Source organism: Scleropages formosus, chromosome 3 (genome assembly GCF_900964775.1).
Source record: "Scleropages formosus chromosome 3, fSclFor1.1, whole genome shotgun sequence".
NCBI lineage: Eukaryota > Metazoa > Chordata > Actinopteri > Osteoglossiformes > Osteoglossidae > Scleropages > Scleropages formosus.
The window spans coordinates 22,447,933-22,561,318 of NC_041808.1; the positions used below are offsets into that span (position 1 = coordinate 22,447,933).

At 47.3% G+C, this 113,386-nt stretch overlaps 6 protein-coding genes across 9 annotated transcripts; 1 reads left to right on the top strand and 5 right to left on the bottom strand.

Annotated features, from left to right (window-relative positions):
- The first annotated feature begins 20,204 nt into the window (after nucleotides 1-20,204).
- On the top strand, nucleotides 20,205-28,996 carry map6d1 (MAP6 domain containing 1). Of its 2 annotated transcripts, XM_029250047.1 has the most exons (3): nucleotides 20,208-20,772; nucleotides 23,009-23,234; nucleotides 28,182-28,996. In XM_029250047.1, the coding sequence occupies exons 1-3, from the start codon at nucleotides 20,351-20,353 to the stop codon at nucleotides 28,257-28,259; spliced, it is 726 nt and encodes a 241-aa protein (XP_029105880.1). In that variant the 5' UTR covers nucleotides 20,208-20,350; the 3' UTR covers nucleotides 28,260-28,996. The 2 variants fall into 2 exon arrangements, with proteins under 2 accessions (XP_029105881.1, XP_029105880.1); XM_029250048.1 differs by lacking the exon at nucleotides 28,182-28,996 and having other exon boundaries at nucleotides 20,205-20,953; nucleotides 23,009-23,177.
- A 1,000-nt stretch (nucleotides 28,997-29,996) lies between these two features.
- Nucleotides 29,997-55,192, bottom strand: yeats2 (YEATS domain containing 2). Of its 2 annotated transcripts, none has more exons than XM_018753741.2 (30): nucleotides 54,869-55,192; nucleotides 53,967-54,088; nucleotides 53,734-53,831; nucleotides 53,523-53,615; nucleotides 53,176-53,385; nucleotides 52,889-53,007; nucleotides 50,445-50,606; nucleotides 49,796-49,907; nucleotides 49,623-49,667; nucleotides 49,069-49,252; nucleotides 46,163-46,399; nucleotides 45,677-45,838; nucleotides 43,074-43,177; nucleotides 42,287-42,472; nucleotides 41,880-42,135; nucleotides 40,162-40,323; nucleotides 39,911-40,062; nucleotides 39,479-39,625; nucleotides 38,662-38,850; nucleotides 37,472-37,790; nucleotides 37,213-37,347; nucleotides 36,064-36,192; nucleotides 35,149-35,326; nucleotides 34,936-35,012; nucleotides 34,680-34,759; nucleotides 33,929-34,130; nucleotides 32,813-33,045; nucleotides 32,566-32,640; nucleotides 32,369-32,442; nucleotides 29,997-32,026 (listed from the first exon to the last, which is right to left on the bottom strand). In XM_018753741.2, the coding sequence occupies exons 2-30, from the start codon at nucleotides 54,064-54,066 to the stop codon at nucleotides 31,906-31,908; spliced, it is 4,341 nt and encodes a 1,446-aa protein (XP_018609257.2). In that variant the 5' UTR covers nucleotides 54,067-54,088; nucleotides 54,869-55,192; the 3' UTR covers nucleotides 29,997-31,905. The 2 variants fall into 2 exon arrangements, with proteins under 2 accessions (XP_018609257.2, XP_018609258.2); XM_018753742.2 differs by lacking the exon at nucleotides 54,869-55,192 and adding an exon at nucleotides 54,246-54,507.
- A 2,478-nt stretch (nucleotides 55,193-57,670) lies between these two features.
- On the bottom strand, nucleotides 57,671-71,677 carry klhl24a (kelch-like family member 24a). Its single transcript, XM_018753698.2, has 7 exons — nucleotides 71,430-71,677; nucleotides 66,810-67,786; nucleotides 65,645-65,829; nucleotides 64,052-64,170; nucleotides 61,014-61,202; nucleotides 59,705-59,893; nucleotides 57,671-59,223 (listed from the first exon to the last, which is right to left on the bottom strand). Exons 2-7 carry the CDS (start codon nucleotides 67,727-67,729, stop codon nucleotides 59,023-59,025), a joined length of 1,803 nt encoding a protein of 600 aa, XP_018609214.1. The 5' UTR covers nucleotides 67,730-67,786; nucleotides 71,430-71,677; the 3' UTR covers nucleotides 57,671-59,022.
- Nucleotides 71,678-75,139: 3,462 nt separating this feature from the next.
- Nucleotides 75,140-76,622, bottom strand: LOC108935102 (probable G-protein coupled receptor 148). Its single transcript, XM_018753393.2, has one exon. It carries the CDS (start codon nucleotides 76,513-76,515, stop codon nucleotides 75,442-75,444), a length of 1,074 nt encoding a protein of 357 aa, XP_018608909.1. The 5' UTR covers nucleotides 76,516-76,622; the 3' UTR covers nucleotides 75,140-75,441.
- Nucleotides 76,623-79,118: 2,496 nt separating this feature from the next.
- On the bottom strand, nucleotides 79,119-82,071 carry mterf4 (mitochondrial transcription termination factor 4). Its single transcript, XM_018753325.2, has 4 exons — nucleotides 81,994-82,071; nucleotides 81,201-81,627; nucleotides 80,824-81,008; nucleotides 79,119-80,512 (listed from the first exon to the last, which is right to left on the bottom strand). Exons 1-4 carry the CDS (start codon nucleotides 82,021-82,023, stop codon nucleotides 80,177-80,179), a joined length of 978 nt encoding a protein of 325 aa, XP_018608841.2. The 5' UTR covers nucleotides 82,024-82,071; the 3' UTR covers nucleotides 79,119-80,176.
- Nucleotides 82,072-83,532: 1,461 nt separating this feature from the next.
- Nucleotides 83,533-95,932, bottom strand: pask (PAS domain containing serine/threonine kinase). Of its 2 annotated transcripts, none has more exons than XM_018753364.1 (19): nucleotides 95,879-95,932; nucleotides 94,519-94,711; nucleotides 92,271-92,479; nucleotides 91,898-92,068; nucleotides 91,539-91,676; nucleotides 91,104-91,238; nucleotides 90,654-90,798; nucleotides 88,438-88,619; nucleotides 88,204-88,354; nucleotides 87,656-87,827; nucleotides 86,778-87,538; nucleotides 86,075-86,250; nucleotides 85,762-85,929; nucleotides 85,346-85,471; nucleotides 85,098-85,232; nucleotides 84,793-84,992; nucleotides 84,415-84,548; nucleotides 84,114-84,257; nucleotides 83,533-84,029 (listed from the first exon to the last, which is right to left on the bottom strand). In XM_018753364.1, the coding sequence occupies exons 2-19, from the start codon at nucleotides 94,682-94,684 to the stop codon at nucleotides 83,911-83,913; spliced, it is 3,432 nt and encodes a 1,143-aa protein (XP_018608880.1). In that variant the 5' UTR covers nucleotides 94,685-94,711; nucleotides 95,879-95,932; the 3' UTR covers nucleotides 83,533-83,910. The 2 variants fall into 2 exon arrangements, with proteins under 2 accessions (XP_018608880.1, XP_018608881.1); XM_018753365.1 differs by having other exon boundaries at nucleotides 95,726-95,881.
- Between the last annotated feature and the right edge of the window lie 17,454 nt (nucleotides 95,933-113,386).

The window sequence follows — 113,386 nt, forward strand, 5'->3', positions numbered from 1 at the left end:
GAAATGGGACACATAGTCATTATTTCAGGTCAAATACTTTTTTTTTTTTTTTTACACATTCTCCTAATGCTTTCCTCTATTACAGTCCTAGGGCACCTCATGCGAAGGATACTGCACTGCCTTGTATATATAAAGCAGAAGACAACACACAGTCTGAAACTGCTTGTCCCAAGCAGAGCCACGGCAAACCGGAGCCTAGCCCGGCGACACAGGGCGCAAGGCTGGAGGGGGAGGGGACGCACCCAGGACAGGACACTAGTCCGTCACAAGGCACCCCAAGCGGGACTCGAACCCCAGACCCGCCGGAGAGCAGGACCCAGTCAAACCCACTGCGCCACTGCACCCCCCAGCACTGCATACAGTAAGAAGTTGTTGAAAAGATCTATTTATTATTTTCTGTCATTTGAAAGTACACTTTAACCTTGCTTCAATTTCACAAAAACAAAAAAAAAAAAAAAAAAGGTCCTGCGACAGACTGGCATTCTGCCCACAACATTCCCTGCATCATACCCTTAGTGTTCCTCTATCCTGGAAACTAAAGACCCTGCAGTGTATGAGCTGTTAATGAAAGTAAGTAAGTATGAATTATATCATTATAGCTTTATCTGATGTTTTTTTTTTTTTTTTTTTTTTACAGAACTTGACCTGTGAACGAAGAGTTACAGCATGTACGTTAAGATTTTACCGATTGTAACGCAATGGCTGGACATTGAGTGACGCCTGGAGTTCTGATCCCATTTTGACTTCCCCAACAAGTATTTTGTGGGGATGTGGCAAGGAATTCCAGGCCCCCTGAAAGAATGTTGCTCTTATCCCCCTCGAAGGATATTACCGCTATATAATTTAATAACTTGCCGAATTAAGTTCTCGAGCCTAGCAATGGCCTTTTTGCCTATCGCGTCTTCCACTCCGAGAAGAAACGTGACAATGTCAGGACTGTTACAGCGCACGAATGCCTTTGAGAGTGCAGAGCAGCTGTTTGATCTTGGTTACTGACACCGGTCTTAATCCTGACACACGTGAGAATTTTAACTTAAAGGCCTCCTGTGCTCAGCACTTCGCTTATCTGTCACAATGGCTACTGCTGCCATTTTTTCCAGCACTTTCCCTCTTATCAGCAACTTTCCCGTGGCATGCACAACGTACATTGCGCTGTCCTGAATGACATTGAGCCAACTGAACGCAGTGTGTTGATGTGAACGAACTAAACCCTAACTCGGTTAAAGTCATAAACACGCATACCAGTGTCTGTATAACGCGAAGGCGACTAATCCAACAGAAACAAAACATGGGCCTGGCCATCCTTGGGTCCTCAGCCTCTGCATCAGCCTGCTAATCCTCTTGTGTAACAAACTGAAAACAAGTCTCCCGCTCGCACAGCAGTTTCCACCGCGACCGTACCGCACATGGACCGACAGGGTAATCTGCAGTGGAAAAAGTTTCCTCCACCCTCATCGCCCCTACATGGTCAAGGCTGACTGGACACTTTGGACCTGTCAATGGGAGCACTGGAACTATTCAGATCTGTGTTCTGCGGGAATCAAGTGGAGCACAACTGTCAGTCATGCTGAGTGATGAGCGTGTCAGGTTACTTAACATGAAGTGAATCTGCAGAAAAGGTTATATGGGGTCAAAGCTTTTTATTGGAGCCACGGTTTTGGTTTTGTTTATAGCATTGGCCACTTGCTGTCACCAACTGTTTCTAGCAACACTTTAGCCACTAAAAACACAAGCCAAAACGGCAACATGAACACAGTTTCATGGTAGGAGCTCAACCCTGGTCAGTTTCGAAGCTCCTCATCTGCAGGCCGTGCAAGATACAATACAACGATGCTGCGAGTTATTGGTCCTTCGTACAACTGCAGCCAAGACGTAACCCAAATCTCATCAGGAGTACATGCAGCTGCAAAAATAAGTGAAATGTTCACCTGGAAGATTCTGAAGGTATCTATGAAGCAATGAACATAAAGCAGCGCTCTGCCTGGGTTTCAGTTAACTGAGTGTTTGCTAATGTTACACCAGATCTCTGTCCCAGGCAACAGAGAGATGCCAAGAATGAAAAAACATGTAGGTTTGAACAGGGTGGGTTCTTCACAATGGTTTCCATGGAGACAAGCTCTCGGTAATCTTTCAGCAGCAATGAGGAAAACTACGAGGGCGTTCTTCCACCCGGGCCGGACCCCACCTAACAAATGTATAGAGACGCATGTAACAGCACAGCACAGCTGTGTGTATGTAACCCCAAACATGTTGGAGATCCAGAGACGGAAACAATAAGAAATGTACGAAGACGAATCAAAGGGAGTGTCGATGGAGTGTGGGGTCCACAGAGAAATGTTGTTTAACGCACGCACGCACGCACACAACCACCCTCTGAGGGGGCTCAAAACAGTGTTGATGGCAGACCCAGAACGAGAGCTTGTTCATGCTGAGGAGACCCTACTCATACACAAAAAAAAAGAAATCACCTTTTACAAACAAAAGAGACACTAACAGAGACCTCTTTTAAAGTACATATATATATACACATATATCTTACAAAAATGATGAAAAACTTTAATATCAAGGTATGTTTGTTATTTACATTTCCATTTATTCATTTAGCAGACACATTTCTCCAAAGTGACGTACATCTCACAGAAATATAATGTGTGCATTAAATCAACAGAAAGATACTTAGATGCAGATGTTTAATTCTAAAGCACAGTTAGTTTGTTACTTTCCACCGTATTAACCAATGTACATCACACGAGTAGCTGCATAAACGTTTTCTTTTCTTAAACATTTACATTGTACAAGTAGTTGCGTGAAAGCTTACGCATTATCCAACAGTTATGATCTCAAAGTTATAGAGCATAAACATTTAGACATTACATGTACCTAGATCATGGGAGAAGTGAGAGTCTGGAAGAGGTGAATTTCAAGACCCTTCTTAAATGCAGGCAGAGATTCAGCAGTTCCGAGTGAGAGGGGGCGGTTGTCCCGCCACATCGGAGCCAGAACCGAAAACCTTTGTGCTTTGGACCTATTTGTGTTGAAAACCAAGTCGACGAAAAATGACTGATTCTTTGTATGGAAGTATTAAATTACTTTTAAAAATAATTAAGCTATTTTGCTTTCTCAGTGGGAGGGAGATTTAAAGGGATTCAGTTTGACAAAAAAATAGTATATTGCTTCATTTCAACAAAAGCATGTGGCTATGGAATGTGACACTGACTATTCCTGTCATTATTAAAGAGGTACAGCACTATGACAACTTTTAAAAAACAACTTGGCACCAATTAAAAAAAAAAAAAAGCCTGTCTGATTTAGAGCCAGTTATCAGTGTTAGTTCTGACAGAAGCCGGTCGTATCAGAGGACAGTGGACGGACACAATACTTGACTGGACAGCGTGACAGTCAATGAAGTTTCCTGTAACACTGGTCAACATAAAAGTCAACAACATGCTTCATGCCCTTAGCTCCAGCTTTGGGAATTCTCCTTCTCCGCCTTTCACTTTGCTACACGGTGCAGAGCTGGAACAAGCGCTCTTCTTTCCACTGACACAGCTCAAAAAATTTGACCTCCTGCCAGCATGTGTGTGTGTGTGTTTATGTGCCTGACTTTCCCAAGGATCACTATGCAACAGGGCAATCCCCCCTATAAATGTATGCTTGGCAGGCAGCAGAACAGGACGACGGGAACTGGAACCAGCAGTAGCTGAGCACCTGATGGACAGCGTGCCATGGTCAGTGCCAGTCCCAAAGACCCTCAGCAATTTAAGATCAAACACTTGCAAGTCCATAGAGGACAAGTGCTACACCCTTGACAATTTAGTTTTGTCTTAACTTTTGCTACTTAAACTGAAAAATCTTTAAGCTATTTAAGTTGCATTTGCAGAGGAAAGTATGCAGTAGACAGATGTCTTGAGCAACCCTGACTGTGACCTAAAGAGAACATTATTGCCTGCCAGTGTCATGTCACTCCTTGCCCTTCATGTTCAAGTCAAGGCCATTATCCTCATCCTCAGCAGTACCCACTGCTGCAGTATGCTTGTCAAATCAGCGGGTGCATACATACAGTGACACACACTCCCTCAGCCATTTACCTAGTTGTTACATTCTGCGGCGACTCTGGAAGGTGAGCACTAGCACTTAACTCCGTGGGTGTGAGCGTTGTGAGTACAGTGGGCCAGTGGGGCACAGCACTGACCGACATATTCCACCGGCAGTCCTCAATGCACCGTGCTCAATCCACGTGTAGACATGAGCCCCAAGAGGGACAGAACCCAAACCTGCTCCACCCTCACCACCCACCCTTCACCCAGCATGGCTTAGTCTGTGCTCCATGGGCCTTGTCCACGTGGACAGCTCATGTGGTGTTCTCAGCATAAGGCGCATGGCGATTTATCGACAGTCCAAAGCGGAGCCGTGCTGTCATCTATTCCACTTTTAAATCAGTGCCGTTCTCTCAGCAGAGACCATATCAAAGTCATGTTCTTGTTTTTCCTCCCTTCAACCATCCATCCTCTCAGTGCTTTTTTTAAAATCACATTATGGTTTATCCTTCAGAAACAGTAATCTCTCTTCTGTCGAGTAGGCGCACGCTGAGAAAGGAGGTCACGATTCTGAATCCCAGTAAACACGGAGCATATTGAATACTTCATTTCGAAGGCCATCTCAGACCACAGCATTTGAATTTAAAATGATTCATCTTATTGAATGTGTGCAGTCAAGAGTTCATGTGCCCTTGAACCTGAAGTCACCCATTAAAAACCAAGACAATCGACATGGTGGCAAACCCAGGTACCATTTTCTTTCCGTTTGCTTAGCTCTTCGAAGGAAGCAAAGGACTTCTTAGGTCCTGGATAAGATGACACGCGTTTTTAGCTTCAGAGAAACACAGCAGCACATTAATATTAAAATTAGGATGACAACAACCGTGGTCATGTCCCTGTGGTAAACGCAGGCTCAGTGTATTAACTCCTCCTCTGACACTCCAGTAGTGTCACATGGCAGGAGGCTGCAAAAACATGTTGTTTTTACCACGTTCTTCTTTAACACTCTAATCTTACGTGGTTATGCGGCTGTGCACGAGTTACGCTGACAAAAACCAACTTTGTGACAGACTTGTTAAACTCCCAGTAGAAGACACAGAAGAAATTACACACACGCATTGTCCGAAGCGCTCGCCCCACACGGGGTCGCGGGGAGCCGGAGCCTAACCCGGCAACACAGGGTGTAGGGTTGGAGGGGGAGGGGACACATCCAGGATGGGACACCAGTCCATCGCAAGGCACCCCAAGCAGGACTCGAACCCCAGACCCACCAGAGAGCAGGAGCCGGTCCAACCCACTGCACCACCGTGACCCCCAGAAGAAATTAATAGAAGAAAATCTACAAACTTACTTTAAAATGTTGAAATGTCTTTCTGTGCCAGGAAGGCCGTTAAAGGCCTTAAAGGTGTAATCCTCCTAGCCTAGCACCCAATGATGCTGGGTTAGGCTCTGGTCTGCGATGAACCCGACAGTGTGTGGTGACTCTAAACTGGTTACTGGCCCTGTGACCTGGACTAGACCCAGAAAGAAGGGGATGCCAGGTTGCTTCATGCTTTTATGGTTGACTTTCCTGCGATGACCTGACTGACAAAGCAGTGATTCCTGCTTCACAGCAAAAAACACAGTAAGGCTGCCCAAGCTGAAGCGCTCTGTCGCTTGTGGTGTTCTTATTTTGTTTATTCTCAGAAAAAAGCAAACAAGGAAATAACAGATTGAGAAGTGGGTTTAGTTAAATAAGTGTTCCATTATCTTCTCAAGGACAACTTGAACATTTAAGGGCAAGAAACACTTGCACGCAACCCTAAATGATCACTACAGACTCATCAAGGGTTGTGTGCTAAAACCGGGAGTCACAAACAGTGCACGTTGCTAGGAAAATGACCAGATCAAGGTTGGTCTGAACCGTTCATGTCACCTAGTCGGTCGCTTCAACTGCACGGCAGCTGGACAAACCCAGTTAAAATACTTCCATGCATCCATGCAGCTTTTTCATCCAGCCTTTACTGAACATAGAAACCCTTCCCAGAGCTCGACTGCAGCAACTCACAGAGTGACTGCTGCTCCAGCGCTTATAAATGTATCAGGGACAGGATTAAGGCCTTCGGCATGAAGAGCAAAAATTCTGAGAAACGCAGCAGATGCACGACGCAGTTCGCGGTGAGACACGGGCACAACTGTAATCGGAAGCCAGCGGGTTACATCAGAGGACGAAGATCGACTCTAATCGCAGGAGAGATGGAAGAGAAGGGCTGTCCGCCTCACCCGTCTCCCAGCTGTCATGTCCTGAAAAACAAGATAAGATGAACTCCCACCATCCCACAGCCACACAAGCAGCACAAACACGGCAGCCTGAATTTTCTGGATGTTACAACGGACCTCAGGGAGTGCAAGACATCATCCTGACCTAAACACCATCTGCGTGAGTGAGAACAGCTTTATGGGTACAGGCTGCCTACCGCAAGCCCAACTTAGTATAGGTGGCATGCGAGCTCGAACCCCAGTCAGCCCTCTCTGTTAGGAAGGAAGCCAAGAATATTCTAAATTCTTTATTATAAGCCATATTTATTTGGTCTAAGACGCCAGATTGTAAAGCGCACCATAGAAATAGAGATGCAGCTATGACAAAAAAAAAGCCAACACCACATAATAGGTGCGAAACAAATCATGAAATTAGAAATTAATAATTCCTTACTCATGATTTATGATGTGAAGTACAGAAATGAACAGCGGAGAAAGACTAAACAAAAATTCAGAATCGCCGTTAGAGTCCAAACTGCTGACGTCAGTGTTTCCCCGCAAAATATCACCCTCTGTGCCAAATTTAGATTAAATACAACTCATGTGGTACTAGCAATGGACACAACTCAACTGAACAAATAAAGAGTGCGATACAGGTACGAACATGTCAGACAACATCGACTATGAGGTGCTAAAATTTGAAAAATTGAGATTTAAGAGTCAAAGAAATATGGCTGTTAGTATAATAATAATAATTTTTACAGTAAGTTACTTACAATAAGGGGGGGCGGGGTGGTGCAATGGGTTTGGCCGGGGCCTGCTCTCTGGCGGGTCTGGGGTTCGAGTCCCGCTTGGGGTGCCTTGTGACGGACTGGCATCCCGTCCTGGGTGTGTCCCCTCTAGCCTTATGCCCTGTGTTGCCAGGTTAGGCCCCGGCTCGCTGCAGCACCACTCGGGACAAGCGACTTCAGGCAGAGTGTGTGTGTGTGTGTGTGCGCGCAAACAATTATCACTTACACAACAGAGTATTCTTGCTGTATCAGTTCAGGGTTAAGTACTTTGATCAACAGTATTACAGCAGGAGTGGGATTCAACCCAGGAACCTCTGGCTGTTGTCCCTGTATTTGTGCCGGTCTGAAGCCTCATCTCTCTAAGCCTCAGGGGTTAGCTGAAGTGCAGCTCCACCAAAGCAGACCACAAGAGTGGCAGGTACAGAGCCCATGCAGGTGACGTTACACAGCAGAGCATGGCACGGACCGGCCTCTTACACCCCACCTCAGACAGCCCCATTGTTACTTATGATTTTCTCCAATGAATCTTGGAAGAACTTCATATGGACCCAAATGTGGGATTATTACTGCGTGTGTGTAGCTCAGATGGCCCTGGGAAAGGCTTTTCTACACAGGGGAACACAAATGCTGGCTAGCTCTCAGGAAGTTACACTTTATTTCACTGTTCCTGCCTCCCACGACGGCCAATACCTGCTCTTTGTGAGCCCTGTGCCCATGGGGTTCTGTTTTCCACATGTAATTGTATGTTGCGCCAGTGGAACCAAGCCTAGACACACACTGAAAGCGCTTGTCCCAAGCGGAGTCGCGGCAAGCTGAAGCCTAACCCGACAACACAGGGCACAGAGCTGGAGGTGGAGGGGACACACCCAGGACGGGACGCCAGTCCATCGTAAGGCACCCCGAGCAGGACTCGAACCCCAGACCCGTTGGAGAGCGGGACCCGGCCAAATCCGCTACGCCACCGCGCCCCCTGGAACCAGATCTAGTCTTCCAATATCTACACTGATCCATGCGATTTCTTTAGCCAGAAGACTGGTTCTATAAAAGACCACTGCAGTGGTACTCAAAGCCTTGGGTTCTAGATAACATCCTCCCTTTGCCCTGACTATCGTGTCAGCTGCAGTTGCTGTAGGGCATCAAGTAAGGGTGGGGCGGATAACAGTCCAGCAATAGTCTCCTGACAAAATGTACGTGTGCTTCAGGAACTGCAGAAATGACAGATTTCCATCTCTGTTTACTAGGGCGATGCAACACAACTGAGGAAAAAGCTGTAGCCCTCAAAAAAAACCACTCGCTCATCTGAGGGCAGCGCACACCGCATTGCTGCACTGCAAGCTACGGAATGAAAAAACTAGGAGTTAATGAATCGAGTCATAAATCACATGAAACGAGAGAAGGGGACATAACTGCACAGCAAATTGAAGGAACCACTTAATGTCAAGGCAAAGGCAATTTTTGCAATGTTTTTGCAGAAGAAAAAAAATACTGTGTATTTTACAAGTAAATGCCTCTGATAAAATGGGTGTAACCCAGGCAGCAGTTTCACCAGAGACCCATCGGGATTATTTTGTGTGGTTTTTTTTTTTTTTTTTTAATAGTTACTGCGAAAGATAGAGGGGGTGTGGTGACGCAGTGGGTTAGACCGGGTCCTGCTCTCCGGTGGGTCTGGGGTTCGAGGCCCGCTTGGGGTGCCTTGCGACGGACTGGCGTCACGTCCTGGGCGCGTCCCCTTCCCCTCCAGCCGGCTCCACACGACCCCGCCCGGGACAAGCGGTTTCAGATGGCGTGTGCGCGCGCTACAGGTAGAGGCAGTACAGTGGCACAGCAGCTAGCACTGGTGCCTCAACTGCTGGCCTCCTCCCACAGTGACAAAACATGCATTAATTGCTGTCAGTGTGTCTATGTGGGAGTAAAAGTAAACGCAGTCCCCAGTGTAACAAACGTCACACCCTGTGTTTCCAAGACAGGCCCTTACTGACTCCCAGTGACTGCTCATGGATGGATGGATGGATGGATGATGGATGCTAGTGGTATAGCTTCACCTCTTTTCTGACGCACATTCCGTTTTCCTCACGCAGTCCCTCTGTTAGCGAAACTCTCGGACCGCGTGAGGGAAAGTGACTTGTACTTACACCGAGCCCTGCAACGTGGTTTGATGAGCACGCCGTTGCCATGAGCAAACCGTAGCGGCTTCCCAGCGCCACCCCCTCGCCTTCCTCCTCGGCAGTTCAGCCCACTATGCGAACCCTGGGGGCCATGCGCGATCGGACCCCGCAAAACAGCCTCCGCCGCTTCGGCAAGCTGACTTTTAAGCCGAGTCAGACGACGGGGCGAGTGCGAAGAGGGGTCTGGGGCTCGGCGGCGCTGTAGCGTACACTGCAGCAAGTCAGCAAGTCCACCCTGGAAAAGCCTTTGTAGCGTGCTATTCAAGGTCACCAATAAAAATTTTTAAGAATAAAAACACTTGGCGAGAGGACATCCAAATCACTTCTTCCACTAAAGCTGCTTCTTAAACTGCCGCAGATAAAACAGCAAACGTTTTTTAAATACCTTAAAACGAGCTACATGAACCTGGTATTTTTGATCACTGGATGGTTCAGCTTTAATCCTAACGGTTCACAGAAAAGCTGAGTTTCCAGTCCCTGCTGGCTTAGCAACGTGCTCTCCAGTGTGCTGGTGTTGCCACCACGACCCATGTATGGGCAGAGCAACATCCGCATCGGAGGCGGCCCTTGAACGACCTTTTAGACCTGCAGGGTGACTGGTGATGGGGCACTTGGGAAGTGGATGACAACCAACTAATCTGTCTCAGAACTGGCTTTCGTCAGACCTCGTACCCAGTGAGCAACAAATTGCCTCCTCACGCTACGATCGCTTACACCTACCTGATGCTGTTCCCCAAGGAGAGTTGCAGTGTTAAACTTCTTACATTGATTTACCTGCAGCTGGAGACAGAATTCTAAGCTCGGCTGTTTGAGCGCACAGGGATCAGCCCTAACCACTATGCTTCCTGCTGCCCTGGACTACAACTTTCTGAAGACACAAACATTTTCTACTTTACTTATGTTTCGCTGTATTCCCCTGGAGGGGGCACAATGGTGCAGCGGGTTTGGCTGGGTCCTGGTCTCTGGCGGGTCTGGGGTTCTAGTCCCGCTTGGGGTGCCTTGCAGCAGACTGGCGTCCCGTCCAGGGTGTGTCCCCTCCCCCTCCAGCCTTGCGCCCTGTGCTGCCGGGTTAGGCTCTGGTTCACCACGACCCTGCTTGTGACAAGCGGTTTCGGACGGTGTGTGTGTGTGTGTGTGTGTGTGTGTGTGTGTGTGTGTGTTCCACTCGCCTCCTCTTTTCTAAAATGTCTATCTTTTGCGAAACAAAGGCGACCTGTGTTTCCGAGTCCAGCCATTAGTTGGCAGCAAAGTGACCTCAGAACAATAATAAGTGCTGCGCATTGGCTCACACGGGAACAGCAGCACTGGCTCATGGGCACTTTTCACACCGGTTCCTACCAGAAAGAGCCGCTGCAACACAAAAGCACATCCCCCAACATGGATACCGATGTAAGACTGTTATACGTACGTACGCACACACGCATGCACAGGCGCACAAGCACTATCACCCATACAGACTCATATCTGGGACTGCCCACACAAACATAAAGTGCGATGATGATTGCGAAGCCAGTTTGGAACCATCAGGCCGTAAATATTTTCACCAGCATGGATCACAGTGTGGGATCATTCACACAAACATAGCAACTGTCACCAAAACGGACACCTGTCGGTTTGATTTAACGCGAGGGAGCCCACACGGCAGCCAAGTCCTGTCTAACGGGGGTCGCCGAGGATGACATCATCCCTCAGCAAGGACTGCGCGGCGCCGGAGCTCAACGATGCCGTAGGGAGTACGGCTCAGCGGTGCCTGCGGAGATGCAGTCCGCATGTCAACGGCGTCCTCCGCAAAACTCTGCTTCTCCCACTTTTGATGAGTGAGAACGAACCCCACAGCGCCCCCCCCCCCTTAGTAGCTACCCCAACGTGCATCGAAATGCAACTTTTAAAGGGCAGGAGTCTCGGCTAAGAGGCAACATGCAGGGGAATAATCTGAGCTATGGCCTTATTCCCTATTTCGAGGGCCAAGCATCGGGGCTCCGCCTCGGTGCATCACCATGACGACAAGCATGGCCCTACTTGTTTGGTAGTCTACTCCACGCTCCAGGCATTTCCCCTCTCTCTCTCTCTCTCTCTCTCTCTCTCTCTCTCTCTCTCTCTCTCTCTCTCTCTCTCTCTCATTCATTTTCCCATTCACCGGAACCCCCACCCCCCTGTATCCGCACTAACCCCCCCCTCCACTGCAGCACATTTGCAGCAGTGTTGTGTGTTCTGTGTTTAAATTGTCCTCCTGACCTCTCCTGCGGGACACCGGCAACACTTGGGTTGACTCTGCAGTGCCTCCAGCCATTCCGCAACATGCCGGAGGAAAACCGGTCCCGTTCATCTCGGCCGCCATCTGTCCAACGCAGAAACGTGCATGTGTAGGAGCAGGTGGATGCCATTAAGATCTAGAACAATCCACACAACTGATACCATTCACGGCAGCAACCTGCTTGTGCATCATTTCCGTTCAAGTTGGTCCCAGCAGGAATATGGGACAGGTCCACCAGGGGGGTTTAAATCCTAAAGAGATGATATTGCTGTTGTCACTTTCGGTTTGCGTGTAAGAATAAAGAAATATATAAAACGGTCGGGATTCAAAGCGGCTCGAGACACACCAAGTTCTTAATCTCGTGTCCATAGTAATGAAAATGAAAAGCAGAAAATCCATGTCTCCAGTACATCTGGAAACCTGTGGGAATTATAGCACACAATTTCTTCTGTAAAACACACACACACACACACACACACACACACACACACACGGCTCATGTAAGTTTCATCACATATCCCCTGCTCTGCTCGGTGTTTATCAGAGCCGAGTCTATCCATCAGCCCAGTCCCGTTTCCTGGGAAACACAGTGAGAATTCTGAGTTCCGAGCCCCGTTGCCTGGGAAACACAGTTAGTATTCTGCGCACGGTGCCCCTGCTCCTCACCCGCTAAGTGAAGTTTCCATTGGCTGGCCAAGCTGGCACTGACCCGAATGTGCAGAAGTTCAGGAGGGGCGGGGGACTGCGGATCGAGCTAAAACACCCACCACACACACACACACACACACACACACACACACACACACAGTCCACATTCTGTTTTCATTGAGCATTCCCTCGACAGCTCAGACGCTCATTCATAAGGCTGAACCCCACTAACAAGGACAAGGGGGAGAAGAGTAGGAGGGAGGGAGGGAGGGGAACCCAACAGGTTGCTGCAGAGCCAACATCTCCGACTCCTGGCAGCCAATGAGGCGAGACACTGCAGCAAGAGTAAGGGCGAGAGACTTGGAGGAAGACAGCCCTTCCCCCACTGCAGAGGTCTTCCCTCATAGTCCTCCCATCTTTCTTTCATTCATTTATCCATTCATTCATTCCATTCCTTCATTCATACCTTCTACTCATTCATGCCTTCCCTCCACAGCACGATGATGCAGGAGTCGACATCTCCACGTCTCACGATAAAGCCGCAGGTATGGGGTGGGCGTGTGGTCGCGCCACAACGGAACACGGTGCTTGTGATTCATTAGCGCGGCCGGCGGCCGACAGAAGTTTGCCGCCTCTCCGTCCCTCTTTCTCCCGAACATACAAAAATCCTTTGTTTCACCATGAAAAACAGCCTAAGAATATTTCATCTGTTTATCTGTCATTTCAATTTTTTTCCACAAATAGACATATTGCAAAAAAAAAACAAAAAAATACACCTCTTTGTGCTTCTGTCTTTCTTTTCTCTCACTCTATTGTTTGGCAAGCAGCACAGCATTAACTGCCAGCCAGCCAGAATGGTGGTTACAAAAAAAAAAAAAAAAATTCACACATTCTAGAACATTCCAGCAGTGCACCACAGTGCTCCCGTGATTGTTTGGAATAAAGACACATGGTATTCTACTGCCGTGCACAAAGTGCCATTTCATGGCAGACGTACAATAGGCTGAATGGACAGTGAGCACAGCGGTCGTGTTTGTTTTCCTCGAGGAGCAGCTCATCACCAGTGTCCTTCGTCTTTGCGGCTGGAGACAGAGACCATTATGACAGTACGAAAGGAGTGTGAAAATGTTGTCATTTCTGTAGGTATCTCTTTGCAAGGACCTGCAAAGCAACTTGGAGCTCAGCCTATACACACATACACTACAGAGCTTCATGACCCTGCAGTGGACAAGTGGTAATTGGTAATGAATTAATTAAGGAAAAAAATAACACTACAAGGCAAGCTAGATATAATCTGTTACAAATATAAAACACGGGTGACATGGAAATTGCCTGTATTACGTGTGTGTGGCTACACTGTGATGAAGTGGCATCCTGTCCGGGGTGTAACCCCCCCCAGCCTTACTCCCAGCGATGCAGGAAAGGCTACAAACCTGTGCGACGCTGACCAGAACAAGCAGTTTGAAAATGAATGAAATGATTATTATAAAATATGTTTCTATTACCACTGTCATGCATTAAAATATTTACTAAGGTATTTTCACTCTCTCTCACACACACACACACACACACACACACACACACACACACACTGTCTGAAGCCACCCGCCCATACGGGGTCGCGGGGCGCCGGAGCCTAACCCGGCAACACGGGGCGCGAGGCTGGAGGGGGGGGGACAACACACCCAGGACGGGACACCAGTCCATCACAAGGCACCCCAAGCAGGATTCGAAACCCAGACCCACCAGAGAGCAGGCAAAGGCCAAGCCTGCTGCGCCACCCCCGCCCCGAGATATTTTCATTAAATATTTAATTTAGGTGAAATATTTTACACTGAAAACTCATGTTTTACCACAAGAAACAAGGATAATTCGACCCCCTTGCTACAAGAATCTGCCGAACTGTGTGATTTCAGGGAACAAATTAACCCCACTATGCGAGAAGTGGGAGTGTTGTCATGATTTCTAAAACAGATACAGACACTGGAAAGAAGAAGAGCAGAGGGTCCATGAAGGGCTACAGGTGGTCTGACTGCTAGCAAGTTGAGGGTCATACTGGTATAAATACTCCCCCCCCCATGCCAACATCAAACAGTACTTTCTCACTTTCTTTCCGTCAGGTCAGCAATCGTCAGTTAATCCAGGTTGATGGCAGAAAAATTGATGTGAACAGTCCTGCACCCCTTTGTATCTTAAGACAGCAAGATACAAAGAAAGGAGATTACAACACAACAAATGGGTACTTCATACCACAATAATACAACACAACAAAGGAAATACTGTTTACACAGCCCTTGCCCAAACAAAAGCCCACCCACGCCACGCCACGCCACACCGCACCGCACCACACCACCTGCGCTACCTTCTCCTGAGGCCACGATGCCAAGATCACAGATGATCTCTCTGCCTGAGGCCGCCTCCACCTCCCTCACCAGCACTGACAGACGCATCCGTGAGCGGGACTCCAGTCTGACACGAGATGTATCGAAATGAACCTTTCGATTTGAAACTTTAACGGAAACCATACACCGTGTTTTACACGGTATGCTGGTCCCCATGAAGTATACTGATTGCGCGGGCAAAGCACACTGCGAGACTGCTGCGGGACCACCTTGGTCATTCTAGGAGAAGCGCACCTTGGCCGGGGCATGCCTCCAGAGGTCTTTGCCTCCATTGTCAGCAGGCACTAGGCAGGGATCCAGTTACACGAGGGCTTTTCGTGAGGAGGAGCTATCGGGCCACCATAGAGGGATTTTATATCCTCCACAAAGCCCTCCATCACCGCTCGGCGTTGAGACCGAAGGCTCTGCTCCCAACTGTACTGCATCCGTATTAAGAAATGTCCACGTTTATATGCAGGAGAGAAGGAAACGTGAGGTGGTCCTCTTTAGAAGTGTACAAATGTGCGGGATGCGAATCCTGCACGGGCGTCAACTCTTACACGTGCACGCATGGACGTGTATCCTGCGTGCGTGCTATTCGTTACATGCGCACGGCCGCACATGGAGTCTCTGGATCCGAAAAGAGGAAGGGGCTTCATTTTCAGCCCGGCTGCTTCACGTGGGTACATTTGAGGAAGGGGGAAATACAAGAACAAAGGTTTGCAAGAAATGTTGTGCAGGTTCATTAAGTCCAGGAGAACGACAGTGCTGCCCCCAGAAGAATGCAGAAATCCCCTGACACAAATTCTGAACTCCCAAAAGAAGCGTCCTGCATGTAAAAAAAAAAAACATTCCCTCATATTACACTCTAACGGCTACGGAACAACAGTGCCCTCATGGAGAGAAATATGGATCTGCAGCTACTGTACGAGGAATATGCGCATAAGTGCAAAGGCCGGAGAGGCTCGTGCGATCCGAGACCTTCAAACCTGCAAGTTAAACCATTTCGAAGGATGATGCGTCAGTCCGCAGAATGCAACGACCATTTTGATATTCTGCGAAAACGATAAGCTGTAACGATCTCACTGACATAAAGGTTAACGTATTTAGAAGGGAGAAAATTTAAATGAAAGCCTCCTTGTTCCTGTAGAAAAGAAGAAATTCTGTCTCTTGTACACGTGGCAACATGAGGGAATTAGAGAATCATAGGTGTTAGAAGCCGCACATAAATGCAGCCACAAAGATCATTATGCAGCGGGCCTCAGCGACCCATGACAGCACATCGGTGATGTATTCAGAAAGCAACACAGCTACTCAGTACATGCAGATGTTTAGTATTCAACAAAAACACCCCCACCCTCAACAAGAACTGTTGCGAAACAAGGCAGGACTTCCTAAGCAAACTGGTTACATACATGTACTTTTTTTTTTTTATTAACCACTGCTTTGATCACTCATTTCTTCAAGGCAACATCCAATGGTAGATAAGAAAACTTCACAGTGATTTACCATTTGCAAAGCATGGTACTGTAATAGAGACACTTAAACCAAATTCCTTGACCCAGGGTTCTACAGCACAGGGATCTGAACCAGGCACTGACAGCCCTCTCCACTGCCAATGGATCAACAAGCAGCACAGATTTTCAGTACACATCCATACATTTCCTCTAAATGTAGCTGGATGAGTACCAGTCCCAGTGTGACAGATGATGCATATTGTCCTCCGTATACGTGCTTAGGAAGTGAACGTAAAACCAAAGCACAAACAAAAGAGAGAGAGAGAGAGAGAGAGAGAGAGAGAGAGAGAGAGAGAGAGAGAGAGAGAGAGAGAGAGTAGTATAGAAATCAAAGGCAGGCCACAAGCGGATCTAAATTCTATGGCTACAGTGACCTCTTGTGGCCACTGCTGATATCGCCCTGTAATAAATTTAATGGTCCGCTGCAGCTCTTCAGTCTCCTGTCTTTCAAAACAACAACTTGTAAAGAACACAGCAATTCATTGCCTGCTGCGTGAGCCAATTGTCGGTGTCTTTACATGATAAGTAAGACGTTAGAGAATTGGGAGTTCGTGGGAGTGGAATAAAAGCTGCACGTACCGAGGATTAGAATGGAGTCTTCTTTCTGGATGTGCTGTTCCAGCAAATGTTGGAATTTTGAAAGGTCCCCAAACCACTCGAACGACTCTTCTTTCTCGTATCTTTCATTCCAGTACTCAACATCCTTGTACCGCGAGTTGCACTCAGGCACGTGTTCCATCGCGAGCTGTAATTTCTACAGTAACGTTTTGTTTTAGAAAAGTTTTTCCGTGCCGTCGCTCAATTGGTGTTCCTCACTTTCACCAGTGGCACCACCAAACCGGTGTTTTTCAGTTTAGCAGCAAAAATAAAGACAGACATCACCACACTATTCAACAGTTTGAGTTCTCGATCATGTGCTACAACTCATTCCGCCCCGTGTTCATCAAACTATGGGCGAGGAAGTGTATTATTCCTCACTTTTCATTTCTAAAACTACTATTGAAAATGAATTGCCCAATGCCAACGGATTAATTTAAACAGCCGCTTCTACCAGCAGTTAGCGAAACGTGGACACGCGCGCGCTTATTTGAATGCCGCCAGTTTCGGTGTTTTACGGTATGTGCACTCAAATTTTCTTCCCCTGGGAAACAAGTTTAAAAGCCAAGCAGTGAGCCTAACGGTGTGATTAAAGGTGCAAAGCGACGCTCGTGAATTCCCCGGAAATATCAGTTTTAAGAGAATTTTATTGGAATTATATTTTCATTTATTTATAATTGAATTTCAGTTTTTTATTTTAATTTATTTCATGCGATTATGATAATCGCAGGTCCGAGGGGAATGCAATAAACGTTAGACTTGTTTCTACACTGTTTACAGTTCCTCCTCCTCCTGTCTGTATTTCCTCAACAGCTGTAACATGTCTGTGGGATGAAGCCACCAATAACTGAAAATGAGTTTAGTTACTTGTTTTTATTTTCATTCCTTTAAAATTACCTCTAATTCTGTTATGGTTTGAACTTAAAAAAAAACAGTTTCGTGAAAGGTAATCAAATGTCCTACATACAGTTAATGATGAAAATATTAAAATAAAAGTCTCAAATGTTCTTTATTATATCTGAGACATTTTTTACAGAACCTAACTGGTAAATAAATCAAGGAATATTTTTAACATTAAAGATTTAATTTGGTCTTAGTACTTAGTCAAAAGAGTGTGCATTCCATCACTCCTATGTAAAAGAGTTAAATATTCTTGTGATGAGTGTGATCACCTAGTCTTTGGGCCTAAGAGTGCTATGGCGCTGTCCAAGGTATGGCAATGGACCTTTTTGCTTCAGTACAGGACTCTGAGAAGAAAGAAGAACAAGGTTCAAACAGAATACATTACCAGAAATGCAAGGCCCGTCATCTGTGGCCAACCAAAAGCAAACGAGTAAGAGCCAGGAGGGATGGAGACACCACACGTAAAGCAGTGATGTGTCTAAACACCGACCCCTTTTCAGTTTAATTTGTCTAATCCTATTAGATTAAACAAAACCCCATTTTAAGATCCTACTTATAATTGCATCTATTCTTCATGTTACCGATACTTTTTTGTGAACAGTAAGGCATTCTGGCAGCAGAGCTGCAGAACAAGCAATGATCACTACCCTATCAGCAATATTTTTAGGTGGATATTATTATAGTTGTTGTTAGATCTTTAAATGTATTTAAATTAGTTCACAATGAAGAAACGGTCACCAGAGAATAATGAGGCACTGAAAGGCTGCTCAAAGACCAATGACCGGGAAGTGCTCTGTGAACCCCATGGGAGGACATAGATGGACTGCGTGAGAGCGTTATAAGCTGCATCATTTTCTGTGTGAAAACCATCATAACAACCACAGCTGTAGCTGCTTCCCCTGTAACCAACCCTGGGTCGCAAGTGACTTGAAGCCTCTTCCTAACCTGAAGAAGACAGTCTCCTGGGCAGGTAACAAGGAGGAAGTGAGGTGCTTGCAGAGAGAGCTGAGGCTGAGGATCAGGGATGAGCGACGTGAAGGAGGTGTGGAAGGCTTTGAAGAACATCTGAGGCCATAAATAGTACAGTGACCGTTCAGTATAGGGTAACCATGACAAGACCAATGAGGTAAAGCTGTTTCTTCACTAGTGTGAAGAAGGGATTTCTGTTCGTCACCTGTATGCCCACCACCTGACACCTCTGAACAATCCAGGCTACCTCAGTTGCCCCAACTACTGCATATCAACCCCTTTAGCTGCAGTCACCACCCCCAACCCCAACCTCTGAATCACACCATTGCCCACCCACCACATCCAGCAACCTTCAGCTACTTTCAACTGTCATTCACAGCTGACCAGGTGAGGAAAACCTAAGGTGACCAGCAGGGAAAGGTTACAGGGCCTGATGGTCAACTGGTGCTGACGGTATACAGTAGTGCAGTTCATGGAGCAGTGATGTGGACTACTTGAGCACATAAACAGTCTGAGCAAGAGCCTGAGGCTGGAAAGGGGCCCAGTGTGTGGAAAATATCCTGCTTAGCTCCATTTCTCAAGTCAGGGTGGCAGTCAGATAAATAAATAATTATAAAGAAAACAATTACTGACCGGTTGCTCTGACTTCACATGTTCTGAGAGCCCTGAAAAGGCTGGTGCCTTTCTAGTTAGACTCTGTAAAAATCTTGAATATAAGCACTCAGTTTCTTAACCACTTCTCCTTAACAGGGTCGTGGCAGTCCAGAGCCTATCCTGGAATCACTGGTACGGTATGCTAGTCTATTGCAGGGTAGCCCCCCCCCCCCCCCTCACTCACACACACACACACACACACTCACACTCTCTCTCTCTACGGGCAGTTAAGTGTCATTTCATATGAAAGGCATGACTTTGAACTATAGAATGGGGCCCACTTCTGACACGGAGAGACCATGAAAACTCCACACAGTGCAAGTGGGATTCAGAGAACAGCCCAGGCCCTGTAAGACACCAACTGTACCCGCTGTGCCACCATGCCTCCACATTGGTTATAACTACGGTAAGAAACATTGCATTCATTTGTATTTGTTTATACAGTATGGAGTGGAGTGGTGCAGTGGAGAGTGCTGGTGCTGTCTGGGCTCTGATCGGTGGGTGGACAGAAAATCAAAATATTCTCTGAAACTGCTTGCACCAAGTGGGGTCGCAGTGAGCCAGAGCTTACCCCAGGGGACACACCAAGGAGAGGACACCAGGCCATCGCAAGGCACCCCAAGCAGGACTCGAACCCCAGACCCACCCGAGCGTAGGACCCGGCCAAACCCGCTGCACCACCGCACCCCCCGAGCTCAAACCATTGCTCAGAATGTCATTGTAGATCAAGTTCAAGGCACCTGCCACTATTGTTTTTCTTACTGTTATTGATCAGCAGTCACTGCTATTGGACACCCGACTCGAGCTACAAACACTGCGATGGAGAGTTGAATCAAGGCGGTCCTGAGCGCTTTTCGCGGACATTTGGGACACCGATCACGGGGAGAACGAGCACATGTTCAGAAAAACACCTGAAGCCCGCGTACTTGGACTATTTCCCTGTTAGTGTCTTTGTGTCCGACGCTGCACGAACGGTGACGCGTCTCTCCGCAGCGAGGGAGCCCTGCTGCGCACCACGTGGGAAGAGCGCGAGCGCTGCCATCACGACGCGCGAGCGCGGAGACACATCCGATCGGCGGTGCGCGGTGCCGCTCGTGGGCTCGCGTTGCTCTTTCTGCGCGTGACGCCTGGGAGGCTCTTCCGCTGCCCGCGCGCCTTCCCCTCCTGTCCTGATCGTCCGGCAGTGCTGCGCGACCATGGCGTGGCCGTGCATCAGCAGGGTGTGCTGCCTGGCGCGCTTCTGGAGCCAGTTGGACAGGTCCGACCTCTCGGTGCCGCTCAGCACCCAGAGCTACTCGGCCATCAGCGAGCCGGAGCCGGAGCCGGAGCACAGAGCCCCGAGGAGCGGGCGCGCTCCCGCTGCCGACCAGAGGACGTCGCGGGCCGGGAGAGACGCCGTGTTCGAAGCCCGCGACGAGTGCCGCCCCCCCGGGGGCCCTTTCCACTGCGTGACCCGCTACAAAGAGGACTTTCAGCCCTGGCCTGTTCCCAGGAAGGAGACCTTCCCCTGGATCGGCGAGGGCAGGAGGCACGAGCGTCTGCCGGAGGGTCCGCAGTATCCAGGGGACTCGGCCCAGGAGCCGGGAGGCACGGGAGCGCGCAGCACAAACGCCTACGGGTACGAGGGAGAGGGGAGGCAGGGAGGGAGGAGCTGCGATGGGCACAACTCAACTGGACACCTACTCACCTCGAGGTCCACACACCTGAACACCTACACACTTGGACATCAACACACCTGGATGACGTCTACACACTTGGACACCCACGCACCCGCACGGCACATGTCATTATCTAGACAGGTAATACGGTGGCGCAAGTGTGTGAACTGTGTGCTGCGTCAGTTAAAACTTAAGTTCCAGATTATATTATAAAGCATCTGCTTTGGGAATTTGTGTGTGGGCTGTCACATTCTTTTCGTGGGGAAATGAGGAAGAGCACAGGCAGTCAAAAACTACAGTCTCTCGAACCACGTTATTAAATCAGGTTAAACCCTATTAAACCCTGTCATTAAATCAGATGTGTGTGAGACTCTAAGGAGTTCATTGAGTCCACTGATGACATGTGATTTCTCCTGCAGAAGTGGGGAAAAATGAAGCCGTTCCCCAGGGGTACCTCAGTCCCCAGCACTTGCCTGGCCCTCTCCATGCTGAATTCCAGTGACATTTCCCCACAGGCGTCTCGCCCGGGTGGACGTCATCGCACCCCTAGTTTCGTGCCAAATCATTGCTCACCATCCTTTCAATAATGGGCCTGTCTGCCCAAACAAATTCCTGTGCCTCCATCCCCCAGCTCAGAGATGCTGTAAGGGGCTGTAAAAATGCCATTTTGTTTAAGAAATATTTCTCAGACAAATAACTGTGGAAACTTTTCACTCCGTGACAAATGTTACATTATTTTTGTTCATTTAGTTGATGTTTTTCTCTAAAGTGAATTACAATGTTAAGCTTCATAGAATGATTTAGCTGGGTAATTTTTTTTACTGGAGCAATTCTAGGGTAAGTACCTTGATCAAGCGTATTACAGCACCCTCCAAGTTCAGAGGCAGTGGCTTTAACCACTACACCACCATGCATCCAAAGAGCAAGCGCTACTGTGCCATGGTGCCAGGACTGGACTCATCTCGCTGATAACGGCTATGGCACAATATAGACGTGGAAAGAGTTTCCTTATTTGACTTCAAAACATATCGTAACACTTTTGACCATGCTGAGATTTTTCCTTCTTGATTTGACAAACATGTGTCTTACAGTTCCTGAGTGATGGGTTAGAATATCCTGTCTGTCTGTATGGCTTTTCTCCTCATCCAAAGGCACATTGCAGGGGAACCTCTAATTGTATAGTTGCCTTTACTGTGTGTATGTGAGTGATTGTGTGCATTTGTAGCCCAGCTGGTGCCCTGAGCTTCCTGCAACTGGCTCAAGACCACTTGCGCTCTGATTTGGACAAGTTTTTTTCAGAAAACAGTTGAATGGACGGACATTTTCTGACCAAATTAACAGAGCCTGGCACATGCCAACTTTCCAGGTTTAACTCATAGGGGATCTAAATCTGCTGTTTTACCTGTGAGAGAATGTACTAAATCTGAATTGCCTCAATAAAATAGCTTTTTAAATGGGGAACATTTAAATTTGTGACTTTTAGGTTTTAAAAATATCTTCTAAACAGTATCAGTAAAAACAATACCTTTGAAACCATAAAATACAATAATTCACCTTCTAGTGAAGGTAATACATTACTGAAAGCCACTTTGTAAGGTTAATTCTTGTAACTCAAAGATGTAAATACCATTATTTTCAATAGTAAACATGCTGGTGTTCTTGAGCCCCAAGACTGACACCAATATGTGCTAAAATATCATGAAATGCCATTAAAATGGACACATTTACTTAGAGTTAATGATACTTGTCACAACATATAAAACGCACTTCCCTTTTATTAATTACTACAGCGCTGCCTGAAAGTATGTGAACCCTATAGGGATGCTCATTATTGCTGTATAAAACATTACAATAAAGTTATAAAATCTTAAAATAAACTGATAAAATGAATAAATGATTACGATTTACACACCTGACTACTTACCTACTTGGTTTAACTTTCACTTTTTTTGCATCTGCACTTTTACCATTTTTCTGCTACACATGATTTCCTCTAAAGCAACATATTGAATTTGTCATTAGACACCTATTATGTCTGATGACAAAGACTAGTTCTCTTTAAATAACCATTTTGTGGTAAAACTAAGAGACACAAGTACTTCACATACTTTCAAGCAGTGTTGTACATGATATTGTGTGTACATGTGCCACGCTTTTCCTTATTTTCATTTATTTTCACTCCACTCTGGCTCACAGGCAAGAGCATCGGCCCTGGATGGGAGCGAGACCCCCAAAGCTGGCTCAGAAAGAACCCGTAAACATGAGCTCCACCATGACTGAGTTCCGACCTGAGACCAGTTACCAGGCTGCCTTCAGCGGAGACACCTTCAAACAGATGGAGATACTGCAGGTAGACCCAACTGGAGGCCAGCGACACCGCCTACCTGAGAGGCCACAGCTCAGACATGGGGCCAGAGGAGAGGTGAGCACTATACTGGATTCTCCCCATAAAGGTCTTTCACAACACTAAGAATCTCCATTTACCTGATTCTTGGGGCCACATGTTATTCTGTCAGTGCTGTTCTTTGATTCTTAATGTCAAATTTATTGATACCTGGTTCCTTCTAGATGCTGAAGAACAAACATCTGTCAGAAGTATTTCAAGAGCAGATGTGTTGGCTGCAGTATTGTTGCACAGTGAGGTGATTTGAGTAAGAGCAGAGAAGCTAGACAGAGGTCACCTTGGGAACTTGCGCGTTGAGAACCATGCAAGTCTCTCTCCGTAGGCGTAGATTATAGAATAAAAATCAGTGTTGTACATTACAGCATCACTCAGTATCCAAGTCATACAAGGTATAGTGCGTCTGCTGCGCTTGACTTCAACAAATGCCATACAGAGAATCATAATTCCAAGCAGCTGCAGGAAAGTGGGCATGGTGCTGCAAACAGTGGCAGAAGGTTCGAAGCTTAGAAAGGGGCTGAACGTCTCTTTGCTTTTTTTAAACTTACAAAAGGCATTTGTGCAAGGTATTCTAGATTAGAGGATGCATTAGGGCCAAATTTCATTCAAAACTGCATCCTGATCACAGTCATAACTCAATATGGACAAGGTTGTGTAAAGTATAGTATCAGTCTCCATTTTGCTTATAATTTAAAGACGATGAGCTAGAATGTCAGGAGGTACTGGTGCATCCTGTTCCCGTGTGCTGCTGCTTTGCCTCGGGCCTTAAGAGTAGCACATATATAGGCAGTGGTAGCCCACAAGGCCCGTATTAGTAAGGACAGAAGCATGAACAGCTGTGTTGTCAGATGTAGACAGTGTTATTTTACATGTCTTTATCTTGTGACCTTTTCTGGATCGGGGCTTTGTCGTGGTGGAAGGGCTTGCGTGATCTAGTGATTTCCAGAGCTGTATCGTCGGGAGCAGTATGGTCCTGATAGGGTCTCCCAAGGCGAACAGGTCTGGAGTGAAGATCCAGATTAACACGATCCAAAAATCCCCATGAAAGAGATTAAAAGTGCAACGCGTACCCTGCCTGGAATAGGGTCACTGGGACCTGCCCCTGGAGCCAAGCCTGGGGGTAGTGTTCCTGGGCAAGTGCCTGGTGGCCGGGCAGCCCACGTAACCTGGACAAGCTCAGCCCAAAAATGCAACGTGGGGGGGCCATGTGGGCCCACCACCCGCAACGTCCAATATAGGGTTTGAGTGCAATGCCTGTCAGGCAGCAGGAGGGGGCAGGGTGGCGCATGGCGTTGCAGACCCTCACAGCAGAAACTGGCTCTTGGCACGCGGAATGTCACCTCACTTTGGGGAAAGGAGCCGGAACTAGTGCAGGAAGTTGAGAGATACCAGCTAGATATAGCTGGGTTCACCTCCACTCACAGTGTTGGCTCTGGAACCAAACTTCTCGGTAGGGGGTGGTCTCTCTTCTACTCAGGAGTTGCACAGGGTGAGAGGCGCCGGGCAGGTGTGGAGATACTCACAAGCCCCCGGCTGGCTGCCATGCAGTTGGAGTTTATTCCAGTGGACGAGAGGGTCGCCTCAATGCGACTTAAGGTTGCAGAGAGGAAAACTTTGACTGTTGTGTGTGCTTATGCACCAAACAGCAGTTCAGAGTGTCCAACTTTCTTGGAGAGAGTGGGTGGGGTTCTGGACAGGGCCCCACCTACAGACCCCGTAGTCCTGCTGGGGGACTTCAACGCTCACGTTGGCAATGACTGGTAAATCTGGTGGGGGGTGATTGGGAAGAACGGCTTGCCCGACCTAAACCCAAATGATGAAATGTTATTGGACTTCTGTGCTAGTCATGGTTTGTCCATAACAAACACCATGTTCGAACACAAGGATGCTTATAAGTGTACTTGGTACCAGAGCTCCTTGGGCCAAAGGTTAATGATTGACTTGGTAGTCGTTTCACCTGACTCGAGGCCACATGTCCTGGATACTCGGATGAAGAGAGGCGTTGAGCTGTCAACCGATCCCCATCTGATGGTGAGCTGGATCAGGTGGCAAGGAGAACTGATGGATGGACTTAGTAGACCCAAGCGTATAGTGAGGGTGTGCTGGGAACGACTGTCAGAGGACCCTGTCCGGAATGATTTTAACTCCTACCTCCGTGAGAACTTCTCTCAGGTCCCGGAGGAGGTAAGGGACATTACATTACATTTACATTTTATTTACACACATGGAGTCTGAATGGACCCTGTTCAAAACCTCCGTTGTGGAAGCAGCCAGGCGCAACTGTGGCCAAAAGCTTGTGGGTGCTAGTCACGGCGGCAACCCAAGAACCCGCTGGTGGACACCGGTAATGAGGGAAGCCATCAAGCTGAAGAAGGAGGCCTTTAGGGCCTGGTTGGCTCTGAGGACTCCTGACTCAGCAGATAGGTACCAGCAGGCAAAAAAGGTGGCAGCCGCTGTGGTTGCAGAAGCAAAATCTGGAGCATGGGAGGAATTTGGAGAGACTATGGAAAATGACTTTCTGGAGAACCATCCAGCAGCTCAAGAGGGGTTGGAGGAGGAGCTTCATTCAAGCTGTGCTCAGCAAAGGTGGAGAAACTCTGACCTCAGATGAGGACATTGTTGGGAGGTGGAAGGAGAACTTTGAGGAACTCCTAAACCCTAGAGATATGGGGGTCAGGGCCAGGGGCTTCCAGGGTATCAGAGTCCATTTCCCTGGTTGAAGTCACTGAGGTAGTTGGAAAGCTTCACAGCGGCAAAGCACCGGGGGTGGATGAGATTCGCCTGGAACTGCTTAAGGCCCTGGATGTTGTGGGGCTGTCATGGCTGATACGCCTCTGCAATATTGCATGGACCTTGCAGACAGTGCCTTTGGATTGGCAAACTGGGGTGGTGGTCCCTACCTTTAAGAAAGGGGACTGGAGAGTGTGTGCCAACTATCGGGGTATCACACCTCTCAGCCTTCCTGGGAAAGTCTATACCAGGGTACTGGAAAGGAGGCTCCAGCTGATAGTTTAACCTCAGATTGAAGAGGAACAGTGCGGATTCTGTCCTGGCCATGGGACAGTGGACTAGCTTTTCACCATTTCACAGATAATTGAGGGGGCATGCGAGTTTGCAATCCAGTGTATATGTTTTGTGGACCTGGAGAAGGCTTACGACCGTGTTCCCAGGGAAATTCTGTGGGAGGTGCTTAGGGAGTATGGGGTGCCAGGGCCACTACTGCGGGTCATTCGGACTCTGTACACACGGAGCGAGAGTTGTGTCCGCATACTCGGCATTAAGTCAAGCCCGTTCAATGTGGGTGTTGGACTCCACCAAGGTTGTGCTTTGTCTCCACTCCTGTTTGTGGTTTTCATGGACAGGATATCAAGGTGCAGCCAAGGTCAGGAGGACATTCTATGTGGGGGCCGGAAGGTGATGTATCTGCTTTTTGCAGATGATGTTGTCCTTTTGGCACCATCACATGCATGCCTCCAGCACGCACTGGAACGGTTTGCAGCCGAGTGTGAATGTTGGTATGAGGATCAGCACCTCTAAGTCTGAGTCCGTGGTTCTCTCACAGAAAAGGATGGCATGCCCCCTTCAGCTAAGGGGAGAGAATTTGCCCCTAGGTGGAGGAGTTTAAGTATCTTGGGGTCTTGTTCACGAGTGAGGGGAGAAGGGAGCGTGGGATCAGCTGCAGGCTGGGAGCAGTGGCAGCAGTAATGCGATCGCTGTACCAGACTGTAGTTGTGAAGAGGGAGCTGAGCCATAAGGCAAAGCTCTCGATTCATCGGTCAATCTATGTCTCTATCCTCACCTATGATCATGAACTCTGGGTAACGACCGAAAGAATAGGATCGCGGATACAAGCAGCTGAAATGAGTTTTCTCCGCAGGGTGGTGGGACTCACTCTCTGTGATAGGGTGAGGAATTCGGACATCTAGGAGCTCAGAGTAGAGCCGCTACTCTTCCGCATTGAGAGGAGCCAGTTGAGGTGGTTCGGGCATCTGGTAAGGGTGCCCCCTGGGTGCCTCCCTTTGGAGGTATACCAGGCACAGCCAACTGGAATGAGGCCCCGAAGTTGGCCCGGGACCCGCTGGAGAGACTATATCTCCCAGTTGGCCTGGGAGCGGCTGGGGACCCAGGGCTGAGCTGGAGGAAATTGCGTGGGACAAGATGTCTGGGCTACCCCCTTCTCCCTATTGCCACTGTAACCCTAGCTGGACAAGCAGTCAAGAAAATGGAATGGAATAGAATTTATCTTGTGAAGTAAGTGAAATTCCAATCCAATTCTTGGATGCAGCTAAGTGAAGCCAGAATTTAAGCAGTATCATTGCATAGCACACTTTCTGAAAATCAGCCCTTTGAGCAAGTCAAAAGAACAGATTTAAAGTGAGTGCGCTGTCCCTGCAGTGCAGGTGCTGAAATTTGGCCAGACCAGCAGTTTTACAGTTATACTAATTTACAGTCTGATTTATTCATTCATACACACTGGGCTTGGGAGCAGGAAACAACATTGTTCTAGTGCTACATTTTTGCATTTTTTCTCCTGAAACAACTATTTTGAAAACAATATATGGGGATTAGAAGTCATAGTGGTTCAGGACACAAACTTAGTGCCCAAACTAAGTTTATAGAATCCACTAATGTAACTCTGTGTCCTGCTCCCAGAGTTCTCATGTTCATGTCACAGAGACCCTTTCTCTTTTGCTACAGTGCTCCTTACTCCCACCAGCCAGTAAGTCTCATCGCATGGAGGAGTGCTTTTGTATCTCTATGTGATTTTGAGGGAAGCATGCTTGGCCACCCACGCAAACTACTACTCGCGATTTCATGATGAAAGAGCTGAATAAAGAAAAAAAAATTCCATAAAGACTAAATTTCACCCCTATACTTCACACCAGCTATTATTTAACACACAGGAAAATTGCAAAAGATGTGGTGGAAGAGTTGGTTAAAATAATGCCTTTCTCTCATTTTTTTTAGGAACAGGTAGTTAAAACCAAGCTGTCACCTAATTCCTCTGCCATCTTTCAAAGTGGTTCCAGAATCTTCAACATATGATTGAGTCCTCGTGGCAAAAACAAGGAAACTATGTTTTTATTTTCAGTCCCTTCAAGACAACTATGCAAAGGAAAACGTTTCAAATGATTCCATTACAGCTGAAACAGCAGTGTCGTACACTAAAAAGTTGTGCGAATAGCTGGGGAAAAGGGTTTTCCATTTAAAATGGAGGGAACAAATGTGCATGTTTTAAATTAATTTAAAGCCAGATTATTTTTCCAGTTTCTAATATATTAACATAGTGGCTGCCCTGTAAGTTTTCTGTGTGTATTTGTGAAAAAATGCACAAAATATTACTTGGAATAAGACATGTTTGGTACAGTCCATCCCATTTCAATAACAGCTTGTCCTAAGCAGGGTCTCAGTGAACCAGAGCCTATCCCATATGCTTTGAATGCAAGACTGACTGGATGGGATGCCAGTCAAATCACAGCATTGCCACACTCGCTCACCCATCAAGGGCAATTTAGCATATGTCTTTGGACTATGGAAGGAAACTGGAAACCCACACAGATGTGGGAAGAACATGCTCTCCAATGAACAACTCCACACAGACTGAGCAGGGGAATCAAACACACGTTTGTTTGGTGCTGTGAGACAGCAACACTACTGACTGCACCCCAGTACCACCGTTATATAGTTTTTAAAGTAAGTCGAGTTACTAAGCGTATGCACAAATCAGTTTTAACACTGACAGCAAGTTAGCCCTTCTGTCTACTAGTTTTTTATTTCAGGACAGAACAAACTGGACCTACCTACCTTTAATAAACGAAAATAAAACTGAAAATGTAAATATTGTATAGTTTTCTGTTTGAGGTATGTTTCTAAATCCATAATTTAAAATAAAAAGTCTCAAAGTCTTAGTGTCTGCCTTCTTTACACACATTTGTACTGCTATACACTATTGAGCAACAAAGTAGAATATCCAGATTATTCTTTCCTCATCTAATACTTACATAAAAAAAAAGTTTCAAAAATGCTGGTGTACATGTGCTGTCCTACTGGAGGAACATCCTGCCCTCTGACTTCAGTATTCTGAAAAGCTGCTTTATTAATGGGTCAGCCACTAATCTCCATAAATCCGGCTGGAAAAGGGGGACTTTTTAATTTAAAGTGAAAGCAGCACGCAAGGCACGATTATCCTGATAACCTCATCTACGCTTGTAAACAGAGTGAGGTTTGGTAGGCTATCATACTTGACTGCGGATCAGGAATGGTCAGTACTGAAAAGCTGCTCCCCTCATCCTCAATACACCTCCAGCTGAAACACTGGGAAACTACCTGTGCACATCTGTCATCACCACATGCCGCAGAGTTATTCAAAAGTGGTGAACACATTCCATGACTTTTGTGTAAAAAAGACAAGGCTGCAATCCTTGATAAAAGCAAGGTTTGATATAGAAATACTTCAACAGTGATAACCTGACTGTCTCACATTGTGCCAAACTTAGTGGCAGTTCAATAATTTCCCAATGATTTACACACTGACACATTCATAAAATGGCCAGATAGGATACAAATATACTGAGGCTAGGAGGGAGTTTTCCAATTAAGGACAAGTTTCAGAAATTCACTCATTTTGGAGAGAAGCATTTTTAAGAAACATGAACAGTTAACCCTTTAAACAATGAGGGTTTAATACATGAAAACTGGATTTAGGAGATCAAAGTTTTATTAATGTTACATTCTGAGTTTAATACTAAGATTATGTACAACAGCTCTAAAATGAACCATAATTCACCCCTTGTCAACCAACAGTATTCAAAAACCAACTGTTTAACAGAACTGTATAAATTCAATTTTGATCTTCACTGTAAAAACAGAGTATCATCATGTGACCTCGGTCATAAATGACCACACTGATCTGTTGTAGTTTGGTGCATACTGACTGAAGTACCATGTGGAAGGTTTGGGGTTCAGTCTGAGGATCTACACACCCATGGGCTTCTGTACCTTCCACTATTTCACAATTGTACAACTTGCAGGTGCTGTGGTAGCCAGCCCCCGCCCCCCACCCTTAATGACGTTTCTGATAGGACATGAAATTCAACAGATTAAAATAAAAGACGTACTGGTCACTTCTTCTGTGGCACACAAAACGCAAGCCTCTAAGATCTGTGTGTAATACGTGCAGTGTGTGAAATAAGACTCTGGAAAGGTTCGTTACTGATTCTAGGGTTAGTAGTGATTCTACGGGTTAACTAGCAACCCTTAATTAGTTATACTGTAGTACGTTCTGTTCTTTGGGGGAAAAAAAAGATTAACAGCATGTCTTTCTAACGAGAACATTTTAAGAGTGAAGCATGTCCATGTGCAAAGCTACAACTTTGCAACATTTTTTTTTTCTACAGGACAGTAATACATTTTGGACCCATCGAACACAGTATTCTGAACACAATGTAAAAATGTCACATCATATATTGACATTACAGGCAACACACTGAAAACTGTGGGGGGAGAACCGTCATGATCTCCATGTAGAAATTAACACTGTACCTGAATATGTATCAAGTCTTTCCCAACATGTGACAATGTCACGGTCATAAAACTGATAAAATGCTTTGTGGAACACTGACCAAATCATTCAGAACAAACAGCTAAGTAATGTCTTTGTTTAGCTGAATTAATAGGGGGAAAAAAAAAAAAAAAAAAGAATGAGTGTTAGACATAGAAGGTTTTAGGAGCATCTACACAGTTCTTACTTGAAAGACATAGCCCTGCCATAGCAGCACTAAGGACCTGGTCATCTGTGTTACATGTCACAACCCAGCAGTTAGACTAATCCCAAACCTGCCAGAAGTTCACTTATGACAAAACATATCCCACCGCTATAACTGGAAAAGGTAATTATGAACTTCAAGATCTCCAGTCTAACTTCACTCTGCTAATCGTGATAGTGATTTTTACCACAGTAGGGTTGCCTGCCTAGTCTGCTTTAAAAGAAAAACGTTTGTAAAAGACACAAATAACCATAGTAAATTAGAACAAGCTTGGGTAGTGTGGTCTCAGTGTGGAACTGCCCTGTTATGATTAGACTCCATCTTGAGGACTGATGAGGACAGTCCCAAGTCAAACCCAGAAGCGTGCCTGTGCTGTCAGGTGCTTGAGAGCTGTGTGAAGACACACAGCAATACAATCTTGTGTACAGAAAGAGCAACTCATCCCTGGTCCGGAACGACCAGTGCGTGCACGTTCTTTAAAAAACATATGCTTGTACCTACTGAATTTAAGTCAACTTCTGGACTGAGGTCAAAGACACTTCACAGTCTGGAACATTAGAGAGAAAGAAGCAGCAGCTCACAAAACTAACGGCTGGGCACTGCACCAAACCGAAGCCTCCTCCTCACGCTGCAGTAAGAAACAAGGCAACCTGTGAGGCAGCTCTCAGCTCAAGGCATTCGGAGCCAGTGGGAGCCTTTATTTCCAAAGAAGATTTTTATTGTGCATGGGCACACTGGTGTATTGTGCAGGGATCTGCAACGGCTCCTATACGAAAATGGTTTTAATGACGCGAGGGCAGGAGTCCTGAGCTCAGGATAATTCAGTTTCATATGGCTGCCTAAGGGCTCCAACAGAACACGTTCATCCCGTTGGTCGTGTCGTGGATATCTGCAGCATGTGAGCTCCTCCTGCTGCTTGAACATGCCTAGTCTGTGCGGGTCCTGTCCTTCACCAGAAAGCCCATGAACCTGTTGGTGAGGAAATCGCATGCGGGGATGCCAGCTACAGCCTGATGGATGTCCATAGCCGTAATCTCCTTGGGAGCCCTTCAGGGAGAGAGAAAGAGACAAATTCAGGTTTCCTCTTCCTCCTAATCCCATTACACAGCACTTTATGGTTCAACACTGTGGGACCGAGTAAAGTCATGCTTCAATATCGATAGCCTTTTTTAAAATGAAATGTAAAATGCAGTAATGTTGTCAGGTGAGACTGTGGCATTTTTATGCACCTCTTAATATAGATGATATAAATTAATCACTCACAAAACAACTCCAATAAAACAAACTGAGTCCAACTCCCATCTCCATATAACCAGGTTTTATTCTGTAATCATGCCTGTCAGAGTGAGTCAAAGTAAGGCTGACATGAGGACAGAGGGGCGGGCTGACCTGTTCTGAGATGACTTCAGATATGCCCTGGCAAGTGCCTCCCTCAGGATGTCACTGGCAAACTGCTCCATGGCCTGATCCACAGCAGGAAGACAAAGAAACTGTCACTGTGCCATAAACCCCAGAACATCACCAGGAGCCTCAAATGACCTTTGTGGTCCATAACAGAATCAAGCAAACTGCAAACACACACGCACCTTTAGGATCATCTCCTCCACTACTGGGCTGTAGACATTCTTCTCTAGCTCCACATGCTGCAAGGACACACCAATCTGAAACACAAACATTTTTTTTTTTTTTTTTTTTTAAAGCAGAGGAAAGCTAGTGAATGTTAGACTGAATGGCAGACAGACCCCGGAAGATCCAGAGAGTGAGATAAGGAAAAACAGAATGACTACTCCAGAGAACAAGTAGCATTCCCACAGTGCCCTGCCAACCCCTCACCTGCTGGGCAGTGTCCCTGACAAACTGAGCAGCAGGTGAGGGGCCCAGGAAAAAATGCAACTCCTCATTGGGCTTCTGGTCCTCCCGCTTTATGGTTGCCCTAGAAGGTGTTTCCTGAACACCCACAACATCCAGCAGCTCATCCTCTGCCTCTGGCTCAGTCTTGAGCAGAGCCTGCAGTTCCTCCAGCCTCTGGCACAGCTCCTCCGCATCCTGAAGGGTTGATGGGTATTCTGGGACAGGAAAGGACAAAGAGTAGAGAGTCCATCACTGTGTGACCAGTTCTTTAATATGCAGTGGGTGAACAAGAGCAGTTTCAGCTTACAGGTGGGGACATCATTCTCTAGGTGGATAACAATAGTCTGCAGTGATTGTAATAATTTATTACAGCAGGAGACAAACTATTATGGGGGGAGGAATTGTTCTTCCCCTGCTGATTGGGAATTTTGACTCTTCTTATACTGAACAAAGTACTATCACTTATGTCAGTTTTTGCCCCTTAAAAACTAAATCATAAAATTTCTTTTACTGTTCAACAGAAAATATAAGCAATGTTTCTGCCTAGGTGAATTACACATCAAAAACAAAAAATACAATTTTTAAATCAGGAACTGGAGAAAGAAACCGCAATTTATAACTATACAACGGACTCCATAAAACTGACCGATCTCCATCTGCTGGTTCATACAGACAGCACAGCTGCTTTTGATACTCAGAGCAAGCAAATATAACTGTCCACACTGGCACGCGCACCACACGCTGCTCATTCACACAGCGGCAACACGGCATGACAGTTACTGGAAACAAAGCCCCCTCATTACAGAGCGACGTTATGTAATGCTGAGAACAAAACAGGGCATCATGCCAAAGGGGAACGGGCAGCATGTGCCAAGGACAGACATGGTACACAAGGCCAGACAAAAATCCCAACAAACACCACCAACAGCAAGGACACTGTCCATCCGACAGCCCTCCTTACAGCTCTTCTCCGGGCAGGGCATTTTTCTCAGCATGCACAGTGTTATTCAGCTCCTTGGGACACTTGACAGAGAGGTTCTTCATGAAGTTAAGACAACTTCGGACTTTTGTACTGTGAACAGAATCAAACGCACTCACCTGGTTCATTGTCAATCTGGGTGAGGATATCTTCGATAGAGTTTTCCTCGTTGCCCTGGGGCTCCGGGTCAGGGGGGGTGTACCCACGATGCCTACACCATTGCACCACTTCTCTGGTCTTGGGGGACATCAAAGTCTGCAGGCTGGGGACTGTATCCAGCACATACTGGACCAACCTCTTCACTGCCTGTGCTCGCTGGAGCTGCAGTGGGAACCCAGAACTTACTAACATTGTGCGCAGTCCATACACACGCTTAAGGCAATTCAGTCTTATTGATTTCAGAAAAATGTACAGGACAGGATAGAATTTACATTTATTCACTTAGCAGATGCTTTTCTCCAAAGCGATTTACAATGGATACTATGTAGTGTTATCAGCCCACACACCTTATTCACCAAGGTAACTTACACTGCTAGATACACTACTTACAGTGAGACACTCATCCGTGCATCAGTGGAACACACTCACACACTATGGGGGAACCTGAACAGCATGTCTTTGGACTGTGGGAGGAAACCGGAGCACCCGGAGGAAACCCACGCGAACACAGGGAGAACATGCAAACTCCACACAGACTGAGCAGGAATCGAACCCATGTTCTCTTGCACCACCCAGGCGCTGTGAGACAGTAGCGCTGCTCGCTGTGCCACTGTGCCGCCCACATACTGGTCTAACCAGGGAACGAATGTACCCTCAGACACACAAGAGAAACAATCCCACAGATATACGAACACAACTGCAGACACGTACCTCTGCAGCACGGCGTTTCCCGATGTTCCAGGAGTAGTACTGCTCCAATGAGGATGCACAAAATGGGTGCGAGTCTTCAGCTATGGGAAGAAGAAGGGCAGCGTGTCAGCACTGCTTTGCTGTGGTTTTTTGGCATCATCTTTGATAAACCAGCAAAAGGATTAGCAGTGCATTTGGGTGCTGCAGATATGGCAGACCTGCAGCTATCACCAGTGTCACCAAAGCATAGCTGGAAACAGGAGGCAGGGGGACTTACTTTTCTCAGGGAAGATGAGGGGAAACTTTTTCACAGCAGCAGTGAGCAATTGCTGCAGGTTTTCAATATGCTCTGTACTGAAGACAGAAAGAAACAAACCTCATGCATATACAGAAAAACCAAGCTGAGGTGGAGTACATATTTGTGCACATGCCAGGGCCAGTCTGCCATCACATGTAAACAACAGTGCACTTTCTGAGGGGGGCTCAGTACTCAATGAGGTTGTGGCGCATGTCCACTTCCTGCTCCACTTTCACGGATGCTGCTGGGGCTACTGGGGAGGGCACAGGTGCAGAAGTGGGGCTGAGGGCAGGGGCAGCTCCTGTTGTCTCAGGATGCATAGTGCCGCTATTGCTGCTGAGCTGTCCCACCGAGCTGGGCTCAGTCTTCACTGAGGAAAGAACATAAGCCAAAAGGGTTCTTCTGTGAACGGACACTTCCATCAGATTAAGACACAAAAGAGGGACCCTTGCAGTGTGGGATCACAGTGTCAACAGTCAGCCCTTTCGTCTGCAACAATAACATTAAATATAAAGTTACAATATAAATTAGTACCATTATAAAATTAAGATTATTATCAACACTACCTAACAAGGCAGTTCTTGTAATTATCATAACCCCTCTCTAATGAGCTAATCATGGAGTATAATTTACAATGAAGAATAAAATTAATAAGAAACTTACTAGTAATGATACTGCCTTTTAAGAGAACTCTATGTGTTTTATCACTTCGAGATGTAAACTGATATACAGGGCTTTCCTTTGCCTTTTGAACCTCTTTTAGCACTATAAAACGTTTATAAGGCCCATTATTATGAGAAATGATGGTTTTATATGGTGATAAAAACCCCAAGATTTGTTACAGATGCTTACATATGGCTACAAGACAACTGAGATCTGCAGGAAAAGCCACATTGTGTGTGGGGGGAGAATAGCCAAATGTGGCAGTCATGCACATTTCAAAATATAAACTGCATTTGAGTAGTTCGAGTTTTTGTAATATGAGCACTCACTGTGCGAAGGAAGACATGACGTGTGTACATCAGCTTGAAATGGAGCAACTTCCGTACTGCTTTTATTGTCAGAAATTTCAAAAGGGATGGTGAGGAAAAGTGGCAAGTCTCTCACCTTGAGGTGTGGAAGGTACTGAGGCTGCAACCTGTGTGGGAATGCTGGAGACAAGTGGACTGGTGATGACGGAGCTGGATCCGGGTGGAATGTTTGCTTGAGCTTTCACTGCTGAACTGGACTGCACAACTAGAGGGCCGCAGATAGGATGCTTTATTCAGCTAAACAGAAACCGATGCAGCACGGTTCACAAGTTTGCTACGTGGGTGCTTTTATCAACGGCAACCAAATGTGAACTATTCCTGAGTGTGAACAAGAGACAACATAAAGTGCATTAGGAAAACACATTAGTCGGTTTCCACTGTGGATATGCCGTATTCTTACGTTTGTGGTCGCAGTTTGCCTCCTTCTTGCAATATACAAGATTTTAATAATAATTTAATAATCCTTTGACGAAATTCACTCATGCGGCCATTGTAACTGACCAAAAGTATGTCTTTGGACTATGAGAGGAATCCGGAATGCCCAGAAAAATCCCACACAAACATGGGGAGAACATGCAAACTGCACACAGACTGAGAGGGAACTGAACCCATGTCCAACCATACAGCCCAAGTGCTATGAGACAATGTCAACTTGTTCTATAAGGTTGAATTTACTTGCATTGTTTTCAGACACTTCTTTTGTCTTTACTGCTTCGTTTTGTTTTTTGCATGAAACACTGAACATCATCAGTTTCTATGTTTTCTTTATGAGCGTTACAGTGTACCGTGTGTAATAAATAAGAAGCTGAACAAATGCAGGTAGACAGCCACAGAGTATTATAGAGCAATTAACAAAGGGCGAACTGCCTTGTGATGTTGTGATATGACCACGAATGTTAAATACTGAAGTAACTGTGTGCATTTTAAGGGGATCTGGTGATATTTCGGCATAAATGGGTGTCAATTTTAGGTTTCAGGAAAGCATAAAAACTTTCACCATTAAAACTAATGGTAATTATGTCTTCGACTTATAAAAGTTTGTGTTATGAAGGGTTTTCGAGGGATGCATTATCTTTGTAAAGCAAGAGAAGACCATATATAGATTACTAAATCTTGGTTTAGCCAACAGCCCAAGCTCTAAGTAGGTCATACTCAGAGCTACAGAGCTCATACCAACAGAAAACAAGAACCTTACATGTCCTGCCCTTACTCAAGGATTTCTCACCTTTGCTCACAGGCATCAGTATAGTCTGGAGCCCCCCAGTGTTGCTGCTGACCCCCAGTTGCTTGAGCTGGTTGGCTGGAATGGTGAGCACAGTCTGCTGGGCAGTGGTGTTGCCAGAGTGGATCTTTAGCATGCCTGGAAAATTTGGTCACCAAGGTGGGGTGGTCTAAGTTCCATTTATGGTACCAATACAAGCAACGATGCAGACTACAACCACACATTGCAATATGTATTCCACACCTCAGATGATGCTCCCTACCTGAGAGGGTAGTGGCCGTTTTCCCACTCACAGCACTGCTGCCGGTAGCAACAAGGGAGGCCGCAGCCATGAGGGACGGACTTGCGCTTTTGGTTCCTCCCACCAATGTGGATCCTGCTCCCTTTGCCAAGCTGATGACTGGCACGTTCACACTTTTGGCAACGGTCACCACAGCAGTAAGGCCAGTGCCCTTCGGCACAGAGATGGTGGCCTTGGTTCCGCTGGCAATTGCTGCCTGGCTGGCTGCAACTAGGACTGGGTGTGAAATCATAGGTTTGACTGCGGTTTGCGGAGAACTGAGGCCAACTCCTTCAGTATGCTAGGGAAGGAAACATATGGAAAACAGAGGATATAATACAATGAAAGGATAGTAATACTCAATGAGGACACTTTAAGACACCTGAATGAATAGAGATAACGAGTACCATGGTTCACAGTCAACAACCACAATCATCCATGTTATAGACCTACTGCTTATTACTATGACTTAAGTGTCACTGTGCTTTGTGGTTTAAGTACATATCAGAAGTCTACACAGTATCAGGAGACATCAGAATCACTTCAGCTGATGTCAGGTGAAGGCAAATTTCCTTTATACATATATGGGATAGAAAATTTTGGCAAATGTGAGTGACCCCTTGTTCCCATTTTAAGCTGCAATTCCTGTGCTGGTAATCCACCATGGATGACCACTATTACACCAGGACTTTCTGATGGTGGAGTCAAGAAAATTGATTGATTGAAGCTGTTCAATAGCTTTTTGTGATTTCCTAGACCGCTGTACACTTTGCTCTTGGAGAAGTTTTGGCAGGATAATTAGTCCTCGGAGGAGTCACTACTATTCAGTGCTTTTTCAATTTGGACAATATGACTGGCATGCCAACTGTAATGTATCTTTGGATTCTATATGTTTTTATTTACGAAAGTATAAACATGGTCCATAAATCAGAAAACGGGTCTAAATGGCAAGCTTGCACACATAATTAAAAATGCAGTTTGGAACTTTACAAAGCTTTGGTTATAAGTGCAGGACACACTAAAAGCAGGGTATAATAAAGTTCTGCTCTGGTATTGATCCACTGGGAGATTATCATCTCAAACTATTCTTTTCACCAGGAATTTACTACCTGAACCCAATCATTTCCCACCTAGGTAGAAGAACTCAGGTCTGAGACTAGTGGGACACTAACCTGCTGGGAGGAGGTGACTATGGCATCACTTGGCAATGAGGTAGTTGAACTGGTCGCTGTGATCATGCCACCAGTCATCCTCACTGTAGTAGTGCCAGGTTTGGACAGTTGGGCTGCTGCTGCTGCCGTCACAGTCTTTACCATGCTATCTGTCAGCTTTACTTGGGATGCCTGGGACCCTCCCACCACCTGTAATTCACATATCACACAGCCAGTGTCATGGTCATTCATTTTCTCAGTTCATGGTTTCTTCCACAGTGACTTACATATCCTATAGTTCAGCGCTTTCACATATTTACGAATTATTGAAAATATATAAGCATCCTGGCCTTCAGCACCTCTAGTTTTCCCTACACTGAGGTTAAAGCAGCAAAATAATACAAAATACATCCATTCTTCATATATCGGTATTAATTTGTTGCATAAAATAACCCCATGGAGGGAATTCTCATTGTGAGGGAGTTAAATTACCATTATTTCTTGTGTGTATATGGGGGAGGGGGGTTATTGGTTCTCAGATGGAAAATGTTGCCTCAAAGTAATTAAAAGGTGTGTGTGACTGATACTGATAAGGCAAATTCTTATTTATTTACAGTATGTACGAATATTATAGAAAACAAAAATTATTTCTAACTTCTTTTATGTGATATTTTCATATGCTTATTAGCAATAACTGCCTGTCCAATGCAGGGTTACAGTGGTCTTGAGTCTACAATGCAACTACAGGGTGTCAAACAGGGTATACCCCAGATGGAAATATTTTTGATAATTTGGCTCATAGATGTTTAAGAGAAGATGGTTATGATCCAGGCAGTACCTGAGCAAGGATGGCAGCCTTCTGGCTGGCTGTGACCCGAATAGCCTGCTGGGACCCAGTGGTTGTGGAGGACACAGTGCTACCCAACGAGCTCGTTCCAGGTTTCCCAGACCCTGGCGGCACAGGCTGGCCCACTAGAAAGGTGCCCTGGAAAGACCAATACACATCCAGTCAACAGGAGATGTAAAAGCAGAAAACTGTCAGTGGCTGAGAGGGTTGGGTGGGTACAGTTCGTAGAGGAGAACTTGACTGGCCAAGTGCTGAGTCAGTTTGCTGAGAACCTATCACAGTGTTACAGAAATTAACAAGCATCTTTATATTTTGGTGTGAAAACAAAATAAACTAAAAGTAGAAACAATGTTGTGTAATGGAGAGATAGCTGGAGCAGGTTGAGCAGCATAGAGAAGATGCATTCTGTTAGAGCAGACATACTTGTGGGGTCTGTTTGAGGATGTACGAGGTATAGGACAGGCTTGACGGTAGGCTGGTGGTGCTGCTGCTGCTGGTACTGCTGTTATTGTTTGTGGTGGGCTGGATCTGGGAGGTCGCCACCCCTGCAGGCGATGTGGCCTGACCCTGCTGACCTGGAAGAGAAGACATGACTACGGCCATATTCACTGTCTCCAGGACATCAAGGAAAACCATCTCAGGCATCAGCTGGTTCCAATCACACTTGCACCAACCTGAGGGATTGGAGGCACGCAGAATGGCTCCCTGGGGGATGAGCAGCAGTTTTCCCTTGCCTGAAGGGTTCTTGCTGTTGGTGGTCAGGTACAGTTTCGTGCCTGGAGGCAGGTTGGCTAAACTTGCCAGGTTGTTGGCTGGCAGCTGCAGTGTGGCCATTACTGTGAAAATGTTTGAAAAAACAGTGATCATTCACTTAAAATACTGGAGGCGGTGGGATTTCTATTCCTACAGTTTTCTGAATGTCAACCACTTAATTGTACATCTGGATGTTTAAATTTTGTAATATTTGCCTTACAGGACAAGGATCTTTTTTACCACTGGCTGTTATGAACCTGACAGCATCAGAGAACTTCTGTTCAGGTCAAACAGAAAATGTAGGGAAGCTGGAGAGCTGACATCTCACTCTTGCACCCCAACCACTTAGGGTATGGAAGAAAACACCAGACAAAACTAACTGGATTGTTTAATTACTCCCAGCTCCCCATGTGACAATGTGGCTTTCAAGACATTCTGAAACTTCACTTATTCTGGTTATTTGATCAATGGCCTCAGTCAGCGAGAGAAACATGAAAACATATAAACAGCCGAGCTTCTGTGCACACACACTTCATCATCCAGACTCCTCTCCCCTTTCATTAGTGCATGATGAGGGTGAAAGCAATGGGCTCAAAGACTCCCAAAAAAAAAAAAAAAAAAAAAATCATACAAAGACATTTATCAAGAAAATCAAGTTTTAGTTACATGCTGAGTTGTGCATATGTAGAAAAAAAATGGTGTCCTAGCAGGACATGTAATGGAGACTTAAAATAATAAAAGTCATGCACTTTTGTAAGCTTGAAAGAAAAAGCAAAAAGTATAGACTATATTATGAATATTATTATAGAATTGGGCTGTCAGGTTGTAAGGGGTGACATGGTAAACAGGATTTCACTGCATCACTGTAGAAGCACTAAAAGTGATTAAAATTGTTTTCACTGAAAATCGTATTCCCTTTCATGTCCATTACATCCAAATAGAGGGACACTGGAGTACATCCTCAGCAGCACTAGAAAAATGCAAAATGAGGGCCTCAATTTTTGGGACCACGACCAGGTGCTGAAGGCAGTGGCACACTGTGTCAGAATCGAGACAACACACAGTAGGACCTGCCAGCATTTCTCAAGAAAGGTGGAAGAGCAGTGTTAGCACCCAGTGCCAGTTCAAGGATCCTGGTGATGGCACAAAACTTGCCAAGTTAAGGTAAGAGGGCAACTTAGATTTTCAGCCACCATCACAGAGACATTTATGAGGGCAGACATTGTCCTGCTGTGTGAAAGCTGTAAGCAAGTCATCTTGCTGGAACTCAAAAGTTCCTTGAGAAGAATGGATGTAGAGAAGTGACACAGATGGAGAGGTATGAGGAACTAGACCCAGTATAAAGACTAGGTGTGACAGACAAGGTGTGAGCCAGTCAAAGCTGGCTGTAGAGGATTTGTGGGAAAGCTGCTGCAAGGCCCCTATAGCATGCTGGATTTCACACGCATTTGATCCACTCTGCTATTACAATCATCCTAGATACGGATGATTATGACCCATTATAATCAGTAAAGTGTCCCAGTGGAGAGGCAAAGCAGGACAAAGAAATTCAGGAAATTCAGAGCATCCCTGCCACTCATCCACAATTTCACCTATGGGAGAAGAAGACAAAAGAGAACTAGTCACTGGGGAAAATTACCTGACCCCTGACCTCCGACTTTGGCACCTCCAGAAGAGCTTGCAGCCTTCGTGGTAGTCTGCACCTGCTGGCCTACTATGGTCCCGCCAGCCCCGCTCACAATAGCCTTCGCCACACCCTGTGCGATCACCTGCTTCTGTCCCATCATCATCTTGGAGACGGCTGGGGCTGACTTGGCCACGAGGATCTGCCCGCTGCTAATGGCTACCTGCTTCACGGCAGACTGCAGAGCAGACCCTACTGGGATGCCCACGACCTGGAGGAGAAAAGTGGTGCTGTGATTTTAAGCAAAAGGTGCCAGCAGGTTAAGGGCATGACTGTAATGAAAAGCATTATCCTGGTTTATCCAGACGATAAAATGAGAATGTAACCAAAGACACCCGTATGTGACCACACCCACACTGCACCTTGCTCTGTGTTGCCCCCGCAACAGGGGTACTTGTGCTCTGCTTCTGAGGTGATATAGCAATCATGTGACCCCCCTTCACTGAAACAAACTGCTGAGGAGCCGACTGCTGTGAGGCCGCTGTGGAAACCAGTATCTGCTGCGGCTGACTTGTAGAAACTTCTCCCGGCTCCTGTTTTATGATGACCTGCAAAACAAAGCAAAACTTCAGTGGCAAGTATGTGACACTCAATCCTGTACATGCTTTCCATTTCTGAAGATTTCATTCTCAATACCAAAATTAATATTTTTTTTTAATGATTAAAAACAGAAAAGGGTCATGACAACCCAAACACAGAAAAAAAGACACCAAAAAATTGCAACACATATAGATACACTGTGACACGTGAGTGGGGAACACCAAAACCTGTACCTTATCACCATGCGTCCCGAACACATAAAAATTAAATAAATAAATAAAAATATAGTTGCCATGGCTCCCAACTTTCCTAATGAAGCCCCCGTGTCACACTAAGAAGTTGCTTGACAGAGGTGGAAACCAGTTATGAAGTTGAGTCTCAACCTGACATTTTGCCCTTTATTTTGCCTTTTCAAAGTGTTATCCTGGGAAAAGAATTGGGAACTGTTACTTACATACATACCATTAGAGCAAAAGGTAACAATATTTAGCATAGGTGGTCATATAATGCACTGTACGCAGCTCCAAAAGGGTGACTGAATCATGCAGAATTCATTCAAATTATCATGAAGCTCAAATTTTAACTTGCATCGTGGAAGACTGGGCTTACCTTTACCCCGGAGGAGAGAAAACCGCTGGCATGCACCGAGGGGGCTGGGGAGCGAGGGCTTTGGGGCACCTGGGCAGGGGGCATCTGCTTGCCTGTTGGACTCCCTGGAAAAACATTCCAGCAACCATCATTAGGATCCGTTTCTTTTTCATCTGTCACTGTTGCCTGGCTACAACGCAGCAGCTCAGCTGGCACAGAAAGGTCTTTCAAAATGTTGTCTCACGAAACATCCTGACTAATGCACAAAATAATTGAAAACGCATCTGCAGCAGGATGGTGACGTGACCTGTCAACAGCGATGGCCACCTGGGCCGTCTGCTCTTCAACCTGATTTATTATAGCCCATTTACCATCAACCATCATATCTTTGCTTTTTAATTATAATATGTTAGTTCAATGGGGAGGGGGGCGCGGTGGCACAGTGAGTTGGACCGGGTCCTGCTCTCCGGTGGGTCTAGGATTCGAGTCCCACTTGGGGTGCCTTGCGATGGACTGACATCATGTCCTGGGTGTGTCCCCTCCCCCTCCAGCCTTGCGCCTTGTATTGCTGGGTTAGGCTCTAGCTCACCGTGACCCCTGTATGGGACAAGCGGTTCAGACAGTGTCTGTGTGTGTAGTTCAACGGAAGGATGGCTAAACATGAACTTTCAAGGTCCTTGACTCAAAAAAAGTTCAAAGTCTTGCTGACATTCCTGAATGCAAACTGTGTGCCACCACTTCTGACAAGTTAAAACCACTTAATGACGTTTCATTAATACTGAGGGAAAAACTTCAGCTGATAATGGACAGAATCAGGAATTTAGAGAAAAGGCTCCTATATACCAACTGAAACTTTCACAATATGCAAACTGCAATGAAGACAACTCTTAGACACATGAAAGAAAATTCAAGGGGGAAAAGCTAAGGGAGAAACTAACCGAAGCAGGATATGAACATCCTCAGCTGAATTAGTGTCTTGACCTTAAAGGAGGAGCAGAACGTGAGGACCAAGAGGGCTTCATTCAGTCCCACCTTTCCAAACAGATACCTGGTATTGGAGGTGGACAGAGCACCCTGACTCTAGTGATAACAGCTTCTACTCTTGACTTAAGCTCATCATCATCATCATCATGGCTAGAGCTCTTACTCTGGGCACATCTAAGAACAACAAGCTCCACTTTTTATTCCCTGACTACAGCAATGAAGAGAAAGGTGATGGCACAAGCCAGGAAGAAGCTAATGCAACAGGGGATTACATCTCTCTCCATCTTTCCTGCCTTGGTCAAGGTTTCCCACAGCAAAAAGTCTGTGATTCTACGACATCGGGGGGAAGTTGAGGAATATGTATTATGTGAGCCAGAGGGGACACCACTGATTGCGGAGACTGTGGAGCAGCCTTAGAATTCGGATTTTACAGTTTGTGTTTAAAGGACTGCACTGAAAACGATTATAGGTTCTGATCCCTCAATAGAGGTGGTTTTCCATAGGACCAGTCATGCTTCTAAATCGTTCTGGAGGTAGGCAGCAGGGACTCATTCGTGTCTCTGCTCGCTGTCTGGTTATGTTCTAAAGATGCTAATGCCCACGAATGCACTGACCTTTTAGGTTGCATTTCTTTCAATTCAATATTACATCTGAGTCTATTTATTGCATTTTACAAATGTGGGGTTATGTTCCTGTTATACTTTTATTCCACACACACACACACACACACACACACACACACACACACACACACACACACACACACACACAGTCTGAACCGCTTGTCCCATTCGGGGTCACGGGGAGCCGGAGCCTAACCTGGCAACACAGGGCATAAATGGCGGGAGGGGGCACACCGAGGACGGGACGCCAGTCCGTCGCAAGGCACCCTAAGCGGGACTCGAACCCCAGACCCGCCGGAGAGCAGGACCCGGTCCAACCCACTGCGCCACCGCGCCCCCCTTACTTTTATTCTACTGTAGAAAAAAATTTCTGTAGTGCTGGATAGATACTTTCACTAACCACTTCAGTCTGGCTATCTAACTTCAGGAAAGATGTTCTGAAATGTTTAACAGCAAAAGCCATTACAGCCAAAACAAGAAAAATTTTACTGTGGTAACTCCAATACCTTATTCCAGTCACACAAATGTTGACTATTTCAGGTCTCAGCAACTAAACCATTTGTTATTCTTGAGTACTGTAAAGTCTCTTGTTGTTAACAAAATCCTTATTTTATTCATATATGAGAAGGTATTCACACCACAGGGTTTTCATGGTAGTTCTAGGTATAGTTCTTGGCTCTGGTTTGGTTTTTTTAAATAAAACATTTACAACAGAGGTAAAAAGGGAAATGCTCTAAAAGCACAGCTGGTGGGTGATGTTTGTGCTTGCTGTCTTAGCCATGGGTCACCAATTGTACTTGGATGCAAAAAGACAGGACAAGGCAGTGAGAATAAATGTCTTATAGATGTCAAACCAAACATCTGCACATTTCATTGAAGTTATTTTCATTCTAAGTGGTTACATAACTGAAAAACTTCTGTGCCTTCCTGACTACTCAGCAACCAGCTGAAGAGTCCTGTAGGGTGGGAGTAGGGCAGGACTAGTTTGCGCACACCCAGGAATGGACAGTAGCATACCTGCGGAGGACAGTGCAGGAGAGGGCATGCCAATGACTTGACCGGGCTTGTCCACAATGATGTAAGGGTTGCTAATGACAGATGAACCCTGCTTCATGTGTACAGGCGTAGAAGTTGGAGTGCGTGGAAGGGGAGAATGGCTGGGTGTGGAGATGGGTGAACCTGGAAGAAAAAAAAAAAAATATATATATATATATACTTGTAGTTCAATAAGGTTAAAGAATCACCTGTTCTGGTCTAGCCAAAATGCTCATGTTACTGACTCCAAAACAGTCCCAATGACTTAAAACTAATATTTTTACTTCCCCCCACCCCATCAACTCAGTTGGGTGTCTCAGAAAAAAACACTTTAATCTTGAATCAAACAACTATAAATAATAGATCTTGAAGAGCATGCATTTCTATGTATTGCCAGCACTTCTCTAATTTCTGTTTCGAAACTATGCACGTGATTCTTCCCAGTTCTTAAATAAATAAATAAAATACCTGACACTATCTTGCAGCTCATGGTGATCGGTTGAAAGGACTTCCCAGGAGACTCTGCAGGATTAGGCACCTGCCCCTGAGGTATAATCTTGCAGCTGGCTGTGATTGGCTGAAAAGCAGAGTTGCCATGGGAACCAAGAGTGATCTTCTCCACAAGTTTTGGTCGGGTTGGTGTTCGCTCAGACGGGTGGACATTGTAGGCGGTCAAACGGCCAGCCTCGCCCCTGACAGGTAAACCTAGAGAAATTAACAATGGGACACAAAGAATGTCAGGCACTGCCTCCCTGTTCTGTCTCCCATCAGCCTCCTTTATAGCAGTCACAACACAGAGCAGTGCAATCTCAGGAACAATTCATACTCAGCCATCATTGCACATGACAAAGGTTTCCAAACTTTTTTTGTCTGCTGAATGTACCCATCTAATATGTACAACGTAGACTGTACGTACAAGTGTACAAAGTAGGACTGCGGTGGTCCGGAGTCTACCCTACAAGCATAGGGCGTGAGGCAGACAGGATGCCAGTTCAACACAGGGCAGTCACACTCACAAAACACACAGGTAAATGCACACTATAGGCAATCTGAAGTTACCAATTCACCTGAAAAACATATCTTTGAACTGTGGGAGGAAACCAGAGCACTTGGACAAAAGCCACAAAAACATAATGAGTGGATCTTGTGGGCTGTGTGCTTATTTGGGCTCTGGAATACCTCCTTATTCACCACTTTCCACCGTATTCTGTCTACTGCATAGTCTTTCTCATTACTCAGTAGAAAGGAAATTAGACCAAATAGAGCACATTTTGAAGGAATAAAGACATATCCAGACAGGGATCTCCAACACGAGCACCTACTTCCATCTTCTCTTTTCTCTTGTCATCCTTTCACTTCTGCTCATGTGCACTCAGTGTTGTGCTGCTCTGCCCCTCCCAGCATTACGAAGGGGAGAATATGCAAACCTATAGACTGAGTTGGGTTCAAACCCACAGCCAAGCATTTTCTGCTATGCCACCACACCACCCTGTGCTGCTCCCCATAAACCTAATTCATTTGCTTCATGAAACTCTTTGACATTTTAAATAACGTTTCACATGCACGGTCGAGTCACATTATTATGACCACCAGCTAATATCCAGAGTAACCGCCGTGTGCAGCACGGACAGCAGCTAGACAGGGTGGGAGTGACTCAGTAAGGTGCTGGTAGGTTGTCACAGGTATCTGAAGCCATGATGACTGCAGTGTATCCACAGCTGCTGGAGGGTGCGTGGCAGAGGATCCATAGAGCGAACACGACGATCGAGGTGGTCCCACAAATGCTCAATTGGGTTCAAGTCCGGGGAATTAGGGGGCCAGGGAAGTACTTGGAAGTCTTGGTCGTGCTCTTCCAACCACTGTCGGACATTTCAGAAATACTGCCACCCTTGGCCCGAAAGCCGATAATCATCCCTTTTTGCAACTCTGATAAATCGCCCCTTTTACCCATGACAGAAACGAGTGATATGTGGGCAGACGGCCTATCGCACACTTTATACCCACCAAGCCAGCTCACGATACGTGACCCACTTCATGGGCTACGCGCTGCCGACATCAAATGCAGGAGGTGGTCATAATAATGTGACTCGACCGTGTATATGTCAACAAATCCCACCAGCAGCATTCTTAGTGCACTTCTGTTGAGTTTATATTTTCTTGTATTTAGTCCTTTCTTTGTACGGAATTGTTGCCCCACTCTAAGCTAAATTTAAAAACCAATAGCGCACAGCTGCCTTCCTGGTGGTCCAGTGAGACTTGCTGAAGTCTTCAATCGTGAGAGGCATCTTTGAAACACACACTTCTATATCATCCACTAGATCACACACATACTCTGCTTTTACTGATCCAAAGGCAAGAATGTTGTCCCAAATTTTTCAAAGCTTTCTGTGTGAGCTCAGCCATGCACCGCAGGCATTTGATGTCTTTCTCAGTTAAGAAGTTAATGTCCATTTCATCTCCCTATTGACTAAAAGGATTAATAAGCATGCTCAAGTGGGCACAAATTTTGTGAGAAATATCAATTTTGCAGATGTCTCATTAATGAAGTCTGTTAAGCATCAGAACATTGCAGTTACTCCAGCACGGTCACACAAGTCAAGAATCCTTGTCTGTAGACCTGACATATTAATACTAATCTCATTAAATTTACATTTATTAATTTAGCTTATACTTTTCTCCAAAGTAACATACAATGTTAAGCTACTTACAATTACTTACTCGTTTATACATCTGGGAAATTTTCGCTGGAGTAATTTAGGGTAAGTACCTTGCTCAAGGGTACTACAGCCAGAGGTGAGATTCAAACCTGTGACCTTTGGGTCCAAAGGCAGCAGCTCTGACCACTACAATACGAGCCATTCCCTTACAGGTTTGTGTATGTGAGGTTTGATTAATTCGGACATTGTCCTCAGAACATCTACCACTGAAAATGAGTTCCCAATGCTTCTTGAGTTAGAAATATCTAAAAACGAGTGAACTGCTATGAGATGGTATCACGAACGCTCATGTGACAGCTTTTTATAATACATAATTATAACAATAATAAAACCGAGTCTATTGCCATGTTCTTTTATATTTAGCGTGTGGCCTGAGTACGGCTGGCTTGCTGAGAACACTTCCACCATGAGTTCTCAAATTCCACAGCTGCACTCTTGCAGAATGTTAAAGTGAAGGGCATGCTGTTCTATAGCAAGATGCAGCAATGATGAATGATAAATGGAAAGTAAGAACCACAGCAGGAAAAAACATCCACTCAGTCACTACTGGTAACTTCCACCTTAAAAAGCAGCTTTATCTGAGGTTCGGCAGAATAAGTGCCAACAAAGACAACCGACAGCAAAAGCACAATGGAACACCAACACACAGCAGCTAACCTTTCTCCATGGCAGTGAGCGAGTCCTGAGCAAGCGGCATGGGGGATGGGGGGCAACCCACTGTGGCTGAGGCACCAGGAGGGTGGGCAGGGGTCGTCTGCTGTATGGGAGATGAGCAGGAAGAAGACGACAAGAAGACATGGTCCTCCCCCAAGGAGCTTCTGTGGAGCTCCACATCCACCACCTGGTAGACAGAGACACGCAGATGTCAGGCCACAGAGAGAGGGAGATGGTAAAAACTGGTGAAATTGATGAGTTTGATCCTCAGCTGCTCTTAAAAATACCTAAATAAAACCATGATGTGCTGATGGGGAAAAAGTGGCTGCCGTGAAGGCATCTGACCCTGGGATTTCCCAGTCTTAATCAAACAAGAAGTAACAATGACCAATATTATGAAAATAATGTCATATAGAGTGATGCTTGTTGGGCAAGTCTCTCTCTCAGTGATGGTACCATGAGGCATCGACTATCCCCCCAACCTTATAGTTCCAGAGAGAGATGACCTAACGACAACAGATGCAGAAGTTAAGGATGTAGTTAGAGATCAACTTTACCGTCTCTGCTCCCAACGTCTGCAGACCAGTGTATGTCCTGTCAAGCTGCAGGGTGACACAGAGATAGATGCTTATGAAACATGTGCCCAGAGGAAGGTGAAACACTGGTCAGCCAGGTGAGATGCTGACAAAGGCATTTTGCTGAGCTGTGTGATATGTCAGGAGAAGCTCACTTTGAGATGGTGGATAATGTCGATGCGTTTGTTTCGAGGGTCTTTGAAGTGGATCTGCACCCGGACAGGAAACTCCCCCCAACCCCGGCGGGTGAGATGGAAAGGAGGCTCACTGGAAAAGACACACACAGATAGACCGCAAACGAAAATATCCATTAAACAAAATTTCACTGCAACTGGATAAATGCTGTTCTCTTTAAAACCGGTCTAATCAAATTTTAAACTACAGTGGTAGGCAAAACAAATAACAGTACATCTGTGAACTACTCAAGAAGAAATTCTGTGTACAGAACAGGTGGAAGGGCTTGTCAAGGCCTAAGTTATGGAATGAAGCAATCAACGTGGTAACAAATCCTGGGTGAGCTATAAACTATACGACAGCTGTTCAGTGTTGTAAAAAGACCTGCTAAGTGTTGTAAGCAAGGCCAATTGTTTTTAGACAATCTTGCAGTTGTAAAGAATTAAAACATAGGTCATTGCCCTTCCTACAAGTATTCCAGCAGCAGGTTTATAACATATGAAGTGTAAACACAACACATTAACATCACCACAACAGCACAGCTCTGGACACGTCTTTTACTGCCTAGTGCTGTAGTACTCTTCCTGATCAGAACTTTTGTTTACAGTGAGTGGGCCCCTGTACACACACCTGACTTCCACAAGGTCGTTGGGCTTGTAGCTGGGGTGCAAGAAGAACCAGACCTTCTTGACAAAGTGGTCAATGCTGGGCTCTTTCCTGGACCCCCTGACGTACACCATCCACTTATGTGTCGACTGGTCATTTTCCTCCCTCTTGTCTGGAGGGATGTACCTGAGGGAAAAGTGAAGAGTTAATGACAAACAATTCATGGCCAACGGACGTGATTGTTTTCATTCTGAGATTAATGAAGGCGACTGGTTATCAATGAAGAAGAAGCAAGGCCGTGGGGTTGTCAACACCCCACGTGGGGTGGCTTTTATTTTTTTTCTTAGATCTTGAATGACCTTTTACTCGATTGATCGAGGAAGGAAGACAAGGCAGGAGGAAGGGATGCAGAAAAAAGAGGAAACGCAGATGACATCACTGAAAATATGGCCTTGTTACATCTCCAGCTCTCTTTGTTCATTTAGACTGTGTGTAGCAGTAAGGTACTACTTATTCTTCTTTAGCGCTTGAGGGCAGACTCAGAATGCTTTCACAGATAAAACAACAAGATGAAAACAAATGACAACTGACTGACAAACATGATTTTAAAAGAAGAGCTGCATCAATAAATATATCAAATGGTGAGCACAGATGTTCTTTAAGGCGACAGAGTGACGATTAAGAGTTGACAAAGTGGGCAGCTGGCAACAGAGGAGAGGAAAACAAAAAGCTGAGACTGACATCAAACTGCAGAAAATAACTTGTGAGGGGACCAAAGTCAACTGCAACGTAAACCGGGCACTGACCACCCACCCCCTCTCTGGGCAAAGAAGCACCTGATCAAGATGGGGCAGGTTTCAGTGGGCAGAGACAGATAAACAGAGCTCACCTGGGGACAAGTGCTTCTCTTCAACACTAGACTCATGTCTGTTCACAGATCACTGAGCGAACTTTTCAGTGACTCTCACCATAATGCAAAATATCTGAGCACCCCAACGAAACCCAAAAATAGCAATGTCTGTAACAAATCATTTGAACCCTTTTCTTCATTTCTCACACACACACAAATACACATCACTACGCTACCAAAGTTCAAAGACTATGGCAATGCCTGCTGGATCGCTGCTCCCCACATAAATCACACTGAAAAGTAACTTATAAACAAGCATTCACTTTGCAAAGTGCCACTTCAGGTACACACACAGGAAAGCAGCTGCAGACACCTGTGGTCTGATCTAATGCAAGGGGTAATACTCAGTAATACTCACACAACGACTTACAGAGAGGGACACTACAGCAGGAAGCAGACTGAAGATGGCGAACAAATCCCAGCCCAGACAGAACTTCTTAACTTCATACTCCAAAGCCCCTAGTCTGTCTTTCAATGCCCACCCAAGCTCTTCCTGGATTTGTCTTTCTGAAGATGAAAGAGCCCCACATCTGCATTTAAGCAGTATTCTTGGTCATGTGTAACTTGCTTTATTTTCCTCTCATATGTTCATTGGTGAACATAAAATCGGTCTGACCATTCCGGCTCCTCACTTTACAAACGTTCCAGTTACAAATTTTCAAATGCAGAAATATATTCCGGCTCATTTTTAGTTGCATTTTCTTAACGGTTTCCTGAACTTCCTGTAGCAGAGGCAACAAGACCTGTTTTCACACACCCAGCCAAAAGCAGGGGTGAGTCAACAAACAGTACTCAAGTACTGTTCTTGTAAAAACAACTAAAGAAAAGGAATCATCCAGAAAGTGAAAAAAGTAGGCCAAAATACTAATCACATCAAGTCACCTTGATTTAAATTAAGCTTTGGGATGCTCCAAACCACTAGCAATGTTAGCAGCTTCAACTAATGGACAAAAATACTGTGTATTGTACGGTACACCAGCATTTTTACCGCCACTTACGAACAGAACTGGGACCGGCAGTCTGTTCATAACTCAAGCTGTTTATAACTTCAACCACAACACACACACACACACACACACACACACACACATCGCCTGAACCGCTTGTCCCATACAGGGTCGCGAGGAGCTGGAGCCTAACCCGGCAACACAGAGCGTAAGGCTGGAGGGGGAGGGGACACACTCGGGACGGGACACCAGTCCGTCGCAAGGCACCCCAAGCTGGACTCGAACCCCAGACCCACTGGAGAGCAGGACCCGGTCCAACCTACTGCGCCACCAGGTTCCCCCTAAATACAACAGTACAATCAAAAAAATTAACAAGACAGCTTAATCCATCAAATTAATTACAGGCAAAAAAGTGTTTCCCTATTGAGCCCTACACTGAATTCCCACAGCAATGCACGCAAACTAATCCCTGACCACTGCCCTTGTTTCCTACACTCCTTTGTAACAATGGACAATGGTCATGACTGTGTTTCTGGGCCAGTCAAGCAGAAGCACGCACAGGGAGCCACGCCGATCTTTCAAGAGCGTTCATTCACCACAGCAAAACATACTTAGAGACATTCCCAACTACGATGGTCTTCTTCACATATAAGCGGTATGAGTCTTCTCCAGAAGCGTGGTAGACGAACCGCTGCTCTCCATCGGCAGGGACCCGCCCCCCGAAAGTGTCCTTCATATGAAAGAACAAAAAAAAGAAAAAAAAAAAAGAAGCACCAATATAAGCACACTGTAACTGCTGTGATTCTAAATAAAATACAGAACCCATCCAAGGGACACATCTCAGTTGAGGCCTGGGAGGTGAGAGGGTACCCAGAGTAGCAGCTACTAGAGGACTCACCTTGCCCACAGTGCGGCTGACCACGCGATCCAGTTTTGGTGCCTCCTCTCGCTCTGGGCCCTCCGTCAACTGGGACAATGACTCAGTCTCAGATGGGACCAGGGAAGGAACATCGGAGCCCTGGTTGAATGGTGAGGAAGAGCGTGAGGGTGACTCCAGGAACCGCCTTATTGCGGGGTGGTTCAGCACAGAGGTGTCGCTTCTGGAAGCCTATATGCGGGGGAGGGGAACATCAGACACGAAAGAAACTTTAGTCTCTTCTACGAACCTGTGGTTTCAATAGCACCAAAAGAAAGACGGTCATCATCTATGATTGCCAAAGCTCCTTCAAACACATGAGCCCTTACTTCCAGGACCTTTGGCTGCCCTGCACTGGCATAGTAATTGGCCACGATGCAGGCTCTCAGCTTGTCCATCATTCGCCGTGCTTCATTGAGGCGCTGGAAGAGCACAAAACCATACAGCTTGTTTCGCTGACAGCTGACTACTGGAAAGTAAGAACAGACTTAATGCAGCTGAAAACCCCACTGTGGACATGTTTCTGGTCCTCTGGGTTACCTGTCCAATCACTTCAATCTCATGCTCTTTGTTTTTCATTTCCAAGGAGAACTGGTCTTTAATGATGGCTTCGATCTTCTGCACAGTTGCCTCTCGTGCTAAATGAAATAGAACACCAAAAAAAAAAAACTCAAATACACAAACGCCTCCATCACCACATGCATTACATAATAAATAAGGCAAAAGGTGATGATGTGTAGGCAAGCTATAATTTTTAAAGTGGCATAAGTTACCATTCTGTTCCACTACTTTGAGCCGTTTGTTGTCACGTACGACTGAAATGTCTTCGTAGTCAGGGTCCTTGTCTTCGATCTGCCGTTTGATGCCTGACATGATTGTAGTTCAGACCAGGACACTGCGATGGAGGCGGGAGGACACTTCACAACACAGTAACGTCCCATTAAAGACAGACCCCAGTGCTCCCCCAGAGAAGCAGGTCTTGCCATCAGCTGGAGACAGGAGTGAGTCCTGACCTCCAACTCACACACTGTAAAACACAGTACAGGACTTACATCTAGACCCATGTCAGGGAAAGTGGTGGGTTATTTTGTCATTATGTGATTTTTCAACAAACTCTGTAATGGCGTATCAATATGCCTTAGCCAGATGAAGAGGATCATAATAATATTATTATTATTATTATAGCAAGTAAACTTGTTTCTGTAAATACAACTAATAAACAGTTACAATATATGCAAAGGCATAACTGCTGTCTCAACGACGGACAGCTTTATTACAAGCTTACACACTTTTAGTTAGTTAGCCGAGTGGCGAGGCACGTGTGACGCGCAGCGCGCCGCCGAACGCCACGGATCAATGAGCCCGACGGGTCCGAACCGAGTCGTCCACGTGAAGCCACTCGGTAGGTCGCAAGCACGCCGGTTGCGGGGGGAGGGAGCGCGGGACGCAGTGAAGGTGGCCGCTGCAGGAGCGCTCCTGGTCGGTGCATCTCCCAACTCGAGCCCGGTGCCTCGGGCCTAGAGGCAGCGCTCCGCTACGGGCAGCCGCTGAACGGAAACCCAAAGCCGCGACAGGACGAAAAACTCGTCCGCAGAAAAAAGCTTCGCGTGTCGGTCCCGCAGAATCACGCAGCCAAACCGGACCCACTCTCAGCTACTCGACCTTAGCTACGCACCTGATAGACAAGCCGTAGGCCAGCAGTCCGAAGGAAAGGGGCACAGTGAGCCTTTATGGCTCCCTAGAAGCAGGGGCGGCGATGCCGATTGCGAACGCGGCGGCGGAGAGCTGTGTGCGGAGCAGCGCGCTGGGAATCCCGGCGGGCCTGGAGGGGACCTTCCGCATAAACAGGGCTGTGGTGGTGCGGGGAGTTTCGAGGAGCCGCTAGGCCTCACATTTCCCGCGAATGGCCGCTGGGGGTCGCTTCACTACATGGAGAACACAGTACAGCACTGGGTCCCAACAAGTAGAATAGTTCCATAAGAGCGTATCGCTAACATTGTGGTAACGGGCAGCTTCACTCGACCACCTTTGGATCCGTGGGTTGCGGGTTGCGGGTTGGAATCCCACCTCCAGTTGTAGTACCGTTTCGCAAAGGTGCTTACCCTAAATTGTTCTGATAAAGAAAAAAAAAAAAGAGATCCAGCTGTATAAATGGGTAAATATTTGTAAGTACCGTACAATTTGAGTTGCTCTGGAGGAAAGTATCAGCTGAATGAATAAACAAGTCAAGTGTGGGTCTAATCTATATCACAGTCCATAACATTTCAATAATACAGCTAATCCCTTCATTCACAGGTTTGGTTCATAAAAACAGCAGATAAAACACACACACACACATTATCTGAACCACTTGTTCCATACGGGGTCACGGGGAGCCGGAGCCTACCCGGCAACACAGGGCGTAAGGCCGGAGGGGGAGGGGACACACCCAGGACGGGATGCCAGTCCATCGCAAGGCACCCCAAGCAGGACTCAAACCCCAGACCCACTGGAGAGCAGGACTGTGGTCCAACCTACTGCGCCACCGATAAAACAATAATGAATAAAAAAATTCACAGTGTAACATATTTGTTTAGTTTACACAACATTTATTGCAAAGTCTGTGTTCCTCTCTTCTGGAAACAGAGAGCATGAGGTCATCTTGGGTCTATCACAGGACTTATACTTATTTTTTTATGAACTTGAGAAAACATTTAAATTAGGCCTAATTTAAAATGACTGAGAATTAAAAAAATTCTGTCACTTCCACAGCCTCCTATTCAGTGCATTCTACTTAATATCTGTAAGTGCTGTAATCCTCCTATGCATCAGGTGGCACAGGAGTATAATGCACGGTCTCATCCGGAGAACAGTTTTTAACATACTAGAAATTGTTTGATTGACTGCACATCCTATTTGAAAGATATATACAAATATATTTTGTGTGTGTGTGTGTGTGTGTGTGTGTGTATATATATATATATATATATATATATATATATATGTATATGCATGCATGCACATGCTTGTATTATTTAAATAATATTCAATATTTATATGCTTCTAGTTTAATTCTAAAAGTTAAGAGCCAGAAGGTGACATAGTGGTTTGAGCCTTGCATTAGAATAATTTTGACTCTTGCTCCCAACTTAGTACCCTTGAGCAAGGTATGTACGTTAAATAATTGTGACTTATATTTCAGTTAATCAAGGGTTTTGACTTAATTCAATTACACACATTGTCTGAAGCCACTTGTCCCAAGTGAGGTCGCGGCAAACCGGGGCCTAACCCGGCAACACAGGGCGTAAGGCTGGAGGGGGAGAGGACACACCCAGGACGGGATGCCAGTCTGTCACAAGGCACCCCAAGCGGGACTCGAACCCCTGACCCACCGGAGAGCAGGTTTTAGTTGAGATTGTCAGTGTGATAAGAAGTATAAATTATACACAGTAGTTGTTTTTGTTACAGAAAAGTGTGATGGTGTTAATAAACTGCTTGAAGGAATATCTGTCTCCATCTGGCACATATATTAAAAGGGAAGAGTCCAATCACCATTATTCAAAGTCTAGTTGTATGCTAGTGGTCACTGTTTCCAGGGTCACTTAGAGATTAACAGTAAAAGTAGTAGTAAAGAAGTAAAATCACTGTAAATGACAAAAATGCTTTTGTACTGAAAGGAGACCTTCATATGAAAAAGGGTACACACTTTAATAAATTAATGTAGTGGTTTCTCATTGTACAAAACCCAGTTATACAAGGAGTTATATAGGAAAAAACTTTATTAAGGCAATATTGATAGAAACTGCATTATGTTCATACAAAGATATTCAAAAAAGCAACCACTCAGCAAAGATTAAGAGAAATTTATCAGATCATACATACGGTAATACAGGAACTATACATACTCTGCACTGACATTTTTTCTGTAAGTTGAACATGGTATCCATATTAAAGGTCTAGTACTGGTGAAGGTCTACATTTCAGTGACGAAAATAAGTCATACAAGTCATACACTTGCTGAAATACAAAGTTACAGAAGCACTGATTTCTATAAATACCAAAGGGTACATTTCTCCTTTAAACAGGACACAGGACTTTGGAAAAATATTAGCTCTCTAGAATCCAAGCAGAGGCTTTCTGTTGTATACCCACAATACCTAGCATGCAACACCCTCTTTGTCTCCATCAGGCCAACAAAGTTAAGAAAGTTTGGTCTTCAGACAAAGGAGCACATCATAAAAGAGGAATGAGGAAAAAAAGTCACTACATCATTCTCCACAGTGACAAAAGCAACAAGTCATCCAACAACAAAACCACAATACTGAAAATAATAGTAATAATTAGCCCAAAGGCAGCATTAATGGAAACCACTGGGTTGCATTAAAGACATGGCTTATTACAATAAAGGAAATAAAACACTGATATAATAGTAATAAAAATGAAATTAAATAGATACATTGTGATTAGATAAAATACAGAGAAAAACAAAAGTGCATGATCGGGGCTCTTTGTCTTCAGTAATTAAAAAAGAAAACAAAAAGATGTACACACTAAGTTTTCCACAAAACCCAATATAGCAGAAAAAACAAACCCCCAGGCTAATTCACAGCATCAAAACTGCCAGACAAGCACCCCAAGAAGATTACTGACCAGTACTGTTGTGTTTCATACCCACAGATCTTGCTCCATGTAAACATTCAAGCAGAGGTCCTGGACTGAAGGGCGCACTTTGGTCAGCAGGGAGCAGTCATTCATTTCAGACATTTAGTCACTCATATCCGGAGGTTTCCCTGGTTACCCAAAACTCTGCCACCTGAATGAACAGATGGCACGACACTGAGGTCTGAAGCTAATGACCAGTAATGGTAATTGCTAAAGCAATCCAAAAAGGTCAAGGTATTGCAAGGAACGCATTTCTAATTTATACTCATATCACTGCATCTTCAGTACCTCATCAATGCCTTGCACAGCATGGGGGTCCAAGATTCCATGTGCTGGTTTCCTTGCAAAAACAGCTCCACTTCCTTGTGTTTTGAAACACGCAATAGTCATATTGCTACCCTGAACAGCTACATACAACCCAAAAACACTACCCAATCACACCATCAAGTCAATGCAGATGGTGAATGCTAAAATAAACCCAGAAATAAAAAGAAAAAATTAAAACAAGCAAATAATATTTCACTTAATCAGAATAGTAGTGTAAATACATCAATGAATAAATAGCACAAAAACCTGCCGACCACTAAAAGGAAAAGAACACACGTACGGAATATGTAAGTGTCCAGGAATGAAGGAAGTGTCTCAGAGCGAATTCATTGTAGCATAAACATGGAGAACTTATGCAGTTTGATTGTTTTTATGGGTGCATGTGGAGGGGCATGCTTCCTTAGAACCTTAAAGTCGTGGTCCTGCCAAGAATGTTGTGGTTTCTTCTGTGCTCTAACATGACACATGTACGAAGCTTGTGGAGTCAAAACCTTTCAGGAATGGCATTGTTTTCATAATGGGACATGACTGGCTTGTACAGTTCCACTGAACATGTTGATTGACCGATACACATTCTGCCTGACTTTATGTATTGTTACATGTACTGTTACATTTCATTGAGTGTTCAAGTCGTAACCTGTTCTGTAAACTGGGCCCTTTTGTAACGGAGATGATTTAGCAAGGTCGCTGACACACAAGTGGTCTTTGGAAATACTTGCACATATTTAAAACTGGTAAAAAACACCTTATGCCATGTACAATGACACCAAGCAACTACACAATGCTACAACAGAAGTGGCTCAGGTTGCTTTCCCAGGGTAGGCCTCAGGGGTACATCTCCATGGCTCAGTATGGACCACATCATGGGCGCAGGGGCTTCTCATTGTAGCGATGAATGGTGACACAACCATGATATGAAATGGGTCGGGGCATGGCGGCCACGCCTGTGATTATGCCTGTGGCGGGGTCATAACATTGTATGGTGTCCGAAGCCTCTCCATCCTCTCCTCGTCCTCCTAGAATGAAAATTTTCCCATTGCACACAGACATGCCGCAGCTCTCCTGTAGGATGTTAGGAAGAAACACAGCTCGTAACATGCAGCAGGAACAGTCAGGCAACAGCAGCTTCACAGTCTCCTGACATACCTTCTGCAACTGTCCAAGCCAGACAAAAATCTAATGCTATCCCAAAACTAGCAAGAAAGGTTCAATCACCAAATGATTTTAATATTCCTTGAAAGGGAAGGATTTGCACAGATATGCACTCAAAAAATACATTTACAGTTATTTAGCAGACACTTTTCTCCAAAGTGACTTCCAATTAACTCTATGTAATTTTACCAACCCACACACCTTGTTCACCTAAGTGACTTAAAACCAAGTTACCACCAAGACTTACTCACCAAGGTGACTTACTTACTTAAATAAAGTGAAGACTACCTTTCATGTACTGGCTTTTCCTGACGTAAGTATTTTTTGTTTTAGCTCAGCATTATAGTGCTATCGGTTCACCTGGACCCACAGTCCCTGTGCTCGCTCATACCTGCTTGCTGAAGGTGTGCACCACATGCATCCAGTAGTCCTCATTTGGGTCATAGCAGAAGATGGACTTGGTGAGGCCTCCAGCCACGTAGATCAAGTTGTTGAGTGATACAGCAGTGATGCAGCGCTTAGCAATGGGTATATTGGCCCTCAACAACCAAGCATCCACCTCCGGGTCATAACACTGGACCTGAAGAGAGAGCCCATTACACACTGGTAATGAGACCTATGGGCCTGGAAGCGTGTGAGTTTGTTACAAAATGGGAACCAGGTCTCGTAGCCTAGAATATGAATGGAGTATTAAAGTCTGAACTGGAACACTAGTCCCAAGGAGCAACAATCACAACAATCTCCATTATGATCACAGACATGTGTTTGGAGTCCTGGCAGTGTTGTTTCAATCAAGAAAATTATTGTCAACAATGTGGTGCAAAGGGGAAGAGTAGGACTGTCCAGACACACCAACAGAAGTTAAACTGTTGAGTAACTAATCTCTCACTACACAGCAGAAAGAGAGACAACAGAACCAAAACCTATTGATCCCACATACCTTTGTCTCACCAAACCATATCCTCATAACCACCTGTATCCTCTATTCCCAGAGTGTGTTCACAAATCCCACAGTTAAAACAAGTTCACTTTCCCCAAGTCTGAATTTCTCAACTCATTCTGTCAGCTGATTACAGGAAACTCGACACCTTTTAGAAATAGATTGCTAGAAATTCTCATCGTACACGATGACTGCTCATAATGACTCCTAAAGTATCATGATTCATCTACAATTAGTGATCAACAAGAGTCATTCTGGAGTGAGAAAGTTAAGGCATTACTACATTCAGCTCCACTAGGGATACTGGGCTGGCTCCTATTTGTTTTTAATTTTGGGGAAATTATGAATGGGTTGCAGTGTAAGCTAGAAGTTGCTCAGCAAATTTAATGGAGAAACAAGTGGATATTTACACCTTCCAGCCTCCCAATGACCCCAAGTTCAGTTCAGTTCTAGGGTATATGTTCCAACCCTTTACATTTGAAACCAGGCCAAGCCACTTGTTGCCTGTTCTGCAAATGACTTGCTCTTGCAAAGCTATATGTATGGATGTGTTTTGGAACACTATTATAGAAATTCTTAATTACAGGAAAAGTGTACAGTAGCAGATGTGCTGCCTGCAAACGTAACAATGAAAATCTAATACTTTTCATACATTAACCTAAACTCCTAACCTAACTAATTAACATAAACTGAAAGTGCAGATGTACAAGTGTAAACACAGTCCTTTCTGTAATGCGTTTAAGAAACCAAACTGGCGCACCTTGTCAGAGCAGGTGTTGTCATCTGGTCCACCTCCGATCACAAACAGCTTGCTAGCACAGCTGGCTACTGCTGGGGAGCTTACAGCTTCTTTCATGGGAGCCACCTCTGTCCAGCGGTTTGAGAAGGAGTCATAGCACTCTGCACTGCTCAGGCGACTCTGGCCATCATAGCCTCCCACAGCATACACCTGCAAGGGCAAAGAGAGCACAGCAGCTGCAGGTATTCAGACAGAGCCCATTGCAGCCTAAAACACCTGCAGGTGGTGTGAAAAACACACCTGTACAATCAGTACACGTCTATGCAGCAGTACACCACCTATACAGCAGGTTTCACAGAGACAGCTGTATAACCATCACTCCCTCATACATGTATTCATTTGGCAGATGCTTTCTTCCAAAGTGGCATACAACTCAAGAGGAAACAAAAATACATTTCAGCAGCAGACAGAATAATGCGGATGAAAACACATGATTCCCAAGGCTCAGTCGATTAATCCAATAGCAGTTTTTGCCAATATACAATACATGAGTAGCTGCATATACTGTTGGCAGGAAATTAACTTTTTAAACAAGTTATGTACTGAAAGTTTATTTAGCAGACAGGAGATCAGGAGAGAAGTAGTGCCTAAAGAGATCTGCTTTGAGAGCCTCTGAGAGCCATCCTGACATTGAAGGGGGTTCAGGAGTTCTCAGTGAGAGAGAGAGCTCATTCTACTATTCAATTCAATTCAGTTTATTTTTATAGAGCGCTCTTCTCACGCAGTGACACAGAGCACTTTAACACAGGCATAAGGAAAAAAAAACAAATAGATCATATAAGAAACAAAGAACACAGCTGACTAATGACTACCATAATCCAGTACTTTTACAGAGCTATAAGTATGCCTACTGGCCACGGAGGAAAGGAACAAAAACTCCCAACTGAAAGTTGAGGGAGAAAAAACCTCTGGGGGTCCAAGAGCCAGCGGTTGCCCACCCCTACTACACCGGAGCCTGACCAAAGAACCTGCAAGCTTTCTATGTGGGATGACCAAGTAGCCAGAGGTCAAGGACTGTAGCAGCCTGTCTGGGATATAGCCACTGATCAAGTCCTGCAGGTGTTGGCAAGAAGAACAGTTCATAGTTTTCTACAGGCTGTAACCAGAGTCTTGAACGTGATATAGTCAGTTACAGGAAGCAAGTGGAGAGAGATTAACAGAAGAGATGTACGGAAACATTTTGGCAGGTCAAACAACTTGTGCAGCAGCATTCTGGATTATCTGGAGAGAGCTGGTTGGTAGAAGCTGGAAGACCAGAGAACAGGAAGTTGCAGTAGTCCAGGCAAGATATCACTATGGCCTAGACCAAAAGCTGTGTAGTTTGTGTTGTGAGATAATGGTGGATCCTGTGCATGTTATGCAGGACGTATCTGTAGGACCAGGTTAAGGCTTTGATGTCTTTAGAGATTCACAGACTTGAGTAATATGTTGCACCCAGGCTCTTAACCAATGAAGGCTGGTATAGGCACAACATACATCTGCAACTCACACTGATACATCCACCTATAAACACTGAATACAAACATATACATGGAACATATGTGTGGTTCACACTCCAACATCAACTGCACAGCATAGCACAGCTGACCAATAAAAAGTGACAAATCACAAATGAAATGCTAAATATGAAATGGATGAAATGTGCCGGTGACCAAGACAGAATGAGTGTTTATAGCTTTGTTCCCCTTTCCCTGCTTCTGCTTTCTACCCCAAAGGAGAAACAGGCAGCACAATTTAGTATCTGAGCTGGTAGAAAACAGTGCCTGAACAGGACACTCCACACCATTCCTGGAATTTACACAGAAGGAAGTATTGAAATTACACAGCACAGAAAGAGTTACCTATACAAACACCACTGCATTCAAACTGATAGAAATTCATTTCTACTTTTGATCTCAATTTTTCACAACAATGCACAGTCAGTAACCATACATCTTATTTGTACTGCCTCACACTTCACAGGTAATAAAACATTTTATTACCATGCAGATCTGTTTTCTGCATTGTTACAGTTAACTGCTTTTTTTATATACCATTTTGTTTGTATTATACAGCACGTGAAGAGGGCACTGGACTCTAGATTTTTTTTTTTTTTAAAATCTGGTTAATAACCCATGTTCATGCCCCTTTTCCTCAAGTCAGAGAAACTGGGGAGCAGACTTTATCTTCAGAGTCCAAGAGTAAACTAAGTAGTTCATCCTCTTAGACATGTGGTGAGAAGAAAGTGGCTGGCCACATCATCACTGTCACTGAAATACTGCAAACCCTCATCCCTGCAGTTCCTTCCCACAAAGCAATAGAGAAAGGAGTATTCTTAAATTACAGAAGAATAAACAGACACTGTACCTTTAAGATCTAAAGGCAAACACTAAAAATTTGTAAAAATGTTAAAACAGTAAAATGAACCTTGTGTGCATTTCTGAGTGGCCAAAAATTTGATTTATATGACCTAGTTGGTCTGCAGAGAAAACAGAACACAAGCCAATTTTAACTGCCAACTTTCAGCACGGGGGGGCGGTGGGTGCAGTGGCGCGGTGGGTTGCACTGGGTCCTGCTCCCCAGTGGGTCTGGGGTTCGAGTCCAACTTGGGGTGCCTTGCAACGGACTGGCATCCCGTCCTGGGTGTGTCCCCTCCACCTCCAGCCTTACGCCCTGTGTTGCCGGGCTAGGCTCCAGCTCTCCCGTGACCCCGCATGGGACAAGCGGCTTCAGATGGTGTGTGTGTGTGTGTGTGTGTGTGTGTGCACACTCTGTAAGGACTGCTATTTAAAAATCTTTTGACTGGTTCAAAAATTGTGATGCTTGTAATACTTTTCCTAGATTGTATTCACCTGGTTATCTTGCACCACATATGCAGTTTCAGCTTATATTAACATATCTCTGTAAGATGTGTCGTGGACAAAGAACAAACACAATAATGGTATCATGTGTATCTCTTTGTATCTCTTAAGTGGAGCAAAACATTTCCATAAACTTCTTTAACAATAATATGATCTTACCTTGCCCAGCAGGACAGCCATCTTATGCCGCCAGCGGCCTTTATTCAGCGAAGCCACACGGATCCATAGGTTCAGCTGGGAGTTGTACATCCACACATCACGACTATTGATCCGGCCCCCTAGGACAAAAGCAGCGCCAATAAACAGATAATTTTCTTCTTGCCTGCACTTCCCAGATCACTGGTGACAGGTAAATGCTGAGGTTTGCGTGAAAAGAAAATGCACAAATTTTTATTCACTAGGAGCATACTTTGGTTATTACTGACAAGCCTTTGCCATATTTAGGTCAGGGCTTGAAGGTGTGCAAGTTTTTATTATTTCATGGCTGTTAGTTTATGTGGGTAGAATTCCAGTGCTTCATGTGAAAACTGCTAAACAAAAGACAGCTATGTCCACACATATAAATGTCATTCAATTATAACCTCTGTTTTTGCATGATAATGGAAATTTTAAATGGATAGGATAAGTTAGTTTCAAAGGTAGCAGTCATATGAAACTCTTAATCAAACAATGACATGACAACACAGAGGGCAAGAAAAGTATGCAGGACTGTGCAACCGTCTTTAATGACAGTGGAATACCTACTATCGCTTCCTTCTCCAAACCTGTGATGTCACAGAACCAGTTTTGGAAACAGATAACAAAACTAAACTAAAAGAACTAAAAGAACTAAAAGAGGCATGTTTCAAATTGTATAGCCTTGTCATTTTCATTTTCACACAAAGCAAAAATACCAACTAAATTACAGTGAAGTTCAACACGCCAACTTTCCTCTCAACAACTGGAAAGGTGGAAAAAGTATGCTCCTTTTTTTTGTTATTTTAGTATTGTATTTCACAAGCCCACAAATGATGTCTACAGAGAAAACAAAGCCCATGTTTGGACTAAAAAAGATACATTTGCCAATCAATCATGGGTAGATTGTTGACTTAGCTGCCCATAGAAACATACTATCTTCTATGCTATGCTCAGTTAAAAAGGAAATTACAAGCATGACTCGAGTCAGACTCCATGCCAATCTGATATGAACCTGCTGGTTTCTGGAAGCATTCCCAGCAAGATGACTATACCACAGGTCCCCAAAACCCCAGAAGAAATATACTGATCTCCATGACAATTTAAATGACTTCTGGAATGTCTGGAAACCCTTCTGGAACTTATTAGATAGAGGTACTCGAACACACTTGTGAAGCATTGCAACCTTTTTCACCTTCTACCTTTGTTCTATGTATGTGGATGTACTTGCAATTTTTCCATGTGCTGTTTCTGTCTCTACATAGCTGTGACCTAGTAAATTGGAAAAAAAAAAATTCACAAGGAAAAAATCTAGAAAGAGAGGTTTAAACTGGGTTCTACTCCATATGAGATCATTACAAGACCTGGTTAAAACAAGGTACAAATGTGGATGTGGGTTCAATCCCTGGTGTGTTTATTTGGAATCTGCATGTTGTTTGTATTCGTGTGGGTTTCCTCCCGTAGTCCAAAGACGTGTTTCAGGAATATTTATTTAGCTGACCCTGACCACAGGCCAAGATATCACCGTTCAGGTCCAAACAAGCCCCCTCGCAAAAAAAGCAGCTGGACATGACTTACCTGAAACTAGAATGTCATTCCTCAGGGCACACACTGCATATTCACTCTTGGTGAACTCGGGCAACTTAGCCAATGACTTCCACTCTCCAGTCACTGGGTCATAGCACTCAGTGTAGGGTAGATTGAAGCCACCTACCCTCTCACACCCACCCACCACCACAATGACCTCAGAAAAGCCGGTGGACCTGTGGTGTAGAGCAGGAGAAAAAGAAAAAATGTTACGTGGAGCAAAATGGTGTCCAGGTGAGTGATAACTTTACAAAAGTAAGACCTTTGCCAAAACTGAAGGAGCCAACACAGCACTGTCTAACATCTTACTAAAATGTCACAGCCATAAGAAAAACTGTTTGAAAACCCCAAAAGCCATCCTCCACTTGCTGTATAGTGTATGATTCAAGTAGAGCCACAATCTTTATTTCACTTTCACTAATAGAGTACAAACTGTACACATGAACAGGTTGCCTCAGGGCATGACACTCTGCACCCTGATCTCAGGAGCCTGAGGAAGCAGCTGAAGCCCCGTACACAGAAAACTTCCACCCTGGACACAGTCACCCCCAGCAGACAAATAAGAGAATACTGTACAGTCATTCTGGGAACGCACAGAAACAGGTTTCCCTGAAATATATTACGTCTGTGCAGCCTCACCAGATAATCTTCAAAACCACTTTGTCCTGTGCGTTAATTTCTATAAAACAGCAAGACTTCTAAAGGTAACAATGATTATAAGCTGTCCTGTCTATGGTGATCTGTTTAAACACCAATTGTGTAGTGGCTAGATTAGTTTGGACTTTCATCTAGTTTTAGTGTCCCCCTCAACAAAGCCACAGCTGGTCCTGAAGTATGACTGAAAAACAAACACACACAAAAAAACTTGGAAGGAAGAAACCAGACAAAAACAAATTACTGTTTCTTCTGAAGCATAAGCAGATTTTCTCATTGCTCTTAGGGACAAGCGGTTCTGAAAATGTGTGTGTGTGTGTCTTATGATAAATCCCATTCATAATAATTAGTGTCTAAAGCAAGGTAAAAGACAAAAAAAGGATTAAGTTTTCTGTTGTACAGCCAAATGGCTATGAATGGACCTCTCCGAACCCCACACCATTGCAAGTTATCTACAATGGCAAACTCATTTACCAACAGGTCCTGCCAACAGTCATCATACCTACGAGGTCGGGTCCTGGGTGACATCATCTCATTGCCCAGCACATGATAGCGTCGGGCTTCGTGGAGCAGCTGGTAGCAATCAGGGGCACTCTGGATGAGCTGGTCACCCTCCACTGTCTGCACAAAATAGTTGGGGTGCAGCAGTGGCATGCGGACATGCTGTAGCAGCTCTCGCAACATGGGCCGCCGGTGCTCCACATCACGGTACACCCAGCGCATCACTGCCTCGAACACAGTCTCCTCCTTGCTCACCACCAGATCGTCGCTGTTGATGTACTCCTCCAGCTCATCATGCCGTAAGTCCAGAAACTCCTCATGCTGAGCCACATCTGGAAAGTTCTGCAGGGCATAAGTACGGCATCGACTGGCCAGCTGCTTCAAAGAATGAGCATCGGCAAAACGTTGAATGCCCAGGCAGTTGCATGGATCCAGCTGGTCCTCCAGAAACTGGGCGCAGGCATCACGCAGTGCTCCGATTTGAAAGAGGCTTGAGGTCTCAAAGAGGAACTGCACATTCTCAGTTGTGATCCTGGCCCGGCCAGTGTAGACGTACTGCAAGAAGCTGTCCATAGCTTCAGCCCGGATCCCGTTGATCTCAACCAGCATTTCCCGGCTTTCGCGGTGGTCATTGCAGAACATGGCACGGAAATAGGCACTGCAGGCAGACAACACAGCACGGTGGCAAGGGAACTCACGGCCCTGCACACAGATGATGACATCGGTGAAAAGGCGGCTGTCTCGGAATTCGTTGAATACTTGCAAGATGCTTTCAGCGTGTAACGGCCCGGAGGAGAAGTCAAAAATGTCGTGGCTCATGAGGGCCTTGGGGTCCATATCAAACACCTTGCGCTTGACTGCAGGGGACTCACGGACCCCAGAGTCCTGCCGGTTCAACCGCCGGCCCAGGATCAACACCATGGTTGTGTGCGACGTCTACCAGCACAAGGTAACTCACAGGCAGTCACTCCCTGTGGGCTTCAAAGTGTAGGAAAGTTCTTAGTAACACTTCTACCATTTTATTACAGGTCTTTAAGTTTAACTCTTTGTGTGACAACAGGTCGTGCTGCATCTCTGACACTCTGACAAACCATTAACCTATCAGCTACATGCACAATACATATGGACATTCTAATTGTAGACGCAATACAGATCACAATACAGACAGCAGAAATCACTATACAGATGACATAAAAGTTCTATGAAAGCAAAAATCAAGAGATGTATTGAATATATGAATAACAACATTTAAGATTTCCCAATAACTGCATTTTTAAGTGAAACTGGAAAAACTGAGTAGGGGCAGCAGGTAACATAAAGGTTGGGGCCATTGTCTTGCAAACTAAAGGTATCAGATTTAAATCCCTGCTCCAGATGTAGTAGCCTTCATTGAAGTTCTTACCCTGAACTGATACAATAAGAGTTTCATTATACAGTTGATTAGTATTCTGAGATGACTGTAACTGAGCTGCCTACCTTAACTAAGGCAGACAAGGAAGTTACAGTCAATAGCTGTAGTAACATAATCAGTCCTGTCCAAGGGAATCTGAATCACTTAACAATCCCCAGTGTGTTGATGTCAAGAAACTGTGCCATATTATTTAATAGTGGGAAAGGCTTGGTTTTTAAAACAAACAATAAAAATTCTGATTTCCTCTCTGTGATTTATGGTTGCTTCCCCTCTCATAGTTTAAGACTACCTATATCTCACCACTGTTAAAAAAAATCCTCTCTGGACCCAAACTCAGTTGAGAATTACAGGCTATTATTTCTTCTCTTTTCTCTCAAAAACTACGGAACATGCAGATTATGAGCAGTTATCTGTGTTCCTTGCCCAGAATGATCATCTTGAGAAGTTACCAGGTAGGTAACTTCTTGAGAAGTTTCAAGATCCGCCACTCCACCAGAACTGCCCTCCTTGGTATTTCGGAAGCTCTCAATTTCGCTAGAACTGTCCTCCTTTACTTGGTCATCATTCACTTATTTAATATTTGACACTGTCAAACATCAGATCCTTCTTCCCTCCCTGGAGCAGCTTGAAATCAGAGAATCAGTGCAAAAACAGTCTGAATCTCACCTATCAGGTATATTTCATCAGGTGTATTTATCTGCTCCCGTCACCTCTTAGTCTCTCTCCACTTGTGTTCGGCTAGGCTTACCATTAAGCTTCCAGAAAGATACAGTACACCGTTGTATTAGTTGTATTTTACTTACTAAAGCATTCTCATGTGTCTCACTGGCTTTTCTCATCACCTCCTGCTTGAGGTTGTGGATGTCAACACCTACAGGACCTGACTGCAAGACTATGGTCTTTCTCCTCTGACTGCTTGGCGGTCCCAACGCATACGACACTGAATGTCTACAGTTTAGGCTTCGACATGGAGGAAGGAATGAGCTCCTGAGAACTGCAGAGAATCCCTTTCAACACTGAATACGTGTCTCAAAACACATTTCTTTCAGACCCGTTTCTTTCTGTCCTGACCTTTAAACAGCAAAAAAAAAAAAAAAAAAAAAAAACTAAACATGCTTTGATAATGATGTCTGTATGTATCGAAAGCTGCTTTTCTTTTTTAAAATGTCCTGTTTACCGCACGTCACACCAATGAATGATTTCACTGAATGTATTGTAAACCAGACGCAAGTTTAATAGTGCAAACACCATAGCTAGTACTGAGGAAGTTAGAAATGATCAACGGAAAAAAACGTGCCTGAGGGAATTAGGACTGAGGAAGTATCGTTACTTGAAAAAGCTAATTCCACAAAACAAACAGACAGAGAGAGAGGGCGAAAGATGGGTTGCGTAATAAATCCGTTTAATCAACACTTTAGGCGGAGAGGACTGAGAAACAAAAACATTTTGCAATCTTGTTGCACCTTGTACACAGTCAAATAGACTGCCGAGGTCGAGCAAAAACACGAAGCCCGGTGTTATGCACCTACTCAGGCGGAGCAACGTGGAAAAACAACCCGCGGGCACGGGGACGAGCGCGTGCGCTCTCGACATCCTCCTTCAGTTGCCGTATTGAATACAGCGCGCCTGACTTTTCTTATGACTACGAATCTACGTGTTCTTTGGGAACGTGGATTCGCAGCTAAAATAATTATAAATACTCGCATTAGTTAGCACATAAGACGAAGTTACAAACTACGAAGTCCCAGTTTACAAACTGCATGAAGCGTCCATACATAAAACATATGTGTCGAAGATGACAAAAATGCGAATGTCTGAGTAACATGTTAATTTAAATCGGAGAGCAAAAACATCTTTTATCAAAATCTCATTGGTTGTTAGAGACAAAAACAACAATGGGGCTGAGTACTTCCCACTGGAGGACAAACTAGGCAGCGAGTGGCTAAAAATATACAGGGAAGAGGCCGGGGTGGGTGGGGGAAGGGACTAACAAGAGGGAACACTTTGTTATTGTTACTAATTGACGTATCAGTTAGCTAGACCGCAGGTTAATATATATTTAGTTCTCTATTTTAATGTATGCATAATTTATTACTGTTTTTCGGAACAAAATATTCTTGTTAAAAAAAACTGCTCAACCGTTGCTTTGACAACACAAATTTGAGTGACAATGTGTTCTCACCAGGAAAGTCGTTGAATGACGTCACAAACGGTCACCTGCTCCTCTGCTTGCGGGTTAACGCCACCATTCAATGCAGTAGCGTAACAATAGTCAATGAAAAGACATAATAATACAACAAATACGTAACTATGGCTTACTGGGTGTACGCACTTTCTTGAAACTGCATACGCCCGAAAAATAAAAGAGTGGAAAAACTCGAAGATGAAACACAAATCTAAATCTTGATCTTCTCATGAATGCAAAATGAAAAAAGAACCAGTTTACCAGATTTCACCAACTTCTTTGTTGACCTTACAGCGAAATTATTATATAACTATAAGCTCTCTAAAATTAGTGCCGCTGTGTGTGTGTGTGTGTGTGTGTGTGTGTGTGTGTGTGTGTGTATCCTACAGTAACTCCGAATACAAACAACAACAAAGTGTAAACAGCGGATGACACTGGGCACTTAAAAGGAGACTGTCGTCAGGGGGAATGCCCATATAACCGTTACAACAACTTCCAAGGAAAAATTACTTCTCTTAACATACGAGTGTCACTCTGGATTCCTAACATATCATATGCACATATGAACGATGAGCATGGTTTACTAACAAGTTAACAAGTCTGAGATTATTAGAAAACAATGAGAATTGCTTTTTTAAAAGTGCTGTCAACAATCCGGAGCCTGCACAGGATATCATGTTAACAGCCTCATGTTGTGTAACGTGATGGCAGAGAGTACTGTAATTATCAACCATCATCTGAATTGAACAAAATCTCCGCACGACACTGGCATTTCACAAATATTGTTAGCAGAACAGCATACATCCCCTTCAACAGTTAAACTTGTGCGTGACACACAGGATCATGACGGCCTCAGAAACACAAACAACTGCTGCCTTGCTTTATTCTACGGAATTATCTCAGTGCCTTTGCGAACGACAGTATATTTGTTTGAGTAATTTTATTTTACAGCATTAATAATTTCATTATTTTATTTTAATTTTTCCAGGAATTAGACTGGTCTTTAGCATTTAAAAGTCATTTACCTTTCAAAAAAGTTTCTTTGCAGTCTTGACGTGTTTCGAAGAAAACAACTGATGATGAAAACAGCAAAAAATGTAATCTGAAACGTTTTCTAATTAAACGTTACAGCAATGTGAGTACTGTCTTCTTAAGATCTTGACGTGATCAAGTGATGTTTCACCTTGACCCTGACATTCTGTCGCAGCACAAAGAGAGGTATAGAAACACGTATCCACATATCGCAATATGTCACCACTGCCACATGACATGGGCCAATCGGTGGTGATTTAGGACTAGTGGGTAATGGAGTTTATTTCGTAGTCACAGTGTCTTACAGTGAGGGATTATGAACTACAAATCACAGAGTTCCCCCAAGCTCCACGTGGCCGGCTTTTGTTTGCAAACAAAGTGGTCTCAACAAGGAGGGGTTCTAAACAGTGACGTATTCCAAAAAAAGGAAAACTATATTTCAAAGTACACTTAACTTCTTTATATTATAATGCGAATACTATTGCATTTTTTCAGCGGGCATGATTTGTTTGCCGTAACATTCCAGACAAGGCGTTGACATATAGTTCTCCCCTGCATATTCCAGTATTAAAACGTTTGATTTCGACTGGCTTTCTGTTAAAATCCGGCAATTGTATGAAGTTATCGCACGACTTCGACTTCCGTTTGTGTCTATACAGGGGGCATGTATTGTGTTTGTGTGTGTCAGAAACAGGTTGTGTGGATCCAGTTCAAACGTATCTGCCATCTCTTTGTCTTTTTGGTCCCCCTTTGTTTATGCGCCATGCTTTCATGACGTCACATTCACCGGTTTCTACGTGATCTTCCGAGATGTTTTCCTACCATCTTTTCGGTTTATGACCAATAAAGACGGAAAGTTCCTCTAGCGGTCATTTGTGAGAATTACGCCGTGTTTTTAAGGATACTGCAAATACGTTATTAGTACTCGTAGGGACATTCACTGAAGCTGCTGCTAAAAGCATGTAACCCTAAATGCATGTTTTTGAACTGTGGGCTCAAACCTGAGCACCCAAGGAAACCCACACAAACACTGGGAGAACATACAAAGTAGACACATACTGAGCAGAGAATTGAACTTACATTCTCTGTTGGGATCCAGGAAAACAGCAGTGCTATTTGCAGTGCCAAAGTGTCAACTCGTGTAGTTCTCCACCAGCGAGGTACCAAAAGATGCATAAATCCAGGCCCTCCGAGAGCTCAGATGACGTCTGAGTCATTTCCCTTTGAGAGGACCCCTCACTGTTGGGGAAGGTGGGCACGAAAATATTTTAATGTAAAGAATGGCATGCAAAACTTTTAAATTTATAGAATGCATAAGAGTATAATTCTAATTAGCTTTCTAATTGGCTCTGGCTCACCTAGTTTGTATGTTATACTATCATGCACAATGGTAAGATCCAGGCTAGGGTTGCCAACAGCCCCTTTCCGTTTAAGGGTTAAGAGTTGCGTTCCATATTAAACCCATATTAACCTTTCACACCTAGAGACATTTAAAAATATGTATTACATATATTACTGCATACATGGGGGTGCGGTGGTGCAGTGGGTTGGACCACAGTCCTGCTCTCCAGTGGGTCTGGGGTTCGAGTCCTGCTTGGGGTGCCTTGTGACGGACTGGCGTCCCGTCCTGGGTGTGTTCCCTCCCCCTCCGGCATTACGCCCTGTGTTGCCGGGTAGGCTCTGGTTCCCCGCGACCCTGTATGGGACAAGCGGTTCTGAAAATGCGTGCGTGCGTGCGTGTGTGTGTGTGTATTGCATACATAAACTTACACAGTTCCCATAAAAGTGTTAAAAGATTAGGAAAACAAATTGCAAAAATGGATGTGAAACAGCTATGTTGTGTGTGAGTTTGACCAGCATTGCTACGTTAACAGGATTATACAATTGACAGTGGGGGGCCTCTCAGGGTCAAGGCAGGTAGCTACTAATTAGATGTCATCATGGCTACTAATAGGCTACATGGAGAGGATTTTCTCCATAATGGAAAAACAAGTGGAGTGACTCTATGAATTCATGAAAAGTGAGCTGCTTGTGACCATGAACTTTAATAAACCATGTAGTGATTTTTACAAAACTGTACTTCAGGACAAAGAAATTCTTGCTGCTCTGAAAAGTGATAAGTACTCATGGAAAAAATGAGGATCTAAAGAAGGAAAGAAAAGGGACTTTTTTGTTTGCATTTTAACCAGTCAGAATATTGCACTTTTGTTAATAAAAGTTAGTGAAATGCAGTCTATTGTCAATACATTGCTGTGCTTAAAGATAAGTTAAGCTTCTTTCATTCATGCAAATTTCACTTCTTTTGAATTTGTGTCTGCTCATTAAAGTAAAAAAAAAGAAAAAATCACTCAAAAGGGCTGTGAGTCTGTTCATCAGTTGTGTAACAAGTGTTATAAATCGCCTGGTACACACTATAGTGAAATGTGTCTAATGGTGGGTGAGACTTTAGCATAACTATTTTTTTTTTTTTTTTACAATTGACATGTGAGCTAAAAGTAAATGAAATGTATCTCAGATTCATTTTAGTATTTAATTCAGTCAAGCATAGACTTCTTTTTTTTACATATATACATTAGCTACAAAGAAATCAAGTGCCCCTTATACTGTCCCTTATTTTCCTATAAAGAACCCAGAAGTGTCCCTTATTTTCTTCTGCACGGGTTGACAACCCTAGTCCAGGCCCTTCTGCAAGGTAAAGGCTAGCCAAATGGCCCTGATGGTCCCCTCTCTTATAGGGCATGCACAAAACATCAGGCAGGCATACAACATGATTCCTAATCACTGCATGTCAGGAACAGGACTTTAACCAAATACATATTTTCCAGGGTGGCACAGAAACCATCCCTACTGCAAGAACAGGAGATCAATTTCCACTCTATTCCTGTGAAGTTTGCATATTCTTCTTGCATCTGTGTGGGTTTCTTTTGGGTGGTCAGGTTTCCTTCCACAGTCCAAATACTTACAGTTTATGATAATTTGGTGGCTCTAAATTGCTCAGTGTGTGGTTACCCTGCAATGGACCAGTGTACTCCCTTTGCTTTGCACCCAGTGATTCTGAGATAGGCTCTGGCTCACTGTGACTCTGATGAGGACAAGCAATTATTGAACGTGGATGGTAATATTTTCCATTGTTTCCACTCATGTAAAATGATTAATCAACAAAAAGAAAATAGAACATTCTTGAGGAGAGAATGGTTCCATACTGGTAAGATCAGGAGATCAACAGAAAGGAGTCCATGCAGCAAATTTAATGTTTTGTTGTTTAATAGGTCATTTTCACAGTTCATTCATAACACCTGCAGGTGGACGGACTCTCATCACCGACCCAGGCTCTACTATTCAAACAAGATAGTATGTATACAATGCGTGAAAAGATACTTTGTACAATAAAAACATTTTTTAATTTGTAAACAGGCATACTGATGAATAACTGGATTGTCAAACTCCTTATATAAAAATTAGTCAAAAAAAAAAAAATCTAAAAACTGTTCTTAAACCTGAACTTCAGTTTGGAGAAACTTTTAAACTAATATTTTCACTATTATCTGAACATTTTATACAATATGATGGACAAAATATTATAAAATTAAGAAATGTTTCAGAAAAAATTAAAACGACAAAACTTTAAAACGTGCTAGCAGAGAGATGCAATCCTGAACAATCTGATATAGAACATAATTTGACTGATCTTTCCTCTGACTTAAACAGTTTAAAACAGAACATAAATATATTAGTCCAAACATTTACTTTTGAAAACAGAAACTGTTTTGGGTCTGCCTATAACAATAATCATGGCAATATGTGGTAAAGTCTATAAGCTCTAAGACTGCCGTGTGATGCTGCTGCAGTTGCAAATGTATCAATAATAATTGCTCATAACAGGTATACATGACTCTACCTTAATTTATAGGCCAAATGCATCTATCTTACTGTGTTTAAAATATCATTTATCGAGCTGGAAGGAAAGGTGACCCTTGGTAAAGTAAACATAAAGCACTCAAGCTTTTACATCTGAGGGGACACCACTGCTTTACAGTGCAGGCCATAAAAGTTCAGCAGACTGCAACGCAGGTCCCTGTAGCGGAACCCATACATATATGGAGCCAGTACTTTGGGCAGCACGAGCAGCACGTTGCAAACTATTAGGGAGACCCAAAGCCTGGTCTTCAGGTCAGCTGTGCTCAGCTGCGAGTACAGCAGCAGCTCAACGACAAGCATCACCATAGGGAAAAAGGAGAGGAACAGGTGCAGGTAGTGGATGAAGAAGGTGCCCCTGCCTCGCGAGCACTGCTCACCCCTCCATACCCCTGAATGCCAGGTCTTCCAGTAAAGCATGACATACCCACAGAAAACCAGCAGTAGGATGACCAAGATGCTGGTGACTGTCAAAAGCATGGTCACCTTCAGTGGAGCAGAGTGGCTGACTGTGAGCACCATAAGCAGGGGCAGAGAGCAGATGTGTGAAGTGCAGGGGCTGGGAGAGTGAAACCACAGGAAAGCCCCCACCAGGGCAACCGGAAAGAAAAGTGATAACACCCAGGTGACCCCAATCACTCTCCTGGTACGGGAAACAGGCCAGAGTGCCAAGTAGCGCAAGGGCACCAGCACAGCTAGAGAAGTGTCCAGTGCCATGACCATGGTGCTAAGGATCCCAGCGCTGAAGAGTACACCTAGGAGAGATAACAGCGCCGTGCAGCCCCACATGGTCATGAGCATACCAGCAGCGTTGAAGACGGAGGTCAGTGCGTAGACAGAGACAAAGGCGAGATCACTGAGCAGAGCGTTGGCAAGAAGCAGATACCGTGTCTCCTGCTGTAGGTGAGGACTGCGTAGCACCTTGGCCAGGATCACGGGCACAACTGGGGACACAGCCAGGAAGCTCACCATCGGGCACACCTGCAAGTATTTCATCTGCTTCGGTGGGATGAACACCTGCCACTCTTGCAAAAACAGCTCCACAGGACCGAGGGATGAGTTGGAGTTGTTGGCCATCCTGCTGTGCTTCTCGCCGTAGCCAGATTTGTGGTACCAGTTCCCAAAAGTGCACAGCAGTGACCAGACAGAGTCCCTTGTGGACATTGTTGTGGTGGATTCGAGACTGGTTGGAAAGATGACTTGTTCAGCTGCAGCTGTTGGCTGTTACTAAGTGTTTAAACGCAGAGACCAGCTAATTTCAAAGCCATCGATTAACCACAGGTACATTTAGTTCTGGTTGCCGAGGAAACCTGTATTTGGGCAAACAAAACAAAAAGAAGCAAATATGCTTCAGTGAGAAAAACCTCCCCCATGGCTGAAAGGGCAGAGCAATAACAAAGGAACAGAATAATGTCAACATTATTAAAAAGAGAAACTTTTAAGTTCTCCTAGAAGTTATGATTTTACAAATAAGTCCTTTTAAATATTGATGTATTTGCATTAAACAACTGATCATCATTAACTTTGAACAGAAGTGAAAATACATCCATTATTCAGTTTAAAAACCTAATTTATTTATAGAAATCTGTTGTGTTAAAATTTGTATATCAAAATGATAAACGCAGTTATTTCTTATGGAGAAAAAATCTAACCTGTTCCAAGCTCTACCCAGCTACACCCAGAAATCACATAAAAACCTGAATACAATAATAATCTTATCTCACCAGAGAATATAACTATTATTGCCTTGATATTAACAATATATCAAGATTCCAAGAAGTTGTAACTGGATAGTTTAACACTTCAGTAAAATACAGTATTCTATAAGTATTTAGACCCCCTCACATTTAGATTTGCAGCCTTTTGCTAAAATTCATTTTTCCTCTAAAAATTTACACTCAATACCTCATAATGACAAAGCAAAAACAAGATTTTAGAAATTTTTGCAAATTGATTAAAAATAAAAACTGAAATATCATGTTAACAGGGGTATTCAGACCCTTTACTTAGTACTTAGTTGAAGTACCTTCAGCAGCAATTACAGCCTCCAGCCTTCTTTGGTATGACATAACAAGCTTAAACACACCTGGATTTGTGGATTTTCTACCATTTTTCTTTGCAGATCCTCTCAAGCTCTGTCAGGTTCAATGGGAACCGTCAGCAGACAGCTGTTTTCAGGTCTCTCAAGAGATGTTCAACTGAGTTCAAGTCCCGGCTCTGGCTGGGCCATTCAAAGACATTCACAGAGTTGTCTCTAAGCCACTTCTGTGTTGTCTTTGATTGGTGTTTATAAGGTCATTGTCCTGTTGGAAGGTGAACCTCCACTGAGGATATTGCTGTACTTTGCTCTCTTCAACTTTCTCTTGACCCTGACTAGTCTCCCAATCCCTGCATCTGAAGGACAACCCCACAGCATGATGCTGCCACCACCATATTTCACCATTTGGATTGTACTGCATAGGTGATGAGTGGTGCCTGGTTTCCTCCAGATGTGACGCTTAAAATTGGGGCCAAACACTTCAGTCTTGGTTTCTACAGTCTGAGAGTCCTTTAGGTGCCTTTTTACAAACGCCAAACAGGCTTTCATGTGTCTTACTTAGAGGAAGTTTCTGTCTAGCCACTCTGCTATAAACTCCAGATAGGTGGAGTGTTGCAGTGATGGTTGTCTTTTTGGAAGTCTCTCCAAGGCTCTCTAGAGTAATATTATGTATCTGCTGATACACATTGTCAGCTGCGAGGCCTTATATAGACAGGTGTGTGCCTTTCTAAATCATGTCCTGTTAATTGACTTTACTACAGGTGGACTCATCTCAAAAATTATTTACATAAATGACAATACACACACACACACTTTCTGAACCGCTTGTCCCATACGGGGTCATGGGGAACCGGAGCCTACCCGGCAACACGACATACACTTGAGCTAAATTTCAAGAGTCATAGCAAAGGGTATGAATACTTATGTCAGTGTGATATTTCAGTTTTTTTTACTTTTATTAAATTTGCAGAAATTTATCAAAATCCTGTTTTCGCATTGCCATTATGGAGTATTGTGTGTAGAATGATCAGGGAAAAAATGAATTAACGATTTTAGCATAAGGCAGCAACATGAAAAAATGTGAAAAAAGTGAAGGGGTGTGAATACTCATTATTACATTACATGCTCCTGCAGGCCACAATCTGTTGCTCTATGTGGTGAGTCAGTTGTCCCGTCTGTTTCAATTAATCGGCAAAAGTCAAACATGACCAGTTAAGCTGCTGTTCCAGCAAACCTCACCACAGTGCCTAATCTCCCTGCCTTTATCTCAGGTGCATATGCTTTCCTTTCAGTTGATTAAATCCATTCATGCTGTGACCAAATGAGCCTTGGGGGGTCAACTCCTTCTACTGCAACTTCCCTTGGCCTTCTCCCAAGGCTCCGTGCCCTTTGCTGAAAGCTCACATTTCTAGAACAGTCTGTTCTTTTCTTTTTTATTCATTACTTGGTACCAGGGAACATGCTTTCTTGCAATTTCACCGTAATAACACAAAACATTTTCATGTAATTTAAAAAAACCAGAAAAGCTATGCCTCAGAACTACCGGGAAAACACTGCAGTTATCTTTGCGATTTTCATTTTGTGCTGTAAGCCAAAATTAATCATAATTGACATAAGTACAATTGAATCTGCTTGATGCATCTACTTCAGCAAGTATGAACTGAAGAACAGATAACTATAAAAAGGGAGACTGGGAAAAAAAGGACCTGTGTAAGATATAATTTTTTTTATTAATGTTGAACCACATTAAAATTAATCTAAAAACCACACTACAACATCTTACTAAATTCCAGCTGCTGGCAAATCATCCATCTTATATAAACATACTATATGCAGTACTTGTCATATTCTGCCCATTTTCAACATTTCAAGAGAACAGTAGCTTTATAATACAGATATCCCTCTATTTATATATTAGGATCTTTAAAAGTCTTGGCTATGGCAATAAAAACATTTTTTTCAGTTCAGAACAAAATAATTTTAAAAAACATCAAGCTACATTAACCAAAAACTAATTTATGTAGTGCAATCAGTATATTCTTAGACTGACCATTATGTGGCAGTGCTGTGCCTCATGTACCAATGGCTTGTAGCTACAGAAGTGCCATATAACAGCCAGTCTAAGAATGTATTAACAATACTACATAAAATTTATTCAGAGAATGATTCTCCCACTCAGAGCCAATTGCTGAGCAATTAATGAAGGGCTGTCACAGAAATGGTTATCCATATCATGCAGCATCCATTTCAGTAGGGGAGCAAATTCTAAGCCTTGCGGTCAAGACAGTTTATTTTTCATCTGCTTGAACTACAGACACTTCTGGACGATGGCTGTGCTGTAGCCTGGAAAGAAGAAAATCACCCACTCCTTGTATGTATACTGTTTGGCTTTCTCTCGTCCCTTTCAAAGTGCCCACTGTTTATCATGAAGAACTGAGTCTGGTCTTTCTATCCCGTGTGTGCCACCTAGGATCAGCAGTGATGGAAAAAGCACTCCTCTAAAGACTGCTATTAAAAAAAATTAGTCATAAATTTCACCTTTTAATTTCTCCCTTACTTTCACAACCGAGAGTTGGTATACATTTTATACTAATTTTGTTATGGTCCAGTACAGCACAGTCACATAAGTCATAATTGAAAATGAAATGGAGAAAACTATCCATTACAAGTTGAGGAAACAAGATTGAACAGCTTGACTTTCACCATAAGAACACTCAGCAAAAAGGCTATGGTGTGACTTTTCTTTAGTCTGTATTTTAATTGTCTTCATATCAAAACTTGCTCTCTTCATCCGTCTCCTGATTCCTCGACTTCTTCATCGCCGCTCAGCTCCTCCTCTTGCTGCTCTTCCTCCTCCTGCTCCCTTAATATTAGCTTCTGAAAGACTCTGAATTCCTCTTGTGTTGCCTTAGCAACTTGGGACAGGAAAGCATACTCTGACCCACCAATGACGTCCTTGGGTCTGGGGTTGACAATGCGGGTCTGGCCCTTCTTGTCAGGAGTCTGGTACTGCCCACGGCGTTCTAGGAAACTATGACGATAGTGAAGGTCCACCAGAGACACACGGAAGAGCCCAGACTGCAGCATCTCAGCCTGCCGAAGTCCCATACGGAAGTAGGCATACTACAACAGGTAAAGAGAACCATAAGGGTACCTTCCATTCAGCTTAGAAGCGAGCTTCAAAGCACAGTGTTATGCCAGGTAGTAACTGAGCTACAGTAAAATACAGTTTAAATAATGTAAAATAATTGTCTCCATGTGTCAAAATAATGACTTCATGTGCTTCAATTCATGTGTGAAAGCAACAACAGTAAAAATTAGTCAGTGTTAATACCTAAGATCAGAAAACTAGCAACACCTGAAATAAACTCCACCCACTGAAACCAGGGGCTAAAGCGAATCACTAAAAAAAATGTAGGATTATGTTAGGCAACCTGAAATTTGTACTCTAGTTGTTCGAAATCTTCCACCATGGTGGCAGGAAAGTTCCGGAGGATCTCTGTGACCTGCTGGGTGGTGAAAAGGCACTTCTCCTGCAGGAAGCGACACACCACGTTCACCTTCTTTGGGGTCAAGGTGAGCAGTTTTGGGTAGTAGCTAATCACTCGCTGCAGGCTCCCTGGAGGGAAGAGGAAAGGAAAGCGGATCACCTGCCACACAAACAACACGGACTACACAAAGACACCAGACTGATTTTCTTTTAAGCACGCTGTACAAACAAACATTTCCAACAGATCTACTTATAGTTTGCTATAACAAAAAACAATGTTAGAAAAACATGTAATAAACACCAGATGATGAAAATCTTCACCTTCAACGAGACCCAGTTTGCGCAGGTTGTCAACGCGCTGTTGCATCTGGACACCTTTCACTCTACAAAGATCAGGGCATTTCTGCAGGATCTTCAGGATGTTTGAAGGTCTCATACCCAGAGAGATTAGTGTTGAAACGCCACATAGGTGCATCGTGACCTTGTGACCGTGATGACCTTTACACTGTTCATAGAGGAGCTGTCGAGCCTGGCCTTCAGTAAAGCCCAGGTGGAGCAGGGAAGGCAGCGGGTCCTCGCTAAGGGACCAGCCGGAGGACTGCTGGGGGTGGACACTGTGATGCTGCATGGGGTTTGAACACATTCCTCGCAGCGACACAATTGACCAGCTTCCATTGTGCATCCCAGCAATCACTACATTATGCCTACAGCAGTGGACAGGTGTGGTTCTCCAGACCAATCCAAATACCTGCAGTCCAAAATTACAGAAAACACCACATTACTGGCCTGGGTAGCAGCAAGTTGCGGGGCTCTTTCCTTGTAACCTAACGGTCACTGGTCTGTAAATCCTGCTGCATTAGCTTTGATCAAGATAATTACACCGAACTGAAAAAACCCTGCACCATCTAATTCGTCAAAGTGAGAGATCAGATGGTGATGCTGTTGTATGATTGCAGTAAGACTGCTTAAGGGTGCCATCTTAAGGTTCATAATTCGTTGCTCAACATCAGTGAATCAACAGACCATTAAAAAAAAAATACTAATTTACTTTAAGGCGCATAGCTGAAAGCAATTTCTTGAAGTTAATTTTAAATAAAAAATAAAAACTCATTACCCTCTGCTGCATGCAGTTTCGGAGCAGCATGTCTATCCGCCTCTAACAGTCAATGTCGCGTTTAAGCACGTTAAAGACCAGAAAACCAATCAGCGCACTCCTTAGCTTTTGACGACATCAAGGCGCGCCGCCGGGCGTCGCTTTGACGACAGTGAAATGCGACACTGTAGGAAGTTCGGTGTATTGAAAAATAAGGAAATACATGAATTATACCAGACACTGCAAAGTGATTTCTTTTTGCAACAAATCATATAACATTATACAATGCACAAGTTCCATCCATCCATAGCCGTTATATTTACATATATTCCTTTAGGAGATGCTTAAGTTAAGCATGTCAGAGAACAATATGAATATAGAGAAAGTGCAAAAGGGGGAGAAAATTTGGTTGCAGAGACGTGATTAGTTAATTTGTCACATGCCACCATATGAACCCGTATATATTACATGAGTAGCTACATGTAGGCTTTTCCATTATTAAAAAATTAAACATCACATATGCACACAAACTGCTTGTCACAAGTGGGGTCGCGGCAAATCGGAGCCTAACCCAGCAACGCAGGGCGTAGGGCTGGAGGGGGAGGGGACACACCCAGGATGGGGACGCCAATCCGTCGCAAGGCACCCGAAGCGGGACTCGAACCCTAGACCCACACGAGAGCAGGCACAGGCCAAGCCCGCTGCACCACTGCATCCCCCCATCACACATGCATACACGTTTATCGAACACTTGGAGGAGAAGTGGAGGAGCCTAGACAGAGTGAGGCAGGAACATATAGGATAGGGCATGGGGCGGACAGGCAGTAGGACGAATTCGAACCCATGGACACAGCACAATACACAAATTATTCACCATATTATTCTAAACAAGAAAGCAGAACTGGGTTACAGCAACATAGAAACAGTACACCTAGGAATTGCAAGTACATCTACAAATATCACATATTTAATTTTGGAGGTGCCAATGAATAGCTTAGACAAGAAGTTTGATAGCTTGTGCAGCATTGCCTTGTATGAGCAGAGCGGCAAACTAAGGTTCCCCTTCAGGAAGTGCTGGCTGCAGTGGCGCAAGAAGTGTGGTGGCTTCAGCACAGTGGCTTCTGGAAGAGCAGGTTTGGGCAGCATTCAAGGACAAGGGGAAGGAGGGTTGCACACAGCCATGGAGAATGAACAGATGGCTGGGGTGGTAGGAGTGAAGCAGCAGTGAACATAGACAAGGTGAGAACAAGCACTTCAACATAAGGTCTCCTAGGCAGAGCTCTGGAGAACAGAATGCCACGGTATTAAATTCTTGATCCAGGCAGTTTATGACATGCTGCCTAATCCATCCACATTGTATCAATGGGTAAAATGTATTGCAGTTCTGCATTTACCAGTTTGTCACTTTAAAGGTTTGTGATGTTCAGCAAAACATAGGAACTGACAATGGTTGAAATAGTCACACACAATTCTACCACTTATTAACAACACAGAGCCTAAGGTGTAGCATTAGAATTAGTTTTATTTAAGTCAAGCTTTACAAACAGTTTACAGGCGCAACTTGCAGTTATACATAAACATTAAATTATTAAAAGCTTTTCTACCTCTCAATATAAAATATTGTACAAATTACACTGATAAGGTCTGAAAGTAGTTCAGATCTGACCCCATTTTCTTTCATTCTCTATAGCCCATCTTTGGTCTGTTCTTCTTAGAACAGTAGAGCATTTCTGCAATAAGCTTCATGCTCTTTCTGTTTTTTACTGTCACAGTTGCATATTCATTTTACCATGTTTAAATGGAAAAAATATTTGCAGCTAAAGAGGAAGACTGCTGTAGCTCTTCAGTGCCAAATCTTGAGTGCCCAAGTTCATTCTTCAATTGTCTAAGAGTATCTGGGAAACTTGTTGTCCAGGGAAAACTTCAACATTATGACTATCACCTGGTTATTTGTAGTACTTCCTGGGGGATACATAGGTTCCCACCACCTCCTGGACTCAAACTGCTTTGTTCTTCCTCACAGATGTTTACACTGGTTCCATGGTGTAGTTGGTTATCTGTCACAGACAGGGTATCAGCAATTGACATATGAACCCTGCCTGACGCACTGGGATGGGGGGTGTTGCATGGGCTGCACTCACCTTGGTACATAGGGAACATCTCCTCCCAGGTGTAGTCTGCCAGGTTGATGGGCTGCCGAAGCCAGGCAGCCTGCAGCAGCTCTGATAAGGTAGTCCGAGTGTTAGGATCTGGCTGAAGCAGCCCAAAGAGGAGCGAATGCAGCTCTGGTGGGGAAGGAAAGCAATCAGAAAGCAGCGAGGTAATCCTTACCCGAAACACTATAGTTGTGGATATTGTACTGTATACCACTTGATAAACAACGGAAAGTATATGCCCCAGGCAGTGATGATGAAAGCTCTCCAAAGCTCCATTAGTACTCACCTGGGGACACAGAGAAGGGAGGGTGGAGCTGGGCCTTCAAGGTTTCCTCTACATCAAAAAAGGGGACTTCACTGAACAGCAGTGTGTACAGCAGCACTCCCAGGGACCACATTTCCAGTTCAGGGCCCTCATAACTACCAAACACATGCACAAATGCAGTACAACTTTGTTAGGCACCATTTACTGCCCCCTTAACACAGTGTGTGTGTGGCACAGCAGGAGCTCCAGTTTAATCACATTATGTCATTACTCAATAGTTATGAAGAAACTTGAATACCTTAGTTCTACACTAAAAAGATAAGACCAAAACAATAACTTTGGTTACAAGCCCACTCCCTTAAACTCTGCATGCTCAGTACATTATTGCGGCAGACGTACGGTTTTCCATTTAACACCTCTGGAGAGCAGTACTCCAGTGTGCCACAGAATACTTGGAACAGCTTCCCTGATTCCATCCTAGTGGCTGAGCCAAAATCGATGAGTTGAATGTGGAACTGTGTGTCAATGATGATGTTCTCGTCCTTGATGTCCCGGTGAAGGATGCCTTTGCCTCGCAGGTAGCTCACCGCAGCCACCAGCTACAGCACATTGACCAGCAAGAATATGCATTTTTACATTTCCTGTAAACTTGCTTCCTGCTGTTTCTAGCAAAAACAAGACCTACATTTCCTTTGTGACCACACCTGTCTGAAGATGTAGCTGGCCAGTGGCTCATCTAAAAGAGGCTGACGCTCAATGAACTCAAACAGGTCCACTCCCTCACCATGTTTCTCCATCACCATTTGGAAGAAGGTCTCATTCTCAAATACTTCCAGTACCTGAGAACAGAAAGACACCCTAGTTGTTGCTAAAAATGAGTTGGCCAATCAATCAGTAAATCATTCATATCCCATGCCATGGGTTAAAATAAAATAGCACAATGCTCTCTCACCTTGACTATGTTAGGATGCTGCAGCCTGGACAGTATGGCAATCTCCTGGCTAACCCTTCCCATGTCTGGATCATTAACCCAGCACTCATTCAGGATTTTAGCCTTCCGGATGAACTTCACAACAACCTGAGAATGAGAAGGAAATAAATGAACGAAACAATGAAACCAATTAGTCATCCAGACTTTGTGACCAAAATGTAAACTGTCGATCAAAGGGAGGACAACTGCTACTGTATCCTTCAGCCATATCTTTCATTTTGTTTTCACTAGAACACTAAGCTTGGGAAACAGGTAAAATTGTAAGAAATATATATATATATTTTTTTAAAAACTGTAGAATAATGAAAACAAACAAAATTATGTTAAAGACAGTAGGGATAAAGACTGCAGAAAGATAGAGATGGCTATGTGCTCACCTCATTACCATCAGCCCTTCGCTGGGCCTTCCAGACAAAACCAAAGGCCCCCTTTCCCATGACACACAGTGGGTAGTACTCCTCCCCAAACAGGCCATCACAAGCATGAGAGTCTTCCAGGTCCTGGGTTGAGCCCAGCATCTCACCCTGGGCCACATCAAGACCAGCCTACAGGTATTCGGTGCGGTAGGGAGGCACATGCAGGGAGGTATGCAAGCGACCAAAAAGGCTGACTGAAATGATGATCGAAGTCCTGACAACCTGCATACTTGCACAGAACCTTCAATGGGAACACATAATAACTGGTGCTCACCTCTCCCTTGCTCCAAGTAGAAGCATCCTGTAATGACATGCTATCGCCTTCCATGCAGTGCTGTGGGCTTCTCCATGACCCATGGCTTGGACCCACATACTGATTCCTTGACACCCATACGCAGAAGAGCGGCTGGCCATTGGAGAGCTCCACCTCACGGATGTCTAGCTGCACATCTGACAAAACAGCAAAGTCTAGTCAGCATCATCCTCCAAGCTATTAACACTTTCAACTCAATTCATTTCCTACATCTGCTGAAATAATGCACACAGTTCAGTTTGCTAGTATAAACAACAAAAGGTACAAAGGAGAAGCAATGGGAAAACAAAAACAAAGCAACACCAACCTGGAAAAGACAGAAGGACAGAAAATAATTTTCAGCTGTCAAAAAAAAAGCTGAGAACGGCAGCAAGAAGTCTAGTGGTTAGACCTGCTACCTTTGGACCCAAAGGTCAAAGGTTTGAATTCCACCTACAGCTATAGAACCCTTGAGCAAAGTACTTAGCCTAAATTCCTCAAGTAATATTACGAAGCTGTATAAAATGAGTAAATAATGGTAGGTATCTGAACATTGGAAGTTGCTATGGAGAAAGTATCACCTAAACAAATAAATATAAAAGCTCTTTGCTTCAAAACCAACAATACAGACTTCAAAGCATCAGTCAACTTTGTGAGGTTGGAAATTATACAGCCTGCAACCTACCAAGTTTGGATCCATCTCTGTGGTAACAATGGCCTTTGTACCGCCCTTCCACAATCTGGATTGGAGCAGCACTTGCTTGCAGCTCATTTGGCTCCAGTTTCTTTGGAGTTGAAGTGCTTGGAATCCCCTCATTTTTGACACAGTGGTTACCTCTTCCCATAGGGCTGTCTGTGACAGCTTCCCTTTTTCTTGTGGTTTGTTCCACAAGACTCTCAACTTCCAGGACAGAGTTCAAAACACTGTGGGAGGGGGTGTGGAGGAGCTCTGCTGTGTTGCAGGCAGCTTGAGACAAGTCATCAGCTAGTAGCTCCAGATTAGAAAGAACACAGGTAACAAGGTCTCCTTTGGAATCCATTTCCAGGAAGCTACTACAGGGGTCTGCCTGCAATTCTCCACCAGGACTGTGACCCATGTCCTCCTGGCGCTCCGGACCAGATCCACCGGGCCATTTCTCACAAAATCCAGAGGAAGAATGGCTTCCCAGTGTTATGATCTCAAAGCTGGAATTATTACTTCCTGTAGTGTTAGAGCAAGGATGGTCCCAAGAAGGATGCCCCTTACTGGTAACATCAACAGTTCTATTCTGGTCAGAAGCAGCCTGGTCCAGATCCACAGGAGGCATACAGACTATGGAAAGCTCCTGTGGTTCTACAAGGCTGAGACTCTGCAGAAGAGCTGTGGTATTGTCCACCCCCTCACGTCCATTGAGCTCAGGTGCTGTCAGTATGGCCTGCTCCATCAGATCAGTGACGTCATCCTCTCTGGATTCACAGAATCCAAAAAAGATAAAATACAAAAATACAGACATTATTACTGCTTTGTCTGGTTTGATGAGCAGCTCAGATGAGTGATCCAGCAAATACAATCTGTATGCCTACCGGTTGAATGGGGTTGAGGTCAATGTGGGTGACAACAGTGTAGGTGGGGTGTTGTCCTGACTACCCAGTCTGTCACTCACTTCACTGAAGACCTTCTTCTTAAAGGCAGGGGACACTTTCACAGCCTCCTGGTGAATCATGACCATGTCCCCAGCAAGGAGTGTGCTGGGATCTACAGAACAAACATTACCACATTGGAAATCAAACTTTGTTTCTCAATAAAAATGTTCTCTGAGCAAGTTAAGCAGCTTTATAAGGTTAGATGTCTGGTGAAGTGACTGAGGTAATGTACTACGTTTAACAGGCAACAGGTAGCACCTGATTACAGCCAGACAGCATTAAAACAATCATTCCACGTCAAAAACAGTGCACACAGAGTAAGGTTTGAGAGATTCTGGCTTCTGGTTCAACTAGATCAGGAAGATAGGAGGAAGGGATTTAGTACTACTGGTACTTCTACATGGGTCTGAAGGACAACAGGGATTTTGCTTAACATGCTGCTGAAGAGATACCCTCCTTCTTGTTGGTACACCAAGCGCCCTTCTTACCCATGCTGCAAAGGAGGCCAGAGTGACCAGGCCCATTTGTGGGGGGGAATTTTTTGGCTTCATCATTAACTGGGTGGGGTTGGGCACTGTAGGACAGCTCCTTCACATCACACAGACTCTCATAGAAGCCAGGCATCAGGAAGGTAATGCTCTGTGTAGACAGGGTCACAAGGTCAACTCACCCCCCCCACCAAATGTGCCCACCCACACAAATGCAAACCTAGACTGCCATACCTTCTCCTGCAGTTCGCAGGCCTTGTACCCAAACAGAACGAGTGCAAAGTTGTCACTGACGCTGAGGATAGAGCCATCAGGCCTCAGTGTCAACAGTCCACTGAGAGTGGTGAAAACCCAGATGGTGGCAGAGTACACCAGCCCTGTATTTGCTGAGGTGGACCAACCATCTTCATGAGGTGCTGACAACAACATTAAAACATTCACATACAGGGTTAAATTTTTCATACTTTTCATTCATTCACACAAACTGCTCACTTGAATAAGACAGTGATGACCCAGAACCACTCCCACAAGGCATGAATTGCAATTCACTGAACACCCTCCATTGGAACCCTGTTCATCACAAGGCACACCACCTACCCCAATATGAGAAGAACATGAAGAAAAACTAGATTTAAACTCATAATCCTGCAAAATGGAAAAAACTAGTTTCACTGAATTACTATGAGGCTGTAAAATGCATAGACCTGCATACATACACAGTTGTAAGAAAAAGTGTGTGAACCATTTGGAATTACTTGAATTTCTGTATTAACTCTTAAAATGTGGTCTGACCTTCAACTGTCAGTATAATAAAACACAGTCTGCTTAAATTATCCATCCATTGTAAACAACTGCTTGTTCCAAGCAGGGTCGCAGCAAGCTGAAGCCTACCCAGCAACATAGGATGGAAGGCCGGGGGGGGGGGGGGTCGACATACCCAGGACGGGACACCAATCTGTCGCAAGGCACCCCAAGCAGAACTCGAGCCCAGACCCACCACACAAAAGACCTCGGCTGAACCTGCCGCGCCACCACACCCCCTGCTTAAACTAATAATATGCAAACAGTTGTGCTTCTTGTCAATATTAAATACAATAAACATTTACATTTATTCATGAACATTCAAACATTCATTTATTCATATACATTTACCTCACAACCAACTCTGTACAACTACTTGTCCAGGCCATGGTAACATCCTGTCTAGACTACTGTAACTCTCTCTTGTCTAGCTTTCCCGGAACTGCCATAAAACCTCTACAGCTGATACAGAACGCTGCTGCACGAGTTGTGTTTGCATGTATCTCCTCTACTCATTTCTCTGCACTGGCTTCCTAAAGCTGCCCAGATCAAATTTAAGCTCCTGGTTATGGCCTACAAATGCACCAACAGAACTGCTCCTAGCTATCTACAGGGCTTGATCATTCGCTACACGCCAACCAGACTGCTACGCTCTTCCACATCTGCCCGCTTGGTGGGCCCACACATGAAAGGTAAAGCAAAGAGGTTCTCGGTTCTGGCTCCGTTGTAGTAGAACAACCTCCCACCTCTTCCAGACTCACTTCACCCATGATCTCTTAAGTTCATCTAAGGTTTAATGTTTATGATTATCAATCCTTTACAGAGCTACTGCTGCAATGTAATGTAAATGTTTATGTGTATCTAAGAGGGAAAAAAAAAAAAAAAAACTACTAGGAAGGTGATTAGGAATCAGCAATATTCTGGTAAAGTTTTATGCAGCTACTTGTGTGATGAGCGTAGATGCATATGGTGAAGAAAACTAACTGTACTTAACATTTCTGCAGCTATGGCTCTTTCTCCTAAGATAATGCACAAATTGTATTTTCTATGAGATGTACATCGCTTTGGAGAAAAGCATCAGCTAAATGAATTGAATTTATTAATTTATTTAGCTGATGCTTTTCTCCAAAGTGACTTACAATGTTAAGGTTACAATTATTTAGCCGTTTATACAGCTGGGTAATTTTACTGGAGCAATTCAGAGTAAGTACTTTGCTCAAAAGTACTACAGGCAGAGGTGGGGATCAAACCTGCAACCTTTGAATCCAAAGGCAGTAGCTCTAACCACTTCGCTACCAGCTGTCCCACGGTCGCAGACACTGTCCAAACATTCATAATCCAGGTGGGAAAAGTATGTGAACCTTGTATTTGATAACTGGTAGAACCTCCTTTAGCAACATTAACATCCACCAAATATTGCCAGTAGCTGCTGATCGGACTTATACAACAAATTGGAGGAAATTTAGACCTTTCCTCCTCCTCTCTCCAACAAGCTTTATTTTCCAATTATATAGTAAGCATTTCTAAGAATTAACCCAATTAAAAATTAGCATGGTGTCAGTATGTGACAGGGAGAACTAATGCTATGATTAAAAGGACCATCTTTGACTGCCCAGAAGCAGAACAAGTCAAATATAGCGTTTCCTCACCACTACAGTCAGACACAAAGGACCCTGTAGGCTTCTTCCTCGGTTCCACCGCTTTCTCAGAGTCCTTGGCAATTTGCAGCTGGACACAGAGAGGGAAAGGGTAACCCCAACTGGTCCTACCAGTCACACACTGGAGTCTGAAAGTCTGTAGGAGAGCAGAGGCAGGATTATCAGTTGTGCATTTACACACACACACACACACACACACACACACACACACACACACACAATTAAACCACTCAGACTTTTTGAGAAGACTCAGGAGAACACCTGCAAAGAGACAGACATGTCATACCTGAGTCTCCAGTGAAAAGCTAGGTACTTTAGGTGCCTGTGCTCTGGATTTTCTCCAGGGCAGGTTGACCTGAGCCAGTACCATGACTTAAAGCTGTGAATAAACTAGCACTTCAGTTGCACTCTGGTCAGATACAGTGTTTAGAGCAACATCACCTTGGGCAATGGCTTGGAGTCCACAGGAATTCGAAGCAATGGGATGAACTCATGGATGGACCGCCCAATCACCTCACCAGTATGTACATAACCATGAAGGTAAGTAAAGGCAGGGTCGCAGCTCAGGATCTTCCCCTAAGAACACAAAAAAAGGGACTAAGACGTAGAAAAATCTGAAAAAACAACACACATCAATGAAGTTTCATATGCCATCTCAGAAAGAGGACACTTATTTTCTGCTGCTTGTATATGTCTAAAAGCAGTATTGCCAGCATTGCAATGTTGCCCTTAGTGCTACAATACTGAAAGCAATTTCAGTTCGGAACCCAGGCAGTAGAGGGGCAGTTCACAGATATGCCATTCCCAGACACAGTCTCAGGGAGCATAAGGTGCTATTCTGAACCCCAGCAAACATGGGGCATAGTGGGAACTTACGCCAGGCAAGAAGGTCACATGGCCAGCTATTCTCTCCACACGTTCCATCACCACCAGGGTACGCTGTCCCTCCTGAGTCAACCTCCTGACCCACACAGACACCGGAACCGCATTCCCACCTTTGCTAACAGCATCCACCTAACAACAGGTTAAAGATAGAGATATAATTCATTATATTATGAATACATATTAGTTATTAGTATTTGTATAATTTATGTTAAGATCACTAAATGACTTGAACATTAGAACTAAATTATAGTGACAGAGTCTAGTATATAATGAAGTGATTCAGGTTACCTTAAAAAATTTAGCAAAATATACTGAGTTGTGAAGTAAAAGATTTACAAAGTTTTTTATACCACTTTTCCTGACACAACAACAAGAGAGCCATTAATTTTCAGATGTTCCTCCCCTAAGGCTTCTTCCAAGGACTGACTGGACTTCTTTATGAGACTGCAAAGATGTGATCCAATCAGATCATTACTACTGCACTCAAATAAATTGCAAGCCTTCTCATTAGCAACCAATATCTGTAAAACAAAAGAAACAACACAGAACAACCATTTTAAACTTCAAGGTAAGTCTGAACTAAAATGCTGTATACACCTAATTAAAATCTGTAAAAGCAAAGTAAATTGTTTTTATATTGCATATTGTTTGTCATAGACCTCTTCATTAGAAAACTAATAACACATTGAAAATAATAGTTTCCCTTAATATTCCATCACATACCTCTGTGCTCTTGGAGTCCACTGTAAGGACTGCTTTATTGGGATTGTGAAACACAGGGGGTCCACACAGTACAAAGCCCCCATGATCCAGATGATCAAGGAAGGAACTCTCAAGCCTACTGCAGGAATGGGATTTGGTAGCAGGGACATCAGTCTGCAGCACACTCCATGCAGCTGCTGAACTGTAGCTGTACAAGTTTGAAGAGTCATCTGAAGAAGAAAAAACCTAAGTAACTGCAAATGAGACATGACGATTTTTGTGTCAAACTGCAACAAGCATAACCCATCATGCTTACAAACGCCCAAGTTACAACTTCTCAGATATACATAGTCCCATTTATTTATTTTTCAGTGCATTTTCTTCACTTACCTTCTAAAATTTCTGTCACACCCTGCTGACAGATATCAGTAAAACACACAAACAGAATAGGAGCGTGGGATCTACTTCAAACCACTTCCATTGTTTACAGCTTGTTTCTCATATTTGCACATTTGTGATAAAACAACAAGAGGAGCAATGCTGTACGTTACAGAATGAACTGTTAAACTGGCACTGAACAGAAGTTTCTGGAGAGCGCATCTTTTTGATTTTTCAGTCATTTTAAATTCTAATATAAGTAAAAAAAAAAAAAAAAGTTCCTGTGAAGATTTTAATTAATACAGCTATATAAAAGAATTACAGAATTTAACCAGTTACCAAGTCAGTGGAAATCTGGACACCCATCTCTCACCTCTTAGTTTTTTCTGTGAAATCATCCTACCTTTTGAGGGGGAGGGGTCAAATTAATATTACTTACTGGGAAAAACATTACTTGAGCCTTCATAAAAAAATTAACCACCTAAAATTATTTTTTGTTTAAATTATGCATAACAACAATAAGGTGCTGTGCAGTGTTACTAAGCAGATCATTTGATGGAAAGAAAAAGCTTTATTTACTTCAGTGTAAGGGTATTCCTGTTATTTAATAAATTTATATTACTGCTGCATGCATGCATGGCTACAAAAGCACAAAGAGAAGGAGTAAGGAGGGACAATATGCTCATCACTCTTTTTTTTTTTTTTTTTTTTAAATAGCCTTCTCAGGGGGATGAGGGAGCATGACCCTGTGAAGGAGACCAAAGAGAATCCATGCCTTCCCCCTGTCTAGTCTCATACTGTTTTCCCTCACCCGTCACTGTTTATGTAACAAATAGAGTAAAAGCACAAGTTTCACATACCCTGTGAGTTTTTCCCCCTCAGGCTTGCTTACTGTAATAACTTGATATGTTACAATGATTTAAGTAACTAAGTTAAAAGGTATATTGAATCATTATATCTGTAAGGGCTCAAAGGTCCCAGGTTGATAATCTGCCTCATGCTGCAGAATGCATGATTGAGGTACTTATCCATAACAGCTTCAGTAAAAAGTTTCCTACTGTATAAATAGGTAACACTGTAAGTAGCTTACTACTGAAAGCTGCAAAGCACCCATTTAATGAATTCTAACTACTGAACCTGCCATTTCTGTTATTATAGTGAAAATTAATCCAGTGACTGAGATTCAGCAGTTTAGGACTTTGTTCTCACATGTTGCACTGCATAAGTAAGTTTCTGTACAGTGAAATACATTTTTGTGTTCTGTAATTGTTTTCCTTAGTTTATTACAAGCTTATTTTGTTTCTGTTGCGCTGATGACTGCTTTGAAACAACAGCTGGGATGGGAGTTGTGTTGTTGGGAAACACCTATATGATGTTGACTGCCAGCTGTAGTGCCTGCTATGTCTTTAATAAGGTTGCATAAAGAACATGTATGAAAGTGGAAATGACCACATGTGAAGCCACAATGCCAATGTACTGAATTATTAGCCTATTGTGTGAGAAAATGATATAAATGGTATAGAAGTTCACACACCGTTTATAGCGCTTCTCCTAACGTACATGAGTCAATTAAGTGAGAGATATGCGTATTAAGCTTTTACTGTGTCATAATGGTACATGTGATTTCAGAGTTATAAACAACCGTATAGAGACATCGTCAGTCAGTTTCAATAACTTCTGTTCCCCATAGGGTTTGTAAGCTGAAGAACCAGTGTATGCTTGTTTCTGGTTTTATGAATGCATCTGTGAATCAAATACTGTGAGTGCATGCATGTACACACAGTCCAAAAGCATGACTAGAACATGCTGTTTTCAGCTGTAGCTGGACCAGCTCATCTAGGTGCTGTGTTAAGCCCAATACCAGTTTCCATACAGAAACAGCCATACCTACCAGCTTTCTCATGGACACGCCAGCGATGCAGCCCGAAGGCCCTGCGCCGAAAAGGCCTTTTGGTACATGGGAAAGACTTGTTGAGCTCAGGAGAGTCCCGGAACGCGCCCTCTTTAGTGCTAGGTGCGAGCTGGCCCGCTGACAAGGCGAGCGTCCTCAGGCGCATTGTAGCTTCTGGATGGCTCCCCCCTCCCTGTGGCACATGGAGTATCTTAGTGTCTGCTCCAATGATTCTTACTGAAATTTCACTCAACATACAGCATCTCTTACAGTTGAGCCCAACTTGACCCAAAGATAACTGCTTTGTTTTCAACAGCAGTTTAACTTTGCTTCTTCACATTAATCCCAAACATATTATGAATAGCTGCCATGTATCAATACCACTTCATGAAAAAATACCAGTCAGTTACAGAGACACTTCAGTACAATTAAGAACTCCCCCCATATATGTAACTCGTGACAAATACAGAAAAATGGGCAATACAAACTATTAAAATAATAAAAGCTCAGACACACACACACACACACACACAGAGGCTGAAACAGCTTGTCCAAAGTGGGGTTGCGGCAAACCGAAGCCTAACCCGGCAACAGGACATAAGGCTGGAGGGGGAGGGGACACACCCAGGACGGGATGTCAGTCCATCGCAAGGCACCCCAAGTGGAACTCGAACCCCAGACCCACCAGAGAGCAGGACCTGGCCAAACCCGCTACGCCACCGCACCCAAAAACCTGTCTTAATTAAATTCCATTGAAACTCACACAAGTTTAGTTTAAAATGCAAGACTAGTCTAGTGTGACAGAGAAGCATCTCATCTGGTAAAGCAAATAAAAAGCCAAATAAATTAAGTTTAATTTTTCAAAATTGACCTGCAGCATTTGCATTTCTTTTCAGCTCCAAAAACATGCTGCCTGCTTGGTAGGTGTAGTATACACACACACACTGACAGATACACACTACACTTTGAATGTACAAAACAGCTCCTCACATAATAATGATTATAATGCCTGCGGTAGGCAGGTGCGCGAAGAAAGACGGCTAAGTTGTGTGACAATTAAAATGCTGAACAACTGGGCCGAATTTCGTACATCAGCAACACACATCTCGAACTGGACAAACCTGTCAGCCGCGTCTACATACCGGCTTCGTGGGTGGTGTGTTTTTAATATAAAACGGCTTTGACAACGAGTCCGGATGTGACTTACGGGCCAAAGTTAAATCGACTTGACCGTTAAAATTGTGTTGAAAAGATCCGTCTAGACCGCTGTTGTGTGGTGGGCAAACAAAGCAACGGACGAGCAGCAGGGCTCTAGCTAGTAGAAACCCTCCTAGTCAAACTGCATGAGGATAACACATACCAAACTCGATTTGAAAAGGAACGAAAACAGCGTTTTAACCACAGGAACTGTATTTCACGCAGCAATTTTTTTTTTAAAAAAAAAAAAAAAAAAAAGTAGTATGTAATTTTTCACGTAGCAGTTAGCTTCTATGCTAATAATCCAAAGTTACACTCTAGTTCCTTGCGCGGGAGTATTTGATATAAACAAGGTGTCGATATTGACCAATGAAAGAACGCTGTATGAGAGCAAGTGAAATAGGTATCCAATGAGAGACCTGTGTTTGAGACGGGACTGTGCAATCAGAGACATGTGTTTGAGAAATTACTGGAGAACTGTCCAATGATACGGAAGATCATTGAGCCTGCGATGTTTTTTAAAGCGTCTTTCTCTGGGGGAGGAACGGCTAATCCACAGATCTGTTATAACCATGAAGTAAATAAACTTATTTGAATAAACGCTATAATTAAAAATGGTTGCCGGTTATTTAGCCAAACAAATAACATCTTGATCCTACAAAAATATGACGTATTTTTACATTAGTCCTTTTTTGTTTAAAAAAATGTAACTGAAATGACGGGTGGGCCCTGGGTTCCACACTAGGACTCTCCACACAGGTCCCTCGTCACTACAATAAAATGTACAAGAGCTTGTGCTACTGTGCACGGCGCCAACAAACGCGCGCGCGCGCTCTCGGTCTTGGCTGTTTATTCCCACTGAAGAGCGGTCCTCTAAGTATTGATTCAAGGTGTTGTTTTCTGTATTGTTTTTTGATTTGTCTTTGTTTTTTTCTTTGCTCTCTACTGGCCATTGTATTAAGCACCACCGAGTCAATGTCCCTAATGGTCCTGTCCTTAGCCACTACAATCATTGTCTGCAGAAAATTCAGTCCTCTACTTGCATCCTTTCTCTGTTGGGAGGGATGTGTCTATTCTCACGGTGACTGGGTCATCTTCATCTTCTTTTCCCTCAACTTTAAGAAGTACAGTCTTTTCAATAGAATTCTATAAATCTAAAATGAATGTAAAATGTAAATTCGATGTTACAACTACATTCAAAGTGCAATAATCTTATCTCAACAGTCTCATTATATCTGATTTCAATGAAAGTTTTGACCTTATGTGATCCAAGATGCATTCATTTGTGTACTTGGCTGCCCTTTGTATACTTTAAAGTCTCCTTTAGCACCATAGTTCTGAGTCTAGGTTTTTCCTGTCCTGTATCTTAAATGTCCAGCTCTCACATTCATAGTGTCAACAAAAATTCCACTTACTCATCATTTCTAATAATTGACTTCAGTATCTCCACACTGCTAATAGCCCTTTGCTAATAGTGCACTTTAATTAGCATATCAGAGATTATGTTCCTTCTACCTATTGTAGCGTCCCCCCATAGAGCTACTGGAAACTGGCTCAACAGACAGGGTAAAAGGAACGTGCTCTTTATTGAAAGCGTACATGTCTCCAACAGCAGTCTTAACAAAGACACTTCAGACAGTACAAGACACAGAACGCCTCAGAATCCCCCTGGGTCACTCCCAGCCCCCCTGCTGCACCCTATGGTTAAGGGGTTCCCCCCGGGACTCCCCAGAATTCCACTCTCAAACACTGAACATAAATAGGACGACAACCAATCAGAAACCACACACAACTATGTACACACACATAAACACTAATGCCAACTATTTACACATTTACTCCCCTCAGCGATGTTACACTATTTTGAATCCAGATTTCTTATAGTCCTGCTTCTCTCATGTATTTGGCATACAAGTTGAAAGGGTAAAGAGAAAGCTACCAGCTGAACTCTGGCTGCTGTGCAAACCACAGCGCCGGTCCCACAAAAACGTGAAACCCTTAGCCTGGCTCCAGTACTTACCCGAGCTCGAACCCGAACCCTAGCTCCAGCCTTAACCCGACCTCCAGCCCTAACCCTAGCTCCCAGCTGAACTCTGGCTGCTGCGCAAGCCACAGCGCCAGCCCCGCAACAAGCCGAAACCCTTAGCCGGGCTCCAGCGCTTGCCCTAGCCCGAACCCTAACCCTAGCTCCGGCCTTAACCCTACCTCCAGCCATAGCCCAGGCTCCGGCCCCGACCCTATCTCCAGCCCTAACCCTAGCTCCCAGCTGAACGCTGGCTGCTGCGCAAGCCACAGCGCCGGCCCCGCAACGAGCTGAAACCCTTAGCCAGGCTCCAGCACTTGCCCTAGCCCGAACCCTAACCCTAGCTCCGGCCTTAACCCTACCTCCAGCCATAGCCCAGGCTCCGGCCCCGACCCTATCTCCAGCCCTAACCCTAGCTCCCAGCTGAACTCTGGCTGCTGCAGCAAGCCACAGCGCCGGCCCCGCAACGAGCTGAAACCCTTAGCCGGGCTCCAGCACTTGCCCTAGCCCTGAACCCTAACCCAAGCTCCGGCCTTAACCCTACCTCCAGCCATAGCCCAGGCTCCGGCCCCGACCCTATCTCCAGCCCTAACCCTAGCTCCCAGCTGAACTCTGGCTGCTGCGCAAGCCACAGCGCCGGCCCCGCAACGAGCCGAAACCCTTAGCCGGGCTCCAGCGCTTGCCCTAGCCCGAACCCTAACCCTAGCTCCGGCCTTAACCCTACCTCCAGCCATAGCCCAGGCTCCGGCCCCGACCCTATCTCCAGCCCTAACCCTAGCTCCCAGCTGAACTCTGGCTGCTGCGCAAGCCACAGCGCCGGCCCCGCAACGAGCCGAAACCCTTAGCCGGGCTCCAGCACTTGCCCTAGCCCGAACCCTAACCCTAGCTCCGGCCTTAACCCTACCTCCAGCCATAGCCCAGGCTCCGGCCCCGACCCTATCTCCAGCCCTAACCCTAGCTCCCAGCTGAACTCTGGCTGCTGCGCAAGCCACAGCGCCGGCCCCGCAACGAGCCGAAACCCTTAGCCGGGCTCCAGCACTTGCCCTAGCCCGAACCCTAACCCTAGCTCCGGCCTTAACCCTACCTCCAGCCATAGCCCAGGCTCCGGCCCCGACCCTATCTCCAGCCCTAACCCTAGCTCCCAGCTGAACTCTGGCTGCTGCGCAAGCCACAGCGCCGGCCCCGCAACGAGCCGAAACCCTTAGCCGGGCTCCAGCACTTGCCCTAGCCCGAACCCTAACCCTAGCTCCGGCCTTAACCCTACCTCCAGCCATAGCCCAGGCTCCGGCCCCGACCCTATCTCCAGCCCTAACCCTAGCTCCCAGCTGAACTCTGGCTGCTGCGCAAGCCACAGCGCCGGCCCCGCAACGAGCCGAAACCCTTAGCCGGGCTCCAGCACTTGCCCGAGCCCGAACCCTAACCCTAGCTCCGGCCTTAACCCTACCTCCAGCCATAGCCCAGGCTCCGGCCCCGACCCTATCTCCAGCCCTAACCCTAGCTCCCAGCTGAACTCTGGCTGCTGCGCAAGCCACAGCGCCGGCCCCGCAACGAGCCGAAACCCTTAGCCGGGCTCCAGCGCTTGCCCTAGCCCGAACCCTAACCCTAGCTCCGGCCTTAACCCTACCTCCAGCCATAGCCCAGGCTCCGGCCCCGACCCTATCTCCAGCCCTAACCCTAGCTCCCAGCTGAACTCTGGCTGCTGCGCAAGCCACAGCGCCGGCCCCGCAAAGAGCCGAAACCCTTAGCCGGGCTCCAGCACTTGCCCTAGCCCGAACCCTAACCCTAGCTCCGGCCTTAACCCTACCTCCAGCCATAGCCCAGGCTCCGGCCCCGACCCTATCTCCAGCCCTAACCCTAGCTCCCAGCTGAACTCTGGCTGCTGCGCAAGCCACAGCGCCGGCCCCGCAACGAGCCGAAACCCTTAGCCGGGCTCCAGCACTTGCCCTAGCCCGAACCCTAACCCTAGCTCCGGCCTTAACCCTACCTCCAGCCATAGCCCAGGCTCCGGCCCCGACCCTATCTCCAGCCCTAACCCTAGCTCCCAGCTGAACTCTGGCTGCTGCGCAAGCCACAGCGCCGGCCCCGCAACGAGCCGAAACCCTTAGCCGGGCTCCAGCACTTGCCCTAGCCCGAACCCTAACCCTAGCTCCGGCCTTAACCCTACCTCCAGCCATAGCCCAGGCTCCGGCCCCGACCCTATCTCCAGCCCTAACCCTAGCTCCCAGCTGAACTCTGGCTGCTGCGCAAGCCACAGCGCCGGCCCCGCAACAAGCCGAAACCCTTAGCCGGGCTCCAGCGCTTGCCCTAGCCCGAACCCTAACCCTAGCTCCGGCCTTAACCCTACCTCCAGCCATAGCCCAGGCTCCGGCCCCGACCCTATCTCCAGCCCTAACCCTAGCTCCCAGCTGAACTCTGGCTGCTGCGCAAGCCACAGCGCCGGCCCCGCAACAAGCCGAAACCCTTAGCCGGGCTCCAGCACTTGCCCTAGCCCGAACCCTAACCCTAGCTCCGGCCTTAACCCTACCTCCAGCCATAGCCCAGGCTCCGGCCCCGACCCTATCTCCAGCCCTAACCCTAGCTCCCAGCTGAACTCTGGCTGCTGCGCAAGCCACAGCGCCGGCCCCGCAACGAGCCGAAACCCTTAGCCGGGCTCCAGCACTTGCCCTAGCCCGAACCCTAACCCTAGCTCCGGCCTTAACCCTACCTCCAGCCATAGCCCAGGCTCCGGCCCCGACCCTATCTCCAGCCCTAACCCTAGCTCCCAGCTGAACTCTGGCTGCTGCGCAAGCCACAGCGCCGGCCCCGCAACGAGCCGAAACCCTTAGCCGGGCTCCAGCACTTGCCCTAGCCCGAACCCTAACCCTAGCTCCGGCCTTAACCCTACCTCCAGCCATAGCCCAGGCTCCGGCCCCGACCCTATCTCCAGCCCTAACCCTAGCTCCCAGCTGAACTCTGGCTGCTGCGCAAGCCACAGCGCCGGCCCCGCAACGAGCCGAAACCCTTAGCCGGGCTCCAGCGCTTGCCCTAGCCCGAACCCTAACCCTAGCTCCGGCCTTAACCCTACCTCCAGCCATAGCCCAGGCTCCGGCCCCGACCCTATCTCCAGCCCTAACCCTAGCTCCCAGCTGAACTCTGGCTGCTGCGCAAGCCACAGCGCCGGCCCCGCAACGAGCCGAAACCCTTAGCCGGGCTCCAGCGCTTGCCCTAGCCCGAACCCTAACCCTAGCTCCGGCCTTAACCCTACCTCCAGCCATAGCCCAGGCTCCGGCCCCGACCCTATCTCCAGCCCTAACCCTAGCTCCCAGCTGAACTCTGGCTGCTGCGCAAGCCACAGCGCCGGCCCCGCAACGAGCCGAAACCCTTAGCCGGGCTCCAGCAGCTTGCCCTAGCCCGAACCCTAACCCTAGCTCCGGCCTTAACCCTACCTCCAGCCATAGCCCAGGCTCCGGCCCCGACCCTATCTCCAGCCCTAACCCTAGCTCCCAGCTGAACTCTGGCTGCTGCGCAAGCCACAGCGCCGGCCCCGCAACGAGCCGAAACCCTTAGCCGGGCTCCAGCGCTTGCCCTAGCCCGAACCCTAACCCTAGCTCCGGCCTTAACCCTACCTCCAGCCATAGCCCAGGCTCCGGCCCCGACCCTATCTCCAGCCCTAACCCTAGCTCCCAGCTGAACTCTGGCTGCTGCGCAAGCCACAGCGCCAGCCCCGCAACGAGCCGAAACCCTTAGCCGGGCTCCAGAAGCTTGCCCTAGCCCGAACCCTAACCCTAGCTCCGGCCTTAACCCTACCTCCAGCCATAGCCCAGGCTCCGGCCCCGACCCTATCTCCAGCCCTAACCCTAGCTCCCAGCTGAACACTGGCTGCTGCGCAAGCCACAGCGCCGGCCCCGCAACGAGCCGAAACCCTTAGCCGGGCTCCAGCGCTTGCCCTAGCCCGAACCCTAACCCTAGCTCCGGCCTTAACCCTACCTCCAGCCATAGCCCAGGCTCCGGCCCCAACCCTATCTCCAGCCCTAACCCTAGCTCCCAGCTGAACTCTGGCTGCTGCGCAAGCCACAGCGCCGGCCCCGCAACGAGCTGAAACCCTTAGCCGGGCTCCAGCGCTTGCCCTAGCCCGAACCCTAACCCTAGCTCCGGCCTTAACCCTACCTCCAGCCATAGCCCAGGCTCCGGCCCCGACCCTATCTCCAGCCCTAACCCTAGCTCCCAGCTGAACTCTGGCTGCTGCGCAAGCCACAGCGCCGGCCCCGCAACAAGCCGAAACCCTTAGCCGGGCTCCAGCACTTGCCCTAGCCCGAACCCTAACCCTAGCTCCGGCCTTAACCCTACCTCCAGCCATAGCCCAGGCTCCGGCCCCGACCCTATCTCCAGCCCTAACCCTAGCTCCCAGCTGAACTCTGGCTGCTGCGCAAGCCACAGCGCCGGCCCCGCAACGAGCCGAAACCCTTAGCCGGGCTCCAGCGCTTGCCCTAGCCCGAACCCTAACCCTAGCTCCGGCCTTAACCCTACCTCCAGCCATAGCCCAGGCTCCGGCCCCGACCCTATCTCCAGCCCTAACCCTAGCTCCCAGCTGAACACTGGCTGCTGCGCAAGCCACAGCGCCGGCCCCGCAACGAGCCGAAACCCTTAGCCGGGCTCCAGCAGCTTGCCCTAGCCCGAACCCTAACCCTAGCTCCGGCCTTAACCCTACCTCCAGCCATAGCCCAGGCTCCGGCCCCGACCCTATCTCCAGCCCTAACCCTAGCTCCCAGCTGAACTCTGGCTGCTGCGCAAGCCACAGCGCCGGCCCCGCAACGAGCTGAAACCCTTAGCCGGGCTCCAGCGCTTGCCCTAGCCCGAACCCTAACCCTAGCTCCGGCCTTAACCCTACCTCCAGCCATAGCCCAGGCTCCGGCCCCGACCCTATCTCCAGCCCTAACCCTAGCTCCCAGCTGAACTCTGGCTGCTGCGCAAGCCACAGCGCCGGCCCCGCAACGAGCCGAAACCCTTAGCCGGGCTCCAGCAGCTTGCCCTAGCCCGAACCCTAACCCTAGCTCCGGCCTTAACCCTACCTCCAGCCATAGCCCAGGCTCCGGCCCCGACCCTATCTCCAGCCCTAACCCTAGCTCCCAGCTGAACTCTGGCTGCTGCGCAAGCCACAGCGCCGGCCCCGCAACGAGCCGAAACCCTTAGCCGGGCTCCAGCGCTTGCCCTAGCCCGAACCCTAACCCTAGCTCCGGCCTTAACCCTACCTCCAGCCATAGCCCAGGCTCCGGCCCCGACCCTATCTCCAGCCCTAACCCTAGCTCCCAGCTGAACTCTGGCTGCTGCGCAAGCCACAGCGCCGGCCCCGCAACGAGCCGAAACCCTTAGCCGGGCTCCAGCGCTTGCCCTAGCCCGAACCCTAACCCTAGCTCCGGCCTTAACCCTACCTCCAGCCATAGCCCAGGCTCCGGCCCCGACCCTATCTCCAGCCCTAACCCTAGCTCCCAGCTGAACTCTGGCTGCTGCGCAAGCCACAGCGCCGGCCCCGCAACGAGCCGAAACCCTTAGCCGGGCTCCAGCGCTTGCCCTAGCCCGAACCCTAACCCTAGCTCCGGCCTTAACCCTACCTCCAGCCATAGCCCAGGCTCCGGCCCCGACCCTATCTCCAGCCCTAACCCTAGCTCCCAGCTGAACTCTGGCTGCTGCGCAAGCCACAGCGCCGGCCCCGCAACGAGCCGAAACCCTTAGCCGGGCTCCAGCACTTGCCCTAGCCCGAACCCTAACCCTAGCTCCGGCCTTAACCCTACCTCCAGCCATAGCCCAGGCTCCGGCCCCGACCCTATCTCCAGCCCTAACCCTAGCTCCCAGCTGAACTCTGGCTGCTGCGCAAGCCACAGCGCCGGCCCCGCAACGAGCCGAAACCCTTAGCCGGGCTCCAGCGCTTGCCCTAGCCCGAACCCTAACCCTAGCTCCGGCCTTAACCCTACCTCCAGCCATAGCCCAGGCTCCGGCCCCGACCCTATCTCCAGCCCTAACCCTAGCTCCCAGCTGAACTCTGGCTGCTGCGCAAGCCACAGCGCCGGCCCCGCAACGAGCCGAAACCCTTAGCCGGGCTCCAGCACTTGCCCGAGCCCGAACCCTAACCCTAGCTCCGGCCTTAACCCTACCTCCAGCCATAGCCCAGGCTCCGGCCCCGACCCTATCTCCAGCCCTAACCCTAGCTCCCAGCTGAACTCTGGCTGCTGCGCAAGCCACAGCGCCGGCCCCGCAACGAGCCGAAACCCTTAGCCGGGCTCCAGCGCTTGCCCTAGCCCGAACCCTAACCCTAGCTCCGGCCTTAACCCTACCTCCAGCCATAGCCCAGGCTCCGGCCCCGACCCTATCTCCAGCCCTAACCCTAGCTCCCAGCTGAACTCTGGCTGCTGCGCAAGCCACAGCGCCGGCCCCGCAACGAGCCGAAACCCTTAGCCGGGCTCCAGCACTTGCCCTAGCCCGAACCCTAACCCTAGCTCCGGCCTTAACCCTACCTCCAGCCATAGCCCAGGCTCCGGCCCCGACCCTATCTCCAGCCCTAACCCTAGCTCCCAGCTGAACTCTGGCTGCTGCGCAAGCCACAGCGCCGGCCCCGCAACGAGCTGAAACCCTTAGCCGGGCTCCAGCGCTTGCCCTAGCCCGAACCCTAACCCTAGCTCCGGCCTTAACCCTACCTCCAGCCATAGCCCAGGCTCCGGCCCCGACCCTATCTCCAGCCCTAACCCTAGCTCCCAGCTGAACTCTGGCTGCTGCGCAAGCCACAGCGCCGGCCCCGCAACGAGCCGAAACCCTTAGCCGGGCTCCAGCGCTTGCCCTAGCCCGAACCCTAACCCTAGCTCCGGCCTTAACCCTACCTCCAGCCATAGCCCAGGCTCCGGCCCCGACCCTATCTCCAGCCCTAACCCTAGCTCCCAGCTGAACTCTGGCTGCTGCGCAAGCCACAGCGCCGGCCCCGCAACGAGCCGAAACCCTTAGCCGGGCTCCAGCGCTTGCCCTAGCCCGAACCCTAACCCTAGCTCCGGCCTTAACCCTACCTCCAGCCATAGCCCAGGCTCCGGCCCCGACCCTATCTCCAGCCCTAACCCTAGCTCCCAGCTGAACTCTGGCTGCTGCGCAAGCCACAGCGCCGGCCCCGCAACGAGCCGAAACCCTTAGCCGGGCTCCAGCGCTTGCCCTAGCCCGAACCCTAACCCTAGCTCCGGCCTTAACCCTACCTCCAGCCATAGCCCAGGCTCCGGCCCCGACCCTATCTCCAGCCCTAACCCTAGCTCCCAGCTGAACTCTGGCTGCTGCGCAAGCCACAGCGCCGGCCCCGCAACGAGCTGAAACCCTTAGCCGGGCTCCAGCGCTTGCCCTAGCCCGAACCCTAACCCTAGCTCCGGCCTTAACCCTACCTCCAGCCATAGCCCAGGCTCCGGCCCCGACCCTATCTCCAGCCCTAACCCTAGCTCCCAGCTGAACTCTGGCTGCTGCGCAAGCCACAGCGCCGGCCCCGCAACGAGCCGAAACCCTTAGCCGGTCTCCAGCGCTTGCCCTAGCCCGAACCCTAACCCTAGCTCCGGCCTTAACCCTACCTCCAGCCATAGCCCAGGCTCCGGCCCCGACCCTATCTCCAGCCCTAACCCTAGCTCCCAGCTGAACTCTGGCTGCTGCGCAAGCCACAGCGCCGGCCCCGCAACGAGCCGAAACCCTTAGCCGGGCTCCAGCGCTTGCCCTAGCCCGAACCCTAACCCTAGCTCCGGCCTTAACCCTACCTCCAGCCATAGCCCAGGCTCCGGCCCCGACCCTATCTCCAGCCCTAACCCTAGCTCCCAGCTGAACTCTGGCTGCTGCGCAAGCCACAGCGCCGGCCCCGCAACGAGCCGAAACCCTTAGCCGGGCTCCAGCACTTGCCCTAGCCCGAACCCTAACCCTAGCTCCGGCCTTAACCCTACCTCCAGCCATAGCCCAGGCTCCGGCCCCGACCCTATCTCCAGCCCTAACCCTAGCTCCCAGCTGAACTCTGGCTGCTGCGCAAGCCACAGCGCCGGCCCCGCAACGAGCCGAAACCCTTAGCCGGGCTCCAGCGCTTGCCCTAGCCCGAACCCTAACCCTAGCTCCGGCCTTAACCCTACCTCCAGCCATAGCCCAGGCTCCGGCCCCGACCCTATCTCCAGCCCTAACCCTAGCTCCCAGCTGAACTCTGGCTGCTGCGCAAGCCACAGCGCCGGCCCCGCAACGAGCTGAAACCCTTAGCCGGGCTCCAGCGCTTGCCCTAGCCCGAACCCTAACCCTAGCTCCGGCCTTAACCCTACCTCCAGCCATAGCCCAGGCTCCGGCCCCGACCCTATCTCCAGCCCTAACCCTAGCTCCCAGCTGAACTCTGGCTGCTGCGCAAGCCACAGCGCCGGCCCCGCAACGAGCCGAAACCCTTAGCCGGGCTCCAGCGCTTGCCCTAGCCCGAACCCTAACCCTAGCTCCGGCCTTAACCCTACCTCCAGCCATAGCCCAGGCTCCGGCCCCGACCCTATCTCCAGCCCTAACCCTAGCTCCCAGCTGAACTCTGGCTGCTGCGCAAGCCACAGCGCCGGCCCCGCAACGAGCCGAAACCCTTAGCCGGGCTCCAGCACTTGCCCTAGCCCGAACCCTAACCCTAGCTCCGGCCTTAACCCTACCTCCAGCCATAGCCCAGGCTCCGGCCCCGACCCTATCTCCAGCCCTAACCCTAGCTCCCAGCTGAACTCTGGCTGCTGCGCAAGCCACAGCGCCGGCCCCGCAACGAGCCGAAACCCTTAGCCGGGCTCCAGCGCTTGCCCTAGCCCGAACCCTAACCCTAGCTCCGGCCTTAACCCTACCTCCAGCCATAGCCCAGGCTCCGGCCCCGACCCTATCTCCAGCCCTAACCCTAGCTCCCAGCTGAACTCTGGCTGCTGCGCAAGCCACAGCGCCGGCCCCGCAACGAGCCGAAACCCTTAGCCGGGCTCCAGCGCTTGCCCTAGCCCGAACCCTAACCCTAGCTCCGGCCTTAACCCTACCTCCAGCCATAGCCCAGGCTCCGGCCCCGACCCTATCTCCAGCCCTAACCCTAGCTCCCAGCTGAACTCTGGCTGCTGCGCAAGCCACAGCGCCGGCCCCGCAACGAGCCGAAACCCTTAGCCGGGCTCCAGCGCTTGCCCTAGCCCGAACCCTAACCCTAGCTCCGGCCTTAACCCTACCTCCAGCCATAGCCCAGGCTCCGGCCCCGACCCTATCTCCAGCCCTAACCCTAGCTCCCAGCTGAACTCTGGCTGCTGCGCAAGCCACAGCGCCGGCCCCGCAACGAGCCGAAACCCTTAGCCGGGCTCCAGCGCTTGCCCTAGCCCGAACCCTAACCCTAGCTCCGGCCTTAACCCTACCTCCAGCCATAGCCCAGGCTCCGGCCCCGACCCTATCTCCAGCCCTAACCCTAGCTCCCAGCTGAACTCTGGCTGCTGCGCAAGCCACAGCGCCGGCCCCGCAACGAGCCGAAACCCTTAGCCGGGCTCCAGCACTTGCCCTAGCCCGAACCCTAACCCTAGCTCCGGCCTTAACCCTACCTCCAGCCATAGCCCAGGCTCCGGCCCCGACCCTATCTCCAGCCCTAACCCTAGCTCCCAGCTGAACTCTGGCTGCTGCGCAAGCCACAGCGCCGGCCCCGCAACGAGCCGAAACCCTTAGCCGGGCTCCAGCGCTTGCCCTAGCCCGAACCCTAACCCTAGCTCCGGCCTTAACCCTACCTCCAGCCATAGCCCAGGCTCCGGCCCCGACCCTATCTCCAGCCCTAACCCTAGCTCCCAGCTGAACTCTGGCTGCTGCGCAAGCCACAGCGCCGGCCCCGCAACGAGCCGAAACCCTTAGCCGGGCTCCAGCACTTGCCCTAGCCCGAACCCTAACCCTAGCTCCGGCCTTAACCCTACCTCCAGCCATAGCCCAGGCTCCGGCCCCGACCCTATCTCCAGCCCTAACCCTAGCTCCCAGCTGAACTCTGGCTGCTGCGCAAGCCACAGCGCCGGCCCCGCAACGAGCCGAAACCCTTAGCCGGGCTCCAGCACTTGCCCTAGCCCGAACCCTAACCCTAGCTCCGGCCTTAACCCTACCTCCAGCCATAGCCCAGGCTCCGGCCCCGACCCTATCTCCAGCCCTAACCCTAGCTCCCAGCTGAACTCTGGCTGCTGCGCAAGCCACAGCGCCGGCCCCGCAACGAGCCGAAACCCTTAGCCGGGCTCCAGCGCTTGCCCTAGCCCGAACCCTAACCCTAGCTCCGGCCTTAACCCTACCTCCAGCCATAGCCCAGGCTCCGGCCCCGACCCTATCTCCAGCCCTAACCCTAGCTCCCAGCTGAACTCTGGCTGCTGCGCAAGCCACAGCGCCGGCCCCGCAACGAGCCGAAACCCTTAGCCGGGCTCCAGCGCTTGCCCTAGCCCGAACCCTAACCCTAGCTCCGGCCTTAACCCTACCTCCAGCCATAGCCCAGGCTCCGGCCCCGACCCTATCTCCAGCCCTAACCCTAGCTCCCAGCTGAACTCTGGCTGCTGCGCAAGCCACAGCGCCGGCCCCGCAACGAGCCGAAACCCTTAGCCGGGCTCCAGCACTTGCCCTAGCCCGAACCCTAACCCTAGCTCCGGCCTTAACCCTACCTCCAGCCATAGCCCAGGCTCCGGCCCCGACCCTATCTCCAGCCCTAACCCTAGCTCCCAGCTGAACTCTGGCTGCTGCGCAAGCCACAGCGCCGGCCCCGCAACGAGCCGAAACCCTTAGCCGGGCTCCAGCACTTGCCCTAGCCCGAACCCTAACCCTAGCTCCGGCCTTAACCCTACCTCCAGCCATAGCCCAGGCTCCGGCCCCGACCCTATCTCCAGCCCTAACCCTAGCTCCCAGCTGAACTCTGGCTGCTGCGCAAGCCACAGCGCCGGCCCCGCAACGAGCCGAAACCCTTAGCCGGGCTCCAGCAGCTTGCCCTAGCCCGAACCCTAACCCTAGCTCCGGCCTTAACCCTACCTCCAGCCATAGCCCAGGCTCCGGCCCCGACCCTATCTCCAGCCCTAACCCTAGCTCCCAGCTGAACTCTGGCTGCTGCGCAAGCCACAGCGCCGGCCCCGCAACGAGCCGAAACCCTTAGCCGGGCTCCAGCGCTTGCCCTAGCCCGAACCCTAACCCTAGCTCCGGCCTTAACCCTACCTCCAGCCATAGCCCAGGCTCCGGCCCCGACCCTATCTCCAGCCCTAACCCTAGCTCCCAGCTGAACTCTGGCTGCTGCGCAAGCCACAGCGCCGGCCCCGCAACGAGCCGAAACCCTTAGCCGGGCTCCAGCGCTTGCCCTAGCCCGAACCCTAACCCTAGCTCCGGCCTTAACCCTACCTCCAGCCATAGCCCAGGCTCCGGCCCCGACCCTATCTCCAGCCCTAACCCTAGCTCCCAGCTGAACTCTGGCTGCTGCGCAAGCCACAGCGCCGGCCCCGCAACGAGCCGAAACCCTTAGCCGGGCTCCAGCGCTTGCCCTAGCCCGAACCCTAACCCTAGCTCCGGCCTTAACCCTACCTCCAGCCATAGCCCAGGCTCCGGCCCCGACCCTATCTCCAGCCCTAACCCTAGCTCCCAGCTGAACTCTGGCTGCTGCGCAAGCCACAGCGCCGGCCCCGCAACGAGCCGAAACCCTTAGCCGGGCTCCAGCACTTGCCCTAGCCCGAACCCTAACCCTAGCTCCGGCCTTAACCCTACCTCCAGCCATAGCCCAGGCTCCGGCCCCGACCCTATCTCCAGCCCTAACCCTAGCTCCCAGCTGAACTCTGGCTGCTGCGCAAGCCACAGCGCCGGCCCCGCAACGAGCCGAAACCCTTAGCCGGGCTCCAGCGCTTGCCCTAGCCCGAACCCTAACCCTAGCTCCGGCCTTAACCCTACCTCCAGCCATAGCCCAGGCTCCGGCCCCGACCCTATCTCCAGCCCTAACCCTAGCTCCCAGCTGAACTCTGGCTGCTGCGCAAGCCACAGCGCCGGCCCCGCAACGAGCCGAAACCCTTAGCCGGGCTCCAGCGCTTGCCCTAGCCCGAACCCTAACCCTAGCTCCGGCCTTAACCCTACCTCCAGCCATAGCCCAGGCTCCGGCCCCGACCCTATCTCCAGCCCTAACCCTAGCTCCCAGCTGAACTCTGGCTGCTGCGCAAGCCACAGCGCCGGCCCCGCAACGAGCCGAAACCCTTAGCCGGGCTCCAGCGCTTGCCCTAGCCCGAACCCTAACCCTAGCTCCGGCCTTAACCCTACCTCCAGCCATAGCCCAGGCTCCGGCCCCGACCCTATCTCCAGCCCTAACCCTAGCTCCCAGCTGAACTCTGGCTGCTGCGCAAGCCACAGCGCCGGCCCCGCAACGAGCCGAAACCCTTAGCCGGGCTCCAGCGCTTGCCCTAGCCCGAACCCTAACCCTAGCTCCGGCCTTAACCCTACCTCCAGCCATAGCCCAGGCTCCGGCCCCGACCCTATCTCCAGCCCTAACCCTAGCTCCCAGCTGAACTCTGGCTGCTGCGCAAGCCACAGCGCCGGCCCCGCAACGAGCCGAAACCCTTAGCCGGGCTCCAGCACTTGCCCTAGCCCGAACCCTAACCCTAGCTCCGGCCTTAACCCTACCTCCAGCCATAGCCCAGGCTCCGGCCCCGACCCTATCTCCAGCCCTAACCCTAGCTCCCAGCTGAACTCTGGCTGCTGCGCAAGCCACAGCGCCGGCCCCGCAACGAGCCGAAACCCTTAGCCGGGCTCCAGCGCTTGCCCTAGCCCGAACCCTAACCCTAGCTCCGGCCTTAACCCTACCTCCAGCCATAGCCCAGGCTCCGGCCCCGACCCTATCTCCAGCCCTAACCCTAGCTCCCAGCTGAACTCTGGCTGCTGCGCAAGCCACAGCGCCGGCCCCGCAACGAGCCGAAACCCTTAGCCGGGCTCCAGCGCTTGCCCTAGCCCGAACCCTAACCCTAGCTCCGGCCTTAACCCTACCTCCAGCCATAGCCCAGGCTCCGGCCCCGACCCTATCTCCAGCCCTAACCCTAGCTCCCAGCTGAACTCTGGCTGCTGCGCAAGCCACAGCGCCGGCCCCGCAACGAGCCGAAACCCTTAGCCGGGCTCCAGCGCTTGCCCTAGCCCGAACCCTAACCCTAGCTCCGGCCTTAACCCTACCTCCAGCCATAGCCCAGGCTCCGGCCCCGACCCTATCTCCAGCCCTAACCCTAGCTCCCAGCTGAACTCTGGCTGCTGCGCAAGCCACAGCGCCGGCCCCGCAACGAGCCGAAACCCTTAGCCGGGCTCCAGCGCTTGCCCTAGCCCGAACCCTAACCCTAGCTCCGGCCTTAACCCTACCTCCAGCCATAGCCCAGGCTCCGGCCCCGACCCTATCTCCAGCCCTAACCCTAGCTCCCAGCTGAACTCTGGCTGCTGCGCAAGCCACAGCGCCGGCCCCGCAACGAGCCGAAACCCTTAGCCGGGCTCCAGCGCTTGCCCTAGCCCGAACCCTAACCCTAGCTCCGGCCTTAACCCTACCTCCAGCCATAGCCCAGGCTCCGGCCCCGACCCTATCTCCAGCCCTAACCCTAGCTCCCAGCTGAACTCTGGCTGCTGCGCAAGCCACAGCGCCGGCCCCGCAACGAGCCGAAACCCTTAGCCGGGCTCCAGCGCTTGCCCTAGCCCGAACCCTAACCCTAGCTCCGGCCTTAACCCTACCTCCAGCCATAGCCCAGGCTCCGGCCCCGACCCTATCTCCAGCCCTAACCCTAGCTCCCAGCTGAACTCTGGCTGCTGCGCAAGCCACAGCGCCGGCCCCGCAACGAGCCGAAACCCTTAGCCGGGCTCCAGCGCTTGCCCTAGCCCGAACCCTAACCCTAGCTCCGGCCTTAACCCTACCTCCAGCCATAGCCCAGGCTCCGGCCCCGACCCTATCTCCAGCCCTAACCCTAGCTCCCAGCTGAACTCTGGCTGCTGCGCAAGCCACAGCGCCGGCCCCGCAACGAGCCGAAACCCTTAGCCGGGCTCCAGCACTTGCCCTAGCCCGAACCCTAACCCTAGCTCCGGCCTTAACCCTACCTCCAGCCATAGCCCAGGCTCCGGCCCCGACCCTATCTCCAGCCCTAACCCTAGCTCCCAGCTGAACTCTGGCTGCTGCGCAAGCCACAGCGCCGGCCCCGCAACGAGCCGAAACCCTTAGCCGGGCTCCAGCGCTTGCCCTAGCCCGAACCCTAACCCTAGCTCCGGCCTTAACCCTACCTCCAGCCATAGCCCAGGCTCCGGCCCCGACCCTATCTCCAGCCCTAACCCTAGCTCCCAGCTGAACTCTGGCTGCTGCGCAAGCCACAGCGCCGGCCCCGCAACGAGCCGAAACCCTTAGCCGGGCTCCAGCGCTTGCCCTAGCCCGAACCCTAACCCTAGCTCCGGCCTTAACCCTACCTCCAGCCATAGCCCAGGCTCCGGCCCCGACCCTATCTCCAGCCCTAACCCTAGCTCCCAGCTGAACTCTGGCTGCTGCGCAAGCCACAGCGCCGGCCCCGCAACGAGCCGAAACCCTTAGCCGGGCTCCAGCACTTGCCCTAGCCCGAACCCTAACCCTAGCTCCGGCCTTAACCCTACCTCCAGCCATAGCCCAGGCTCCGGCCCCGACCCTATCTCCAGCCCTAACCCTAGCTCCCAGCTGAACTCTGGCTGCTGCGCAAGCCACAGCGCCGGCCCCGCAACGAGCCGAAACCCTTAGCCGGGCTCCAGCGCTTGCCCTAGCCCGAACCCTAACCCTAGCTCCGGCCTTAACCCTACCTCCAGCCATAGCCCAGGCTCCGGCCCCGACCCTATCTCCAGCCCTAACCCTAGCTCCCAGCTGAACTCTGGCTGCTGCGCAAGCCACAGCGCCGGCCCCGCAACGAGCCGAAACCCTTAGCCGGGCTCCAGCGCTTGCCCTAGCCCGAACCCTAACCCTAGCTCCGGCCTTAACCCTACCTCCAGCCATAGCCCAGGCTCCGGCCCCGACCCTATCTCCAGCCCTAACCCTAGCTCCCAGCTGAACTCTGGCTGCTGCGCAAGCCACAGCGCCGGCCCCGCAACGAGCCGAAACCCTTAGCCGGGCTCCAGCGCTTGCCCTAGCCCGAACCCTAACCCTAGCTCCGGCCTTAACCCTACCTCCAGCCATAGCCCAGGCTCCGGCCCCGACCCTATCTCCAGCCCTAACCCTAGCTCCCAGCTGAACTCTGGCTGCTGCGCAAGCCACAGCGCCGGCCCCGCAACGAGCCGAAACCCTTAGCCGGGCTCCAGCGCTTGCCCTAGCCCGAACCCTAACCCTAGCTCCGGCCTTAACCCTACCTCCAGCCATAGCCCAGGCTCCGGCCCCGACCCTATCTCCAGCCCTAACCCTAGCTCCCAGCTGAACTCTGGCTGCTGCGCAAGCCACAGCGCCGGCCCCGCAACGAGCCGAAACCCTTAGCCGGGCTCCAGCGCTTGCCCTAGCCCGAACCCTAACCCTAGCTCCGGCCTTAACCCTACCTCCAGCCATAGCCCAGGCTCCGGCCCGACCCTATCTCCAGCCCTAACCCTAGCTCCCAGCTGAACTCTGGCTGCTGCGCAAGCCACAGCGCCGGCCCCGCAACGAGCCTGAAACCCTTAGCCGGCTCCAGCACTTGCCTAGCCCAACCCTAACCCTAC

Coding starts and splice junctions, on each gene's coding strand:
- map6d1 (XM_029250047.1), top strand. CDS start 20,351: ATGGCGTGGCCGTGCATCAGCAGGGTGTGCTGCCTGGCGCGCTTCTGG. Junction 20,773..23,008: donor CGCAGCACAAACGCCTACGG/GTACGAGGGAGA, acceptor TCTGGCTCACAG/GCAAGAGCATCGGCCCTGGA. Junction 23,235..28,181: donor GACATGGGGCCAGAGGAGAG/GTGAGCACTATA, acceptor CATTTTTTTTAG/GAACAGGTAGTTAAAACCAA.
- yeats2 (XM_018753741.2), bottom strand. CDS start 54,066: ATGTCAGGCATCAAACGGCAGATCGAAGACAAGGACCCTGACTACGAA. Junction 37,348..37,471: donor AACGGCCACTACCCTCTCAG/GTAGGGAGCATC, acceptor CAAATTTTCCAG/GCATGCTAAAGATCCACTCT. Junction 32,641..32,812: donor TCAGGGACACTGCCCAGCAG/GTGAGGGGTTGG, acceptor TTTGTGTTTCAG/ATTGGTGTGTCCTTGCAGCA.
- klhl24a (XM_018753698.2), bottom strand. CDS start 67,729: ATGGTGTTGATCCTGGGCCGGCGGTTGAACCGGCAGGACTCTGGGGTC. Junction 65,830..66,809: donor CCCAGGACCCGACCTCGTAG/GTATGATGACTG, acceptor TCTACACCACAG/GTCCACCGGCTTTTCTGAGG. Junction 59,894..61,013: donor ACAACACCTGCTCTGACAAG/GTGCGCCAGTTT, acceptor CTCTCTCTTCAG/GTCCAGTGTTATGACCCGGA.
- LOC108935102 (XM_018753393.2), bottom strand. CDS start 76,515: ATGTCCACAAGGGACTCTGTCTGGTCACTGCTGTGCACTTTTGGGAAC.
- mterf4 (XM_018753325.2), bottom strand. CDS start 82,023: ATGCTGCTCCGAAACTGCATGCAGCAGAGG. Junction 81,009..81,200: donor CAAACTGGGTCTCGTTGAAG/GTGAAGATTTTC, acceptor TCTTCCCTCCAG/GGAGCCTGCAGCGAGTGATT. Junction 80,513..80,823: donor AACTAGAGTACAAATTTCAG/GTTGCCTAACAT, acceptor TACCTGTTGTAG/TATGCCTACTTCCGTATGGG.
- pask (XM_018753364.1), bottom strand. CDS start 94,684: ATGCGCCTGAGGACGCTCGCCTTGTCAGCGGGCCAGCTCGCACCTAGC. Junction 91,239..91,538: donor ATGTGACCTTCTTGCCTGGC/GTAAGTTCCCAC, acceptor TTGTGTTCTTAG/GGGAAGATCCTGAGCTGCGA. Junction 87,828..88,203: donor TGGCCTCCTTTGCAGCATGG/GTAAGAAGGGCG, acceptor TTTGTTCTGTAG/ATCCCAGCACACTCCTTGCT.